Here is a 143,051-nt window from a genome sequence, read left to right on the forward strand (position 1 = left end):
GTGTATGTGTGAGCGTGCGTGTGTGTGTGTGTGTGTGTGTGTGTGTGTGTGTGTGTGTGTGTGTAGGCTTCAGATGGGAGAAAAGGAAGGAGAAAGGGAGGGGACAGCACATGAGAGAGGACACGCAGACAGGCCAGGGTCTAGACTGGTGCCGTGTGATGTCCACGCCACCTTTCCCCTGCCACAGGGGGACCGAAGTTGGCCTAGCCAGTGACTCCAGAAAGCGGTCACCAGTATGAAGTCACAGTGGCAGTCGGTGTCCCTTTCAGAGCCAAGCGCACGCCACGGCTGCTTCTTTGCGAACACGCCACCTGTGAACTTGCTCGTGCAGTGGTGGCGGCCAGTGCCATCGCGGGCCTGGCTTTCCTATAGCTTTTCTGCCCTTGGTGGTGACAAGCTCCGCAGGTAACCCTCCCCCCCCGTAGGGGCCAGTGAAAGAAAACGAGCAGGGACTCTGGTGGCCCCTCCCTCTCCCCCTCCTGTTTGTACCTCCCACAGCAGGGGGCGGGGACCTCTGCTTGGGGGCATCCGGGCTTGCGAGTGTGGCGTGGGACTCCACCCCACACCTCAGTGTCAGGTTGCTGACAGCAGATGTGCCTTCCCCGACAGTGTCCCCAGGGCCATGCCGCTTAGCGGAGGAACGGACTAATGCAGGACACGCTGGTGGTTTTCGCCCTGGCAGAAACCCCACCAAGTGCCACGGGGGTCCCAGGGTCCCTGTTATGGATGCACCCTCTCTGCTTCCTGTTTACCATCATTCTGATTAGCGACGAGGCCAAGCTGATTGGCCTAAATCACAACCAGGCCTCCTGGCCGGCAACTCAGCGGCAGTGTCTGATTGTAATCGCGCCATTAGGGGCAACAGAGTGTGTTGTGACGGGCATGGGGGCGGGGGCACACTCTTGGGAGGTGCCCAGGGCTCTGAAGCAGGGCCAAGGGGAACTCAACTCCAGAATCCTTCCCCAGGGACCTGAGACTAAAGACCTCACTTCTCTGAGCTGCTGTTTCCATCCTTGGAGGGTCGGGACAGTCGGGATATTTGCCAGGGTGCTTGGGAGAAGTGACAGAACATACACACACACACACACACACACACACACACACACATACACACACACACACACGGGGGGGGGAAGGGTAGTTGTAAACACAGAGAATGATGTAGCTCATGTCGGGCTGCTCCAACATCTGACGGCCGGAGAGCCAGCAGGCCAGTGGGGGTAGCACTAGTCAAACCAAAAAGCTAAGGATGTGAACCCCGATCCAGGGCCTGGGTGACGGAAGAGGCCCCAAGCTAAGAGATGACTCCTCTCTGACCGTGTGTTCTCTTCCCTCAAGGGCCTGGGTGGTGCTCTCTTGCACAGGGAGAGCGTCCTACTGCACCAAATGCCTGGATACAAAGGCTGGCCTCACAGACTTGGTGGCCCAGGTCTGAAGTTCCAGTATTTGGGAGGCTGAGGCGGGAGGGTTGCTATGAGTTTAAGGCCAGCTGGGACTAGAGAGTGAGACCCTGTGTCAACAAAGAAGGAAAAAAAGGAGGGAGGGAGGAAAGGGAGGAGATGGGTGGGCAGACAGGCAAGGCAGATCGCCTTTGGAGATGGCTCAGACTCGGCCAGGGCCACTGTTAGCTCAGGCGGCCCATGTTGCAGAGGAGGCTGGAGTCAGTCTGTGGCAAGGGCAGGGCCTTTGGCATTTGGAGCTCCTAGCATCTCTAGAAGCAGTGTCTCACACACACACGCACACACGCACACACACGCACACACACATACACACGCGCACACATACACACACATACACACACACGCGCGTGCACATGCACACCCTGCCCGGTGGGGACCCAACCGGAATGTGGCTGAGTTTCTACACAACCAACCATGCCCCAACTCTGTCATTACAGTAAAAGGGACGTGGCCTCAGCCTCCAAGGTTGGTGTCCTCCCAGGAGTTCAGGTTCTTCACCGTGAAGGACTGTCCTCCTCTGTCCCCAACTGAATGGGAGCCACTGGACTAACCGCAGCTGACCTTGAAATTCAGCCAACACCAGTTTCAGTGTCACATGGGGTCTAGTCCTCCCAGCAAATGCTCCACAGCTGGAGAGAGCACTCAGGACAAGGGGTGGCTTTCATTAAGATGGTCCCCAGAGGCTCAGGGGCCATGGCCCTGTGACTGAGCGTTTCTGTTTGAATGCGGCGTGTTCCCCTCAGCCTTGTGTGTCAGACACTAGGATTCCAGTCAGGAGTGGCTCTGGAAGGTTGTAGACCGTTAAGCCTCACTGGAGGGAGCTGGTAGGCTTTATTAGTGCCAAGGACAAACAACTGCCAAGGGCCCGTGACACAGGGCCCAGGACCCGTGAATCTCCATGCCGCGCATGTCCTGCAGTCCAGACTCCTAGCCCTGAGCCGTGAGCCAGGACAAACCCTTCCCGCTTCTTGTTTCTGCCAGGTGAATTGTCACAACAATAAAAAAAAGTAGCTAACAATGGAGTGACAACCGAAGGAGCCCTGGAGCAGGGGGGGGTAGGGTAGGGGTGGGGTGGGGGGTGGCACCCTGCTGCGCACGCTGCTGGTGGCTGATGCTTCCAAATGAGTGACCAGCACCAGAGGGGACTGAGCACTAGCGACTTAGTATGGCCACCCCTGTCCCTGCAGAAAATGGCTGTCAAGAGTCCCCAGAGCTGGGTGTGGTGGCACATACTTTTATTCCCAGCACTTGGGAGTCAGAGGCTGGCAGATCTCTGTGGGTTCAAGGCCAGCCTGCTCTACATGGTTGAGTCCCAGGACAGGCCCAGCTACACAGTGAGACCCTGTATCAAAAACACAAACGGACCAAAAACTATCTGAGGGAGTAAAGCATGAAGCCCCAGCATGCCTGGGGCAACGTGACCACACCCCCACCTGGCCCCTAGCGTCTAGAGAACCCTGGAAACTCTGCCTTTAGTGATCTAGGAGAGCAAAGCCTATCCCACACTACCTTTCACGCCCAGAGCTGCAGGACAGTCACATCCGTTGTCCCAATAGTATGCGGTCATGAGTCACATGGTCCGGCGAACCCTCCCAGAGAGTTCCTTCCACAGACAATCTCCAGCGTCCCTGAGTCTTCCACAGAGTGGCCACAGAGGCTGCAGCACCTTACAAGTTGGCTGTCAGCCTAGGGCGTTTGCATGATTGGGAAGAGTGACCTGAGCTGGGAGAGCCCTGAGTCAGAGACCCCTGTCCTACCCGAGAGAGTGACAGCTCATGTCAGGGTATTTGGAGGCATCCCAGGATTTCTAGACTCAACTGGAGCCCTAGCGAGAAAGAAGCCACTGGGGTTAGGTGGCCTTGGGTGGGGATGGCTGTCTCTCCGCTGCTGGAAATGTGGACTGGGTGTTAGGCTGGCCCGGTCCTCCCAGAGTCAGGAACTGGGGGAGACCAGCTGCCCACTGTCCCAGGAGGCCTCCATCATCGTGGGGAGTGCAGGACAGACTTCACTGCTGCTCCTCTTTGAGCCCAGAGGAGACAGCTCAGTGAGCTTCTGGGGCTCCTATAGATTCACAGTGGTCAGCAAAGCTCCAAGCTGCCGCAGGCTCAAACGGGGATACCCCGACACCTGTGCCCACACTGCAAGCCCCGGGTTCTCTTTGCACCCAACCATATACACACGAAGTCCAGCCCCAGCTCCTGGTGGCTTCAGTCTATTTTCAGGCCAACCTCAAGTCCGGGGACAATCTTGCGGCTAGCTCTCTGCTCTCGAACTTATTGTGTTTCCTAATTGAGCGACAAAGGAGCATGAATGGTTCCAAGGAACTGAGGGGAAACTCTTCAGAGCCACAGAGAGAAGCAAAAAGCACCAGAGGCTGTGGGAACAGGGCAGGGGCACTCTGTGGAGAAGTCCCGGCTCCCAGGATCCTGGGGACATCACAGCCAGGGTGTGGTCCCCTGCCCTGGCAGCTCCTCTCCAGCCAGATCAATGATGAATGATGGGTCACCACGGGTATCTAAGGCAGTGTGGTGGTTAGTGTGAAATGTCAGCTTCAATCTAGAGTCATCTCGGATGCCTATGGGAGACGCGCCTCTGAGATGGTCCTCTCTCTGTGGGAGCGAGTCCACATCAAGTGGGGTGAACAGCTGAGCACTGCCAGACCTGCATCTCTCTCTGTTCGTGGTTATGGAAGTGACGCAGCCAGACCCCTCAAACTCCCTGCCCACCATGTTGGACTACAACCTGAAACTGCAAGTCAAATAAACCCCCGTCTCCCTTAAGAGCGATGGTCGGGTTATTTATCACAGCAGTCGGTAAGAAATGAAGACCGACATAAGTCACAGACCTCCTGTGGGAAGTGCCCGTCCCCACCCCACCAGCCCCTGGGGTCTCATGCCTCCCCGGCTGACGCCATGTCAGTGGCTGCTGATTTCCCTGTGGAGTCTGTTATGGGGCCCTTGAATGCAAACCTGTTTTCACAGGTCCTGAAGACAGAGGCAGTGGCGATCTGTTCATCAGACACCCGGGATTCTTCTACCCCACAATCTTTTTGGTGGATGTTACCCCAGATCCCTGTCCCCCAACAGCTAAAACCAGAGACTTGTAAACCTCTGCACGAGGTTCGAGTCTTCCCACCACTTGTTTTTGTAAACAGCCTCACTGCTGAATCCTCCTGCACCTGCCAGGGACCTGAGCATCACAGGTCTTTTAAAGAAAATTCAAAGGCTGATGCCCAGGAGGGGAGAGGACTTTGCCTCACCCTAGCTGTGTGACTTTGGGGAACCCCTCATCTCCCGCAGGTTCCCTTCCCTGTAAAATCAAGACCTATGCTCCTAAACCATTCGGCAAGGTAACTCCCTGGTGCTACACACCCCTTCCAGGACCTTGTAGTGGGCATTAGGGTACTCAAGTCACCCGAAAAGAGAGGCTGTCAAAGGGATTTACGGCTTGCTAATGAGAATCAAAACACAGCTTACAAAATCCCAGTTACCCAAGCTGGCCCTGACCTTATGAGCATTTGTAAAATTAGAAAGAGCCGATATTAAACCCACTGATGGTTGTGCAACGGGCCAGGCTTGGGAAGTAAGCCCTACGGTGCCTTTCCTGGGCGCTCGGGGCCGGGGCGTGTCTCAGTCTCTGGGACCCTTGCTGTGAGCTGCAAGGCCAAGCAGGGGGATGGACCCGAGGGGGAAGGCCAAGACACCCACGGCGGCGACACACTGAAGCCTGAGAAAGCTCCCCCAGGCCCCCAAGGACCTCTTGTCCCTGACACAGGGTGGCCACTGAACAAAGAGCTTTCATTATGTCCCTTATTTCAAACACCTCCCCCATTAAAAAAATATCAAGAACATATGTATTGGCCAATCTGGACACAGGCTAGGCCAGAGACCAAGGAACGGAAAGCTATGGGAAGGGCCACAGGTTTGCAGGGCCCAGAGCCTGGCTGCCTGTTTGACCGGTGGCAGGAGGCTTCATGCCTCTGAGACTCAGTTTCCCCACTTGTAAAAAGGAATCAGGTGTGCCTCATGGCCAGGTCTCCCAAAATGCCCCGACAGTGGGCAACTAAAATTTAACAAGAAACACAGGCAAGGGGAGCTGTGACTCCATCACACAGGCCCCGTCCAGCATGGCAGGCTCGGGCTCCATTTTCGAAAGACCGAGACTAGGAAAAGTGAAGCCATTTGTCTGAGGTCACACTTCCAGGCCCCAGCAAAGCCCGGGGTTCAGTCGTTCTTGGGTATCCGTGGATCCCTCCTCCCACAGCCCCAATTCGCCATCCCCCCCAGCCAAGAGAAAGATCTCGGGAATGACAACTGTTTGTGGGTAAAGGGCATGAGGCCACCCCACTGTGGGTAGTGCAATGCCACCCCCCAATGTGGGGAGCACAAGGACCCCCATTCCTAGAAGGAAGACAGCTTGCCCACCAGCCAGAGTGCCGCAGAGCCCACAGAGACAGCAGAGGGCAGCAGAGAGCAACAGCTGCCTTGGGGAGGCGCCTTGGGCTGTTGCTAATGGGGGCTGTTGGACACCGTGCCCTCCTTTGACAGGGATGAGGTTGGTGGAGCCTGGCAGGGCCTCGGGTGTGGCATGCAGTGTTGCTGTGGCCAGGCCTATGGAAGATGGGGAGGGTGGTGGGGAGGAGCCCCTTACTGTGCACAGCCTGCGGCGGGGCCCTGGGGTTTCCAGCGGCGAGCAGAGCTGAGGTTCAGAGCCCAGGGAGTCAGAACAGGCAGTGGCCTCCAGGTGTCGTATCGGCAGAACCTGGACGGTGCTGTTCGTCACCGCCGAAGGGAACTCTCAGATGTGTCTGGAGAAAGGACGCTGCGGTGCGGACCGTCTCTCAACGGCCTGCGTGCACCCTCACAAGGGCGTCAGGCGTGTGTGGGTCGTGGATGCTGGGGCCCAGAAGCCCAGTGTGGGGAAGGCTGTCTTGTGGTGATGGTTACAACCTGACACACGTAAACACTTGCCAGGGCCGGAATGCTTGCCGCGCAAGAGAGCAGCTCAGCCCACAGCAGCTCCCATCCGGGCCCTGTGGGTAACAGAAAAGAAACTTAGCCACCAGCAGGGGGCGCCTTTGACCTCCGACTGCACAGTGTCCTCCTCGGGCCAGACAGGACACACAGGCACACATACTGTCACATACAAAACACACACACACATATGCACACGGGCTCAATCCTTCTCACTGAGCTAGCATGCCCAGGCAGGCCTGTCACCCTGACAGCTGCTGTGCCCACTCAGATTGGTGGTCATCTGGCCCTCAGGAGCTAGACCTGGTCTTGACTGGTGACACTAGGAAGGCCAGAGATCAGGTGGCTGTCACGTCCCCAGAACCTGTGATTCCTGGCCAGGACCGGCCGGGAGGGTCCCGATGTAGTTGGGTGGTGCTGCTGAGCATCCCTTGGGTCCTGCATAGACAAGCCCACACCTGTGGGACTCCCGCCCCCTCCTACCTCTGTGAAGATGGATCCTCGAGGAGGCAAAGTCATCTCATACCCGTGCTTCCGGGACACAGTCACTTCTGAGTCTCTTCTGATATGTTAAAGACAGAGCACTGGGTCCCACGGAAACACGTGTGAAATCAGCACTGGGGTCAGCCATGCCTGTCTGGATGTCCTGAAGCAGGGCTGACGGTCATGCAAAGACAGTGACAGTTGTCCGCCTTGTCCGTGCTTTCTGTCACTCCGTGGAGGGATTAGACACGGGCCACACGCACACATCCCGTATGTGGAGAGAATCTGAAATTCACTGTGGAAGTCATACCCACTGGATCTCCTTGGGATACCCATACACGGACCACATTTGGGTCTTGGTAGAGAACAATGAAGGCTTGGTGTCCCCAAGAGCACTGGCTGGAGCCACCCAAAGGAGGGACCCACTAGAGGTTCCACCCCAGCTGCCTGCCGCTGCCTTGAAGCCATCCCAGCCAGCCCGATGACCCTCTCCAGAAGTCTCCATCCCTCCCTTCAGACTGGGTGGTGAGGATGGGTCAAGACTGTAGATGCATGCCCTGGAATTCTCTGGAAGCAGACCACCCCCACCCACCCCGCAGAAGTCTTCTCGACTCTCACACTCAGCATAGCAGGCCGGTTGCCCAGGTAATCGCTCTGTGTGCTCCAGCTTCAAAGCCAGGACCCAGCAGGGTGTCAGGAGCAGGGCTGCCAGGGTGCTTTCCCTGGCACAAAGAGATAGCATGCTGTCTGTTATCACTGCCTGTGGGAGGGCCCTGTGAGTGGCTTGAAATGTGGAAGGGGAGTAGCAGAGTCTCCGTGTGCCCCGCAATGGCATCAAGCCGTTCTTCTCACCCCAGGGTTCCTCACCAGAATAAAAGTCCCAGCTACTCAGATCACAGGGCAGGTGCCAGGACCTAGCGGAACAAACAGGCTTGAATCTGGGCTCAAAAAAATTCGTTTGTTTGTAGACACATTTGTTTTCTTTATTTTGAGGTACCAGGGATGGAACCCAGGGCCTTGTAAGAACCAAACAAACACTCTGCCCCAAGCCATACCCAAGACCGTCTTCTGGTTTTAATTTGGAAACGGGGTCTCACTATTGTCCAGGCATGCCTCCCTGGACAGTCCTCCCTCTGCAGCATGAGTAGCTGGGATTACGGGTCTGTGTCACCCAGCCCAGATTTTTAAAACTGTCCCCTTCCCAAAGCCCACGGCAGGGCAGGGCCATCGTGCTCGCCAATCCCCTACCTGGGAAGCCTTTCCTATCATTCTCCATAGCCGATGTCCACCCTGACAACCTGCTAAAAGGTACCCTCTTCCAGGGAGCCCTCCCGACTGCTGTGGTCACACACCCACCCTCCCCGGCGGCGTCCCTCCGTTGTCCTGGTGAGTGTGTGCGCTGTCCTGGGCACCGCAGAGTTCACTGGTTAACGGCCTTCTCTCTGCCTCTGCCTGGGCAGATTCATGCACTTGTTTGCGGACATCTTTCCCCCTCAGTGTTCGCCAGTCTGTTTGGTTAGCACCTGAAGAGGCTATGTAGAGAGATTTTTTCCCTCCTCCTCTGCATCAGGCACGGTGCTGCCCACCAGAAACCCCAGCCCCCTGGAGGCTGAGACCAGAGGATCACAAATTTGAAGCCAGCCTGACCTACACAGCAAGGCTCTGTCTCCCAAAAATAAAAACCAATGCAACCACGGAGGAGACACATGGTTTCCGGAGGTACAGACAGGAAGGTCGTGAGTTCAAGGTCATCCTCCAGTATGTATCTGCATACAAGGTCCTAGAAAAAAAAGAGGCAAAGTCACACACTGGATCTGATTGTGTCTTACTGGGGCCGGGAGGGGCCAGCAGGTGGACACCGGCATCCTGACTGGGCTCTTTGTTTTCTCACCGGACATGGAAGATCATCCCAGCACAAGGACTGGGCTTTGGGATTCTCTGGTTGAGTGGGGCTCAGTGTTAATGTTGATGTGCCAACTCACAAGGTTGTGGGGTATCCATAACACATAAAGAACTCTTAGAGGCCAATGACAAAAAGACAAACCATCCATTTAAAAATGGACTTGGACCGACACATGTCCAAAAGTGGTGGCACCTTCAGATTTTAGGGAAGTACAAATTAACACCCCCAAAAGATACACACACACACACACACACACAGAGAGAGAGAGAGAGAGAGGAAGCCATGACAAGATTATAATACAAATGGAGAATACCAGGTGCCAGGGAGAATTTAATGGTAACTTTGTTAAAATTTCTCCTTTCTCCTTGGTTTTGAAAAAAAATCCACTGCTTGGTGAAAATCACGAAAAAAATGTGTGTGTGTGTGTGTGTGTTACTTCTCTGTTACTGTGATAAAGTATCCCAAGAACAGCAACTTAAGGAGGGAAGGGTGTCTTTTTAGGGAAGGGTGTCTTCCGGTTCACGGTTTGAGGTACAGTGAGTCCTGACAGAAAAGGCAGGCGGTAGGAGTCAGGCAGCTGCCACATTGCGGACACCGTCAGGCAGCAGAAAGATGAAGGCTGGCGCTCAGTTCACTCCCTCCCCCATACAGTACAGAACCCCAGCCCATGCCATGGGGCCTCCATGTTGGGGGGGGTCTTCCCACCTCAACGAGCCTAGCTATAAGATACCCTCCCCCAGGCACGCCAGGTTCTTCCTGGGGTTCTGGATCCTGCCAAGCTGACGGACTGCCATGCCGGTTTCTAGTCGTTTGCTGCTTCTGTTCTTTGCGGAGATCGCTGCTCTGCAGCCTGGATGGCCTTGCGTTCGTTTGGGGCTCCCTGCCTCCAGCCTTCCATGTGCTGCTGCGATTACAGCTGTGCATTACCATGCTTGGCTTGGAGATGCAACTTTTAAATCGATTTCTCATGTCTCGTTAGCCCCGAGTTTTAGTAAATTCCACCCCTCTGGCCTTGATGGAGAGGCCTGGCCTATGGGGGGGGGGTTGCCAGGGGTGTGGCAGGCAGGGCTCTGTGGTGACTGGCAGTGGTCCAGCTGCTGTTGTCACTCTGTCCACTTCACTGTGACCCAGACCCTTGGGATGCCAGGGGGCGTGGCTCCTGTGACTGGACACTACTGTACCGCACAGGTAACCCCGATGGCCTGACTTTGACGGGTGTGGCCTAATCAGGGGGGCCCTGCCAAGGGGCCAAGGCCTCCTGGACAAGATTTGGTCAGAGGGCAGAGATGCAGCTCAGTCAGCACAGTGCCTGCCGTGAGTTCCGGCCCCAACATCACGTGACCCGGATCTGGCGATGCGCTCGGGAGACAGGAGAATCAGGACTTCAGGTCGTCCGCAGCTGCATAGTGAGTTTGAGGCCAGCCTGGGCTACGTGAGAGCCTGTCTCAAAAAGATTAAAAAAGAAAGAAAGAAAAAGAAACACACAAAGAAAGATTTGACTGAGGAGAAACATCCTTTTGGGATGGAAGGGGCCATGTGGCACAGAATGGAGCTGGCTGCCGGGGAGACCAGCCTGGGAAGGGACAGGCACTGTGCCCTTTTTTCCCAGGGCAGCTGGGGAGGCCTGACTGTGTGAGCCCAGAGCCCCACTGTGTGTGACGTAACTTCCAGACGGCGAGGAGTGTCGCTTCGGCCTGTCTGTGGGTCACTCGTCTGTAGGTCTTTGAAAGCTGATAGTGTAGGGGGACCCCGCGTGCCTGCTGAGGCTCCTTCAGCACTGCCCCGGGAACCCCACTCCTAACACTGTCCCTCCCACGCCCAGGGCCTCTTGGCTGTCCTGCTCTCCAGCCTGGTCACCACGCTAAAAGGCTGTTACTCCCTTAGGTACAGCAGGCTGTGGGGAGGACACAGGGTCCCCCGTGGAAGCAGCAGACACTGGCCATTAACTCAGGATGGCAACCCTTGCCTGGGGGGGGCGATGAAGGCGTGGTTGGCACATGGGTGTCGGCTCCCTGCCACAGGGGTGGGGGTGGGGGTGGGGGTGGGGGTTTGGGCCTGAACAAAGCTCTCTCTTTGAGGTCTACTGCCAACAGAGAGACCTTTGTTCCGAGGGGGAATTTAAGATTAGTTCTGGAAAGAAAGAGGGCACGGTGACACAGGCCTATGCGAATCTGGGCAGGGAGAATATATTTCTTTAGCTCCTTGGCAAATAAACACATATCACGTTGGCACTTCCCACATCCGTTTGATTTGTCAGCGAGCCCTTGGTGTTACGTTTTGGTGACCCCACACCAACAGCAGAGAAGGGGGGAAGGAAGCCCTTCCAGAACAGGGTGTCATAGAGGGGAAGGGTCAGGTATATGTCAGTTACCCATAGTCGCATAGCGAGCTACCCCAAACTCAACCCCAGCACCGAAACCACTGGTAATTTTGCACAATGTTTATTTTCCTTCCTTCCTCTCTTCCCTCCCTCCATTTGCTTCTCTCTCTCTCTCTCTCTCTCTCTCTCTCTCTCTCTCTCTCTCTCTCTCTCTCTCTCTCTCTCTCTCTCTCTCTGTCTCTCTCTCTCTCTCTCTCTCTCAGTTTTTCCAGTCAGGGTTTCTCTGTGCAACAAGCCCTAGCTGTCCTGTCCTAGAACTTGTTCTGCAGACCAGGCTGACTTCGAACTCACTGAGATCCGCCTACCTCTGCCTCCTCAGTGCTAGGATTAAAGGTGTGTGCGGCCACGCTGGGCTCATTTTGCACAGATGTTCAGGTCCCTGGGAAGTCCACCTGATCCAGGCAGGGCTCTCCTGGTTAATATGAACTTAACACCCGTGGTGGAAAGACTGGGAACCAATCCTGCTAACATGGCCTTGCTTATGCCAATGGTGGTGGCCGCGTGTGGGCTGGGGTGATGGAGTGACCACACCTGGGTCTCCTGTGCCACGGGTCAGCTGGGCTTGGTCACAGTAATGACAGACCTAAGGCTGCCGTCGCCCACAGCCACCAAACTATCCCAATTTTATGGGTGGGGAAACTGAGGCCAAGGAAGTGAGGCAGCACCCTTCCCCCCACTGTCTTTTAGCCCAGGCTGGCTAGAGGCCAGCACAGGATCCAGGAGGAAGAGAAGGAGCACATCTTCCATTCATCACGGACACAGCATTGTCCCACGGCAGAGAATGAGGCCAGAGGGAGTTGGGGGAAACGGGCTGTTTCACAGATCTGCCCTGAGTACCACGAATGTGCCTCTCCAGGGAGGAGACAGGACAGCGGGGATGGAGGGGGCTGCCTCCTGCTGTACCTCTGTACCGTCTGCTTCTTGCTGGCATCCTCCAACCCCAGCCCTGGACACCCCCTGCTTGGCACACTGCCCCCGCAAACCTGAGAAGAGTCCCTTGCTGTCAGCCCAAACTAGGCATGTGAACCCCCAAAACCCACAGCATTCTGACAACCTCAAAGGGACCAGAGGTCCTCTATAGTCATCTAAATCCAGCCACCGAGTTGTAAACACTTCCACACACAGCAGAGCCCGGACAGCCTTTCCGCAGGGCTGGTCTCCGCACTGGACAGAGCAGCCAGGATCCTTCCAGACTGGCAGTAAAAGCTGACCTTTGTTTCAACTCAACTTAATGAGTACGTGAAGGCCGGCGCAGTTCTCCAGGAGGCTTTGGGGTGAGGCCTCCAGCCACGGGCAGCCCTGTGCACAGGTCCTGACAGCCAAGGCCTGCGCTGTGAGGCTGCCTGCAGCTGACAAGACAGCTCCCTGGGTGGTGGCGGATGGGGCCGTTCTCAGAGCACCTGTACTGAAAATCTCAGCTCTGCCCCCACAAGCACAGCACTGGGGCCCCAAGCCCAAGCCCACGTCACTTTGGCCTTCTGTGTGTCCTCTCGGCAGGCACAGAGGTTATCTGCAAGAAGAGGAGCGTGCCACCAACACGGGTTCTACCCGCCACTACAGGCAGGCAGGCGGGTCACACCTCACTAATTTGAAGAGCAGGGTGCAAGAGAACAATGCCCAACCCAGCATGGAGGACACAGACATCCCTGGTTCTGATCCTGGGGACATACCCTGGCAATCAGGACTCACCTCTTCCATGAGAGAGAGCGGAGCCAGCAGGAGAGGGTGTGGATGGTGGCCAGGTCACTCAGCCTGAGGGTGGGACTCACGGTGCAAACTGCACCCATTGCAGAACATGCAGTCACCCACCTCACCTTCCTCCAGGAAGATTAGGAAACAGGCACGGGGAGCCAGCTCCCCAAGGTGAGCTGACCCCCGCCCCCACCCCGAGAGCAGTAATCATGGACCTTGCAGGGAAAGAGCCCTTGATGTCCACCTAGAAAATGGGCTTGGAAACAACAGCCTCAGTGTATGGAGCAAAGCAGCACTCTGGAAGGCCAACCTTTGCCACCCTCATCCCCAAGGCTGCCAGAGCAGGCTGCTTCCATTCCTAGAAAGGATACAGACTGACAGACTGATGGAATACTGGCCTGCCATCCTGCCGATCACAATGGCCCCCTCCTTGGGAATTCCACCCAAGTCCCCCCTGTTATCACCCCCTCAGCTTCAGCAGGGATGGGGCACTCATTTTCAACACACACACACACACACACACACACACATTTGAAATAGGGTCTCACCCCAGCCGCAGCTGGCTGAGTGTGAGAATTACAGGTGTGCGCCACCACATGTGCTAAAAGCTCTTGTTGACTCTCTGACGGTTCTGCAGGCAGGCTGGAGGTGTTTATCTCTCTGGACCTCAATTCGTCTACAAAGGAGGCAACGGCAGTGCTTGTGACAAGACCTGTCTCTTAGCCTGCGTCTCCCTTCTCTGTGGACTCTGAGGCTTTTGGAACATGTGGCCGATTGGAAGAAAAACTGTATTGGTGGCTTTTCTTGTCCAAGGACACAGAGCTGGGAGATAGAAAGTGGGGCATTGGGTTTCAGTGGGGACAGAGCTGAGTTTTGCAGGATGGGGTGCATACACACACACACACACACACACACACACACACATACATATATCTAGAGGAAATAATTGGTTCAGTGGGCCAGAGCTCTTACTGTGCAAGCATGAGGACTGTGCAAATCCCCAGCACACACATTAAAAACAAAGTCAGGTGAGGCCGCTCACTTGTAACCCAGCGCTGTCATAGAAAAGGTAGAGACAGGAGGATCTCTGGGACTCGCTGGCTGCCACCCTAGTTCCAGATTCAATGAATGATGCTGTCTCAGGGTATAGCACCATAGAGAAGGACATCTGACATTATCCTCTGGCCTCCCATAGCATATGGGCACAAATGCCTGTATGCACACACTCACACATGTATGTATGCACACACACACTCACATACCTACACACACTCACACATGCATGCAAACACACACTCACACACATATGCACACACACACTCACAGGTGCATGCACACATACACTCACACATGCATGCTCACGCACATACATACACGCACACACACGTATACACATGGGACACCTATGAATACATACATACATACATACATATGCACACACAGACACACACTCATGCACATACATATACATACACATGTATACACACACATTCAAAGTTTTCTATTTAACCAACTCATAAAGATCAATTACATGAGTGGTGACATGCAAACCCAGTATAAAAAATCATGCTAGCACTCATGCCAGATCCTCTACCAACTGTACTTAGCAAAGCATGCTGGTATTATCTGCAGATGAAGAAAAAAGTCTGCAAAAAAAACCCAGCAACAACCACAACCACCACAACAACAAAAAACCCCAGCTGTTTGAGGTGCACACACAGAAACACAAAACTGGTTCTGCTTGGACCAGCGTTTTGCATTATGGAAGTGTGTTTCAACTATGATGATAATGACAGAGATCGGGAAACAACAGCGGTGGGGGTCATACTTCAGACTGGGCTAATGGAAGTCTAGGCATGAGCCCCTACTCTGTGGGTTCAAGAGCTAAGACTGGGCCCCCCCTCTGCAAAACCACTCTGCAAACTCTTGGAGGTGGGGGCAACAGCCTTGGGAATGAGAGCATTCTCTGGGAGAGGTACTGTTTGTCTTCTGTGCTTGTAAAAGCTAACACTCCAACTACCCCTATTCCAGGCCTTGGCATCCCCCACCCAGCAGAGCGGAAACCGGAAGCATGTAATTTAGGAGTGCGCCTGCGGCCGTCTCCAGGCTGGTCCTGGAGTTGAGTGACTCTAGCTGTCTGCAGATTTAGCTTCTGAAATTCCACAACCTCGTGCTGTGGGGAAGAGTTTCACTGGATTCGGAAGAGTGGAGGAGGGTTTAGAGTTAGAGTCTAGAGATCCCCTAGGGAGTCAGGTGACAATCATACCCGATCCCGCAAATGGGGACAGTCGCCTGGGCTGTGTGCTGTGCAAAGGAGCAAGGCTGAAACTTGCCTGAGCGGATGTCTCTGTGATTAGTCATGCCTGCTGTGGGCACAGCCAGGTACAAGGGCAGTCTGTGTGTCGTGTGTTCGGGTGTGAACTTGGCTAAGTCCTTCCTTGTGAGGAGGGGAGCTGGTGGCTGGGAGGGTGGGAATCAGGCTTGGTACTCAGTAAGTCTCTGGGTCTCAGTGTTCATCAGTGTTCAGTTGGATGGTGACTGTCTTAATTTTGTTTCTGTTGCTCTGATAAAGCACTCTGAAAGAAAACATAATGAAGGGAGGTTGTTTTGTTTTTGTTGTTTGTTTTTTGTTCACACTTCAAGGCGCAGACCATCATGGCAGAGACATCAAGGTGACAGGAACTTGAACCTCAGATCACATCTACCCACAGTCAGGAAGCAGACAGTGACGTGTGAAGCTGCTCAGCCTATGACCCCAGCTAGGGAATGAGCTGCCCAAGTCAAACCCGCCTCAGCTAAAGTAACCAAGAGGATCTCATCCCCCAGAGAGAATCCCAGAGGCTCATCTCCCAGGAGGACTCTAGATTCTGTCAAGTGGGCAGAAACACTGACCATGACAAACTCCCAGATCCAAGCATCCCTGAGTTCCTGAAGGGAAGGCCCCTTCCTCAACATCTGGCTAAGACAAAAGCAGCCCTGGCCCTACTGGTGGTCACACTCGCCTGGTAGCCCTGACTTCTGGGTGCAGCACCTTCGGCCTGTGTGACTGGTGTTATGGAATATTTGTTTAACTATGTAAGGACATGCTGTATTTATTTAATTATGCAAAGATTGTTGCTGTTTTACCTTGCCTGCCTAAGATACCTGACTGGTCTGATAAAAAGCTGAATGGCCAATAGCAAGGGAGGAGGTATAGGCAGGACTTCTGAGCAGAGAGAGAAAGGAGGAGGAAGAATTTATGCTCGTAGGGAAGAAAGAAAAAGAGACACCAGGGATATGAAGGAGTGTGGGTGGGGCAGACATAGAGGAAGCAGAGAAGTAGGGCATAAAGAATGAAGGAAAGGTACAATGTCATAAGGGAAAACATGGGTGATGGAGAGAGGTTAGATTTCGTTTAAAGAGCTAGGGGACAAGCCTGAGCTAAGGCTGAGCGTGCATCTTTAATAATAATAAAGTATCCTCTGTGCCCCTGTTTGGGAGCAGCTTGGCGGCCCAAAGAAAATGTGAACCGCAGACTGGCCTGATCTCAGGAAGTCCTCACCACCATCAGGGCTCTCTGCTCAGTCTACAGGAAGGAGCTTGCCAGAGGTCAGCACATCCAAACCACCCAGTGTGACTATTGTTTGTTGAATGAGCACGTAACCAGGTAGGACACCTACCTGGACTTGGGATACAGTGCCCAGGGACCAAGAAATGAAGACCGCCTTGCCTGGGAGGGGTGGACCCCAAACGGATGGCCTAGGAGCATCTGCAAACAAGGACACACAGCACACACACACTCACACTCTGTCACACACACACACACTCTGTCACACACTCACACACACTCTCTGTCACACACACTCTCACACTCTCTCACACACTCACACACACTCTCTGTCACACACTCTCACACTCACACACACTCTCTGTCACACACTCTCTCACACTCACACACACTCTGTCACACACACTCTCACACTCTCTCACACACTCACACACACTCTCTGTCACACACTCTCACACTCACACACACTCTCTGTCACACACACTCTCACACACACTCACACACTCTCACACGCACACGCACTCCACTACTAGAGGTGGACACGATGGACTTTTTGTGAGGAGTAGGTCTGGCGGAGAGGACAGGAGAGTGGAAACTGGGCCCCTGAGGGCAGGAAGAGCCGGACAGCTGTGGTGTTGTGGGAGCTCTTCCCCCACCCCGCTTCACAGGGCTCTTCCTGGAAGCTCCTCACTGTGGGAGTCAGGCTCCCTCACCTGTGACCCTAACTGTGTTTACATTGCTTGCGGCCTCCCTCGATTCCCTCGCCTCATTTTCCCTAGGCAGAGTTTCCCCCGTCCTGAAGACAAGCTGATGGCTTTACAGGGTCACTGTGACCCCAGCCAGGAACTAAAACCCGCACAAGGTATCATCTTTAAGGGGGTTGTGTTCACAGGCCTCCCTCTTGCTCTGGCCCAACCTTTGACCCCGGCGCAGGCTGACACTTGCTGCCTGCCCCTTTCTGAGCCTCACAGCTGGGCCCTGGCCCTCACCCACCCCCCTGGAGAGAACTGACTTGGGCTTTTGAGACCGGCAGAGCTGCTGGTGATACCCCAGTCGGCACTGAAAGGAGGAGGACGCCGCCTCAGAGAAACCCACTCCACATGCCTCGTGGCCCGCTTGACAGTGGGCGTCAGCCCAGGGCGTTAGCTGACGGGCGAAGATCCACCCAGTAGCCAAGGGGGAGTGTCGAGGCTTTGACACCTACAGCAGGGACCCCACCCGCACGCCTCAGACTTGCCCAGCCTGGGTGCACATGTGCAGCTCAGTGTAGGGACCTGTCCCTGTTCCCCGAGGGGAGGGACGACACCTTGTGTGTGGGGGGATTGTCCTAACAAGGTCTGAAGGGATCAAAGTCCCCTCCCCTTCGCCCTTCCCACTCTGCCTCCAAGAAAACTGACCCCACCCCCTCCCCGGCACCCCGTGGGGACCCTGCCTAGGTGACAGCACGAGTGTACCCACCTGGACTGCTGTCATGGATGTTCTGTTGATTTGGGGCGGGGGCTTCCGTGTTGTCCCCATGAGGCAGCACCAAGTGTGAAGATGGCAGGCCAGACGGTGCCTTGAGGGGGAATCTGTGTGGGACGTCAGAGCAGCCTTGGCCCATTAGTTCGGGCTTCTTGGCTGTGAGGCCGTACAGTTCACATCAGGCTACATGTAGGTGACGACTCTGTCCCTGGCCGATAGAAATACTCCCAGCTGATACACTCGGTGGCTGCGTGAGTCGAACGTGCGCCCCACGGCTCACGTGCTTGAGCACCTGGTCCTGTTGGTGGCGTTGTTTTGGAGGCTCGTGGAGTCTTTGGATTGTGAGGCGTATATAGAGACAAGGTCTCGAGGGACAGGCTTGGAGGTTGTTGCCTCTTCTGGCTCCAGCCTGTGCTCTGCTTGCTGGCCCAGAAGCCATGGGCAGCTCTGTGCCAGCCTGAGCTGCCTTAACTGGGCCTTCTGCACTGAGTCAGACGGAGTTAACTCTGCCAAGACTGAGTTAGAAGTAACCCTTCTTCCTTCAGCTACTTCGGGGGGCGTTTGGTCAGAATAAGAAAAATAGCAAGGAACGTGCATGCATGCAGTGTGTGTGTGTGTGCGCGCGCACGCGCGCGTGTGAAGGAGTATGTGTGACTGAGTGTGTGCATGTGTGTGCACGAGTGTGAGGAGTGTGTGCATGAGTGTGCATGAGTGTGTGCGCGTGTGTGTGAGGGAGTATGTGCGTGCATGTGTGTGAATGAGTGAGTGTGTGTGGCGTGTGTGCATGAGTGTGTGTGTGTCAGGGTGTTGGCTGTGTCACTTCCATCTTTGTCCCCCTATGGCAGGACCCCTCCTGCCCTGCTGCTGGGAGACCTGGAAGCCTGACTCTCTGGCAGACGCAGTGTAAGCAGGGCTTCCGAGTCTTCGCTCCCCTCGTTTGGCTTGTGCCTTGGTGTCTCCTGCCTACCACTAGGAGACGGTGCCCAGGGTAAGTCATCGCCCCTCCCCCTGGGCCCCAGAGCCAACATACTCCAACTGAGTAAGCCTCCATATCCTTTTAGCCAAGTCTAGAGGGTCTAAGCCTGGAGTAGAAACTTCTCCCAGGCGGGCCGCCGCTGGCCTCTGCTGTGCTCTGACCCCAAGCTTCCCATCTTGGGATGACAGACACAGAATCACAGTACCCATGCTTGACTGATACGTGATGGTCACACAAGCGGTCTGCACCTTCCCCTGTCCCCAGGACACAAAGTTCCAGAAAGGACGGAGACCGACCTTGTGATGCCTGCAGAACGTCTGTGGCATCTGAGGTGGGCTAGGCAGACATGGAGGACAAAGGGACAAATCGTGTGGTAGCCAGAGGTCCATGTGGCCGCTGACTGAGCCAGCGTTACATGACAGCTCAAACAGAAACAAGAGCAACCCAACATCGCCTAAAACCAGCTGGAACCAACACGGTGGGCAGAGGACGCTCGCTCACTCTGTGCATTACAACTGCATCCGCACGTCAGTAGTCTCGGAAATTGAGTGCTCCCAGCAAGCGTCACGTACCACGGCACATTCGAAAGCCTGCACACAGACAGAAAGAGGTTGTAGGGGTGGAGTAAGCCCAAGCCATTCCCGGAATCACACACACACACACACACACACACACACACACACACACACACACACACACACACACACCTGTCCTCCCCTCCCTTAGTCTCCACCACACATCAACCCAAGGCCCTGGGCAGTGTGACTGACTTTCTGAGAAGCCCTTGTGTGCTTTTGCTCGGTCATGCCACTTCCTGTCAGCCCCTTACTCTGACTGACTCCGTCTGGGACACGATCCCGGAAACACAGGGTCGAGGTCTCCGTCCTCCCGCTCTGAGGCCTCCCCAGTCTTCACCGCCAGCAACACACCCAGCGTAGCAGAGACTCCTGGGGAATTCTCAGCGTCCCCCTTGGTGCAGAAAGGAACAGGTGCAGAAGGGACTTCCGTCTGGGGTGTCACACACACACACACACACACACACACACACACACACGAGGAGGAACACCCAGAGGAAAGGACAGCCCTGTTCCTCGCCATAGGGGCTTTGAACAGACATTCTCTTCTGTGAGTTACACTCCTTGCACGGAAGATCAACGCCCTGCCCACCGCAGAGGCAGATCATTCCACCCCACTTCCCCCGCCCACCCCGAAGCTTCAGCTTGCTTCTGCTTTGCCTGTCTGTCCTCAGGGCCTTAAACCGGGGCTGCAATCGAAGGCGCAAGGGTGTGAGCTGGCCGCTGACTACTCTTGTGAACGAAGTTTTACTGGTATAACCACTCCCCTCACGTGTGCCTGGTCCGCAGTTACCGTGACAGCGAGCAGACAGGTTAGCCCCCGTCATCCCCCCCCCCATCCCACTCCCTCTACTTCTTCCCAGAACCTCTCACTCCAGCCCTGGCCTGACTTTGTGTCTTCTGTGTAAGTTCTGCCCCTGCCTGGGAAGGAGCCACCCGGGCCAGCACGGCTGCAGGTCATCCCTCAGGCTGCCCACGGCCCTCAATTAGCCACTGCTGCGTGAGGTCACGTGGTACTTGTACCCCGGCCTTTCTGTGGACCATCAGTGGCTTTTCCGGCCGCTGCTCCCTCCCCACTCTGCCTCACCCTGTATTCCTCCTCCAGAGAGGCCCCTGGAGAACCGAGGAACCTCCGGATTCCAGCTCTGGCCCGACTCCACCCTGTGCGGATGCCAACAGAAAGCCGGTGTTTGCTTCGATTAATCACGGGCCCAATCTGCAACTCGAGCCCCGTGCACCAGAAATAAATGGAAAAGTGCAACCTGACCACAGAAGTATTATTTTATAAATAAGGCCCTTCAGTAGTGGCTAATTGGATACACATTTTTGCAAGATTCGGGAAACATTAAAAACTATCTACTCAAATTGGCTGGGTGGGTTCCGGTTACAGCCGGGGTGGTTTGCTGTCCCACGCCAGGCCCCAGCTTGCACACCCTCCCCAAGCCTTTCTCTCTCCTTCTACCCAGCCTGAGACCGATATCGGCTCCATAAACCACAGGGCACGCCCCAGTCACCAGCCCTGCCAGCCAGGGTTCTACTGAGGCAGCCGCCTGAGGGGCACAGCAATTCCCACGCCTACACCCCACCAAACTCCCACACGCTCCTGCTGGGTGTCAGCACCTGTCTAGCCTCAGATAGGGTTGAGGGGAGTGTGTCTGCTCCCAGAAGAAACTGCAGGGTGACAGGGAGCCCTCGCTGCGGAGGGGGAACAGGGCCGGCGGGGGGGGGCGGACAGTAAAAGCCGTGCTCAGTGACGCAATAAATGATGGCTCCTACATCCCGTTACTCAGGGAGCTGGGGCTGGAGGATCCCAAGTTCAAGGCCTTCCTGGCAGCTTCGTGAGGCCCGGTCTCCAAGAGTGGGGAGAGGCCCAGGGGCGTGGCTCCATGGAGCGTGGCTTGCCTGGTGTGGAGAAGCAGGACAGGAGCCGCTCTGTCAGGGCCTGCAGTAGAAGCGGCTTCCCTCAAACTCAACTTGTCCCTCGGGTGGGACTGAAGTGCTGTCTGGCCGTTCTCTCGACGCTCACAGGCCAGGGCTCCAGCCGCCACGGCGGGGAAGCAGTTGGTCAAGGAGTCCTCAATCAGGAACTAGAGAGCAATGAACACCTGCTTCTATGGAACAGGCTTTCTCTCTCTCTCTCTCTCTCTCTCTCTCTCTCTCTCTCTCTCTCTCTCTCTCTCTCTCTCTCTCTCTCTCTCTCTTCGAATCTCTTAAAAAAAAGTCCCAAGGTGGCCACAATTTGAACAGTGGCTCCCCCTGCTGGCTGCATAGGGTTCTGCAGTTCCCAGTCCCAGCACTCCCTGGATTCTGGCACCTTGCTAACTGTTGTTGGCCTTTCTGTGTTCATCTGGACCTGGAGCATCCGAAGATACGGTGCCGTCTTGGAAATCCTGGCATTTGGGGTGCAGAGTGTGAAAAGTCACAGGACCTGAAGAGAAGAAAAGCCCATTCACAAAACAGCCACGCAGCATGGCATCTGCACGGAGCGGTGGCCGAGCCCGCTCAATGGGGCCTTTTCATTTCCCAGCCTTCCTCTGGTGCCGCCCAAGAAGATGAATTGGAGATGCTTGCTTCCTCTGGCTGAAAGTGGGGAAAGGCAGAAAGCAAAAGCAAAAAAAAAAAAAAAGAAAAGAAAAAGAAAAGAAAAAAAAGGCAGAGTTCGAGAAGTGTAGGAATAAGGCGCCCGCCACCCGAGGCTTCCCCTCAGGGTCCCCCCAGGGCCTGCTTGGGACACGCTGCGTCTGGCAGAGGGTCTCCCTAACTCCGGAATGGTGGTCTGATATATGGAAGTAAGTGGGGATCAACACGTTGTTGACTGTTTGATCTCCAAGCCAGAATTAATGAGGGACATTTTACACAAAGCGAAAGCCCCAACCTCTCAGAGACGATTTATGCTAACTGAAGACATCCTGCGCCATCGTGTTGAGGTGCGGCCGGCTTCCTGCAGCACAGCTGGTCCAAGTTTTCTGTCTGCGGGTGGCTGGCAGTAATCCGAGCCAGACAGTGTGGGGAGCTGAAAATATGGAGGGGGAGGGAGCCCAGAGACTGGCTTCAAAGGGGGTCCAGGGAGGAGGCGGGATGTGACAGTGTCAGAGCTTTGGGGAGATACCGGAGTTTCTCTGCCTAAAGATGGAACTTCGTTTGTTCATTCAGTAGTTCCAAAAACGCTCGCACAGCCTGGGAGAGGGGGCAGTAAAGGATCAATGTCTTTATATTTGGAGATCTTACATTCTGGATAAAATCCTCCAGTTGGCTGGGCGGCGCGCACGCCTTTAATCCCAGCACTCAGGAGACAGAGGCAGGTGGATCTCTGTGAGTTAGAGGCCAGCCTGGTCTACAGAGTGAGTTCCAGAGCAACCTCCAAAGCTACAGAGAAACCCTGTCTCGAAAAAACAAACAAAAACAAAAACAATCCTTCGGCTGGTAGGAACACAGATTAACAAGTAAGCAGACTCCAGGTTGTGACCTGAGCTGTCCTGTGCCCCAGGCTCCCAGGCACCAGACGACTCCATCTTTCTCCGTGTTTTTGATATGCTCTTGTAGAATTTTTTTGTACTAACGTTTAATGTTTTAAAGAAGCGCTACACTAGGAGGGCTGAAGAGATGACTCAGCGGGTAAAGGTGCTCACTGCTGAATGGAATGACCTGGGCTTGATCCCTGGGACACACATGGCAGAAAGAGAGAACCAAGTCCTGCAAGTTGGTCTCTGACCACACACACACACACACACACACACACACACACACACACACACACACACACAGCATGTGTGTGTGTGTGTGTCCTCAACAACACACCAAGTAAATCAATAAAAATAAAAAGTATAATTTAAAAAACAAAATATTACATTTGACTGGGTGCAACCCCAGGAGTCTGGTGGCAGAGGCTGGTCTCCAGGCGACAGGAGGCAAAACGTGACTTTATCACACGTGTGCCGAGGAGGGGCAGAGTTGCTGTGTCTAGGGGGCATGTGTGCGCCATGGCCTGTGTGTGGGGGTCAGAGGGCAGCTTTGGAGAGAGGCGCCATCTCCCTCCACCACGTGGGTCTCAGGTTCCCTGGCAGTCTGCCTTTACCTGCTGAGCAGTCTCGCCAGCCACGGACTGTAAATTCTTGGTTCAGAAGTCTCCTCAGCTGCCACCAAGCCGAAAGTCCGTCTGCCACTCTGCTGAGATGTTTTCTCAGGCTCAGCCCAGTTCTGGTTTTCTCAAGATTTTTTTTGACAGAAGTCTGATCTACAGCAATGCCTTCCTGTCCTCAGTTTCCCTCCCCAGCAGTGACTCTCAGCCTGGAACTGGTGGGAGAAGGCCTGTGGTGGGTGGCGGCCAGGAGCCTCGCTGAGTTCCCAGCAAGCAGTGTGGCCCCCAGCAAAGAACTTTCTCCCTGGTTTCAGAAACACCCCAATTTAGCAAGCCCAGGCTTTGACCACCATCTTGTATACCACCTGCCCTGAAATAACCCTAGGACAGAGGGCCAGGGAGGTGGCTCAGTGGTGAAATACTCACCTCACAGGCATGAGGACCCGAGTTCGATTCCCCGGGCTCGATGGCTGGCACTTGGTGGCGGCAGAGGGACCCTCAGCTGGCTCCAGACCAATAACAAATCATCTCAAAGGAAAGATGAAAGGTAACTGAGAGCCCAGAGCAGACGCTGCCTTGTGATCTTTACATACAAATTACACACCTGCAATCACACAGGAGTGAATACACACACACACACACCATGCATGCAAAAAAAATCATTTCTTGGTCATATATCTGAAGTTATGTGGGCATTTTAGTGCTAAAACTGTGATGTGTTTGCTGTCACACAGCAATATCTTTAGTAAGGCCTGAGTGTATAGAGCCCACGTTTACCAGGGACTCAGCACTGCCCAGCCAGCTCCATGCAGAAGAGAAAACCGAGGCCGAGCTAGGTCATTCCTCCTGCCCAAGGCCGCCCAGCCTCCACTCTGGAGACAAGGTCTGACCCCAGTCCTCTGGCTCACGAGCCTGGCTGCCGTTCAGAGCAGTGCGTGGTCCGTGAAGGTTATATACTCTCCTTGGGACTCACTCAAAGGACTTCTGTTATTAAAAGGGGGAAGCAAGCCCATGTTACATTTTTATATGTCCTGAGTCGCTGCTCATAGAGGAAGAGCTTGCCTGCTCCCACCCCGTCCCCACCCCATCCCCACCCCCTTGCTTGGGACTCCCTGACTGTGCTCCCCACCCTCCCCACCTCTGCCTCTCATTTCCTTCCAGTCCCCGAGTGTCACATAAGCCATGGGCGGGAGGAGTTCACACAGCGAGGGCCCTGCTGGGCTTCCCCAGGGGCTGCGACACTGATGTCACTGCTGCCCGTGCCGGAGGCTAAGCCGAGCTCTTGTACCCAGTGTGCAGGTGACCGGCACATGGCTGGCTCCACACTGTTCGGCCTACCTTGCTTTCTATACTGGACTCTGCAAACCGATCCTGGTGTGACAGCAACTCCAAAGGCGGGGCCGAGCCAGCCGCTCAGCCACCCCGGAGAACCTCGCTTTCCTCCACAGCTTGCAGCTCGAGGCCTGGAGGCCTGAGCCGACATTGTCAGCTCCTGGCTGGAGACGGCTGGTCAGTATTTGGATCTTAGAGGCTGGATTTGTAGGGTATGCACTTGATCTTTGAGAAATCCTGTAGGTCATGCAATCCCGGGGACATTCCGACACACAGCGGGAGTCTCAGAGGGTCTCTGGCACTAGATGGCACCCACACAGCCCCCAGATGGGGAGCCAAGATTCAAACTCAGACCCTCAACCTTCAGAAGGCAGCCCCCCCCATGGCTACCTTCACCATGGGCTCTGTGAAACACAGGGAGGGGCTGTGGGCCAGAGACAGTGGCCTTAGCACGGCTGGTGTGGCACACGTCCAGGCTTATGACTCCCCTCCCTGGCTGCTGGCCTTGGCCAGGGTGTTTCTTAGGATGTTTAGAGCTGTCCTGTTGGAGCAGATGCCTACCACCCCCAAAGTGGGTAGTATTTCTCCCTGTGCCTTACAGAGGGGGGTCCAGGGCAGTGGGGGGTCCAAGGGCTCAGAGCCAACTCAACCAACTGGCAGCCTTTCCCCGCAGCTGTGATGGGATCCAGCCCTGCCTTGCTGCCTAAGCAGAGCTTTGAGGCTAGTGTCCTTTGTCCCCAAGAACTGTGCGCCCCACCTGCCTCCCTGAGTCCTGGCAGAGCTTGCACAGGAGGACAGATCTGGAAGGTGTCGGGATCATGAGCATCTGTGGAAGAGCATTGAAGGGACATCGGAGGACAGTCCTGGAGGCATGCCCCTTCATGTGCAGGCCAGATGCAAGCCCGGAGCTCCAACCACATCAAAGTGTGGAGCGGGCAGGCTGAGGAGTCCCCCTGCACAAGGACAGAGCCCCAGAGACAGTGGTCCAGCCTGAGTCTGGGAATGTGGGGGCTCAGGCTGCCTGCTGGGTCTCCAAGTCTAGAGGCTGGGTCAGGCTCTGCCCTGCAAGCCAGGCAGTGTGAGCACCATCCTGCACATTCCAGCTCCCTGGACCTGAGCCTGGGATGATGCTTTAGGCCCATTAGTCACTAAGCAATTGAGCCCCTGGGCCTCAGTTTGACCATCTATAAAATGGGGTTGTCAGGGGACCTGGGCAGATGGCTCAGCCACCTAACTGCCCGCCACACAAGCATGAAGATCTCAGTTCTGATTCCCAGAGGCCACATACAAAGCCTAGTGCCTCGGCGCTGCAGAGGCAGACATGGGTGGATTCGCGGAAGATTTGTGGAACTCAGTGGCGGCCGGTCCACCTCAGCACGCGGCGAGCTCCAGGTTTAGTGAGGGCGCTTGTCTCACTGGGTGCAGTTCTAGAGTTGTCGGGTTCAGTCCCCAGCACCCACGTGGGGGTCACAACCATTTTAACCCCAGAAGACGGAATGCCTCTTCCAAATTCCTAAGCACTGCATGCATGCGGCACATGTATGCACACACATGTGTATGCACACACGTGTGCACACACATGCACACTCATGCATGCACACACACGGACACACACATGCGCGCAAACACATGCACACATGTGCGCAAACACATGCACACATGTGCGCATATGCACACATACACGTGCGCACACACATGCACAAACACACATGCACACTCACGCATGTGCGCACACACATGCACACACATGAACACGCGCGCGCACATGCACATGCGCCACATGCATGAACACTCGCACACATGGGTGTTCACACACACACACACACACACACACACGCACACACGAGGTTGTTGGCAAGATGAAACAGGACAGCGGGTGGTATGTGGCGATGGCCCAGGCAGGCTACCTGAGTGCTGGCTGCAGACCTGGGCTGGGACGACAACCTCTGCTGTCTTGAAGTCCTGCACTGTCCTCAGACTCCCCGCAGCCACGTCCTGCCCCTGCATGTGCCTGTGGTGGCTCTCCCCCTCCCTGACTCACTCATTCCCTTATTCCCCTGCCTCCCAAACACATGCATGCTGCAGCCCCGATGCCACCTCCTGCAGCCAGCTGAGTCCCAGAGATGACTTGGCCCTACCACAGACAGCACAGTCCTGCTGCTGGGGCTCACGCCAGCCCACACCCACACCCTGACCAGCCCTGGTTCTCCAGGAACGCCACACCTCTGCTGGTCTCTCACCTGCAATAGGCAGGCGAGAGACAGACATCCTATGGGGTAAGCACCAGAATGGGTGTCTCGAGTCTGGCATGCCCTGTGCGTCATCACCACACGGCGGATGTCAACTATTTGGGGCACAGCTGGTTGGCTCTGGGGGCAGCCTTTGGGTACAGTCTTCACCCTTGTGGAACTCCAGCTCTGCATGAAACCCCTCTGTTTAGGATCTCATGTAGCCCTGGATGGCTTGGACACACGCTACAGCTAAGGACGTGTTGAGCTTCGGGTCTTCCTGCCTCTATCTCCCAATTGCTGGGGTCGGGTGTGTAGCCCAGCACTTGGCTTTACTTAACACTCCTGGTAAGGTCTTGAAAGTCTCAATGGCTTCTAAACAGGAGGCCCCAAGCTCCCACTTTGCACCGGGCTCTGCCTTCATCTGTGCTCTTTGGTTAGCCCAGCTGGTTTGTGGGTTTTCGAGAGATGAAAATGGGAAAGTTAATGGAGAGCACTGAAGGGCCGGAGCAGCTGGATGCATGGAGCTTAGCTAACTGAGCACACTGGTCCTCTACGCCACTGAGCGTTTGTTCTGGTTGTTCGTGTGTGACATGGCCTCCCGTAGCCCAGGCTGGACGTGGCCTCACTATGTAGCTGAGGATGAATCTGAACTCCCGATCCTCCTGCCTCCTCCCCCAGATTCTGAGATAACAGTCTGTGTGCCACCGCGCTTGGTTTATTTGCCTAAAAAAATGTAAACCAGCTCATCCATCCACCCGCATGGGGCCTTGTTAATTCTCCGTGACAACTACTGAGAACCAGGGCTCTGTCAGTTTTCTTCAGATTCTGTGTGGCCGTCCCTACCTGTCCATAAGATGACAGTGGAGGGGACACAGGGGCACGGAGACTAATCTACAATGCCTCCCTCATCAGCGAGAAACCCAGCTCTTCAGAGCTCTCCTAGTTAGAGAAAATGGGGAGGGGTCAAAGCAGGCTCCTGGCCACCACTCCCTGTGACAGTTGTTTCTGTCCTGCCAGGTCCTGCCGCCCCTCCGCCCCAAAGAAACTCAGAGACTTATATTAATTATTAAGCTGTTAGCTGACACCTAGGGCTTCTTATTGGCTGGCTCTGTCTTAATTATAACCCATTTCTGTTAATCTATGCATCGCCACATGGTCTTGGCTTACTGTTTCTCCTTTTCCGGCTACCTGGCGACTCTTCTGGCAGGCTCCCTCTGCCTACCTTTCCCAGAATCCTCCTCACCTCCTAGTCCCGCCTATCTTCCTGCCTCATTGGCCAAACTGTTTTATTCATCAGCCAATGAGAGAAACATGTATACAGAAGGACGTCCCCTATCAACTGCCCACAACCTCGGTGTGAGCCAGCTTGCTCTGTCCTGGCCAAGGCCATAAATTTGGCTGGACTGGCACCCCCAGTCCTCACCCAGTGGGGCAGTACCATCGAGTGTGAGCCAGAGGCAGGCGCGGTGGGGACAGATCTCAGACTCCACTGGTCATGGGGTTCATGGAATGGGGATAGGCTGGGGCGGGAGAAAGGCTCCGGATTGATAAAGCAGGCTGGAGAGCTGAGCCCTCATTGCCGCGGTCTCATTCAGTCAAGCTTCCCTGAAGCTCAGCCAATTACCTCACTCCCATGTCTGGTGGCCCCGGCTGACAGATGGTGAGGAGGTGATTCCCACCAGGGAACAGCAAAATAAGCGGGCCAGTAATGTCACCGTCACCGATGCCATTACCGCCACGTGCACACCAGTGGCCACACCATGCATGAAGCCTCTATCTTCCTTCTCCATCTTCCCCAAAGCCCCGTGAAGCAAGTACGATAATTATACCCATTTTCTAGATGAGGACGCCAAGGCTCCGAGAGGCAAAATAACACATCATCAGGTGGGTGAGTGAGTGAGTGAGGCTGGGATTCAACCACCTCAGCATCTTGGAAAGTGGGCCTCCCTCCTCACCAGCTGCTCCTCCGCCAACCCTGGGCCCCCTTCAGGCTAGGTGCCCCCCTCCAGCGAAGGACCTAGCCGCTAGGTCCACCTCCACAGTAGAGAATGTCTGTCTCCCCTAGGCAGGCCCATTCAAGGAAGGCAGACTCCCATCATGACCATCAGCGTGATGAAGGACATATCCTTACAAATGGGGACTTGGGTACCAAGGAAGGCCTGCTAGTGACACTCCCATCCACAAACCCCACTATGCACTACAGTGGTGGTTGGGCCAGCCCCGTGCCCTGCCATTGCCCGAGCCCCCGGCCTCCTCCACGCCGCCCCTTTCTAGCCCCGGCACCCATCTTGATCTCGACAGGAGGCTCTTGTTTGGACTGGAAGCTTTTAACATACTGTCTTATAATTACAGCGAGTGCGTGGGCAGAGTGCACCAGGCCTGCCCACTCCGCTTGCCCCCAGCAATTTGGGTAATGACAGTCATGTGTGCCGTTTATCGTTGGGGTTTCCAGAAATACAGGGACTTTTCCAGACACTTGTGAATGCCTGCAGGGAGTGACCCAGTCGCCTTTGTCCCGGGGGGCTGTGGAGACAGATAGGCTGCAGAGTGAGCATGCTCTTCTCGGGGTGGCTCTGCAACGGGGGTCCCAGCAAAGGCAGGTTCCGTCAGTCTGTCACGGGGCGGCCTCGGTGGTTCGCCTGGAGGGTGGCTTTGTGCATAGGGGTTTCCTGGGACGCCAGACTCCGGTCTGAAAACCCACAGATGCTAGGCGAGGAAGGACACGGTGTCCCCACACGCATGCGTTTTCTTCGCCTTCCTTCAAAGGGAACGATGTGAATTGTTAAGGAGAGATGAAAACACAAAGAATGACAGGAAGAGGGGACCATGGCAGGTGGAATGTGGGCTGCTGAGGCCCAGGGGACAGGGACGCCCAACTCCCACTCCTGTGGAAATGCAGTAGTGAGTATCAACCTGCAGGGATGAGACCCAGTGTCTCTAGAGCCAGGGTGACAGCAGAGTGACAGGCTGGCCTCCTGTGAGCGCAGGCCACTGAGGTCAGGTTACTGGGGACAAAGACAAAGCCAATACCGGGGAAGGAAGCAGGCTCTCAGGACCATGTCCTGTGTCCTCAACTCCCCGAGGACCCTGAAGCTCTTCCTAGAGGAACACCTCGGGTCATCTATTAGCAGTTTCTTTGGATTTTAGTTCCTAAATCCTTCCTCAACCTAGTTTCTGCCCGATAGCTTCCAGGTCAGCTGTGGTGAGTGACTCTCTCACAGTGGACCTTGCTAGCACTTCCTTCTCACAGAAGACAGCTTGGGCTCACCTGAGGAGTGAGTCTCCGCAGGGGTGGGGGGGTGGAGGGATGTTCCCCGGATCAGACTGGCCTGTGGTCATGTCTGTGGGGGGTTGTCTGGGTTGCTAGTTGTTGGTTCAGGAGGGACCAAGTCTGCATCAAAGCTATTTGAGGCCTTTGATAAGAGGCGGTGTTCTATGCTCTTCTGGAATTCCTTTAAGTTTCAGCTTTGCAACCATACACCCCCTGGAACCCAAAGACTTTGGTTTCCTGGAAGCTGCCTGGTGGGTCATGGGAATAATGCCGCTGCCGCATCGCCAGCTGGCATCGTTTATGGTTGGAACCACAACGGTATCTGATCGTCTTCAAGCCTCCGACTTTTGCTCTTGATAAATGAAAACATTCTTGGCAAATGGTTTTGCTCTGGTCCATCTTGCGCCGGTTCAAAAGGCAGAGAGGAGCCATGAGAGAGATGCCATGTAGCTACCGGGAAGATAGGATGCTGGGCATTCTCCAGTAAGATAAGACCATGTAGGAATACATAGATTAATAGGTATGGGTTAATAATTAAGAGAGAGCTAGTCAATAAGAAGCCTAAGCCATTGGCTAAACAGTTTGTAATTAATGTAAGTCTCTGTGTGTTTATTAACGGGTATAGAACCAAGTGGGACCAGGTGGGACCAGGTGGGACCAGGTGGGACAGAACCTCCGGCTACACAAGTCCATAGATGGAGAATTTGTAAGGTTTCCATCATTGCTTTTCGGCTGTGAGCTCAATGGATGTGTGGTTGTAGTCAGGCAGCAGGGCAAAACTTCATCACTGGTATCATTACCAACAACCGAAAGATGCCACTGTTCACTGTTCGGGGGACTGTGGGTTCAAGGCCAAGAGGTGGCAGATTCAGGGTCTAGTGGAAGCTGTTTCCTGGTTTAGAGACAGAGCTTTGCTATGTCCTCAGTGACTTATGTTACCCATGGCCAGGACCTGAGCCAGGAGTTTCCAAGATTTGTTTTATTTAGTTAGATTTGTTTATTTTACTTCTATGTATGAGTATTTCTGCCTGTATGTACGCACGGGCACCATATACTTGCTTGGTGTTGGATACCCTAGAACTGGAACTCAGCATGGTTGTGAACACCTGTGTGGGTGCTAGGACCAGAACCCAGGTCCTTTCCTGGAGCAATAAGCATTCTTAATTTCTGAAACAACTCTCCAGCCTTGCTTCCAGGTTCTTGGCCTCTTATTCAAAGAACTGGAAATGAGCGCTCACACAGATTTTCAAAATAAGCAAGACTCAGTTTATCCAGAGCAAAGCCGTAGTCCAGATGATACAGGGACACCCTGTTGAGATTGACGGCAGCCACAAGAGTGAGCGTAGCCAAGCACAGCATTATCACTGAGGTCATCCTGGCACAGGGCGCAAGAGAAGGAATCTATTAGTCATTTTCTATTGCTGTTGTAAAATGCCACAACCAAGGCAACTCATAGAAAAGGAGTTTATTTGGGCTATGGTTCCAGAGGAACAAGAGTCTTGATGATGGGGTGAAGGTGAGAACTCATAACTTAAACTACATGCGGGAAGCAAGAGAGCAAACTGGGAATGATGCATTGTATAGAGAAGCTTTTTCCTTGCGAGAAGCCTTCCCGCCAGCCTGGTTCTAGAGCCGCATCAGTCCCAAATAAACACATAGGAGGCTATATTAATTATGAAGCTGTTGGCCTTGCTTGTTTCTTACTGGCTAGCTCTGACTTAAGTAATTACCCCATAATTGTTAATCTATGTATTTCTCTTACCGGAGAATAGTTCCGGGCTTCCTACCCCATGGCGGTTACACCTCGACTCGCCTTGTGTTTCTCCTTCCCAGAGTCCTCCTGGACTCCTAGTCCCTCCTATCTTGGTTCCCTATTGGCTCAACAGTGATTTATTGACATAAGACTTCCCCAACAATGCATTGCATGGCTTTCACAACCTCACAGCCCACCCCAGTGCCTTATTTCCTCCAGCAAGGCCACGCCTCCCAAATTTACCCAAAAGGCACCACAAATTGGAGATCAAATATTAAGTACCTGAGCCCATGGGAGTCCTTCTCATTCAAATCACCACAGAGGGTTGGTTTCTTTTCTTTCTTTCTTTTTTTTTTTGTTTTTTGTTTGTTTGTTTGTTTTTCGAGACAGGATTTCTCTGTATTGTTTTGGAGGCTGTCCTGGAACTTGCTCGGTAGACCAGCCTGGCCTCGAACTCACAGAGATCCGCCTGCCTCTGCCTCCAGAGTGCTAGGATTAAAGGCGTGTGCCACCAACGCCTGGCTGAGGGTTAGTTTCTAAGGGACACCATTTGTGTAGTTCTCTCCTTGGACTGATGTGTTAGGTCATATACCCCTTATCCCTGTTGTAACGCTCTTTCCCACAATGCATCTGATTCCAACCACATGCACACCTAGTTATGTAGGAGCATAGATGGCAAATAGGAAATTCCCCCCTAAACAGTTACCAGAGGACACAGATTTCTGCCTCACTGAGCACGCGCTCAAAACCAGTTCTGACTAGATCAGCCATTCTAGACTTCGTATCCTGAGGCATCTCAAGTACACTTGCACAGAATCTGTCTAAACGTGACTGTTGCTAGGGGTGGAGAAACCCATGCCATTGTTCAGAGATAGGATTGCATGTAGCCTGGTGCAGGTAAGGCGTTTATAGGTTTGGAGATTGCCAGGTGTGCTGTTTAGAGGGGGGGGTATGCGCACACAGTACCTGCAGGAGGAAAAGCCAAGCTGTCGAGTGGACTGTCCCAAGAGGTATGTGTCTGAATAACCCAAACTTCGTGGGGGGTGGGGTCCCAGGGCTCCAAACTGTCCTCTGTGCTTGCTTGCTTAAGGGCACTAGATCCAAAGGCCATCTCTTATACTACGACCTCACAGTCAACGTCAGCTGTCTTGACACTGAGGAAGGGGGGCCCTCAACTGAAGAACTCTCTCTGTCACATTGGCCTGTGGACATGTCTTTGGGGGGCGTTTCTCCATTACTGATGGATGTAGGAGGACTCATCCCACTCTGAGCAGTTCCAGGGCTAGGCATGCGGGCCTGCGCTGTAAAAGGGAAGGTACTGCGCATGCCAGGGGGAGCAACTCGGCAGACACCACTCCTCCAAGGCTTCCACTGAAGATTCTGCCTCCAGGTTCCTGCCCTGAGCTTTGCTCTTGTTCCTTAGTTACTTTTTCTGTTGCTGTGAAGAGACGACAACTTACAAAAGGAAACATTTAATTGGGGTCTTGCAAACGGTCTCAGAATGTGGGTCTATAACTATCATGGTGATGAGCACAGCATCAGGCAGGCAGGCAGGCAGGCAGTCAGGGTGCTGGAGAAGTAGCTGAGACCTTACATCTGACCCACCAGCAGGAGATGTGGAGGGGTGTATTAACTAGGAATGGCATGGGCTATTGGAACCTCCAAGCCTACCCTCAGTGGTACACCTCTTCCAACAAGGCCACGCCTCCTAATCCTTCCCAAACAGTTCCACCCACTTACAATAAAACATTTGGATATATGGGCCCGTGAAAGCCATTCTCATCCAAACCACCCCATCCTGCTTCCTTTGATAACGAGGCACGTTTTTGGTCAGTGCTTTACCAGCAACAGCAACAGAAACCAAACCAATACACGCCACCTTAGGGAACAGGCTTAGCCCTAGAGTTTGGAAGAGCATGGACACTCAGACCAGAGCAGTGGGGTCATATCTAAAGTAGGGAATGAAGAAAAAAGCACCACACGTGTGGTGGGTGTCACCTAAACAGAGACAGATATCAGGAGAGGCGAGGAGAGAAAAAAAATCGTGGCTCCTTGGAGAGCCCAGGGCCCAGACTTCATGGCCTGGCAACTTCCTGGTGTCACCTTGTCAAGACAGAACGACAATCTGTGTCTGCCTGAGAGCAGGGGCCAGTGGTGGGAAATATCACAGCTACCTTTTTATTGTGAATCTCACAATGGGCCTGACATCTTTAATTTAGCGTTGAGATAGAAGTCAAACCATCCGAGGGCCGTTTTCTGTGGTGAGGGAGCAGCAGGTGGTCCCGCTTGGCGCCCAAGCCCAGCAGCCCGGGCTTACTTTCAGGTTGGGGAGGATTCGGATGCCCAAGGAATGCCACTGTATTAACTGAGTTTAGGTAGCTGTGACAAAAACCGCCACGCCCAAAACGGCTTACGGAAGGAAGAGTTTCGATGATCCCAGAGGGTCTCTCTCGGGTGAGGACGGCAAGGCAGCAAGCAGCGGGAACTGCGTGATCGAGGCCCGTACGTCCGACAGTGAGCACAGAGCAGAAGGTGCCGGCTGAAAGTAGGCACAGCCTTTTTGTTCCCACAGCCCACCCCCAGTGACACACTCCCTCCAGCAAGGCCACGCCATCTGAAGCTCCCCAAGCAGGGGACCAAGCGTGCAGATGCCAGAGACTGTGGGGACATTTCTCCCCCGAACCATTACAGACACCCAGAGGGTGGCGATGCTCATAAGAAGGTCAGGTTTAGAGGCAGGCAAGCAGGGCCTTCAGAGGCCTGGGGGCTGGACCCAGGGTATGTGGACGGTGGCTGAGGCTAGACCAGGGAGGAGGACTCACAGGACCCGAGGAGCACTGGGACTTAACGTGGAGGCTGCAAGAAGCTGCTGGTGTCTTCTTGCTTAAGGCACAGACATCTATACTATTTGATAGCATGTTTTTATTTCGTGCTGTATATTTAACGTATTTTCTCACTGTACAGATAGGGACTCCCTGGAAATGGCCTTATTGTTACAGGCAATAAGGATGCCCAATATCCCACCTGCCCAAGATAATTGATATTGGTAGATTGTCTTTCAGTATCTTTCCCATTTGTTTTGGGTTACTGTTAACTTGTTTTGCTTTGTTTGGGGAATGGGGTTTGAGACAGGATCTCATGTGGCCCGGACTGCCCTAGAACTCACTGTATATGGCTGAGAATGACTTTGAGCCCCTGGCCCTCTTAGTTTTAATTCCTGGGGACGGGGATTAGAGCCACACATCCAATCTTGGCATCTTTTTCTGTACAGAGTCCTGATGTGGGCCACAGGTGTCTAAGCAGGAAGCTTGTTGAGCCCAGTTGGCTTCAGGGTAACGGCAGGGCCAGGGCTGCCCAGGAAGAGGTTGGGTGGGAGGCCATGTAGAGGACACTGGGCAGTGAAGCTGAGGAGGTCCATCGGGACATCCCAAGATGGGGCTCCTAGGACAGGTTTGGAGTTGAGGGTAAGAGTGCTTGAGGCCAATCGTAAGAGGTTAAAGATGGGGGTGCCTCAGAAGGGGGGCAGCTTCGTCTTACAGACTTCAGTGTGCAAGCGGGACCTTAAAGAAGATACCTATGTGAGCAGAGAGCCCTTGAAGGGCATCCTGAGCCACACACAGGCTTCTGAGCACACCTGTGACATGCCCCTGCCAGGTGCTACAGGTGAGCCCTGTGTAGGCCAAGGCCAGAAAACTGGCCCAGAGCTCCTGGAGTCTGGGCCAGGGGAGCTTCTGCAGGGTCCAGCGCTGCTGGAGTCTGGGCCAGGGGGGCTTCTGCAGGGTCCAGAGCTCCTTGAGTCTGGGCCAGGGGAGCTTCTGCAGGGCCCAGGGAAGTTGGAGGGACCCAGATCCCGATCTCTGGAGGAACTGGAAGCAGTTCAGAGAGGCTAAAATCGCAATTGCCTCAGACTCTCCGTGGACATACGCAGTGTGCCCAGAAAAGGGGATTCTGTAACCACAGGGCATGAGGGCCTGTCACAGAGACTCAAAGAGAACCAGGAAGGGTCATCTTCATGGGTATGAGCACTGGAGAGAAGAAACATATGGCCAGTGTCTGTGTAGGCAGGAAATACGAAACACAAACTTCCACAGCACCACCGCCCCAGCGCCAGAGCGGCAGGTTCCTGCTTGTTCAGATCGGCCAAGAGCGCTCACGAGTGAAAAACACAGAGGCAAGCTCATGACATCAGCCCCACCTGCCCGTCTTACAGGCGTGAACACGGGCTCAGAGAGCGCCTTGTCAGCCCAGCATCGTCCGCGAACAAGGGCACCCACCCAACCCTCACCCACCCAACCCTCACCCAGCTGCCTCTTGCTTGCTGCTTGACCGACGGCACTTCCTGTCCCCGTTCAACCCGTCCTCCACCTACGGTGGAGGCTATTGTGAGAAGTCCACGGATGCTTGGGAAGAAGACTTATTTATTAAGGGACGAAACAGGGAACACGCTCACACACACTCACGGACACAGTGGGAAGCAATGCTGCCACCGCCTCTTCATCCACCAGGGAGGGTTGGAGGAAGCTCCTGACCAGGTCACTGAGTGGTGCTTGACCCACAGACAGCACTTCCTGTCCCCCGCTCAACCCCGTCCTCCACGAGGAACAAATGTGCTCAGGAGAGAGAGGCGGTGCCACCTGTGTGTTCCTCCAGGACTCTGAGAAGTTTGGCGGGATTGCCTGGGCTCCCGGCCTCTCCCTAGTCACTGTATTCAGTGTGGCCAGGCCACCTACAGCTGAAGTCTGGCCATAGTGTGTCTACCCATAGTGTACTCGTTTCCCTGCTCCGAGACCACTGAATCGGGATGCGTGCGTGGAGAGCAAAGGGCGAAAGGAAGGTGACGGAGGTGCAGGGTGTGGTGACGGAGATGCAGGGTGTGGTGACGGAGATGCAGAGTGTAGTGACGGTGGTCGGCGGTGACGGTGATGCTGCTGGTGGTGACGACAGCGGTGGGATTGACGGTGACGGCGGTTGCGACATCAACGCTGCCAGTGATGGGCATATCGATGCCGGCGACAAATGTGATGTCGATAAGCACGACATGATGGTGCTGCCAGCTCCAGACTTGTCCAGTGCTCACTTTGAACAGTCGCCTCTCTGAGCACTGCACATGTTAACTTACTTAGTCTTTCCATCCTTTCTGTGAGGTCCAAGTTTCCACACGTGAGTGAGGACCGAAACAGACTAAGGAGCTTGCTCAAGGTCCTGTCGACGGCAAGTGTGGTAGGGATGGAAACCTGTGTGACCTGAGTGTTCTCAGTCAGATGGCCACCAAGTATGACGCCGGTTACGGTAGCAGGGAGGCTGAGGCAGGAGGTTGGTGAGTTTGAAGCTAGCCTGGGCTACATCGTGGGACTCTGTGGTACAGCTAAGTCAAATGAGGTGGGAGATAAAACTCATTGCGTTATAAAAACAGCACGGAAAGGGGTCGGGAGAGATACCCATAGGCGAGTCTAGCAAATGTCCGCAATGTCCAGGAAGAGGAGCAGCTTTCTGGGCACTCTCCCTCCTCTCCCTGTGTGCCCGCTTTTATCTCCAAATCATAGCTGGGGAAAACCGAAAGAGGGCAAGACGAAATGCTGCAGGTGATTCAGCTACCCCGTGGGTGTGGTACTGAGGGTGAGCATCCCTGACCAACACAGCTGGACAAAGGCTGCACTGTGAGTCAATCCCCGGATGTCCATTGACCTCACAACCTCAGCCGTGTGGGCAGGACGGCCAAGTGGCTCAAGGTGTCTGTCGCATACCAGGTGTGCCCCCTCTAATCTGCCAGCAACACACTGCACAAAGCAGATGCCAAACCTGATGGACTGTTTATACACCCTTGGAATGTCACCAAGACAGCGGGTGTTACGATCTGCCCATTCATCAGGGGCTCACAGCCACTTCTCCATCTGGGCCCCAGGATTCCGCGAGGACCTGCTCGGCATTATCAGCAGGCCACTCCAGAGATAAGCAGCCTTGACTGGGCCCCACTAATGGTATTATTTTAGGGACCACTCAAAGGGCAGGCTGGAGTGGAGGCCCGGGTCACCTGCCATTCTTTCCATTATCAACACTCTGAATAGATCAAACAAAGACCAGCACTTGTGCGAGCCAGAGGGGTGGGGGTGAAGGGGTGGGGGCGGCGCCCGGGGAGAATTCCCAAGCTGAAAACAGCTCCTCCCAAAAGGCAGCTGGGAAAAGAATGTGTCCAGGATGCCTCCCTGCCTCTCACAACACTCCTCGGTGAACAACTCCCAAGCCACAGCCAGGGTAACCTTACGGGGTGGAAGCACAAAGCCCCTACCACGCATCTCTGGGTTGAGGGACACGCTAAAGCCTGCTCAGACAGACCTCTGGTCGTCCGTGGGTTCTGTTAGGAAGGGTCAGAGCTCACATGCGTAATTCTGTCCTTCCTTCGGTGATGCAAGCCCTTCTTACGCAGCAACAACTGTTAGCTAAACATGTAGCATCCACCAGCAAAGGTCAGGTAGGAAGGTGCAGGCCTCTGAGCTCATGGTGGCCAGGCTCCTTGCCCACAGCCTCCTCCATCAGCCCACAGCCTCCTCCACACTTGCCCTTGGGATTTATTTAGTCTATTATCCGTGGCTTGCTGACGGCATTAAACAATGACGTGAGTTTGGGCAAACAGGCGGCTAAGGTCAGACACGTCATTCTTATTTGTCCCCGGTCACTTCCTTTCCTCCAAGAAGCAGAGGCAACAGCTACAGCGTGGGATGAAGGTCATGGGCCCTCAGAGCTCGTACAGTGCACACCTTCAGGAAACACAGCTCAGGACCACCAGAGTTGCGGGACAAAATCCCACCGAGTTGTCTGGCCTTGACACGGGAGGGTGAAGGCCCAGAGACCAGAGCTAAGGCTCCCTCCAAGGTCACGTGACTAGCAGGGTCAGCGCCCACATCTCCTAACTCCCAGCCTGTTATTAATGGCATCTAATTATCCAAACACATCTAGTCAGCTATGCTATGTGCTGAGAGCTTTCAGGTGTGACAAAATGAATAACATCACGGGCCATCAGTGACCTTCTGGGCCAGCAGTCCTGCTCCTTTGGTCCATGGATTTCGAAAGTTCCAAGATTGGTTCACTCACCATGAAGAATCACCATGAACTCGGGTACGGTGGACAGGGCTTGCCATGAATGACAGAGTCATTCTCGTCATTCCTAACAAGAAATTCCAAGGGTATCAGAAATTGTACTGGGACATGCACATAAATCCTTCTTCTTCTTCTTCTTCTTCTTCTTCTTCTTCTTCTTCTTCTTCTTCTTCTTCTTCTTCTTCTTCTTCTTCCTCCTCCTCCTCCTCCTCTTCCCCTTCCTCTTCCTCTTATCCATAGGTTACTAATTATTATTTTACGTGTTGGGTGTTTTGCATGTATGTCTGTGTACCACATGTATGCAGTGGCCAACAGGGCCAGAAGAGGGTGTCAGATGCCATGGAACTTGAGTAACAAACAGTTGTGAGTGGCCACGTATGTGCTGGGACTTAGACTCTGCAAGAGAACCCAGTACCCTTAACCGCAGCCCTCTGCACACCTTCTTTAGGACACTACGGCAGCAGAGGGTGGGCGTGTTAAACAGTTGAGCCAGCCTCATCAAAATCCACCCTCACCCTCTGCCCTCACTCTGTTGTTCACATTGACCCCCGCCCACTTCCTCCCACCCACCTCCAAAGACCCTAGCTTGAGTAGATCTTTCATCCTTCTAGGACCCCTGGGTACACTCCCATGCGGCTCTGCTGGTGTCTGGTCTTTTTCTTGATGGCATATTGCTCTCTGTCCTGTCACCTGCAAATAGGGCCTCATTCCCTGCTAGTCACCGCTTGCCATGCCCAGGACACCACCTAAGGCTCACAGACTCTAAGAGTGTCCTTGGTGAATGACATGTGATGGATGTCCCATTCTATCCCTTGGGCGCAGGATCTGTGGGCACCGCAGTCAAAATAAAAATGTGGGGCACTCGTCCACAAACATTAACCAATCCACGCCAGCCACAGCAACATGCATAATTATACCCAGGGCCCTTTGGAGGGTGGAGCCTGTGCCCGAGCCGGATGGCAGGTGGAGTCAGACTTGAGCTGGGCCAGTAGAGCTGGGTGGCTGATTTTGGGTGTGAGTCAGCCCCCATGGTCATCTCAGCTGATCAGAGTCAGGGCCTTATCCTGGTAACGCAGAGGACTGTGGGAATCAGGGAGCACCAGAGTTGATGCAGTGGGGGGACAGCATGGCCCTCCTGGCCAGGTGCACCCTGCCTCCGCCTAAGCAGCTGTCGAAACAGCCTTGGAGAGCTGAGTGTTTTCCCCTTCTAGTTTTATTTCCTCAAATCCGGGACCAAGAGAGGCCAGTGCCAGAGTGCTGAAGGGTCTGAGCCAGGAGAATGGGACTCCCGGGCCAATCGGAAATGTCTGAGGAGGTCATCACGCATGTCTCTGGCAGGGGCAGACACTCAACACCCCAAGTGTGGGTTGGGACCAACTGACCTGACAATGCTGAGTCCTAGAAGAGACAAAGGCTGGCCAAGGCTGTCAGCACATGCTCCCTGGAGGTGTTTTCCATCGACATTGTGAGCAGTACCCCACAGGGGCATCATCTTGTTGATTCTGTGTGTGAATGGTTGTGGAGGGCCCCATCCAGGGAAGACCACCAGCCACGTGACAGCTAGGACCTGTGCGTTTCCACTGCTGACGCCTGGATGCAATGCAGCTCTCAGGCTTGTCCTGAGCTTGTTCAAGGCCAAGTGCTCTATGTGTGCTGAGCAGGCCTCTGCCAAACACAGCAGTCGGGAGCAGGCCACCCCGTGCTCTCCCCAGACACATCGAGGAGCTGGGCCCTGATGACCTTCTGAAGACTTTGGGGCGACAAATAACTACTCTGGACAGCTAACTGGGGTCTCGGTGGGAGCCCTGGATTCAGCATAGCCCTGTAATTGTGCATTGTGCTTGTCGCTGACACTTTAATGTCTGCGCAGCCTCTGTGTTGGCTCCAGATGCAGCTTCCCTAGAAGCTTTGCAAGGGCTCTGCCTGACAGGTCCCTCCTTGAATATGGTGGGCACTGTTCCTAAAGAGAGGGCCTCCTGAAGGTAGTGGGGCCCAGGCTGTTAAGTAGTGTGTAGGGAAGTGAGCTGCGTGGGCCCCAGGAGACTCTGACACTCACCTTCCACAAAAAACCACAGAAGGAAGGACAACGTGCCCGTGAGAGACCCCTCCAGAAGGTACCCAAAGTTCCTGTGAGAGGCTCCTACAGAGGGGTTGCCATGGCACCCACACCCTTCCTGGCTTCCACAGTGGCCGCCAGGCCCAGGGAGGAGAAGGGAGGGGCTGCAGTGGGTGAGCTGCTGGCTGAGGACAGCAAGCCACGGGGAATCAAGGACAAGGTCATGTCCAGAGGCACAGACCCTCAAGCAGTCTGGAAGTGGGAGGGAGCCTCCAGGCTGGGCGTGAAGTTCAGAGACTCAGCATGGATTCAAAAGGGGGCCCAGGGCTAAAAGCCGGAGTCCATACTCCCTGTTTCCTAAAGAGCCCTAGGAAGTCCCAACTCTGGGGAACCTGGGTTTCAGAAAAGGTTAGCTGGAGGGCTTTAAGCAAGGTCTGTCACCTGTTGGTCCCGATATTAAAGAGCACTTGGTAAAGGTGGAAGCCAAGAGAGGGGGGAGGGGGTAGGAGATAGGTACATCTGGTCTACCACACATGGCCACAGGGCCTGCCAAGGGCCGTGGGAACAGGCTAGCTTAAGGCAAACATAAAAGCCACTTGCTGTCCTGAAGCTCACGCATCTCCTAGTGTTGCTTTATTTTCCTAGGCCTTCTGGGACTTGGGCACAAATACATGTTCATCTGCCATTTTTGAAATGTCAACTGACCTCGCCCTTTGTGGGAGAGGCAAGGGAGTGTGGGGGTGACTGGGTCACTGGCATCTCTGCTCAGCTAGGGACAGCACTGCCGAGGAGCCAGGTGGCCCGTTCCACTGGCTGCTCGAGAGAAACCCAAACTTCTGATTTGCAAAAACATATCTGGCAATGAATTTGTGTTTTTAAAAATATGTAAACACCCCCGAGGGTGGGGCAGAGAGGACGAGGCACATCTGGAAGGCCACATCTGGACCTCCGGTTTGTGGCTCTGGTCTTCAGCCTGGAAAACAGAACAAAAGCTAAATTGTCAGGACAGTGACAGCAGGGGTTTAGAAATTGCAAGGGCTGGAATGTGTTAGGAGCGGTTGCTGGGTCTGAGTCAACAGGGGAAGACAGAGCAGCCTGTCCAAGTATCAGCTGGGATTCTAGAAACATCCATCAGGTGACCTTAGTGCACACTTCAAAGGCAGATGGAGCCAGATGAGCGCTGCTCCAAGCTTGGCGGGGCCCACACCCTTATCCAGGCCTGTGGTGGGCCCGCCTACCTCCACAGCTGGCCTACAAGGGCAGCCCCCAACCGTCCGGGTGACGGGCACTGAATGGCGCCAGCTGTGAGACCAGGGCTGCTTTCAAGTTTGGGGCATGCACCCCCCTCTTTTCTCTCTTGTACCTCCGTTTTATTGGGATGACTAAATCCTTGACTATGTTAGCAGTAAACAGAGCTAATTTACCCCCTACCTCTTTGAAGCAGCTGCTGACGGCTGGGTTGTAATTCAGTCAAGGATCTTTGCCATCCAGCCTACCAAACTCACATTTGTTGTTTGGTTCTGTCCCTCCTTGCCTGCAGCCCCACACAGCTGCACCAAATATTGATGCGCGCCCCCATCCCCCGGGCCTGGATGATAAACATCCCGTTAATGGTAGAGATCAAGGTCGAGAGTTCTCAGCATACGAGGCTCCAGTGTCCAGGAGTACAGGGGCGAGGGGAAAGACACACATACACACATGGATCTGACAACCAGAACCAAATGTCTCCTTTTATTGCAAAGTCAAACCCCTCTTTACTCTATTTATACAGACTTTTCACTAAGGACCACTTTGTGAGACAGCTATGGGTACATCGGTCCGACTGTTAATAAATAGTCTTAAATAAGAAAACAAACAGACGAAAGGAAAGCAACCCCATTGTTCTCCACACAGAGCCTTTGAAAAGAACTTCAGATGGAAATAAATAATTTCTTTGTCTTGTCACAATTATTTACACATTTAAATGTACAAAAGACACTGACTGCGGGCGGACTAGGGCCATGACCAGTAAAATGTGTACCAAGAGGGAGTCACACAAAAAGCCCCAGATCTGCCAACACACAAAACAAATTACAAGGCGAACCGCTCTCCCTCCACTGGTGGAGGCTGCAGCCCAAGGTACCGAGGAAGAAAAAAGTAAAAATAATAACAGAATCAGAGCCCAGTGTTTCCAGGATCACAGACATGGAGAACTGGTTCCCGCGTGACCAGGTCCTACAGGGTCATGGGTCCCACCTGGCTAACTCCATTCTTCGTGTAGATGCAGGAGACATCAGCAGACAGTCAGCTTTGCAGTGGAAGCTAGGAGCCGGAGATGATAGCACGGACACCACAGAGCCGGGCGTGGCGGGCTTGCTTGAGGCAGGAAGTGTGGTTAGGAAATTACTCTCAAGTCCATCTAAGTCTAGTTCATCCCTGTACCCAGGCTCCCTCAAGTCCAGGAACCCACTTGGTTCAGGGCCTTCTGCTAGGGGCTGAGAGTGAGGCGAGGCCGTCGAATAGGGCAGGACCTGGCTCTGGAGTTGGGCCAGAGAGGCCTCGCTTAGAGGACAGTGCCCTGAAGCCCCTGCACCCTGGGCCTTGGGCATCCCCTGTGCTGCTTCGCCTAGGCCCGGAGTACCAGTTCGGTCCTGCCTCTGGGCTTGGTCACTTAGAGTCTCCTCATTATTTCCTAGCGTGGGGCAGGAATTGGGACCCAGGGGCTGGCAGAGCCATTCCAAAGTCTGTGTGTTTCACATGTGCGTGCATGTGTGCGTGCGTGTTTCACATGTGCGTGGGTGTGTGCGCCTCCCTGATTTCCCATCCCAACATACTTCCTTTGAGGCCAGTACTCCCTGGCCTCTTCCAAGCAGACTTCCCTCCTTCCCCTCCCTGCATAGTGGATTCGGGCAGGTCTGGGTAAACACTTGGCCCTGCAGCCTCAGAAGGAAACCAAGTGGAAAGGAGGCAGGGGATTCCCCAGCCTCCATGGGCCCCAGCTTCTGTTTATGAAGTCAGAATAAACCGAGGAACGGGGATAAATTGTTTAGGAAAATATATCTGTAACATCCTAACCATTTTCATTCATGGGTTTTATTGTGACATTTTATTACAGGGACTTCTGCTTGGTTTTCCTTTAGCACAGACGTAAGCGCCCACCCTGGCTATGGGCTATGCCCTTCCTCCTGCTGCAGGACGGCCTGGCTGAAGGACAGTTGTGATTACCTCTCAAGGACTCAGAGCAACACAGAGACCACGTGGCCAATGGACTCTTTCTTGGAAGATATTTTCCCTGCTAGATGTCGCCTGCGGCAGCTTGTAAGATCTTGTCCATAATGTGCCAGAGTTACAGCCCGCTTGCCAGCCACTGGGCGCTCGGGTTTCTAATGCCTTACGTATTTCCGGTTGGGGAGGTGAGGGGAAGGCTCAGGAAAGGTGACTGGTCTGTTGGCTCCTCGCCAAGGTGGGCAGCTGAGAGACTAGATGGTGAGACACCACAGATCTGGAACAATGTGGCCCGGAGAAGAGGCTAGTGGCAGCCACAGGCCCGGACCACCATGTTCCTGTACTTCTTCAGGATGACATTGGAGCTGTCGTCGAAGTAGAGGACGGATATGGCGTTGAGCTGGGTGGGCGCGCAGCAAGGCTTAGGCACCGTGTCGGGGTTGATGAAGTGAACCTGCAAGCCACCAACACAAACCACGGTGAGAGGCGGTGAGGCCCTCTGTGGGTTTCTAGAGTTCTCTAGAAACCATCTACTGTCTGGCTAAGACGACCATAAGGCACAGGTGAGCATGTCTCGTGACCCAGCTCGGCTCACGACTCACCTCCACCATGCCGACGAGGAACCCAGCGGGCACAGTCTCCCGCACACATCTGAGGCGGGAGAGACAGCTGGGGCTCCAAACTGAGCCTCCTCCCTGACTGCTGCCCATTCAAAAAGCATCTGTCTTAAGGGATGGGTTTTAGCTCAGTGGTAGGGTGCTTGCCTAGCACGCACAAGGTCCTGGGTTCGAGTCCCCAGCGTGACAGTGATTATAAAGACGGGGCTGTTTTGCTCACAGGTTCCTGGGCACCCCACAGAGCATGGGGTTCAGACAAGGGAAAACTCAAATGCCGTGCAGATACCATGTGAGTACCTTTGACAAGCAAAGTGAACCTGGAGGGGAGGCAGCAGGGAGTAGTGGGGGAGTAGAGCAAACTGAACGGAGAGGCCACTGCTCATCCAAGCTGACCCCAGCACAGCTGGCCAGTCCGTGCCGTTAGGTGGACCCAGTGCTTAAGGCCGGCCAGGGGTTCAGTTCTTCTCATGTGTTATCGGTTTGAGATAGGGGCTCGTCTATCCCAGGACTGACCTTGAACTTGCCAAAGACGATCCTCTGGCTCCCACCTCCCGAGGGCTGGGTTGAAATGACAGACCTGAACCACCGCACCCAGCTTATTCAGCGCTAGGGACTGAACCCCAGGGCTTTGTGCACTCCAGGTAAGCAGTCCACTACCTGAGCCACAACCCCAGCTCCTGGTTTGTTATTAATGGGCAACTTCTGGGTACTGAGCCAACCAGGGATGGCAAACAAATATATCTCAGCAGCTGGCTCGGTTCTCGGCTCACGGCCTCCAGGCTTGTGACCTCCGAGGTGGCTCCTTCCATCTCCTCTGATGGACAGTACCAAATCCTTACGCACCTCTACCCTTCCCAACTTGCTCCTCTTTGGATAAGTTTAACAAAGTCCTGGGTGTGTTGGCTCATTTCCACTGTGGAGTGCCTCACTAGGATTCCCCGAGAAGGTTTTATCCCCTAGTCCATGTGACCACAGAAGCCGCCTCCCTCCAGCACTGGACACTTACATGGACCCTGAGGTAAAATGTTAACAGAAGCAGCTGTGTCCCTGGGCCTCCAAGGCCGTGGTGAAGGGTGCCTGGAAGAGCCCTGAAGGCAACAGGACACAGCACCGTCCGGGTGCTCGGAGCAGGTCAGGTAAGCCACACCGGCAGAGCACCAGGTCCAGACGGCTCGTTCCATCCCTGGCTGCAGACTCCATCCCAAATGCAGTCTTGGATTTTACAGTCCAGGGGAAGGGGAAGTTTTGGAAACCAGTGCTTAAAGATAGCCCTTGCTAGCCGGGTGATAGTGGCGCATGCCTTTAATTCTGCACTTGAGAGGCAGAGGCAGGTGGGTCTCTGAGTTCGAGTCCAGAGTGAGTTCCAGGACAGCAAGGGCTACACAAAGAAACTTTGTCTCAAGGACGTGGGTAGGGGGAGAATAAAGATATCCCTTGCTGCCCAGTTTGGGGTGCAGGCCTAAAATTGCAGCTACTCGGAGTCTGAGGCAGGAAGATCACAAATCATCACACAGTATGCCATGCTGACACCCAATTTGTATACATAAATTCATCTTTATACCACTATACGCCTAAAACATTCTTTCCTTTTATACAGCAGGGACCCATAAGAGTCATGACACCCCTAGACAGACAACCGCTCAGGTTCTGGGTAAAGGCAGTAGAAACCACTCACACTCCCAATAGGCCACCCCCCCACCCTGGGAGGCACCTACCAGTGTCTGGACGATGGCGTGGTTGGTGGCGTTCATGTAGGAGTTCAGAGGGAAGGCACACTCCCCTTCACAGTAATAGGCAGCATAGCCTTCAGGTGCAATGATCCAGTCCTGCAAAGGGAGGAAGAGTCAGGCCAGCTCCTAACCAGACCCTGCAGAGAGCCCAGGGTAGTGCCCCGCCCCTGTGTGTCCCACCCTGTGTGTCCTACCCTGTGTGGGGTCCTTCCTCACGTCTAGGGGACACAGGCTCAGGCTATGCTTTTCTGAGTTATGGGGGTCCCTTCAGGGGCAGGAAAATGAGCATGGTATTTTGTGAGCCCAGCCGAAGGAAAAGAGAAACGACTTGAGGCTTGGAGAGGACGCCCTTGTGTTACGTCTCCTGGACCAGAGGCGCAACCACAGCAGGGAGTGAGTAAAGGTCAGAGACCACAGCTAGAACCACTGCTTGGGGTGGTGTTGCCTTAGCTCGTTCCCAGGTGTGTCCATCCCACAGGCTAGACCTTGTACCCACTGGGTAATAACAGCTACAAATGAAACCCAACAAAATACCGTAAAGAGTTAAAACATTTTGATTCCCCCCCCCCCCCGCACCTTCTTTATATGTATGGTTTCAGAGTGAACTTTGTAAATGACAACATTTTGTCCCATTGTCAAGACAGGACATGTCTGTGAGTCTAAACCAGACCTCCCTGCTGGCGCGCCTTCTTGAGCAAGAGACTAGTGACCCTCTGTGGCTCGGGTCATCCAGGCAGAGTATTCTCTGAGCTCTGGAAGTGTGCTGTCATGCTGCAGGAGTGTCCGGCATGGTGGTGCAGTCTAGGGACTGGAAGCGGAGAGCTCCTGTTACAGCAGTGTCCGGCACAGCACGCCGGAGAAACAGTATGTGCAGAACCTCACTTCCGCCACAGCAGCCTGCTTGCTTGGCTCAGAAACAAACACCCGATCTGAGTCACAGAACAGCGTGGAGGGAAGGGAGGAGGAAGCTGGCCCTCCAGGGCTGGGTTTGAACCCACGATCATATGTGGGAGAAGCAGCCAGCTAAGGGGTGGGTGGGACTAGGCTGTGCATGAAGAATGAAGTTCACACCTCAGAAAGCGCGGTGTTTCAAGCTCTGACCCCAGAGTCAATCACACCGTTGGTGTCATGGGCTGTCACGGATGTCCTCATATGTTCAGGTCAGGGCTCGTGGCATCGGACATCTCACCAGCAGACAAGAACTGTAGACTGGCCTGGGACTGAGCTGGTAGAGTGCTTGCCTAGCATACAGGGCACTCTGGGTTCCCTGTCCCAGCACAGCAAAAACTAGGCATGGTGACACACTCCTGCAATCCCAGCACTTGGGAGGTGGATACAGGAGGAGGCTGAGTACAGGGTCATCTAGGCTACACAGTGAGTTTGATGGTCGTCTGGGACATAGGGGGGACCCTGTCCCTGAGAGGAAAAAGACATGAACTGTGACACTCTGTACCCATGGAAACAGCCCTGTGGCTGGCAGGGACAGAGAAAGCCCAGTGTGTGGCAGCCCAACCATCCTTACCTGCCAGCCGAGGTCTCGGAAGCTGACGTACAGCTCGTGTTTCTTGCAGGCTTGCCTCTGGTCACTGCTGCTGTTTTCTGCATGGACAGGGAGGAAAGCCCAGCGAGGAGAGAGAAACACACACATGTTCAAATCCCTGTGGTTCCGCAGGGGAAGTCGGCCACTGGACTCAGGGGCTGAAGGACAGCAACGGCTCAGATGCCAGTCTAAGGATCTGCCGCCTTCATGGTCATCTCTGGTCATCTCTGTCCCCCCCCCCATCCTGCTCTCACTATCCTGCTTCCAGATCACTCTGAGGAGGCCCACCAAGCCAGTCCCAAGATGCCCATACACCTTCAGATACAAGGAACACAGAATCAATGCTGGGGACACCACCAGGAAGAGACCAAAGCTCATGGCCCCCAGCATCAACTGAGTTTCTTTACGGAACAAGAACAGTGTGCTTGGGTTTTCTAGAAGGATGGTGGTTTGTAGCATTTGGGCTGGAGAATGCACTTTGTAAACACTGGGGATCTTCTGTCTGTCTGTCCCTCACACACACGTTATGGAATCTTCCTCTACTCTGCAGCTGCACAAATAGTTGGCACTTAATTAATGCCTTGCCCAACCTGACTCATCCCAGGGTTTTCCATCACCTTGTCTGTCACCCGTCCTTGCCCATAAAGCCTGGGACCCTGGTCTACACTATAGAGCCCTGCAGGCCGGGTGCCTGAGCGCTCAGGGGACTTCTCATCCTCACACACCCTACAACCACCCAAAGGTGATGATTGCTCCCTCTGAGCCCACTGACAGGCCACAGGGTGTCTGGTGACAAGTGACACATCCCTTAGAGTCTGGTTCTCAGAATGCATAAGAATTCAACCTGCACAGCTCTGAGGTCAAGAAGAAATAACAGGCCAGGCTATCTCAACACAGAGGTCAAGGGCCAGGGCATTATCAGAGCACAGGTCACAGAGCTGGACAACTGGTCTACCCTCTGGAACAGCTATGGAGTAGATATTTAAGGTGCCGTTGGCCACTGTGGCAAAGCCGGGGGGGGGGGGGCTGCGGCTAGCATTATCCACCTGACAAGCCCCATTCCCCTCTTCCCCGTGGAAGGAAAGAGGGAGTGGACCATCTCTTCAGCCCAGGGTGAAGCAGTCTGAGCAAGGTACAGTTCTGAGTAGAATCGCTGGGGCCAGATCGCCCACATCTCCCAGTCAGGGCGGATGCTGACCTGAGATAGGAGAAACGGTGCCGTGATAATGAGCCGTGTCTGTCACTCTGTCATGTGCAGCGAAGGGGCAGATCCCAGCGTAGATCTTTGGTTTACCATTGGAAGCTAGCTGTGGGCGTACTATGGGGGATGGGCCCTTGCTTGTCCTATCTGGGGTTGTAGCCACCCCCAGAAGAAGGGGCTTGGAATCCCCTAACATTCTCAGGTCCTTCTTAGCAGAAAAGCAAGGGAAAGGAATAAAGGAGACACCTAGCTCCCCGGGCCCCAATCTTGTCCCACGCACCCAACCCAGTACAGCAGAGAGCCAGTGAACAGCACACAATGTCAGCCACCAGTGGCTGCGCAGCCACCTCTGAAAGGCCCTGCCCAGGTAGCAGGAAGTGAGGACAAGGTGCTCAGACTTGCTTCTACACCCTAGGGGCAGCTGGAGGAGATGGCCAGTTCCCAGGGTGCCGGATTGAAGGGGACAAGGGCTGCAAGTTCTCCACCTGCATCTCAGTGGCAGGGGTGGCCCACAGGAAGGAGACTTTCAAGCAGAGGCATGCTGGGACATGTGTCTCCAGCCGGACACTTAAAAGATGATGTGCGTGCTAGAGAGGATTCAACTTGTGTGGCCCATCATGTGAGGTGTGAGCACTTCAAAGGCACTGGGCACACGCCTACGCACATGCACAGGCTGCCTCACTAAACCAGGGTGGGGCCCCAGTCCTGGTATGTTTTTTTTAATGTTAAACTTCCAGGCAGGGTTTGGAAGAACTTAAAACAAGAGTAGGGAGTTGAAATCTACAGGAGTAGGCAGAATCTGGGCCAGACTGACTAGCTGTCACTCAAGGGAGTGAGGACCCTGTCCTGGAGCTACGGAAGTAGGCATTCTGTGGGACACCGTAGGGCGGAACCCTCAGCATTCCTCTTACTCCAGATGCAAACTTTGTAGATCTTCAAGGCAAGGTCGCCTTCGCTGGCATGGGACGGGCAGGAGCTTCTTGCTGGCTGAGTTTGCAAAGGCTTCTGGGAAGTTTCAGATTCTGAAGGGAACTCTCCTTCACCCACCCTCCCTAGAGCACCCAGCATGACCTCACACCTACACTGCACACAGCCTGAAACCATAAAACTCCCACTCCTGTTTGGGATGGATTTCAACTCGAAGATGAGACTCCCAAGAGAATTCCACCCACCCGTGGCTCCGGCTGCCTCCTCCGTCCCAGCCACCAGTCTCAAAGGTGTCAGAAAAGCTAAACCATGAGACTTAGCACCCCAGGGTGCACAGGCCTCCCCAGTGGGACCAGCCTGGCCTTGCTCACAGGCTTCAGCTCAGTTCCCATAGGGACTCTTTCTGCACCCCGGAATGAGCGAGTTACCCAGTCACCATCCCCAATCCTGGGCCTGACACTGCATACGAATGAGGGTGACAATCACTTCTACCTGTCCCAAATAGTTTCTATATCTAGGCTTCCACCACAGAACCCCAATCCCAGCAAAAACAAGGCCCCCAAAAAGGAAGGAACTCACTCTTTTTTAAATCAGGGGCCCACAGACCCCTTTGAGATGCCTATAACAGCCCTACCCGACAGGAGAGCATGCTCACGAAGTCCCTGTTCACGCTCAGGATGCTGGCAGAGCAGGTAGGTGACTCTGGGTGACTGCTCAGAACGGCAGTTTGCAGGCTATGCCTCGCCCCCAGTTGACCTGTTTTACAAATCAACTGCGCTGCCCTGAATGATGAGGCAGACAGACTCTGCATCTTATTTATACAAGTAAAACAGCACCATCGGCTGCAACAACAGAGTGTGACTTCCGGGTCATTTATTTGTGTCTATAAACAATGCCATCTAGGAATATAGCTGATGTCCGAAACATCAGACTAATGAGCCACCCATCATACCAGACAGAACTCTCTTATCTGGGCTAGAATTGAAGGAACAGCCTACACAGATATGCGGGCACAGCGATCCAGGTACTGGTCACTGGTCATGAACCTTGGCCAGGAAAATTGCCACAGGGAAGGACTCCAGCCCCAAGGCCTGGCTGTCACCCTCAGCCCTCTGCAAATCAACACCAAAGCTCACCTAGGCCTGCATTCGACAACTCTGCTCTGGATAGACCTGAGCTCAGCCCGAGACTCTGTTATCTCGTCCCCGTAGAGACCTTCCCTGCAGGCGAGTCGGCTGTGCTCTCCAGCTTTTAGGGCAGTCTTGCTGGGTAGCATTGCCTCTTCCTGAACAGCTTCTTATCCACTCTGTAGTGTGTGTGCTAACGTGTCATGCTACACATGTGTAATGCGTGCTGAGTCATTAATTGCTGAGTAGTTAAGACCGACTTACTGCTAAACATTGGAATAAAAACCTATGACTGGAAGTGCCCGTGTCTACCAAGGGAAAGCGGTAGTTGGTGCATCAGAGCCAACGAAACTGGCACAGCCTCTGAATTAATAATAAATTCTGATGCCACGGAAAGAGGACTGTGTCTCTACCCACCAAAGTCTCCCCAGGGTACTGGGGGGGAAACAGGAAGTCCAACCACTACAGCAGGCTACCTCCTCCCTTCAGAAATTCAATGACTATGGATCTCAAGACAAGAGGGAGAAGCCATGTGCAGTGCATGGTGCCCTGAAATGGAGGGGTGGGGGCTGGGGGGGGGGCGAGGCAATGGCCTAGTGGCCTCACTTTTTGGTTCTAAACAGCCCAAACTCCCCTGGGTGTTTCCTTAGAATCGCAAGGCCAGGAGCTGGAAGACTGAGCCAGCTTGGAGCCCTCACAAGCAGGCTTTGCTTGACTTGTGTCTAGCCTTGCCCTGCTTCAAGGTCACCAGAGTCCCGGAGAAGCTGCGTGCTGGACAGGCATGTCCCAGCTTACAGACTGACCTGTTCTGGAACCACCCACGACACATTTGCACATATGGTCCCCTGTGTCTGCTCGGACCTGCGTCGGCCTACCTGCCACACTGGCCATCCTCAGTGCCTCTTGGTTCTTGGGCGTCTTGGAGCGGTTCTGGCTGCGCTGCTTGCCCCCAGTGGACCGGATGCTACGCAGATGGACCTCTGTGGCCTTGAAGAAGGCCACCATGAAGGGCTGCTTGTTCTGGGGCCCGTGCCGCCCAATCAGGCCAGCCAACTTGGGGTTGATGCTCTGCCCTGCAGAGGGACGTTCATTACAGAGGTGCGGGGACAGGGAAGGGGTGGGGGAGGGCACCACCCCATCTTCACCTCCCCCCTCCCCCATCCGCTGCTATCCATTTATCCAGGACTATCTGGGCAACTCCAGGAGCTGTTTTAAGGGTGCCGGGGGTCTCAGTGCAGCTCCCACTGCGTTGGCCAGAGTGGGTCACTTGTCTGGCCAGGCTTCAAGGAGTAGGGAATATAACTGACGTGTGCCAAGGAGGCGGGCATGGGGGCCGAAGCCTGAGGACAATGGAGAGGCCGCCAGAGGAGAAACCAGACGGCAGTGAGGAGTGAGCCCCAAGAATGTGGGAAAGGGCACTGTGAGTGGAGGGCCCTGCAGAAATAAAGGACCTGGAGGGGAAGCTGTAACCAGGAGACTGAGAGCCTGGGGGGGGGGGCAGAAGCTGTAACCAGGAGACTGAGAGCCTGGGGCGGGGGGGGCAGAAGCTGTAACCAGGAGACTGAGAGCCTGGGGCGGGGGGGGGTGTAGAGCAGGCTCACAAGGTGACAACTGACAGCAGGCTAGAAGCACAGATCGATCACCTCCAGGCTGTGGCAAGCATTTTGCCTGAACAAGGTCTTGGCAGGTGTAAGCCCTTGAGAAACAGCTAGGCCATGCAGGACAGGGTTTCAAGCCAGGGGCCAGGGGCTTCGTGAAAATGAGAGGCTACACATCACCGCAGATGCCAGGAGCTGTCTGCAATGGAGGGGCCAGACAGGACCTTCCTGGACCCAGGGAAGGCACACAGACTGTGAGAGCTGGGTATAGGACTTCTGCCCTTACCTGGGGACAGTTAAGCTGTGACACTTGTGGAACTCGGTCACAGATACCCAGAGTGGGACAGGGCGGGACTATAGAAAGCAGAGCTACTGAGCTGGGGACTTCTAAGATGACCTTGGGCTGGCCCTGAAACTGGACAAGCTGAGGGACAGAAGCCAGGGCTCAGGCTGATACAGCTGGATGGCCTAGGAGGGTTCCACGGGACCAGCCTGAGGCAGCGGAAGTGAGCCTGGTCAGAAATGGTCAGATTCCTGTGTGGCCCGCCTCAGACACCCTCCCACTGTGGCCTCTGCTGCCTGCTTCGCGTTCCAGAAGATGCTGATTTCAACTTTCTGTTTGCAAAGAGTCACATGAAATGGGGGGGGGCTTGGTGGTGCATGCCTGCCGTCTCAGCTACCCTGGAGGTTGAGGCAGGAGGATCAAAAGTTCAGTTCTGTGGGAGGCGGAGAGACTTGCCTCAGAATAACAGAATGAAGAGGACTTGGAATGGGATTTAAATCAACGTAGAGTGTAATGTGTACAAGGCTGTGAGCTCCACCCCAGCATCACACACACACACACACACCATATATACACACACCACACATACACTCACACCATACACACACACACACTCATACACATACCATATACACACACACTCCATACACACATTCACACACACACCACACACACTCATACACATACCATATATACACACACCACACATACACTCACACCATACACACACACACACTCATACACATACCATACACACATACACACACACACACACACACACAGGGAGGGAGGGGGAGAGAGAGAGAGAGAGAGAGAGAGAGAGAGAGAGAGAGAGAGAGAGAGAGAGAGAGAGAGAGAGAGAGAGAGAGAGAGCATTTACCCACCAGCCAGCTTTCTGCAGTGGGAATGTACAGAGGCAGTAATGAGTTTCAGACCTGGAAAATGGCAGGTTCTGGTGTGTTCTGAAGGAAACTCAAGGAATTTACTGAGAAACCGTTAAAAAGGGCCAAGGAAAAGACAGTTCCGCGAGACTGGCACATCCTTGGCTAAAGCCATGAAGACTTTTTACAAAGATGGAAAACTGAGGCAGGGGGCTGGGAAGTGGATTATGGGAGACAAAGTATAGTTTAACGTAACAGATGCTTCGTGAAATCCCTTCTTGGAACCAAGGGGCGGGGTTAGGATGGGGGCAGGGTTAGGTTAGGGTTAGGGTTAGGGTTAGAGCTAGGGTTTACAGTTAGGGTTATGGTTGGTTAGGGTTAGAGTTGAGTTAGAGCTAGGGTTGGGTTAGGGTTGAGTTAGAGTCTGGGTTAGGGTTAGGGTTGAGCAAGGGTTAGGGCTAGGGCCATGTTGGAAGTCTGAGGTCCTCAGCTGATCTGAGAAGGACCTAGGTGAATGACCGGACAAGCTTTCGCCTGGGGTGTGAGGACATGCAGACAGGCCCAAGCTCTCTGATTCAAAGTTCTCACTTTAACGCCCCTCCTCCCACGGTGATATACAGCTGAGCTCAGTTCTGTGTCTTAGGGGTCTGAACCCAGGAGGCTAGACAAACATGATGGTTAACCCCAAGTTCCCTCTGTCTTCCACAGAATTGAGGACGTGCAGCAGAGTGTGCAGGCTCTCCTAATTAGGAAGGATCTTGAAAAGTGGGAGCAGGAGGTAGGCACCCCCAAGAGAGCCTGGAAATGCAGAACCCAGAGTTAGAAGTATGGACACGAACATCCAGGCTGTAACTGCCGATTTTGATTGTCAATGGAAACAAACCTCCGGTTATGTGTACGGGGCAGTTTCTAGACTGGCTTAATTGACCTGGGAGGACCTACCCTCAGGGTAGGCAGTATTGCCCCTATCTCCAGGGTGGGCCAGGTCCTGGAATGAGTATGAAAAGGAAAGGGGGCTGAGTGTCCATTTCTGTCTGCTTCTTGGTTGTGGGTACAATGTCGCCAGTAGCCTCACACCCCCAATGTTGCGATGGATAGTACCATCAAGTCTTGCTCCAAAACAAAGCTTTCCTAAGTTGCTCTTGTCACAACACTGAGAAAAAGTGACTCACATGCAGGTCCTGGGCTGTCTGCCCCAAGGCCCTGACGGTATGATGACTCCGTCCACCTTCCCATGGGCCCACAGTGATGAGCTCGTTGGAAACAGCATTTAATGTGACACCTGGTGATGGATCCCTCAGAGCTGGGAGACATCGATGAAGGCAGTGCCTACCACACACGGCAGAACAACATCAGAACGCCCTGCCTAAAAAACGTGTAACTCAGAGAGCCACGACACCAAGTCCGACCCCAGATGAGGCTGAGCGGTGGGGAGGACATTTCACCCCAGCTGCTACATCCAAGTCCACTGACAGAAGCAAGGCCAGCAAAAGCGATGGTTCTGGAGGGCCTCGGCCCCTCCCCATCAGGAAGTCCCATCAGCTAGTGTCCTCAGGCAGGTCAGACCCAGGGAAGCCCAGCCTCCAGGCCTGGCTCAGTCCTGGGAGCTAGTGTGGTTTTTAAGAGTTCATGTTTAAGAAAACACACTTCCCCAGCCCCCATAATTTACCTCCCCCCCGCTTTCATCATCCAGCTCTCCTGCATTCTTGAGCAGGGTCCCCCCCAGTTCACCCATCTATAACGTGAGTGAGTCTATAAAAGGAACCATTAAAGCCGGGCCCCAAGGAATTGCGCTTCCCCCCTGGAAGGCTTTTAGGGCAGAATAAAAATGCCTGGCCTAAAACCCTGATGCCTCTCTGGACCCCTTAAATCCAGGTGCCAAGAGTCCCCAGTCCCCACAGCCCTTTCCATCTGCTGGCCAGTGCTGGGAGCTGTCGGCAAGGCCCCCTCCATTGGTCATACCCTCTGCTAGGAAGGAGCCAAACCCCGCACCCGCCACCAGCTGCCGGCACAGCCTTGATTTCCCCCCCGTGTAAAATGGGATGAGGCCATTGGTCTCACGTCCCTGCTTCCCTGGCAAGTGGCACACTTTTCACCCAGTCAGCTTCGCTCGAGCTGATGCGGCCCTGGCCTTAGGGCTGGGAGGGATGCGGTTTGACAAGAGGGGCTAATCCTCCTGGCGCACAGTCACTGTCACTGCTCAGGGGTGAGACGTGACCCAGTTGAGCCAGAACACAGAAGAGAGGTGTTCCGGACATTTCTAGAAAACACACTTGCTGCTCTCATGCTCGGAAGAAACGTATTGTCTCAGCAGTGTTGAGGGAGACAGGTGGCATTCCTGAAACTACCCTCCTGTCCTGAGCCCAGGGAAGCCATACTTCCAAACAAGGGCTACCCATGGAAGGAGCAACACAGAAGGGGTGCCTTGTGACACAGCTGTCACTGGGCCAAGCCAGCACGCAGCCTTCATTCTCACCCCAACCACCACCAAGAATGCCCCGCCTCAGTGACTAAGTCTAGACCCTGGGATCATCCTCACCCCCTCCTCAGAGGCTGGTGACAGGGAACACGGGCACAAGTCATCTCTGGGCTGGCATGGAGCTGGCCCCCAGGAGCAAGCTCTGACTCTGTCTTCATTGCCCAATCTGGTGAAAGACCCCACTTCCTGTGTAAAGACTGCAAGACGGCCCAACTGCAACTGTTTGCCTTCAGCAGGAAGCAGGGCTTTAGAGGAATTTAAACACACACCTTCGTTGCCACCATGGCTAAAGTTAGAATCAGAGACACACTCAGGGTGTGTATAAAGAACTGTCCCGAGGGGTTCAGCTGAGGAGGGAAGACCACCATGAATGTGGGGGGCTGGGGTCCCACTGAGTCAGAGAAAGAGAGCTAAGCCCCAGCATTCATCTCTCTCTCCTCCCTGACTGCTGGCACCCCATGACCAGTTGCCAGAACTTCTCTGCAGCGACAGAATGTCCCCCCAAACTACGAGCCAACGTCAACCTCCCGCCACGCCCCCTCACCCGCACCTTAAACCACCCCTGTTGGGTCACAGCGGGGCAGCTGACACAGCCACACCACACTCCACACGGTGTCCACAGCGGCATTATTCCCAGAGGCAGAAACCACAGCCACGGCATGAGGGAGACAGGAGGAGGGCAGGAAGGTGGAGGGACCACCACAGGTGTGGGCCCTTGGAGGGTGATCTATGCGCTGGACGGTACTCAAGCAGCCTCCCGCAGGACCCCAATGTCACATGGCCCCTCAGAAGCAAAGGGTCCTGGATGGAAAGCCCTGGCTGGCTGTCACTCTGTCTGCCTTGTCCCAGGTGTTCATATACAAAGTAATAACCATAAATTATTGAGATGTGGCTCCGAGCCAGAGCACTTACCAACATGCAGGAGGACCTGAGCTCATTCTCTACTGGTAGATGTCACATCATAATACCACGACTTGTTATATACAGTGGCGTGCCTATATACATTCATATACATATCCACACAGGCATACATATATACACATACAAGTACATAGTTGATACGGGGTCTCACTATATGATCCAGGCTGGCCTTGAACCCACAATCATCCTCCTGCTTCCCCTCCTGAGTACTGAGATTACAGGCATGGCCACCACACTATGCTCTTCATTTTGATATCGAACAAGGGGGGAGTCAAGAAAGGGTGATTGTAGTTGGGCGGTGGTGGCGCACACCTTTAATACCAGCACTCGGGAGGCAGAGGCAGGAGGATCTCTGTGAATTTGAGGCCAGCCTGGTTTACAGAGTGAGTTTCAGGACAGGTACGGCTGTTACAGGGAGAAACCCTGTCTTGAAAAAACAAAAAACCAAAAACAAACAAACAAACAAAAAACCCAACCAAACAAAAAAGGGTGATCTTAAGAATCCATAAAATCTGTCTTTGGAAAAATTAGAAAACATGCCTATTTTAGCTGAGGGTTAGCCAACTGGTGTTCTTCCCCATCCAAAAGCCCACAGATCTGCCAGCAACAGGGCAGGTTTGGGAAGTAAGGAAGCAGGCTGCCCCACCTGAACTTGGGACTTCAGGAGAGCAAATCCCGTTCGCTACACGCAGGGCTGTGCTGCAGGCCTGGCAAGCAGTCCTGGTCACGCAGATTCAGCTGGCATCTTGCGTCTCCCTAAGGCTGAGCCAGGACGTCCTTCTCACTGGGAACCGAGAACCTCCTTGGGGCCACAGCAGGCAGGAGTGTGGGAGGCAGCCGGGCAGGTAGTGGATGAGACCAGAGTGGGCTGCTCCTTCCTGGGGCCCACGCTGGCCCTCACTGTCGTGGCCTCCTCGTCCTGTGTCTTGAGACAAGGTCTCCTGTAGCCCAAGCTAGTGTTAAGTTCATTACATAGCTGGGGCTGGCCTTGAACTTCCGGTCCTGCCTCCTCTACCTCTAGAGTGCTGGAATTCCAGGCGTGCACCACGCAACCCCTTTATGAGGTGCTAGAGATCAAACCCAGAACTTCAAACGCTCCAGACCCAGCCCTGTTTATTTTATTCCCTTTAAAAGTTAGAAATAGTAAAAAAAAAAAAAAAGACTTTTTAGGGGGTGGGCTATGTGTGTTTAGCAGTTTTGTTTGCAAATCTGCAGGTTGACATGTATGTCGATGTCAACGGCAACAGCAGGTTGGTTGAGTCAATGCCAACACACACACACACACACACACACACACACACACACACACACACTCTGACTCTTCCAGTTCTCAGCAGGACACTGCTCTCAGAGGCCACAAACCACGTCTGGGGACACGTATGTCAGGGGGGAGCCTGACGCACAGAAACCAGCCATTGCCTCGGTTCACCACCCTGAGGCACTGAGTGTGACTTGGAGTCTCCCTGAGGCTCTGCATCTCCTTGAACCATCACTCACTCCTCCAGTCTCCTGCACCGACTTACTTATCAACGCGCTTCCCAGATTCTTCCATGAAGCTCCAGGTTTCCACTGTTAACCCTTTTCATTGCCCGGTAGGAAGTATTTCACAACACACGCCTCATAGTCCATTTATCCAATCACCTGGTGAGGTCTTGGGTAGTGTCCGGGGTTGGTTATTACAGACATAATGAGAAGCAACCACACACGGGTTGTCACGGGAACCCGCCTTCTCATTTCCTGTGCTCTCCAGCTCCTCCCTCCCAACTCAACATACTCTCCAGTGGAAGGGCCAGGGGACCCGCCAGCGAGGCCTGCCCAGAGGGTCCAGGCAGAGTAACAAAGTGTGATCAGAGGAGAGCTACCGGGCAGCCAGCGGGAGATGCAGACCTCACTGCCCACACGGGGTCTCCGGCCTCCCTCCTCCGTGGAGGCTGCAGACCGTTTCTCCCGCCTCACTTGTTCCGGGGCTGTGTGATGTGGGCTTCTCAGAAGCACCTCCCTCCCCGACAAGGCTGGCATGAGGAGAAGTGTGAATCACTTATCCTACCCATTGAGTCCCTTCTCCCTCTACTCCTGGGGATCTGAACTGGAGGCAGCCATCTTGCCAAGGGTACTGGGATGGGGCCCAGGACGAAAGGCCAGTGTGCTCAGGTGATGGGCTAAAAGGTGAAAGTCTTGACACCACAGATACTCTGACCCAGGGATCAGCAAACTGCATCCTGCAACTGGCCAACTGCCTGCTTTAGCAAATAAAGTTTTATTAGAACACCTCTAGTGCACAGTTGCAAAATGCAGCCATTGGCTACCCTCATGCTGACTAGCACTGGTGAAAGCAAACAACTCCCCCTTCAGACCCGAAGCATCCAGTCTCTGGAACATTCTAGAAGGCATGCGCTGACATCTGCTCCCATCCGCACTGACACTGGGCCTACTCATTTCCAGATCATAAGGAAAACTCCGGTGGGATCTGGGGAGCGCTCGGCTGGTAGAGCACTTGCCTAGTACTCACAGGGCCCTAGGTTTGATCCCTGCTACTGCATAAAACCAGGCCTGCTGGTGCATGCCTGTAATCCCAGCACTGGGAGACGGAGGAGGAAGGATCAGAAGTTCAAGGTCACCCTTGACTACGTAACAAGTTTGAAACCAGTCTGAGTTAATACAAGATCCTAACTTTAAAATATATATAACTTTAAAAAAATATATGAAAAGAAAACCATTGGCCCTTCCCAAAGATACGACACCATTGTGTTTCTGCTGAGTGACAGTGCGAGAACCTTCTTCTTACAGATGTGGGTCCCTGTAGCAGAGGGCCGAGGAGGAATGCGTACCTGGCTAGCTGACTCGGGATGGCACGTTTCGCTTTGCACCATTCACTAAAGGGTAGGCAGATGTCAGGAGGAAAAGGACCAGGCTTGGATGCAGGCCAAGGCTTGCGGGGGGCCTTCAGGAGGGCATGGGGGTGTGGGGAATGAGCTGAGGGCAGGGACCAGCAGGTGCTTTGGGGCACCTAGGGGCATGAGCAGAGTGGGGGGGCGGCAGCTGACGGCTCTTAGAAATATCCTGGAGCAGGCCGAGAGCACAAGTGGGCTCTGGAAAAGGGGGTGCCCCCCATGTGGAGGGTAGGGGCCTGCTTCCCCAAGGCTTGTTTGCTCTCGAGGCCCCAGCCACACCTCTGGAAGCCTAAGAACATTTTTCATACAGTAGAAAAATAGATTCCAGCCACTGCATCAGAAGGACCCAGACCCAACGGTCTGCTGGGCCCCGAGAAGGCAGTCTCAGCTGCTAGGCCGTTCTCTGTCTCTTGGGATTCTGGGTAAAAAGGCCGATGGGCCTCTTCCGTTCTCTGTCTCTTGGGATTCTGGGTAAAAAGGCCGATGGGCCTCTTCCGTTCTCTGTCTCTTGGGATTCTGGGTAAAAAGGCCGATGGGCCTCTTCCGTTCTCTGTCTCTTGGGATTCTGGGTAAAAAGGAAGTGAAGCAGTCCTGGGTGTAGAGGTGCCTCTAACCAGCTATGCTGTGGACTGTGGGAGGTTACCCACCGGACTGGCTGTACGCCATGGAGTCCCCCATCTCAGGCCTGAGGCTCAGTTCCCGCTTTCTTCCCAGCTGCCCCAGAATCACATTTGGTTCTTAAAATGTCCTGTGGTGTATCTGATCCACCTGGATGGTTAAGAAGAGGGACAAATGTTCCTATGTGTCAGAGCAGAGAACCCTGGGACAGTGCAGCACGCGAGCGCGCGCGCACACACACACACACACACACACACACACACACACACACACACACGGGGTGGGGGTAGAACGAGAGGTAGACATGGAGTGAAAAGAAGGCGCCATGCGGCCTCCTTGCAGCTCAGGAGACAGGGCCTAAGTCCTGGAAGGCACCGAGAGACGGCTGTGAGGACAGGGAGGGGCTGATGACATCACCGGGCCGTCTTCTGGGACTGATGGCTCTATAGATGTCGCCTTCTGAAGCAGGCAAGTGAGCAGAGGATGCGGGCGGGGTGGAGGGGACCCCAGAGACTAAGTCAGGATGTTCGGGATCCTCCTGCAGGAGACAGGGTCTCTGTGTGGGCAGGAGCCCGTGTCTGTCTAGCCTGAGCTGCTCCTCTCCCAGACTTTGGAGTTGAAGGGCAACTTGGGAAAGCAGGCATGTCCGTCTGTGGAGCACAGGAAGCCCTTGTAAGCACTCCTCCCCCAACACGAGGACTTGTCCACTCGGTCTCTGGCTCTCTCCTTCAGTGAGGCAAGCCCGTCACTGTCCACCTCCTTGGGAGAGGCTGTGGGTTACGTGACAGAAAAAAAATCTACTCTATTGGCTGTCCATTGAGTGACTACAAAAGCTTCTCGCCAATGCGGATCAAAAGTCTGTTGGCGCTTCCAGCGCGTGGGCACGGAACTGGCGGAGGGCCAGCGTGGCTCCACTGTGCCGTGGACCACTGAGGGGGTCTGTGCGCGGTTCTGCTGTCTCTTCAAACAGAAGCCCATACGTGAGGTAAAGAAAGGAAGCGTTTTTATCTGGTTTTCTATTTGAGTCAGAGACTCCATCTAAAGCTCAGGGTGGCCTGGAACTATGCAACTCAGTCTGACTTCAAACTTGTGGCCATCCACCTGCCTCCGTCTCCCATTTGCTGCCACCACTACAGGTGTAAATCACCAGCCCTGCTGAGAAAACACCTCATTTTCACTCCAGCCATTATTTATGCCGACAGAGACATAAAGAGCGGAATGCAGGCTGAGCATGCCATGTGGAGACACGCTCTTCCCACAGGCCCCACGGAGAACCCCCTCTCTCTTTCTAAAGCATCCTTACCCCGGGGAGAGGGGTGAGGGGGTGGCTGGGTGTGCAGAGATCCAGGCTTTGGTCTGATTGGCCCGGCTGGACCCCAGCAAGCACCTTCCACACCCACTGCCCCTCCCCAAGCAGGTCACTGGTACCCACATCCCTACAAGACATTCCCAACGAGTAATTGGAGGACACAAGTCTGAGTCCCAAGGTTAGCACCGAGAGCCGTGTGACGTAACCCTTCAGCTTTCTCTGCCTCAGTTTCCTCATTCCTAAAAGGCTGTGGTGACAACTGTGCTCTCCGGACACGGTGGCTGCAAGCATTAAGCAAGCCGACAATTGCAGAGCACAGAGGCAGGGCTGCCCGCCCCAGTGCTCAGCATTTTCCGTGAGCTCACCCTCCTCTTCCTCCCAGCCACCTACAGGGAGGGAAGGTCGCAGTGCCATGCCCGTGGGCAACACGAAGGCATGCTGAGTCTAAGAGGTGGGATGGGCTGTGGAAACCACACAGTGGTGACCTGAGGACCACTGGACCGTCCTTCCAGCAGCTGCAGGAGAACCAGAGCCTGGAATGCACCAGCTCAGAGTCACAGGAGTCTGCTTGGGCAGCCCTCCTGTCCTTCCTTCCTAGACCACCCCACCTCCCACCACCACGCCCAGCACCAGTCCAGTGTGCAGGACGCGGCTGGCCCAGGGATGGGAAAAGTAGCCACGGGGTTTGGGCAGAGGGGACTCAATACCTCTCCCGTGGTCTTTAATGTATGAAGAGCAGACTCACACCCATCCATCCATCCATCCATCCATCCATCCATCCATCCATCCATCCATGCATCCTCCCTCTCTCTCCCTCCCTCCCACCCAGTGCTGCCTGCTGGGAGCCAAGGTATCCAGAAGGTTTTGACTCACACCACACACTCGCCCCCGGAACCCAGCTGTGCTGCTTCGGTGACTAGTCAGTCGGGAGGCCTGCAGCTGGAAGGACTAGGAACAGAGTCAGGCTTTGCACGCTGCCTGGGTGGTCTGGGAAGGGCATCTCTGACCCGGGACCTCCCTCGGGGCCGGATGGAGGAAGTGAACAGTGAGCATGCCTGGGACCCTGCAATTTGCCGTCCCATAGGATCTGACGTCAGGCCAGACAACGTCAGGCTCCTAGAAAAAGCACCGCACTTGGATGGAAGAGGATGCCCCTGAGCAGGGAAACTGAGGCCTGACGGGCAATGAGCTCCAGACTCTGGCTGCCACCAGGCAGGTCTTTCCCAGCCAGGCGGGGTAGCCTCAGGGTTGGTGGTCTTGAAGAGTCAGGGTGAGGACCGCTTGTCCACTTCCTTCCACCCTGGTGCCGCCCTGAGCCTGGCCTCAGCAGGCGCTGTTCAAACCATGGTGGCAACCTGTTCAGGTCCCCAGGGTGGGCATAGGGGACTCTCCTGCCAGCTCGAGGCCCAGCACACAGCATCTGCTGGTGGCACTGAAGCCCTGGTGGGCCCCATCAGCCTTTCACCCACGTGGTCCCAGGAGTGGAGTCTGTCAGTCGTCCAGCTCTCTAAATAAACAGCGTTTCCCCAACATGGGGTGTGAGAGGGTCCCAGTGCTGCTGTTACCTAGCCAGGCCCCAAGGTGCCCAAGAACACAGTTATGAGACACCCTCAGGGACTTGCCATTGGTGAGTGAGGATGGGACCTGTGTGCTCTGGTGACTCCAATGGACCTCTCAGTGGGAAAGACCCCGAGTCTTAGGCTAGGAAGTGCGGGTCACCCTGCCCTGTAGCACGTCCTCAGAGGCCCTCACCCACACAGCCAATGGCCTCTGCATATGGGTGGTCTGAGGGCAGTCCTTCCCTGCCCAGGGGCCAATGGAAGCCCTTCCGGGGAGAACTGGACACCGGGCAGGCACACTTTCCCTTCTGCGCCTTACCCAGGGGTCAGGCCCGGCCCGAGCCAGAGGACTCTCACACCTAGATGCTGCTGTTCACCGCACACGCATACTGAGAGGCTGCTACAGGTGACCCGGGAGCAGGAACCGCTACTGGGCCATCTTCCAGAAGAGGGTTGTTCTTTGATAATTTCCCCTGGCCACCAAATGGGAACAGCAGGGCTGGAATTCAAGCCTGGGCCACCTGGCTCTAGAGGCGGGGCTCTTTAGTACCAGGCTGCCCCACCTCAAAGCCTGCTGAGCCCTGCCAGTTCAGGGAAAGGAGAGAAGAGGCCCGGCCGCTGAGTCATATGAACCAGCAAGACTGGCAGAACACAGACATCCAGGACCCACTGAGCCAAGCTGGAAGTCCCAAAAGGTGTCCCCAGATCCAAAGAAACAGCCATTCTGAGGAGGGAAGGCAAGCTCGTCCTCACCTCCACACTCCATTTTCCTCTCCTCTCCCGTATGCCGCACGGGGACTCTCAAGAGCTGAATTATTGTGTCGCAAGAAACCCTCTGACTTTGTGCAAAGCCCTCACCCTGAGATTTAACCGGGGACACTTGGATAAGCCCTCAAGAGAAGCCCCGTTTAGCGTATTCAGCTGACATTCCTCATACTTAACAGCCCGTGGCCCGTTCCCTTTGAGGGGCACCTGTGGCTCTTCAGGGACCATGGGCTGAGAAAAGCTGGTGTGGGAGCAGCGCCATAAACTTCCCCAGAGGTTATCGCTCTCAAAGGAACCAGTGCGCCCAGCTTGGCGGCTTGGTGGGCATCTGTCAACTCTTCAACTCTGTGACTGGAGCTCAAAGGCTGCTGTGGACCAGAGGGACAGACGGGCATGGCCAGTGCCACCAGACACATGTGTGGACGATGAAATGAGTGTCATAGCATTTCTTGCGCCAACCAGAGCTTTCTTCTGGTTTGTTGGGAATTATTTAAATTATGAGCATTCAGGTTGGGCAGACGGCCCCATGGGTAAAGCGCTGATCACCAGGCAGGCACAAGGATTTGGCTGGACATCCAGCATCCAGGATCTCCTGAGCAGACTGGGAACATCGGGGGAGGGGAGAGGGAGCCAGGAAAAGGAGAGGGGGAGAAGAAGGCATGGGGGAGCAGGAAGGTTGAGTCGGGGTAAGAATAGAGGAGAGCAGGATGAGAGATACCACAATAGATGGAGTCCTTATAGGCTTGAGGAGAGAGCTGACACTAGTGAGATCTCCAGAGATCTACAAGGATAACACTGACTGGCAAACTAAGCAATAGTATAGAGACTACATTAATAGCCCCCTCCTTGATGATAAGGTTGATGACTTCCTTATATGCCATTCTAGAACCTTCATCCAGGGACTGATGGAAGCACAGGCAGATAACAACAGCTCAACACTGAACTCAACTCCTGGAACCCAGTGACAGAGATGGAGGAGTGATGAGCAAAGGGGTCAAGACCATGATGATGAAACCCACAATGACAGCTGACCGGACAAGGGGGAGCTCTTGAATCCCAGACTGATGCCTGAGAGGCCAATGTAGTGCCAGGGAGGAGGCCACAGAAATCACTGGGGCCTTGGGTAGTAGATCAGTGTTTATCATGGTTTATGAATGACCTTTAGGAGCCCATTCCAAATAGAGAGATGCTCTCCCAGCCTGGACACATAGGGAAGGGCCTAGGTCCTGTCCTGGATGAAATGATAGACTTTAGAGATCCCCCCCCAAGGAGGGCCTCACCCTCCCTGGGGAATGATGTGGGGATTGGGTGGGGGGTTGGGGGGCTGGTGGAGGACCAAGGGAGGAGGGGTGGGAGAGGGAGCTGGGATTGACATGTGAAGCATTCATGCTTCTAATTTAAAAACATTACAGAAAAAAAAAAGAAGAAGCCGAGCATGGCTTCATACATTGGTAATCCCAGCACTGGGGCTCAGGGGAGACAGGTGGATCCCTAGAGTTCACTGGGCAGCCTGTCTGTCTAATCCGTGAGCTCCAGATTGAGTGAGAGACCCCGTCTTTAAAAAATGAAGTGGGTGGACAGTGATAGAGGGAGACAGCTGATCTTGACCTCTGACCTCTGCGTTCACATGCGCATATGTATCCATGCACACTCACCCACACATATCACACCTACATACACACGTTTACACATTCACATACGCAGAAGAAAACAAACAAACAGCCTTTAAGCTGAGAATGATCATCATGGTGTCATTTACCAACCCCTGACATAGAAGGTGGGACTCCAGAATTTTCTAGAGACCCCTGTAAGCCTCGGGGCAGGGAAGGCTGATAAAGAATGGGAGAGAAGGGATCAGGGAACAGTCCAGAAAGCAGAGAGTGATCCCAAACACTGTTGTCTCCACACAGCCTTGAGCTTAGGTGAGCTTTCTGAAGCTGGGACAAAAGAATGTTCTAGAAGATGTGGAAAGATCAGGACTGTCACAGTTCTCTGCATCTGGACTGCAGAAAATGAAAAATAGGGCTGCCTAAGCCAGACACACCTCAGTCACCCTCAAGATTCTAGCTAGGGCCTCCAACTCCAGCCGAAAGCCATGGCCTCTGACAAGAGAGGAAAGAAGCAGAGCAGGGAAACCACAGGGGACAAAGTGATCACGTCCGCCCCAGGCTGGGGCCACAAGGGCAAAGAAAACCAAACTAAACTGCACAGAGCAGAATACAATCGCCGGAGCCACGGGCGTCAGGTGAGAGGAAGACACACCACACACACACACACACACACACACACACACACACGCACACACGCACACACGCACACACACACTCATTCAACACACATTTTCTTTCTTTCTTTTGGTTTTTTGAGACAGGGTTTCTCTGAATTGTTTTGGAGGCTGTCCTGGAACACGCTCTGTAGACCAGGCTGGCCTCGAACTCACAGAGATCTGCCTGCCTCTGCCTCCCGAGTGCTGGGATTAAAGGCGTGCGCCACCACCGCCCGGCTCACGTTTTTCTTTTAAGAGCTGTGCAACTCCAGCGCTGCAGAGGTGGAAACATAGGTCCCTGTGCTTCACTGGCCAGGTGCTCACTTGGTGAATTCAGCCCAGTAAGGGATCTTGTCTCAAAAAACCAAGATGGAAGACAGCTGAGGCTGTCCTCTGGCCTCCACGCACACACACACACACACACACACAGCGCAAAGAAGAAAGCAAAGACTCCAAACTGCACCTGTGGGAAAGCCACGCCTCTCTTGGGAGGAGAGAAGTGCCACTAGACACAAGGTGCCACTGTCCTGTAGGCCATGGCAAGGGAGGGGGCATGAGAACTCGGACTCTTGAGGGAGGGGCAGCAGGCACCCACCACACTGCTGGGGGCATCTGGGAGGTCTCTAAACCGGGCAGTCTGAAGACGTGGACTACAAGCACCACAGGCAGGGTCAGGTTCTGACATGAGCTCAACCCACTCAGTGGGAAAGGACGGCAGCCAGGTTCCTCACCGCAGTCCTATTTGCAAGAGCCACAGAGGGGAAAACGTCAGCCCACACAGTGGTAGTGACGGTCACTGTTTGTTCAGGGTCTCATCTAAGTCCCGACCATTCACAGTGTGGTCCAGGGACCGGCAGCCAGCATCCTGGGCGGCAGGACGGGCTGTCTGGAAAGACAGGCTTCCTGCACCCACCCCTATTCATGTTGAACCTGCATTTGGAAAAGTGTCCTGGGAAACCCTCTGGGAGGCACCCACGTGCCACCATGCATGTGTGGAGGTCAGAGGCCTCCTCCTACCGTGTGGGCTCAAGGGTTAAACTCAATTTCAGAGGTGAGTGTCCTTACCCCTCCATGTTCCCACTGAGACACAACTTTAAATCTCTCCCCACACCAACTCATGGGATCTTCTGACAACCCCATGGCCAGCACCCCCTCACCACCTGCATGTTGGAGGCGGGACTGCAAAATCATGGGAGAGCATGGCTGTAGACACGAATGATGTGTGGCCATAAAACACACCTTCACGTGAATCAGAAAGCTCTTTAATAGGGGATGTGGCCAATCTCCAAGACAAACTGTCACCTGAACACTGTGATGGCTTGAATGAGAAGTGTCCCCGTTAGTCTTTGGCATTTAAACACTTGGGGCTCCCGGTTGCTGGCACTTTTGGGGGGGAGGTCTAGCTGCTGCAGCCTTGCTGGGGGAAGTAAGTACCTGGGGGCGGGCTCTGAGAGTAAAACGCCCCTCCTACTTCTGGCTTGCGTTTCACGTGTTCTGTTTGGAGATGCGAGCTCTGCGCTTCTGCTCCTGCTGCTGCCATGACGTCCTCACTAAATACACCCTCTGTCTGTAAGTCACCTTGGCCACAGGAACGGGAAAGTGACTAAGACACACACCATCGTGTTGTGGGATAATCTTTCTCTTTGCTGTGAGGGTGTGTCTTAGCCAAGGTGCATTCTGATTGGTTTACTAGAGAGACGAATGGCCAATAGCCAGGCAGAAAGAGGTGAGATGGGACTTCAGGGAGAAAGAGTAACTCGGGGGAATAAATCTAGGGGGGGTTGGGCTTACAGAATGGAAGAGAGGTAAAAAGCCACCTGGAAGGACACAGATTAGTAGAAAGAGGTTAATTTGTTATAAGACTACTTGGGAACAAGCCTAAGCTAAAGGCCAAGCTTTCATAATTAATAATAAGTCTCCAAGTCATTATTGGGGAGCTGGTTGCTCCCAAAGAATGTCCAACCAGAAAGTCTGGCTACACCGTCATTTGTATGAGAAGCAAAACAGAGATCAGAATGTTTGCCTAAACTCTTCAGCACCCAGACATCTTGCCTGCAAAGGTATCCACGAGTGCTAAGCAGGAGTTACCTCTGGAAAGTGGAACTCAGAACCTGGGGGAAGGAAATTGGGGGGGAAACTGTTTACTGTGACACATTTCCATCATGTTGACTATGGAGGAATGGGTATTTCCTATTCCAAAATGAATGAAAAACAATGTGTTTTCCTTTCCCCCTTAAAACTAGTGGGAAGGTGCTAGGACTGTGGAGGAGCATGCCGTTAATCAGGACAGCCAAGGCTACACAAAGAAGCCCTGTTTCAAAAAGCAAAACAAACAACAACAATGATTAATAATAATAACTGGTGGAAAGGGAGCTGGGAAGATGGCGCAAGGCTGAGAGCACTTCTTGTTCTTGCAGAAGACCCAAGTTCAGTTCTCAGTACCCAGTCCATTCACCCCAAAATTACCCGTAATCAATTCCAGGGGACCTGACGCCCTCTTCTGGCCTGTGAGGTCACCTTCACCCATGTGCTCATGCACACACACACACACACACACACACACACACACACACACACATTAGGGAGTGAGACATGCCGGGAAGGGCCAGCTAACAATGGCTTCTCCAGCAGCGTGACTCCAGTCCTTCAATATCATCCCCACAGAGAACGTTTAGCAACGGCTAAAGACACTTTGGGGTGGCAGCAATGCCCAATGCTTAGAAGGTCAGGATGCCAGCAACCATGCTCCACTGCCCAGGACGTCAGGAGTGCCAAGAATAACAAGCTGGGAAACCTGTCCAGTAGACCCTGCTGTGCTCCGAGAGAGAGAGAGAGAGAGAGAGAGAGAGAGAGAGAGAGAGAGAGAGAGAGAGAGAGAGAGAGAGAGAGAGAGAGAGAGAGAGAGAGAGAGAGAGAGAGGCCACCTCAGGGCTCTAACCTTGTGCAGTTCTCATGTAGCAGGTCTGGGTTGACCCAAGATTCTACACGTGTAAATGACTGCAAACACTGCAGTGAGGCCATCTCCACCCCGCTCGCCCAGCTCCCAGTACTCTTGTATAACGCAAGAGGATACATTGGGTTCAGAAAAGGAGCTGGAGTCTTGAGGCCTGGTTAGATGGGAGGTATCAGAGGACATTGGCTCTAGTAAGAGCAAGCTTGAGGGCTGCTGTTGAGCCCCTTTGGGGGTTACAAGCCTGAGGTTCCTCTGAGACTAGAGGTGCCGGTGTCTGGAACTCACCATCCAGGGTCTCCACGGAGAGCTGCAGGCCCAGATTGTGCCGAGGGTTGACCACCCAGTGGTTGCTGGTGGCTGTGATGTCAAACACCAGCCATCCCTCCTCAGAAGCCCAGAGGGTACGACTGTCCAGCAAGAAGAGGTCCGACTCCCTGGAAAGAAGAAAGAGACACACAGCACGAGGTTAGGCAGGTCCCAGCTCAGCTACCCTGACAGCCAGCAACTTACCAGACAGGGAAAGCCCTGTGTAACCCAGCAAGTAGGGGCATGACACCAGTCCCCTGCACACATGCTTGTCAGAAAAGGACCTGGGCACAAGGACCGTTTATCAAATGTGACAGAAAGAAAGTATAGGAGAAACCTAAGTACACACGGGAATAGGAAGTGGGCACAAGGCCATCTCATGCTACCAGATGTCAAGGGACCTTAGCAAGACACAGGAGAGGCAGGAACTAAGCAGCCTGCGAGTTGCTGGGGCAGAAGGTGAGGCCAAGGAGGCCATTCACCATGTGCCTGGTGCCACACCAACAGCTCTGCGCAGGGGGAAGCCATGACTCACCCTATGAGAGGTGGAGGATGGATGGCTTGCTGGCTGAGAGTTGGAGCAATGGACGGATTTATGGATAGACGATGGATGGGTGGATGGATGGATGGGTGGATGGATGGGTGGGTGGATGGGTGGATGGATGGATGGGTGGGTGGGTGGGTGGATGGGTGGATGGATGGATGGGTGGGTGGGTGGATGGGTGGATGGATGGATGGATGGATGGATGGGTGGGTGGGTGGATGGATGGATGGGTGGGTGGGTGGATGGATGGATAGATGGATGGATAGACGATGGATGGGTGGATGGATGGATAGATGGATGGGTGGGTGGATGGATGGATGGGTGGATGGGTGGGTGGATGGATGGATGGGTGGATGGGTGGATGGATGGATGGATGGATGGGTGGGTGGGTGGATGGATGGATGGATGGGTAGATGGATGGATGGATGGATGGGTGGGTGGGTAGGTGGATGGGTGGGTGGGTGGGTGGATGGATGGGTGGGTGGATGGGTGGATGGATGGATGGATGGATGGATGGATGGATGGATGGATGGATGGATGGGTGGGTGGGTGGATGGGTGGATGGATGGATGGATAGATGGATGGGTGGATGGATGGATAGATGGATGGGTGGGTGGATGGATGGATGGATGGATGGATGGATGGATGGATGGATGGATAGGGGTGATAGATGTGTAGATGTGTGGAGGATGGATGGTTAGGTAGATGAATACCATCCTGCCCTTGTGGATTTTTAGTTATCAAGACTCAGTTTCAACATTCCGAGGCCTTCAGTGGTCGACTAAAGTACCTGAGCTCCTGTGCTGTGCTAGGCACTGGGGTGGTGCTCCTCTCCAACCCAGACCCTTCCCCGGGCCTGAAAGCTGCCATCAGCCCTGGAGTTTCCATCTTTCCTGGGAACAGGGTACGCTTTTGTGGCTCACACACAGACTTCAGTATGGCAATTGCTGGTTGAGCACAGATCACTTGCAGGCTCTGGGATAGGAAGCTCAACCAGCATCCTGTCACCAGGTCCTCGCAACAACACCATGTGTTGGAGAATCCTGCCCACACCGCTGGGCAGACAGGTCTGGATGTGTTTCATTAAACTCTCAGAGTTGTTGACAAATCAGACCTATTGCTGTCTGTTCCCCTAAGCCAGCAGCCAGAGCCAACACCAAATGCCACTCTAGAAAGAGTCTCCAGTTGGTCCCAGTCCCCTCCTCCTACTAAACTATTGCTGGCACCCCCAGTCATCATGCCGTATATCTCAGAGGTCTGCAAGTTCACTCTTCCTGATAGGAGCCATACTGCATTATAAGGCCACCAAAGGCCATTAATACACGCAAGCCAGGGGGCTAAGCTATAAGCAGACCTTAGCACCTCGATACATAGCTAGTGCCAAGGCAGACATGACGGGACCAGTGGTCTCATGGATCAAAGTCACCAAAGGAATGCTCTGAGCTGGTTCTCCCTCTTCTCATCCCCCCAGGCAAAAGTCTAGGCATAGAGAACCTAGGGGCCTTAAGCAAGTCACATGTCCAGGTTTGGGAATGGTGGACGCTTCAGACATAGGCAACATCACGGGGACCCTTAGACGGAGGGTGTGGGTGGCTTCCATGCCCACCCCCCTCCACCGTGTTTAGAAAAAGTTGGATTACATCACTGCTTCTGCCAGAACACCATGTGTTTTCCCAAACTCACGCTGACAGCTAATCCACAATGTGATGGCATTAAGAGGTGGGCGATTTCAGAGGTGCTGAGGCAATGGAGAGGTGCAGTCCTTGCGAATGAACGGACCAGCCCTTGCGAGAGACGCAGAGGGACAGCATCTGAGCCCTTGGACTTCCTGCCTTTCACTGTGTGAGGACAGCGCAACAGGGTGCCATCTTGAAACAGCAACATCTGAGGGGCCCAGATCCCACCACGTCTTGACTACCAGCCTCCAGAACTATGACGTGCATTTCTGTTCCTGTAAGTTTCCCAGTCTTGGGCACTTCGTTACAGTAGCAGAAACAGACTAAGGTGCTACAAGGTCTGATCTTAAGCCAGTCAATAAGCCACTGGGCAAGAGACTGTGTGGTCCCTTGGGAGTCAGCCCAAAGTCCTCCAGACCTTCAGACGTCCGTACTCTTGGTTTCTTATGACAGAGGCAAAGAAGCCTTGTTAGGGTCACGTGGGGTTAGAAAGACCCTATGTTTGACTTGAATGTCCAAGCTGAACGATAATAATGACCTAATCCTCAGGACCCACTTACTTCTGCCCTGATGTTCCTTTGTCTAGAATACCTTACATGGCATTCAAAGCCACACATAGGGAAATCTGCCAGGCTTCGTTTCTGATTTGCCTGACGGCTTCCCTGACTCTAGAGAACTCTGGGACCATCCGAAGCGGTTGGCTACCCTGATAGTCAGTGGACAGAAGCAGAGATGTCACTCCAAGCCAACTCCGGCCATCTGCTCCAAGCACGGGATGAGAAACTTGGGTGGTGACACTGCTAGGAAATCAGATAGACACGCAAGAAGATGGGAGCAGATGCTGGCACCGGAAACAACTCCTGTGACAGAGCGGGGGCGGGGGGGCAGAGCAAGCCTTCACACAGGCTGCCCTGCCCACGGATGCTAACACTTCTTTCATTAAAGACCAGGACACTGGGGACAGATGTGTCAGGCCAGAAGTGACTCATCGCTGGATCACCATGAAGGCGGCCACTCCCCACACCCATCAGAGTCTGCAGTGTATCTCAGGCATGCACGGAGAAGCCGCACCTTATGTGAGGGGACAGGGGCGGGATGAAGATGTCCAGACGCCTCACCAGAACAGAAGCGGGACCACGGGCAAGGGACATCGGGGACAGCCTCAACGGAAGGGGGGGGGGGAGCTGAGCGGGAAACGGGATTCCTGATGTCGTGGCACTGCAAACGACACTGGTCATAGGACTGAGAAAGCGGTGGCTGGGCCTCTGGGATATTCTTATTTACCTAGAGCACAGCGGTGCGGCCCAGCCCAGGCGAGAACAGAGGTGGGGAAGGGCGCAGGAGCTGGGGCCCCAAGGAACCTTTGCCACTCCTGGAGTCTGGGTGCTTTCCAAGCCGGCACTCTGAGTGTCCCCCAGCCCTCAGTCACGTTAAGGTGTCACTCCCACGTTGGGCATGGTGGCTCACACACGTAATCCTAACACTGGGGAGGCTGACGCGGGACTGTCTTTGTAATGAGTTCCAGGCGGCAGACATGGTTCCCGTCTCACATACGTGGGCATGGGGACACGTGGTCATTGCCCTCCCAGGGGCAAGCCTCATACATGGTGGAGCTAGGCTGTGGCACAGGAAATCTAAATCGAGAACCTCTGTCCCTACGCCTCGTCCCCCTCTCCCGGCCCCGACCCCCAGGTCACATGTTAGCAGGGAGTGTGTGAGGTACAGGGTGTTTAGGTCCTATGTGGTGCCTGCTATCCTCTCTGCCCTGTGTGGGACAGGGACAGAAGGAGGAGGGTGGGATACAGGGTGAACAGAGACCTGAAGGCAGCTCATCCCAGGCCGCGGTGTCCTCCTGGGTAAAATGGGGACAGAGTCATCCTGGATGGCAACTGGGAAGGGTCAAGTGAAGACAGGGCACACACCTTCAGTGTTCCTGAGCTACACACTGTACCGGTTATGGCAGCAACGGTAAGTTCTCCCCGCTCTGCTCTGGGAAATTCTAGGGCGGGGCCACTCTGAGGCCCCAAAATCATCTCCAACGGGAGGGCCTCCATCCACACGAGGACTTTCAGCGGTGGGCCTCGCGCATGTGCAAAGCAGCTGTGCAAGACCCTCTCTGTGTGACCACTGCCAGCTCCTCCTGTCTGCATCCAGGACCCATTCCCTCAAAAGCAAAGGGGGCTGCTCTCTGTCTTTAAAGTCTAGGCCGATTGTGCGGCCTGCTGGGAGCAAGGTCTAGCCTGGGCCGGGTAGGGAAAAGGGGCCAGTCAAAGAAACACACCCTGAGCAGAGCCAAAGAAACACACTTTGGCCCTGCAACCAGAACCAAAGAAATGTACCCTGACCCTGAAACCAGTGCCAAAAGAACACACTTTGTCCCTGGAATCAGAGTCAGTGAAAGAAATGTACCCTGGCCCTAAAATTGGAGCCAAAAGGCTAAAAAGGAGCAGAGAAAGAAACATATTTTGTCCCTGAAACCAGAGCCAAATCTGACCCTAATCCTGTGTAAAAAAGTAACCAATCCCGGAGCAGAGCTCTAGCCAATCTGAGCTCAGCACTGAAATCTGACCAATCCCCACCCTGGAAGCCCTATATAAACCCTGTGTCTGTTCAGCTTCTGTCTGTTTGCGCTACCTGGCTGTCCTCTACCACTCTGGCAGAGGGCAGCCACTCTCCTGGATCCTTCCCTCCCAATAAACCCCTTCAATGAGCTTTGGGTGAAGATCTTTTGTGGTGGCGACTGAGCAGAGGCAACCCTGGGCAGAGCAGAGTGAGCAGGGCTGTAACACTTGCCCGGGAAACCTTCCCTTGGCAGAGGGGAGTTGCCTGCTCTCTGCTCTCCAGAAGCAGAGCTGAACTGTAGCAACTTCGCCCAAGAAACCTCCTGCCCAGCAAAACTGCTACACTGGGCTAACATCCCCAGCTGGAAGACCCTGTCCTGCCAGAGCAGAGCCGATACACTGGGGAAGCCTTTCCCTGTGGCAAGGCTGTATGCTGCTAAGCTTACTGCAACCTGTGGTGGTCCTTGGCTCCCGAGCTCCAGGATACCTTTCTACCTGAGCTGTGTAACACTCAGTATTCTGTGACTCCCGAGTGCCAGGATACCTGACCCACTCCTGTTCCATCCGGATCCGACCCGAAATGCCTACATTAGGTGCCGAAACCTAGGATGCCAACACCGGGCCTTGAGAATCCTGGTAGCTTCTGGATCTGCTAAGTCAGGCCTGAGTGTGTATGGGGAGGAGCATGTCTCCTGTGCTGGATAGTTTTATGTCACCTAGACACAAGCTAAAGTCATCAGGGGAGAGAACTTCAACTGAGAAAATGCCACTGTAAGATCAAGCTGTAGGCCGGCCTGTGGGGCTGGTGGTCCTGAGTTCTGTAAGAAAGCAGGCTGAGCAAACCATGAGGAGCAAGCCATTAAGCAGCTCCCTCCATGGCCTCTGCATGAGCTCCTGCCTCCAGGTTCCTGCCCTGTTTGGGTTCCTGTCCTGACTTCTTTCAGCGATGAACAGTTGTGGCAGGCCCCCAAATCATGACACAGAGACTTACTATTAATTATGAATGTTAGGAGGCCTTAACTTAGGCTTGTTTCTAGCTAGCTCTTTTAAACCTCAACCAACCCGTTTCTCTCCATCTATGTGCTGCCCTGAGGCTCCTTGACCTCATCCTGCTTCCTCGAGTCTGGCTGGCTGTCCCACCTTTTCTCTCTGCCCTCCATCCCCGCTTACCCTCCTCTCCCAGCTATTGGCCATTCGGCTTAGATTAGACCAGTGAGGAGCCTTAGGCAGGCAAGGTGAAACGGCGACACATCTTTATATAGTTAAACAAATGCAGCATAGACAAACGCAACACACCCTTACACGGTTAAACAATTATTCTTCAACACAAACAAATGTAACACCATCTTTACGTGGTTAGACAAATAATTCTATTCCAGAGCAAACAGTGATACGCAAGTGTAAGCCAAAAACAAACAAAAAAAAACCTTTCCTCTTCATCTTGCTTTTGGTCAAGGTGTTTCATCGCAATCACAGCAACAGCAACCCTGACTAAGATTACACCTCCTAAGGAGGCGGAAAGAGATTGCTCAGCTAGAGGGTCTGCAAGGAGAGTGGGTTAACTACTTTTCTTTTCTATTTTAAAGATTTATTTATTATGTATACAGTGTCTGTCTGCATGTATCCCTGCAGGTCAGAAGAGGGCACCAGATCTCATCACAGATAGTTGTGAGCCACTGCGTGGTTGCTGGGAATTCAACTCAGGACCTCTGAAAGAGCAACAAGTGCTCTTAACCTCTGAGCCATCTCTTCAGTCCTGGTTAACTACTTTTCTATTGCAATGATAAACACCATGACCAAAAGCAACTTAAGCAACAACAACAAAAAAAGGATGCATTTTAGCTATGGCTCCAGAGGGGCAGAGTCGATCCATCACGTTAGGGAAGACAGGTGTCAATCAAAGCAAAGCATAGCAGCAACAGCAAGACACTGGCAGACCGCACGCAGGAAGCAGAGCAAGAGAACAGGAAGTGATGTGCGCCCTCCAGCATGGCTGCACCTCCTGAAAGTTCCATACCCTCCCCAAACAGCACCACCACTGGGAACCAAGTCTCCAAATCTGAGGGCCTATGGGAACCACCGTACGGAGGGAGGAAGAGGTCAAGCCATCTCTAGGTTGAGCATACCCCAGGTTCTAAGCAGTAGAGTGGCTGTCATTTCAAGCCATTTGCTGAGGATGGTCAGTTCCAGAGAAAGATAACCCAGACAACACTCATGATTCCCATTACCAAGAAACCGAAAGCTGCCTCCCGAGGGGACCAAACGAAACACCACAGGATGTCCAAGGCAAGAGAGTGCTCCGTGGCGGCTCAGTGAACCACATGAAACCTGCTCGGCCGCAGGGAAACACTGGCCGAAAGGTGTGCACCACAGACTGTGTGACATGTGAACATCTGGGGGTACAACCTGGTTTGAAAAAAAAAGAGCAGGACTAGACCTCGAGTATGCTCCGGAGCAATGAAAGACTGGAGTGTCTCCACTCGGAGTTAGTGGTTTGTACAGGGTCAGCAGCAGGGCTGGGAGATGGTTCAGCCCTTCGAGGCTCGGCTCACAACCAAAACCAAAAGCAATTCCTTCTTACTCAAGCTGGTCAAGAAGGTGGAAGGCAAGTTCCGCGCTCACACAGCAAAGCTAGCATGCCTCGATGTAACCAATTTTGATAGATAGACTGGTTTCCAAAGATGACCAAGCAGTCAGTGGACACAAAACAGAAGTCCAGTCCCGTTAGCCGTCAGGGAAAGGCAAACAAACACCAGAATGGACAAGGCAGTGGGTAAAGATGCTTGCTGCCAAGCCTGGTGACTCGAGTTCAAATCCCAGAAACCACAGCAGGGAGGAGAGCCAGGCTGTCCTCTGCAAACCAGGGAACAGGAGTGGAAGATATAAAGAACAGGGAGATAGTTCAGTCATCGAGGTGTTTGCAGTGCAAGCACAAGGACCCAAGTTCAAATCCCCAGCACCCACATGAAAAACCAGGTGTGGCAATGCTTGGAGGATCCTGGGTTTTGGTCAGTTGTCAACCTAGATGAATAAGCAAGAAATGCTGCCTCAAGGGCAGGGCAGTGGTGGCGCATGCCTTTAATCCCAGCACTCGGGAGGCAGAGGCAGACGGATCTCTGTGAGTTCCAGCCCAGCCTGGTCTACAAGAACTACACAGAAGAACCCAGTCTCAATTAAAAAAAAACAAAAACAAAAAAACCGCTGTCTCAAATAGTAAGGTGGACTGCCTTCCTGAGGATGACATGTGATTTCAAACTCTGGCCTCCAAACACATGTACACGCACACCCGCCAAATACACTCCTCAGTACACGGACGAATGGGAAGATGTGAGCACACCTCTCTGTCACTCTCATGCAGAAACCCAGCGGGGCGGGACTTTGTGCCCTCCCTCCCCTCTCCATGCTGTATTGTATGGCTTGTGCTTGGACAGATCTAGTGCATCACATGTGAGGCTGCCCTGCTGTGTCCAGGGAACAATGTTTCTTTGCAGTTATCTACCACCTCTGACTCTTAACACTCTGCAACAAACGATCCCCGGGCCGCGCGTGTGTGTGACACATGTGTGTAAGTGCATGTTCATGTGTGTGTGCACGTGCATGCGGGAGGGCATGCATGCATGTGTGTGACACGTGTGTGCTCGTGCAAATGTGCGTGCATGCGTTGTGTTTGTGTGCGTGCGTGTGGCACATGTGTGCGTGAGGGCATGCGTGCGTGCATGTGTGTGTGTGTGTGTGTGTGTGTGTGCATGATAGAGATGTCCCATTCAAGGCTGAGCATCCCATTGTCTCTTATTCCCTGAACCATGGTCAGTTGTGTGTTAATCGCCGTTGACCGCAGATGCTTCTCTCTTCAGAGTTCAGAGACGCATTGGCTACTCCCCGCCTTTTTACATGAAGAGAGCTCAAGGATGAGAGTGTACAATACACAGGACAGCACCCCCTTACTTGAGGGATAACTTCCTGAAGTCTGTAGCCCTCACACAGGAAGCCTGTTTGTAGATACTTTCATCTAGAGGGTGGAAGGTGAACATTCCAAATCTCGATTCTGAAAACATGCATGGGTCTCAGAACCCTAACCTGTCAGGGCTGGAGAGACGGCTCAGTGTCTAAGAGCACTGGGTGCTCTTCCAGAGGACCCGGGTTCGATTCCCAGCACTCACATGGGCAGCTCACAGCTGTCTGGAACTCCACTTCCAGGGGATCTGGCACCCTCACACAGACATACATGCAGGCAAAACACCAGTGCACATTAAGGAAATAAATCACAAACAAACAAACCACCCGGGGCAACACATTCCTACATTCTCATGGTCTTTTCAGAAAACCCAGGACGTGACTAGACTCACTTCCCACTACATGGTCATGCATAGTGTGGCCCTGACCCTGACTGCTGTCCCTGACTGCTGCCACCACCAGTAGTTGCTCTGAAAGGAACAGCGAGGGCTGGGGAGAGGGCGTGGTTGGTAAAGTGTTTAGTACAAGCTCGAGGACCTGAATTCCAGTCCCAGATCCCACGTGAAAGAGCCGAGGTGGCGCGTGCTGCGATCCACGCACTAGGAGGGAAAGGACAGGCCATCCTTGGGCTCAGCCACCCTAGCCTACCTATCAGTGACGGGGCTGAGCGATGGCTCGGTGTTTAAGGACACTCGGTGCTCTTGTAGAGGACCAGGGCTCAATTCCCAGCACCCACATTGTGGCTCACAACCATCTGTCACTCCAGTTCCAGGGGATCCAATGCCCTCTTCTTGCCTCTGTGGGCACCTGCATGCACATAGTGCAAACAAAAACAATACATGCTGTGTGCACACAAACACGCAGGCATAAACAACACACACACGATAAATATTAAAGTGTTTCCATACAAAACCAAAACACTCTTCAGGACATAGACACACACTTTCACACACACAGACACACCACACTCACACCCTCTCTCACACGCACACACAGGAACAGCCTCAAGAAACAGGTCACCTTCTCCCCTCCAGAAACCCAGGTTTCCCCAGAGCCCTGCTCGTAAGGCGTGACCCTGGGCTGACCCTAATGCTGGCACTGTGATGTTAATAATTAACCACCTGACTGAACTGCAAGCTGCCTGGTCCAGGGCAGCTCCTCCCAAGGAAGCCTGGGAACAGCAGACACCTAACCCGGAGTGGAAGGGGGAGGAGTCACACACACACACACACACACACACACACACACACACACACACACACACACACACACACACCCTTTCTCTCTCTCACACACACACACACACACTCTCTCTCTCACACACACTCTCTCTCTCTCACACACACACACACTCTCTCTCTCTCTCACACACACACACACTCTCTCTCTCTCTCTCACACACACACACACTCACACACACACACCAGGCCTCTCCAAACACCCTCCTTTGGAAAGTTCTAAGGCCATGGAAAGTGGGTATTTTAAATCTCCAATGTGGGAGGGTGGAGAGCTCTGTCTGGGACTTCTGACTACTCTGAGGCTATTTCTAGTCTGCAGTCCCCAGGGGCCTTCAACCACTCCCCTGGGGATGGCCACATTTCCTCACATCAAGATAACCAAAGCTCCCAACACCAAAAACAAAAACCCCAAACACCCCAGGGGGCTCTGGAAAATCTGAGGACACTCAATTGCAAGTGAAGACCTATTTCAGAACCCAGGACGCAGCCTTGGGGAACATGTCTCATCTGACCCCCTCTGAAGGTCCAGCGCCCAGTGTCTTGAGGACCCAGGAGGTCCTCGGAATCCCTGCCAGACATCTTAGTTGTAGCTGGAGATGAGGAGTGTCTTGTCGCCATGCTGTTGCTGGCGGCTGGATGGCAGGGAGGATCTGGGTGACAGCCTTAAAACCTTACGGGGTGAGATCAAGCATTCTCATAGTGAGGCACGGTGGTATAGCCCTACAATTCCAACTACTAGGACAATTACAGGTTCAAGGCCAGTCTGGGCAATTTGGCTAGACTCTGCCTCAAAATAAAAATTTGAGTCAGAGACAAACAGAAACAGATGGGAGGGGATGCAGAAAGATGGGGTGCAGGCCCTGGATTCAAGCTTCAGAATTGAGGGAGTCCCCAGTATCACAGCCCCGAGGCCCTGTTGGCACCCCCCCCCCAGGAGCCCTCAGGCCCAGCCCACTATCTGCAGAGACCCTCAGACTCAGTCCACCATGACAGGGACCCTCAGGTACAACCCACCACCTGCAGAGACCCTCAGGCATAGCCCACCACCTTCAGGGAACCTCAGATACAGCCCACTACCTGCAGGGAGCCGACACATTCTTTGGATTGGAGAGAATGGCCTTTGGAACTCCCCAGGGTCTCTGCAGGAGGCCTGGTTCAGGACTGAGGCCAGGCAGCTGTCAAACTCACCCAACCTCTCTGCCTCCTGCAAGGCAGGTACTGGATTCACTACCACTTATCGGTGGAGGGAGGCCTACTGGGCAAGTGCCCCAAGCTGTTACAGAGAAACACTTTGGGTAATCTTCACTGGGACAATGCCAGCCAGGAATCACACCACAAGTCACAGGAGGGTGTTTGGGGCCCTGGACTGAATGGCTCCACCACCAGACAAAAGAAAATGGGCTTGAGCTGAGAGGCCAACAAGACAATGTGTCCTCAGAAGTCCTGAGTGGAGGGCAGGGCCTGAGTATGCTACCTTAGATTGCAGAAGGAGTCCAGAGAGAAGATATGAGGGACACCTGAACTAAGGCAGCTCTCCAGGACGGCCCTTATGGTCCCAAGTCACCACAGAGACATCAAAGGAGAAAGCAGAGAGTCAGACGGCAGCATGATGTGACTGTTGGCAGGGCACCCGCAACCAAGAAAGGACACTTCTTCTAGAAGCCAGGAAAGGTCGCTCCAGGAGTCCAGTGTGGACATCTGGTGTCTTCCTCTCTAATTCACTATCTTAGTTTCAGAAATAAGGTCTGGCTGTGAACCCAGAGCCGTCATGCTCAGGGTTGACCAGGCCGGCTAGCCAGCCAGAGTCCCCGGATTCACCAGTCTCTACCCTCCAACGCTGGGGTTATAGATTGACATCACCATGCCCGGCCTTACAAAAACAAACCAGTCAGGGTTTCCCTGTGTAGACAGGCCAGCCTGAAATTCACAGAGCTCCACCTGCCTCTACCCCACCCCAAATGCTGGGATAAAGATGTGGCTGCTGTGCCCAGAAGTTCCCCGCTTTCACGTGTGTGATGAGCATCCAGACTCTGGCCCTTGCACTTAGGCAGCAAGGACTCTAACCACTGGGCCATCCCCCCTGCCCCGACCCTAGTATTTGTATTTTAAGCCACTAAATGCACGGTCCCTTGTGACAGCAACCCAGTCAACATCAGAGGCCGCCTCTCCTCTCATGCTTATGCCAGAGCTAGGAGCTGGAGGGACAGCGGCAGCCAGAACGGGGGTAGGGGTGGGGGTGGGGGTGAGGATTCCAGGGAGGGGGTCTGAAGACCATGAGGCAAGGACAGCAACCCGCAAGCTGGGTGACCACGACGCTGACAAAGCGTCCAGAAGGAACGATCTGTGAGAGAGCTAAGGAGAAGCGTAGGACTCCTGCAGGAAGGAGGTTCCTGGGGGCTCCCCAGCAGGGCAAGCGAGAAATGAACAGAGCCAGCACAGCCAAGATGGCCGGGACAAGTGTTTCTGACAGAGGAAACAGCGTGTGGAAGGGTACGATAAGGTACCAGTGAGGGGAGTGGGAAGACGGGAGGAAGAGGGAACTGGGATTAGCATGTAAAATAAGATTATTTTTAAAAAATTGTTTTAAATAAAATAAAATGAAATGAGAGAGAGAGAGACCATTGAACAGAGGGTACAGGTGACTGTGGGGACAGAGGTGGGCGGGGCCACAGCTTGCAGGCTTCTGGTCACTCTAAGGCAGACGCTAAGGCCTCCCCCTCCCGGCTGCCCTCCACACCTCACTCTGCTGGACACGATGAGGGGCAGGGAGGGGGAAGAGAGAAGAGAGGAACCCAGAGAGCAAACGGAGCATTCGCAGGCGAGCATGATGTCATGTGGGTAGAGCCCCATGAGTCAGGAGAGAAGGCCCTTGGCTCAAGTACTTGGAGCCAGCCCAGCATGCTCGCTCCAGGCCGCAGAGAGGCCCAGGAGGAAGATCAAAGTCCTGAGACCAAGTTGGCCCTGCAGGGTTGGTCACCAGGCGCCTGGAGCTGCCCACCTCAGGGTTAGGAAATGAGATGCACTTCCAACAAGGACCCAAACGGTCCTGGCGTCCCTGAGACGGGCCGATGAAGTCAGAGGCCCGGTGCTTTTTATAAACCCTTCCTTGAGGCCCTACACATCCAGGAAGACCAAAATTAAGTTGGGGAGAAAGGTGGAAAAACAGATTAAAAGCCACAACACCTCCTCGCCACAGAATGAGCTGGGGCCACCCACAGCCGCCAGTCCTGCCCAGGACTGGCAGGCTGCCCGCCGAGGAAGCCCACCAGGCATCATGGAGGGCCTGGGATCTCCTGCACAGCAGTCAAAGGCAGTGCCGTTACAGGCAGGGAACAAGTAGCAGCCAATCGAGATCTGGGCTTTGAGAGCCTGTCTGGAAGAAGATGGGTTTGACATTTATCAGGGTCTCCGAAGCATACCTCATCAGTAGAGGGCCAACAGCCAGAAGGGCTCTGCAGTGAAATAAGCAACATGTGTGACACTGACCCTCAGAGATGTCACACTGTTCATATGTAAGCACATTAAAGGCTCTGAAGGGGCCTCAAGATGACTTAGTGGCTCAAGGTGCTTGCCACCAAAGTGATGACCTGAGTTCAACCCCCAGGACCCACACAGTAGGAGCTAACTGACTTCTACAAATTGTCCTCTGACACACACACACACACACACACATAACTAATATGTATGTGTGTGTATGTAAAAGAATTACAGAATAAAGGGTGAGCGTTTTTTCAAATTCACAGGTGTCACCAGAAATGCACAGGACTCCCAACTCCCTGGGGCCTCTGCCCCCCTGGTCCTACTCTGAGCCTGTTGGAAGCTCACTCTCAGATCCCAGGATGGTCACCTCCCCCCACCTCACACAGGGACCCTAGACTTGGAGACGGGGGACTATGCACTCGTGTCCTCCGTGGTGAGACCCACTTAGACACAGTGCAAGGACTGGACCACACTGCTCATCCAGTGACACATGGAACGTCATCACGGTGAGACAGCGAGACCTTAGGAGGCCCCAAGAAACTGCGGAGAGCCCCACGGGGACTCTGAGTCAGCTCGGTGTCCTCCTGATGGACCCCGACTGAGGCTGGTGGTGCAAAGGCGGACAGGCCTTTCCAGACTTCCCCTGGTTGCCGCATTTCCTCCGGCCTCCAGCTCGAGACTGAAATAGGGCAAGGTAACCTCAGAGTCCTCAGGAACACTCAAGGCATGGACTAGCCAACACCGACAGCCTCCCCACCGCATCAACTTTCCAACCTTAAGAAAAAAGGAACCGCAGACCAACTGTTCTAAAATTCCAAAACCCAGAGACCGAAAGGGGAGGGGAGGGGAGCAGGCAGCAGCAAGAGCATGAACTTGGAAGAGGGTTAGCGTGGAGCTGCGGACAGAAGCAGGCAACACCACGCCGGTGGACGGCAGGCTGCTGCTCTCTGCCCCAGGCCCTCCATAGGGCACGGTCACCTTTAGGCTGCATCTTACCCTCGAAGGCAGAAGAAGTTCGCACCGTTGGCTGTTGTTGAGAGCCTCGCTTTTCTGCAAGTCAACACTCTTGGTCTGCCCAACCCCCAGTCATGTGAGGCATAGACAGACAAGTGATTTATGCAAATGAAACATTGCCACCTATCAAGTAATCAGGAATGCATGGCATGTGGGTGTATAGAAGCCACCTCGGAGAGCTAAAGAGAGGACGCACCAGTTGGCAAGGCACTTGTCTTACAAGCACCAGGACGTGAGCTCGACTCCCCAGCACCCCCGTAAAAGCTGAGGTGTGTGCTTGTAATCTCAGCACCAAGGGGGCAAGGATAGGCAGGCTTCTGGGGTTTGCTGATGGCCCAGGCCAGCCTACTATACTAGCCTAGTATGCCCCGGGCCAATGGAACACTTGGTGTAAAAAAGAAAAAGAAAACCTGGTGGGTGGTACCTGTGGTGGTCCTGGCTTCAACACACAAGCGCACGCGTGTACACCTACACACAAACATGCTTGCACATGGGCATACACAAAATCATAGCAGAGTTAGCAGGCCCATGAGCTTATAGACATGTAAGGCCAATGAATGATGTACCTGTCTCACCTGGAACATGCTAAATGGGGCGGGGGGGGGGGGGGGAAGGGGGCTCGGGCCAGCGAGATGGCTCAGCCAGTAAAGGCATTTGCCCCCGCCCACAAGCCTGATGACCAAGTATGAAGACCACAGAGTCCTCAGTGGTTTAAGCGGCTTGCCACCAAGCATGGTGACCTGAGCTTGACCCCCAGGACCCACACAGTAGGAGACAACTACTCCCAGAGGCCACGAGGAATGCAGTTCACTAGCTTACAGCATTTCAGAAATGCAGCAACCAGGGGAAGTCTGGAAAGGTCCGTCCGCCTTTGCGCCACCAGCCTCAGTCGGGGTCCATCAGGAGGACACCGAGCTGACTCAGAGTCCCCGTGGGGCTCCCCCGCAGTTTCTTGGGGGGCCTCCTAAGGTCTCACTGTCTCACCGTGATGACGTTCCATGTGTCACTGGATAAACAGTGTGGTCCAGTCCTTGCATGTGTCTAAGTGGGTCTCGACAGTGAGCAAACAACCACCCTCACCCCTCCCACCCTCACCCCTCCCACCCTCACCCCTCCCACCGCACCCCCGTCTCCAAGTCAACAGGATCAGTCAGTGGCATTAAGTATCCTCACACCAAGGAAACACACAGCTTGCAAATGTTTCACCAAACTCTTACGCTGGACAAACGCAAACCTGTACTTGGCGTTACTGACAGTGTGCTTGTGACCATTCCCAAGCCTAAGATTCTCCCCAGCCAAGGCTAAAATGGAAGCTTCAGGAAGCAGGGCAGAGGGCCAGAGGGACAAAGGAAAAGGGACCGCTGAGAAAAATGGTTCATACCTAGGTACTTGTGGAGAGCCAGGCCGGACACTGACTATGCCTGCGACGCATGCCCTGCATGGGACACACTCTCCCCTTCTATCACGTGTGAGAAAACGCAGAGGCTGACCTTCAGCCGGTCAAGGGCCGGAATGCAAATGGTTCCTCAGAGACGCAGTGCCAGGGCCCACGGAAGGACAAGGAAGGTGGCAGGGAAGGAAACCGCACCTGGGCCCAAGTCTACGGAGGCCTCAGTGACAGGCCCTGTCCATCGTCCACTGAATACAAATACCGACGGCTTCCAGATCCAAGAGCCGGGAGGACTGGCCTGACGGGTGGCCTCCTGCTCAGGAGGGGAGGGCCCCAAGCATCATATAACATACAAGGCCATGTTCAGCGCCCCCACTGTCACCACACTGAAATCCTCAGCACATTTAGCTAGGTTTGTGAGCTAGAGATAAAGCCGGGTGGCCCGTGGGAGGCAGCCAAGCACTATCCCCGGGTACACTTTGATCCTTGTTTGTTTAAAGACAGGATCTCACTGTGCTATCCTGGCTGGCTTAGAAGTCTCTATGTAGAGCAGGGCATTGGTGACACATGCCTTTAATCCCAGCACTTGGGAGGCAGAGGCAGAGGGATCTCTGTGAGTTCGAGGCCAGCCTGGTCTACAGAGCAAGTTCCAGGACAGGCTCCTAAACAGTACAGAGAAACCCTGTCTCGGAAAAAAAAAAGAAGAAGTCTCTATGTAGAGAAGGCTGGACACGAACTTGTGGTCGTCCTCCTGCCTCTGCCTCTTGGGGACTGGGATTACGGATGGCGTCTTGACACATTTGCTTGGTCACTTCTCTCTGGTCTACGGCTAGACTTGGAAGCACGTGTTAACAAGAATGGGTGCCCCTCGAGCCGTCTAAACAGCTGGGGTTGGAATCGAGGGTCTGGACTCTTCTCTCCGATCTGGGTGGATTCAGGCACTGTAGACAGAGGGAGCCGGAAGGCCGGGCACGCGTAGGGAGGAGGCACGGACAAGCTGAAGAGGAAGCAGGATGAAGTGAGGGAACGGAGGTACTTTCCGCTCGCTGGCTCCAAGTGTGGCCAGCTCTGGGGGCCTCCCGGGGTGCCCTGGCTCTGCAGCTGGGTGCCGGAAGGTGTGGCAGCACCTCGTGTATCGAGGCTGGAGAGGACCCTGAACACCTAACCCACCCCAGACAAAGGTCAAAAGCCCACGGCACCAAAGCTCGGAGCTCCGCCAGCAACCATGCCCTACGGAGGTGTAAGTACTACAAGAAGAAGAAGCCGTATGTCTCTGAACCCTCTGCAGGGGAGCCACAGCTGGCCCCTGGGGACCCTGCACTGCACTATCCTCCCCTGCCTCCCCCCACCCCTGCCATACTCTCCTCCTAGACACAACCTTGCACAATCCCTCATTTCAGGGTCCGGGAAGATGGATTTTAGGAGGCTGCTTGGAGCCAAACTCAGGTCCTCACAGCAAGCCAGGCAAAGGAGAGCACCTACAATCACACCCTGAGGAGGCAGAAACAAGACACCCTGGCTTACGGCCAGCAGGTCTGGCCAAACAGCAGAGTCAGTGAGAGACCCTATCTCAAAAATGAAAGTGGAGGCTGGGCTGGTGGTGGCGGCACACACCTTTAATTCCATCACTGGGGGGGGGCAGAGGCAGGCGGATCTCTGTGAGTTCGAGGCCGGCCTGATCTACAGAGCGAGTTCCAGGACAGCCAGGACTGTTACACAGAGAAACCCTGTCTCGAAAAACCAACAAGAACAAAAGTTATGAAAGTGAAGAACAATTGAGGAAGATACCTGATGTTGATCTCTGGTTGACACTTACACACACGCGCACACACACACACACACACACACATGCCGACTCATTTCACAGTTGGCCCTGGAGAAACCTTGACCTGAGACCAGGGGCCAAGCAGGCTTCCCTAGCTGGCAGCTTCACTGAGGATTTGTGGGAAGGAGTGCTGTGATCCATTAGTCATGCCTGCCTGGGTTCTGGAGCAGAGAGAGGGCCGGACCAGAGGCCAAACGTCAGCTTTTCTTCTTCCATTCCTGAAGCGGCAAAAGCAGAGCCAAGGACAAAGAAGATGGCAATAACGCAGGTGACGGCAGGAAGACCAAGGACGACACCAGAGTTTGGCGAAGCCTTGAACATCCACTGCTCTGACGAACGTGAGCTAGCAGACGCCTTCGTGGGAAATAAGAGCGCTCTCCTGGGGCACCTGTTTCCCCCACCCTCACTGAATTAGCATCTGAGAAGGCGTTTGTCATCCCAGCAACAGATGACTGCTTACAACCAAATTGAAAAAAAAATTAATTCCCTTTGTTTCCTGCCAAGAAGGCTAAAGCAATTACAGGCCCTGATATGAAACACATATGTTAATACATTTGGAAAAATAGGTTCCTATAGGCAAGCAGAGGTCCCAGTCCAAGAATGGAGTGCTTTGGGAATTAAAGTGTCTGGTCAAGTTATCCAGACAGACCGGATCTTAAAGCTCACTGTCCCCAGACACATTCCAGCATCAAGAACACAGGGCCCCCGGCTGGCACACGCTGCCATTCCCCCCTCACCGCCAATGAGAGTCCCCCCGACCCTTGAACACCCGGGCAGGGCCCCCAGCTCTGCATAATATAATTACAATCATCACAGCAAACCTCGCGGAGTATCGAAAGCAGTATAATTACAGGCAATTTTCACTTTTTGGAAATTGAGCTCAGATGCCGAGGTAAGACTGAAAACGAGGCGGTGAGGGGACCACGACAGGAGGTGCGGGGTGGACCAGTAGCCCGCGAGCAAAGGCACCCTTGGCACTCCCACGCGTAGCAGGCACTGTGGCCTCGTCCTCCTGGTGGCAGCGCGGCACCTCCGTACAAGAAGCCTTTGCCCTACAGAAGGCCGGACCTTCCCTGCGACAGGCAGTCTCTGCGTGCCTACTGTGTGCCTCAGACTCCACTCCTGCCGACAGCGTCTGTCACAACCTCTGTGGCTGCCGCCGGGAATTCACTCAGTGAGGCTCTCTGCCAGGCCAGCAGGCTGCCAAGTCCACACAGTCATGGAACTGGAGGTGGCTACGGGTGGCAGCCTGGATGTCTTCACAGCATTGCTAGGGCAAGCTAGACAGGTGGCTTGCCCTCTCTGCCTCGGTTCCCCCGGTTGACCTATCTCCCGGTTCACAGAACCGGGGGTAAAGAGAACAAATTGCAGTCATCAGCTTCCTCTCATCTTGGGCCACACGCGCCTCGGTTGCCTGTAAAGTGGGTGGAGAGGAGGCCTCTAGCTGGGGGCCACTGCTGTAGCCACCCAGGCAGAACTGTCATGGCTGCTAGAAGGCCAGTTGCCTCTCCCCAGAGACATCACCGAGAGAGGAGGTTGAGGACTGCATCTCAAACTCCTCCAGATCTACCCAGGAGCAGGAAACAGCAGTCCCCGTACAACGGGTCTGCACCGATGCTGGGCCTGACTCCATGTGATCCAATGTAGGAGGAGTCCAGGAAACCAAGAGCCCCCCCCCGCAAACACCCTGCCAAGCCCCCACGGGACCCCACCACGAGGGCCCCACAGACACACCCTGCTACCACCGACACCCGACCGGTACCCACCCAGCCTCCAAGAAGCCAGGCTGCGGATGAATGATGGAAGGAAGGAAAAGACACACAGATCAAAACAGCCCCCGAAGCCCACCAGCTGGCCTCGACCACAGCACAGGAAGCCAGTGGGCATTTGGCTCCAGGACACGGGACAGGACCGGTTTTCCAGAACTAACTAGATTGGACACAGTGGCTTGCTGTCCTGCCCGGCTGGGGTGGCACTGAATGCAAGCTTTTTCCAGAATGATCCTTGCAAATTACTGAGGGGGCCCTGGGGGGAACCAAGCAGCACCAAGGGCTGACTGTACCTTGTCCAAGGCTGGGGGCCAGGGTCTGGAGAGGCACACTGAGAAAGAACTCCAGGAGAGGCACCCAGGTGGTCCTTACCAGGCTCTCCATGGCCCCCTCCTGTGATCTTCCAGGACAGCACTGGCACCACAGAGAGCAACTGCCAGCTACTAAGGCAGCTCAAATCCTGAGCTCATGCCCTGGAGCTGAGGTATAGTGGCAGGAGGCAGAAGTCAGGAGACACAAACGCCTGTGCAGAGGCCTACGGTGGCAGGGAGAAGCCGGAGGGTTCCGGAAGGACGGACACACACACACACACACACATACACACACACACACACACACACACACACACACACACACTCAGCTAATCCCTTCCCCCATGCCAGTACAACGGACAGTCAGAGTCTGAGACACGGATGGGGCTCTGTCCTGTGAGAAGACAGGCAGTCTGCCAGGGAACAAGTCAGGGCTGAAGCAAGGGTGGCCCCCATGCCACTTACCTGACAGTGAGTCAGTCAGTCAGGACAGGACATAAAGGAAAGGATGGCAGCCGGCTGCTCAGAGCCTGGCACCGGGGACACACGGACTACCTCAAAATGTCAACACCCAGCTCAACCCACCCACACTGGCAGCCTTAACGGACCCTGACCAACCTAACCAACAGTAATGCGTAGCCATGGTTGAGAAGCTCACTGCAGCTCGGAGTGCAGGAGGAGACCTGGGTTCGAGTCATGCTCCCCCCCCCCCCCGCCACTTCCTGACTCTGTGACCTCGGCTGAGTCACCCCAGCCTCTGAGCCAGTCTGTGGAAGGGGGGCGGTTACTGAAAAGGCCCATTCACCGCATCACTGCAAATAGAAAATACCAAAATGCGATAAACCCCAACCCTCTGCCGGCGCTGCCTGTGTGCTGTGCCCGTGACCTCTGCCTAAAAACCTGGATACAGGAAAACCTTCCCAGAGTCTTCTCACCGAGTCCTGAGCCTACAACCAAAGTGATAGCTACCTGAAAGTCCCCACAGAGGACAGGATGAGGCCAGGCGCCACCCCAGGGGCCACCTGGAGGTGTAGCGACCAGACGTGGTGGCCACTGTGGGGGTGTAGCGGCCAGACGCCCTTTCTTTTGCCCTCAGCTCCAGCGAGTCTTTCCAGCAAACCCCTGTGGCCCTCCTCCCTGTACATCCTGAGGTACAGCAGTGCGGCCTGCCCTGGGGTGGGTAAGCAGCTGGGCTCCACCTGCTCACACTGGTCTTGAGGGGGGAAAAGCAGCTGGGATGCCGTGGAGGTTGGCTGCAGCGGACTGCAGGGAAGAGCTGTGGGCACTGTTCGTACAACAGGGGCACTCTGGACAGGACACCTCTTCTCAGTGGAGAACAAGACCCAGATGTCCTGCGGAGGCTGCTGTCCCCACCCAGGGACACCCAGGCACAATCAGGGCTGGACTAGGTTGAGGAGGGAGCTGGTGAGCAGCCCCCTTGGCCTCCTCTGCCCCGAATCTCTCTGGAAGGACAGGCAGAAACAGCCCCTTCTCCCTCACAGTGACTCAGGCCGCGGTTGATCCAAGTCCTGGCATGGGAGACACTGAGGTCACCATCCTGGCAGCCGAGGACCCTGTGATGGAGCAGGGGACATTTTTCATCCAGCTGCAGACGGCATCTCAACCTTGGTGGCGACAGGGCCTGGCCTCCCGGGGCTCCTGGTGCAAGCACAGCCCTCCAGCGCAGGAGGGGATGGCCTGAAAGCTCCCAGCAAGCGCACAGGTTGGGATAGAGTGCCTAGTGTGGCCCCTGACCTGCGGATGGAACCCAGAGGATGGAAGCAAGCTCGGGTCCTGGAGGCTAGCTGGTCCAGCCTCAGGCCCTGGGTCCAGGAAATAAGGCTAAGCTGTTGATCTCCCTCATCAATCCAGCAAAGCCTCCAGAACCAAGCCATCCCCTCGGGGCCCGCCTCTGAGCCCTGACTCTCCCACAGCTGGCCAAGGGTGGCACATGTCTCCTGCCTTTCCAGATGTCTGGGGCTTGAGGCAGGGACAGGCCATGGAAGGCCTCCAACTCCAAGAGATCAAGAGGACTTGATGGAAAGTGACTCCCACCAGGGAGAGATGCTGAGGCCAGCCCACAGCTGGCTAATCCCAGCACTCCCGGAGTGTCCCTGGAGCTTAGCTGAGCCTGCCAGAGAGCCAGATGTCCCAGGTCCTGAACAGCTGGGTGGCTGGTGGCAGCAGAGTTACCACAGAGCCCAGCGTGGCGGCGGGGCTTGCGGGACGCACGGGCACCGGGCTCCTTAGCGGCCTGGGCAAGTAGGAGGTGTGTAAGGGAAGATGCAAGGCTGGAGGCATGCCAAGCAGCCATACTTCTCTACCCAGCTCAGGCCTGTGTCCCCAGGCTCGCTCTGAGGTTTAAAGTATTCAAGTATTCAGAAGCTGAAGGCCAGAGAGGGCGTTGCTGCCAAAGCCTGAAACTCTTCCTCTCTGCCGTGGACTCTCCCCGCTACAACGGGCAGGAAAACAGACCATTACTAAGCATTTAGTGAGCTCTTACTGCGTGGAAGACAGTCTCCGAAAACCTTCCCCACGCCCATTCCTTGTCAGAGGAGGAAACTGAGGCTCCAAGGTCATGACCACTCAAGATCTGTGTTCTCAAAACTAGATTAGCCCACCCCTGTGCCTCTGGAGAAGCACCTAGATTCAAGAGCGAGCGACCCAGAAAACAAAAACTTAAAGCTACAGCTTTTGAACTCCCGGAGAAGGGCCGCAACGCTTCTGTCTGTGGAGCTCAGGAAGAATGTTTAGTAGCTCACTGTTCCGGCCTTCCTGCTGCCGATGAAGTCAGCTCCCTCCCCGGCCACACACTTTCACCTGATCAAAGTCAGCTCCTCACGCTTTCTCGGCAAGCCCCTCCCTGGTGAGCCACCTCCCCAGCCCTGCTGTGGCCCTCTCACTCAGATCATGTCTGCCTGAAGTTCTAGAACCGTGGCTGGGTTACACACACGTGTGCACACGCGCACCCCACACATGGCCTTCGCAAACGTCACTGGGCTTCCTTCACCAGCCAGGGAGGAGAGAAGAGGGCTGGTCCCATACACTCAGGAAGGCCTCTTACCAAACCGTTTTGATCTCTGTCACTCTGGTGCGTGACAGACGGCATCCTGGCATGGCTCTAGTTTATGCTTACAGCCCCCACTGCCCTGCACCAAGCTCTCTTCCCTGCTTGGCTTTCTTGCTAGAGAGGTATGAGCGAATGAGCGGGCAGGAACAGGAAGGAGCAGAGGTGGCTGGGGGCAGGAAGGCGGCCGTGCAGACCGACTTTGACTCTCCCCAGACACCCAGGCGTCCTGTGGATCTTACCTCGGTCCCCAGGCCCAGCCTCATGAAGAGGACATGGCCCCATCTTCTGGAGTTCCAAGCACCTTGTTTGCAAGCAATGCTTGAAATCGAATCTGGGTTTTCATGTGAGCTGGGCAAGTGCTCTACCACTGAACCGCCCACCCCAGGCCATCGAGACTCTTAGCCGGGCCATGTGTTTGATCTTTCTTGAAGGCTTATACCCAGAGGTTATCTGCCAACAAGTGGAGCATCCATCCCCTGTGTCCAGGGCTCTTGCTGGCTTCCAAACGCGCCTCTCAGAACGCCTCATTGAGAGGTCCGACTTTCGGAATGTAGTGGTATCTAGTGAGTCCTGCCTGACCCACCTCGGATGGCTGACTGGCCATACACACACTCTTCTCCCTGCGGGAACGTGTGCTCTCCTGGTGGCTGAGGGCCATTTGGTCTGCAGGTCACCTCTGACCCCGAGCCCCTCTTACCTGTGCAGAACTTGCTTCCTGATACCACAGCTTTGCATGGTGTTTTTCCAGGGAAGGGGGAGTCTCTGCGCCATGCCTGTGCACACCCGCCAAACCCCATGTTGGAAGGTGCTGGAGGCCCAGAGGCCCACAAGCCCAGTCGGGCGGCTTCACGGAAGTCAGGGCCACACCACTGATGAAATAATGGGCTTCACGGTTTATTTGTCAGCTGCTTCTGTGTGCACATATGCCAAATGCCATCTCAGAGGTCAGATAGTGGGAATAAATGGCGGGGTGTGTTGTGTGTGTGTGTGTGTGTGTGTGTGTGTGTGTGTGTGTGTGTATGTGAGAGTGAGAGAGAGAGAGAGAGAGAGAGAGAGAGAGAGAGAGAGAGAGAGAGAGAGAGAGCATGAAAGTCACAGAAAGTTCTGGTTGAGGTTCATCCGAGTTTCCCAGGGTGCTACAGTAATGAAGTCCCACAAACAGGGTGGCCCGGAACATTAGGCCTGGACTCCCTGGAGGCTGTGACTTCAGAAATAGAGTCAGTAGGGCTTGTTCCCTCTGAAAACTCTGTGTGTGTGGGGGTACCTGAGTGTGAGTGTGCGTACGCACATGCGTGTGTGCACCTGTGTGTGGATGTGCTCTTCTCGAAGCCTGCTGAGGTGGCTGTCAGCCTCCCCTCAGCATGACCCCAACTGTTTTCACCCGGGTTCCCCCCGTGTCTCCTATGGCAGAGAGGGTCCACTCCACGCGACTGTGAGGATGTCGCCTGCGTATGTCTACAGAAACACTAGTTCTGAGTGAGGATGTTTCCACTGACAGATCTGGAAGGAGAAACGGGGCTGAAGAGGTTGCCTGGGAACTCAGTGGTGAGAGGAGGCCTGAGCTCCTCAGCTGCCTCTGCTTCTCCTCAGCTGCCTCTGCTTCTCCTCAGCTGCCTCTGCTTCTCCACAGCTGCCTCTGCTTCTCCTCAGCTGCCTCTGCTTCTCCTCAGCTGCGGTCCATCGACAACTTTTGTTTCCTTCCTCCTGGCTGCACTGAGGACTGAACCCAGGGCCTTGTGCATTCTAGGCGAGCACTCCGCCACTGAGCTACGTCCCCAGACCTCTCTTTTGCCTTTCAGTTTGAGACACGGTGTCACTAAGGGATCCTAGCCCTCCTGGGCAGCGGAGTACCACCGGACTCAGTTTCAACTGATCTACTACCAGGAAAGCTCCTGAGGGGCCTGGTCTCCAGTTACCAAGCCCGGGCCGAGTCTCCGTGTGGCCACTCTCTCTGGCTGGCCTCCTGCGGTGGTTTTGGCACACCTCGGTTTTGCACGTTTCACAGACTGCTTACTTCAGAGGGCTAGTGTGTGTCTGAAGTGACACGTGGGTACAAGACACTGGGAACACGCACACACAGACGTTCTGTTTCCTTAGCCACCAGGATGAGCTGCCCGACACAGTGCCTGGGCCAGGCTTCCCTTGTCTCTGTTCCCATCCCAGATGAAGAGTCTCCCACTAACTTCTGTGCCACGGTGTCTGTGGGGACAATAAAAGTCCCACAGCCTCAGAATAGGAAAGCCCAGCAGGAAAGAAAGGCAGCCTTGGCTGTTAGGGAACTTTGGAATGTATCTGAGGGGCAGCCCCCTCAACCCATCATCTCTGAGCGCTACCTTTCTCCAGGCTGGAGAAATAAGTCCTTCAAAACAAACTTCTGGTTCTTGACCTAGCAATTCTTGGACAGCCAAGAATTCTCTGGCTGTTTGCTTTGGGTTCATTGTTTCTTTTTTCTTTTTCTTTTTTCTTTTCCTCCCCTTAGCATTTGGTTACAAATGGCCATTTCCATTTGGTGATCTGACATCACCCAGGGCTCAGAGCAGTGAATAGAAAGACCATCAACACCAGCCCTCCCTCCCCTTCCCCCTGCTCCCTGCACACCACCATACCTAGACTGATTCACGTAGTCTTGTGCAGGGAGGCCCAGGCCCAGGCTCCCAGGCTTCCTGGCCCTGCCAGTATCCCTGACCAAGTTCACACAGGGTCATAGTTTGACGGAGCACGCGCACATCACACACCTTAAGGCGGCCATCTGGCCTAAGGCCCAATAGTGGAAGCCACCAGGACCGTTGCTGGCCCCACGCTCAGCCCCCGCTCCTTCCTCTGAAGCTGGGGTAAGCTCAGCCCCCGCTCCCGCACAAGGCAGAACCTACCTGCCGGAGTGCTCCTGGAGCACCTGGTAGACCCTGATCTGGAAGGTCTCGTTGTCAAACCGCTCCCGGATGTAGTCCTTATAGATGCGGAACTCAGCTGCAGTCACCGCTTCCCCCTCGGGGATCTTGGAGAGGTCAAACCGGAACTCCCGATGGTGGTAGCGGGGATGGAAGAGTTCCTTGTCATGTTCCACTGCAGGGGAAGAGAACACACCAGCACCGGAAACATTTAGTGTCTGGCTCGTCTCCATCCGTCTGTGCATTTGACCTGAGCAGGGCGGACACCGCCTTTGGCAAACCTTTGTGAAAAACCTTCCATCCCATAAAGACACACTGGGGACCCGACGGTCAGGGGCGCAGACCCTAGGGCCATCGTGAACAACAAGAGCATGTCTCTGCACCCAACTTGCTGGGGGAGAGTAGAGCACTGAGCACAACCAGACAGGAGTCTCAGAAGCTCGGGACGGGGTTCGAAGCCAGCCTTGGCCACTAAGCACTGTGGCAGCCAAAGACTCCCGATGCCCCATCATCTGACACCCGGTTTCACCATGTGGAAAACGGGGCTGCCCTGTATGAGGGACCTGATTCACATAAGTGACTGGCAATGTTATGGTAGAGAACTCTCAGTGGTGAACGTGAACCTTGTCCAACGAAGGTGCCATGGTGTTTCATGACAGCAATAGTAACCCTAACTAAGACAATATTCTTTTCCCAAGTTGATTTGTGACGGTGCATACGGGACATGGGCTACAGGGGGGTAGTCCTATGAATGGGGACAGGGAAGGGTGAAGCCACATGAAAGCCTGAGGCTCAGGAGGCAGCCACAAGTCCCAGAGCATCCTGTCCCGCAGTGAACAGCCAGGACCAATGCCCACACCACCCCATCTGCTCGCGCAAGGAAGGAGCTTCCAGGGTACACCCCAACAGCATCCCCACCCGAGCAAAGTCACTAAGGACCACCCTGTAGCCAGCTAGGACACAAATGGCCATCCACAGTCATGCCGGCCTCCAGGAGGAAGAATTCAGCAGTGACCCCAGCCTTTGGACGCCACCCTTTAGTTTCTCCGTCAGTGGGAACTGTTAGGGGCCTCCTGACTCCCACCACTCTTCTTGGCCCTAACTTCTGCCCACCCTGCAAGTATTCCCTAGGCTCAGGCTTGGCCTCCTCGCACTCTGACGCCTCCCGGGGAGAGCTCATCTACCCAGGACATGGGTACAGCCCTCAGGCAGATGGCTCCCTGCATGCAAATGACCCCACCTACAGATGACCGCCCATGTGCTAATGGCTCCAACACTCTGCATATAAACAACCCTGGCACACATGTGGCCTGCTCTCATACCTGGATGTCTCCCGGAGCCAACTGCTCATGTGTGTCCAGTCCTCTCTTGAGCTCCAGCTTTGGGCCTCACAGACCAATGACAAGCAGCCCCCAAGTCACTCATAAACCACCCCAGTCATGACATTTTCTCACCCTGGCCAAACAGCCCCGTCCCTGTCTGCTCTAGCACAATCACACCAGATGCACCTCTTCCTCCTCATCCAAAGGCTCATAGGCAGTTCTAAGTCCTCCCTCCATCCCGCCCCCTCTCTCATAGTTGAGTTTGGGCGACTTCACCTATAGGGACCAGGCTACCATGGGAACTTCTGCTCAGGTTCCAGTGGTCCCCTGGAGGTGTCAGGAGAGTGCTCTTGACCCCCTACACACACACACACACACACACACACACACACACACACACACACACATACACACACACTGCTGAGAGATGTCCTCACCATGTCTTCCAACCCTCTTTCCTGCTCTTCCCACAGAAGAGCCCTTCCTTCCCTCCCCTTCCCTTCTCTCCCCTCCCCTTCTGCTGGAGTGGCCCATGCTTCTCTGGGTGGATGAGGGTGATGCCCGAGCTACCCTGCGTCTGCCCAGGAGCACCATGGGCCCCCAGCTGGAGTGCAGTCAGAACCCACAAGCTTTAGTCCTGGGCTCCCAGGCTTCAGAGCAGCTCCACTGACGAACAAAAGGGTCATACAGAACAGAAGACAGCAGACTGGGACATCTCTCATAGCAAGGATGGCTGAGGAGCCCAAAGGCACAGAGGGCACAGGTCTCGCTAGCACTAGGAGATGCCCATGATGCATAGCTTTGGCCACCGTGAGGTTGGAGGAGTGCCTGCTTTGCAGGTGAGGAAACTGGGGAGGCCAGTTAGCTTACCCACAGTGCAAAGTGGGTAACTGTGGAACTCAGAGTCCTACACTTTCAACCTCTGTTCTCTGAGATCCGGGGTCCAAGTCTGGTCTCCACTGTGCCGCTCAGCTGTGTGGCCTGGGTCATGTGACTGTGCTCTTATGTCTCTGTGTCCTCAGAGGATAACAGTAATGGCCCTGGCCGTCATGGAGGGTGACCCTTGAGCAGTAATGGCAAAGAGTGTCTGCCACTCTCAATGATGAGGCAGGAGAATACCCAGGAGTGCAGACAATGGGATATACCTGTGGGTGTTCACATCACAACACCAGGACAGGGTCACTTGCCAAAGAAAACCAAGGACTGGCGAGGCAAAAATAAATAAACAAACAAATAAATAAGGGACACTGTATTAGTTACTTCTCTGCTGCTATGATGAAGATCTCAGAAGAAAAGCAATACTAGGAGGAAGGGTCTATTTGAGCTTATGAGCAGACATCAGAGTTCATCACCACGACGGTGAGGAAGAATGGTTCTAGGCAGGCATGGTGGCTGAAGAATTCACTTCTTAAACTGCGAGCAGAGGAGAGAGAGAGAACGGTAAACTAAGTGACCCTGAAGCCCTGGGACTCTAAAGCAAAGTGTGTACCCCCACTAACAGGACAGTGCCACACCAGAGAGGCCAGGACGTCCGCATTGCTCCTGGAGGAGGGAAGAGACGGTTTTCATGGCAACAGTTTCCATACGCATCACATCAGTCAACACAGTGCTTATGAAGGCCCAGGTTTGGGTTGGAGCCCGGGCTGGACAGTACCAGAGAAGTGGGCGGAGCTCATCGGGCCTGCGCGCGCCTGTGGAGGCAAGACCACGGTATTTGGATCCCCTGGAACTGGAGTTATGGGTGGTTTGCGGGCCACCACGCGGGTGCTCCGAAAGAGCAGCCAGTGCTCTCAACTGCTGAGCCATCTCTCCGGCCCCCAACAGCCGCTAGACTTGAATGTTCACCTGGGAAAATGTGGGCAGCAAAACCCGGTCTTGCCCCCTGTACACACGTCACTCGGTTGTGAGCCGGCTCACACTCGGCTGTCTCTAGAATGTTCCTCTGGAAGAAGTGGAACTCTGTTCTCATTAACCACTTACTCTGGTCGCCACTCCCCGGCACTAGAGACGGCTGTGTGACCTCAGTCACTGTGAGCTGCATTCCTCAGTAGACCTCCCATCAGTCTACCCTGTGACTGGGTCATTTTACTCAGCCATGTCCGCACGATTCGCCAGGTTATGACAGGCAGGCATCAGACTGTTCCTTTTCAAGGCTGAGTACTATTCCACCCTACGGACAGACCGCACCCTGCTATCTATCCATCCTCCTGCGGGATTTGGATTGAGTACTATTCCATCCTACGGACAGACACACCCTGCTATCTATCCATCCTCCGGCGGGATTTGGATTGCTTCTGTTCAGCTGTTATGCCGCTGCTGGCACGGATGTTCAGGCTGTCCCTAGAGACTTTGCTTTGGGTTCTTTTGGACAGAGACTAAAAAAACAGGGACGGCTGGCTCACATGCTAACTCTGTTTGTTACCAAGAGGAACTCTGGGGGCTGGAGGGGTGGCTCAGAGGCTAAGAGCACGGGCTGCCACTCTTCCACAGGTCCCGAGTTCAACTCTCAGCACCCACGTGGTGGCTGGCACCTAAAAGCACATTAAAGAGGAACTCCACCCGCACCACGGTCAGCCACAGCCGCCGCCCACTTTACCAAGAGGTCACTGTGACCCAACTTCTCCATCAGAGACGGTTATGACACGGATGGGAAAGAAGGTGATGACCCCAGGACCCGTGTGGAAAAGCCAGATATGGTGGCATGCACCCGTGACCCCAGCACTGGAGAGCTGGACACGCTCACAGTGAGCTGTGGGCTCACTGGTCTGCCAGCTTTGATCATTACTGAGCTTCAGGTCAGACAGACTTTGCCTTAAAAAATAAGATGGGTAGCTTCTGAGAGATGACACCTCCGGCTGACCTCCAGCCATCTCACACACACACACATACACACACACACACACACACCCTCTCACTGACCTAGATACCCACCCATCCTTATCCCACACGTTACATCCTTGATCCTTACAAGGCCCCTGCTGCAAGGCGGGTTTATCTCATGACTGACCAGACTGAGGCTCAGTATAAAGTCCCTGGCTACAGCCACAGAGACCTGGAGGCCCACAGACCAGGGCCTCGCCACTCTGAGCCAGTGCTGGCCTTGTCCTGAGCGGCACCTGAGCTACAGCCCGTGGCCTCCCCCGCAGGCTCACACTCATCTGGCTGCCACGTAGCTCTGTGACTACATCAAGTATTTGCAGTGCTGGTCAGGCCTCCAGAGTCCCCACACCAGCTCTCCTGAACACGGGGCTGCTTTGGCATCGGCGGGGGGCGGGGCATCTTTCTGTCCTAGTCTGCAGCCTACAGGGATGCTGGAACGGAGGCGGAGCCGAGGAATGAGGTCTCTGCTGCGAGATTAAACACTTTATAGTGTCCACATATGTGCAGCACAGCTCGAACAATGTCATCATTGTAAACTGGGTGAAGCTGAGGGTTTGAGCTGGGGTGGGGAGGGGAAAAGATGGGTCTAATTATCGCTCCAGGGTTGGGCCAGTTGTTTGCCTAAGAAGACCCAGAATGAAAAGAGCAAAGATGGTCCGTGAGTCTAGGGCCTTCCTCTCTCCACAAGTCAGTAGTCAGCCTTGACTTGTCACTCAGTCCCCAGGGTGAGGATTCGGATACCCAGGGCTCTCTGGCTCCAGCTGCATCCTCCAGTAACGGGAAAACAACACAAGTCATGACAATGTTCCACTAAACCAGTCGTAGGCAGGGCAGCTTTGTCCCAGACCCCTTCTGCACCTCTCCACTCTGAGCAGCACCCGATGTGTCTGTGGGTGTCATACAGATGGACACCATTACCAGAATCTGGTAGGCTGAAGTCATAATGTCGCCACACCCCACAATGCACTGCAGGGCCTCGAAATGCAGAACGGCACGAGGGGATTAACGGTAGCTCATGGCCCAGGGTCCTGATTACGGGGAAAGCTCTGGTGACAGGGTCACTTGCGCCTACAGGTGCAAGGACTGTCCAGCAAAATGATAAGGCCCACTCTCGATTTCTTCTTTTCTTTCTTCTTTACTTATTAATCTGTTGCGATGACGGGGACTAAACCCAGGGCCTTCGACATCCTAGACAAGCCCTCAACCGCCGAGCTACACCTCCGAGCCCATTTCTGACTTTTTTGAGATGCAGTTTCTTGTTAACTTTGAACTTGCTGTGTAGCTGAGGATAACCTTGAACTCCCGATCCTCCTGTCTCCATCCGTCAAGTGCTAGGACTGCAGGCTTATCCCACAATGCCTCCCAGATGTTATCGTGCAATGTTGAGAGGCTCTGAGCTAACCAGAGGTCAAGGGTGCTGGACTTGGTCCCTATCTGGGCTGTCAGCCAGCTGGGTGGACCCCAAAGCTTTTCATCACTCTGAAGTCCTCTTTCTCTTCCAGCAGGTCGTGTCACACAGACTTGCCAGCATCCCCCCAGCTTTGACCTACATGTGGCTCAGGACAGGCCTCTCTCCATGGGCACTGCCCAGGGCAGTAGCCACGGACCCCGAGATGTGGCCACTGTGGCTGGGTTCTTTGCTTTTGTTGTTGTGGTTAATTTAAACTTAAACAGCCACTTTGTGGCCTGTGGACTCCCTGCCCAGCAAACGTGCGCAGCAGGGTGGAAAGCCCTGGGGATGGCGCTACTCGGCTGCCCCAGGTACCGCCACCTGCCCCAAATTACCCCACTTGATTCGAAGTGGGGAGGAGGGCGTGTGTGTGTGCGCGCATGTGTGTGTGTGCGTGCGTGAGTGTGTGTGTGTGTGTGTGTGTGTGTGTGTGATACACTGGACGGCTGTCTTCAAAGGGAGGGGATTTAAGGTCAGGTCTGCGAGCAGCAGAATTCCACGGAAGGGGCTGTGAGACAGCTTCGTAGGTAAAGTGCCTATGAGGGAAGCATGGGTGGGGATGGGTTTGGATCCCCAGCACCTACATCAGAGCTGGGCATGGCAGCACACGTCTGTAGCCCAGTGCTGGGAAGACAGAGACGGGAGGGTCCCTGACACTCATCGGCCAACCAACCAGTCTAGCTGAATTGATGAGCTCTGGGTTCAGTGAAAGACCCCGCCTGAAAACGTAAGAGGGAAGAGATCCACATTCGACATTAACTGCCGATCTCCACAAGCACCTGTACATTAATGTGCTCGAGCATGCACATGCAAGCGAGCGCGCGCGCGTACACACACACACACACACACACACACACACACACTCCAGAGCTTGGGGTCTGAGGCTCATGTGTGGGTTTCAGGGACCCTGGAGACTGATGTTCCCGGTTCTGCCTGCTCAGGTCACAGGGTCCCTTGAAACAGATGTTCACAGTACACACATGGCTAATGTCACTGTGGCGACAGTGGTCAGATGTGTCCTGGTGACACATGCCGGGCTCTGCTCCTGGCCCTTGGCCCCTGGCTCCTTCGCAGCTGACAGGAATCAGCTGGGCAGGCACAGCTCATCCCTACCTTCTCATGGGCTCTATCCCTTCCCGTCTGGAGTACAGCTGCCCATTCGCTGCCTGCTGCAGAAACAGAACACCCGTCTCCACTGTGGCCAGAGCTAGGGTGAGTCCTGGCTCCACATTCCCGGCTCACTGCTCTTACTGCGGATCTGAGGATCCCCGCGGGCTATGGGAGGGTCGAGAAGGCTCCCCCTAGATACAGTTGGGATGCTGATGGCGGTTGGGCCTAGTCTATTCCCGAGAGTTACTATGTTGCCAGGGGACCCCACTCTGACAACCTCTGGAATGCATGACACCCGTGGAGCCTGAAGGTCTTCAAAGACAGCTGCCGTGGCTCCTCGGTTCATCTCTGCTCTGCCTACCCGCTCCTCCCCAGGCGCTCAGCAGCTTCTCTGGGGCGGTGGGGTGGCGGAGGGCTCGGTTACCATCCCTCGGTGCCCAGGACTGAGTGTGGATCCCAACAGCGTGAATGTCCGACGGAACACAGCCCCCGCCAACCACGGACAGGGACTCGGGACACGTTAGCCCAGTCTCTAGGGCTCGGCTTCCCCCTGAGACACAAAGCCCCACACACAGAGCCCCGTAGTTCTGGGACTGTGGGAAAAGCGCAGACAACAGAGGCCAGCATGCAATGTGGCAGAAACAGGTCCCTGCTGCACAGCTAGCCCGGCAGGGGCCCAGGCCTAGCTGCCAGGTGGGAGTGGACCTGTTTCCTCCTCCTTCCCCACCGGGCCGGGGGAGACACAGACCGCCCCCCCCCAGGCAGCTGGGGCTGCAGGGTCAGCTGGGCAGGCACAGCTGCTTTCAGGTATCCAGCAGCAAATCAAATCACATGAGGATTTATAATCCTTCCTGGGGTCTGGGTTCTATCAGCCTAAACTCATTAGCCCCAGAGATGCAGGTGTCTCTGAGAGGAACAGGCTCCATCTCCCCTTCAAAATAAGAGTCTTCTGCAGGGGGGGGGCTGACCTCAGGCTCCCGACCAGTCGCGGTCAACTGAGTGCTGGACTTTACTCCTGGTGCGGAGACGCTGGAGATGGTTTGGCGGGAGCTGGACGTCTTCAAGGCCCTCCCTTTGACTCAAGCTCACAGTGCTACAAATGGCGCTCAAACTCCTAGTCAGAACGACCAGAGCACTTTTAAAACTGCCTGTGGAGTCTTGCCTGGTGGAGCTCACGCACCTTTAAAGTCCCAGCACTGAAAGCAGTGGCAGGGCAGTCCCTGTGTTTGTGATGAAACCCTGGGAACCCGCCCTGGAGCTGAGGAAGAGTCTCCCACGGCAGACACACCAAACCAGGGACCTCCCCATGCAGGGCTCCTGCAACCTGCGATTTAAGAACGGATAGGCTAACGAATACACATGTTTACAAGCAGACAGTGATGGCCCCTCGGTGTGAGAACCTGGGGGCCCCAGAGAACGAAGGGAACCCTAGATCTCATCCACTGCTCCAAGTGTTCGAGGGCAAATGTTACAAAAACAGGATTCTGTGAACCAAGACGCTCATCAAGAGACTATCGGGCACGAGTAAACTTGATCGTTACTATTGTGAGTAACCCGGCTGCAGTCCAAGAGCAGGCACAACACCCCTGCGTCCCCAGCACAGCCACAGGGGACCAGAGGCAGGCTTCCTGCCACCCATACACGTGGTGAGATCTACCTTCTAAACCAACTGAGTCATGGGAGGGCATGCTGTCAAGCTTCAAGTCTCTCTCCAAAACTTTCAGTTAAATCCGGAAGTTCAGCCACATCATCAATAACTCCAGCTACTTTTGCCTACACAATGCCTTTCAGTCCTCGGGCCTCGCTCGTTTGGTCACAAAAGAGCTGCCACCACGCCAGCCATCACGTCGCCTTCATAGAATCGCACTCAAGCAAGACAAAGTTTTGTTTGCTGGGCAGTCACTGACTCCGTGGGGAAGCAAAATATTTTTCCTGAACCACCTCCTAGCCCGTTGTGCAGGTTTCCTGTTGCTAATTAGAATAACAGCCCAGGGCATCCTCAAGCTGCAAGGGAAGCAGCAAACAGGACGAGGTGGGGTGGGGCGGGGCTTACCCTGCAATTGCAGTTGCTGTGAGCAGGCCATGTTTGCTCCAACAGGCCAGGTAGCAGAGGAGGCGGGGCAGCCTTATGGTCTGTCTACTGACAGCGCTGGGAGCCTTTTCTGACCAGCACCTGCATCCTCTCCAGGACACAGGCGGTGCTTGCTGGCCTGGAGTGTCCTTTCTGAACGCTTGATGGGGGGACACTGATTCCCCCCAACACATGTAAGCTGCGCATTACTGAGCTGTGGCGCCCAGGAGGATCAGAGAACACTGGCAAACAAGCGGGCACACGATGGCCAGAAGGCATTCTGTGACTATCCCCTAGTCCCCCAGCCATCAGAAGAAACACCCAGGCCCTGAACAGGCTAGACCCCACCCACTGATGAAGGGCCTGCCAGGGTTCAGGTCCACATGGCCTGAGTCACCTCCAAGGATCAAACGTAGACCAGACTCCAATGACACTCTAGACATCTTGTGTCTACTTTGACCGGGGAGACAGCCGTCACCCGTCTCTGTGCAGGACTCAGACGGAATGCCATCCGTTTCTACTTCCACCTGGAGGATGGGACCTCTGACCTTCCTGACCTCTGACCTTCCTAGGTTACTGTCGTGTCAGCAGCAGAAGGTTATGCCGAACTTGAGCTGGGTCTTCAAGGCCAGACCTTCGGGACGGGGGTTAAGGAGAAACCTCGGGCAGCCCGTGGGCTGCTGAGAGTCTGGTTTGGTTAGTAGAAACCTCGGGCAGCCCGTGGGCTGCTGAGAGTCTGGTTTGGTTAGTAGAAACCTCGGGCAGCCCGTGGACTGCTGAGAGTCTGGTTTGGTTAGTAGCAACGGCTAGGAGATGGAGCACTGGCCCGCGGGTTCAGGGCCCTGGGTTCTGTTCCCAGCGCCAATAAACGCAGAACAACCAGCGAACTCGGCCAGCCTTCTGCGTGCATCCATGGTGGCACTGCTGTGTTTGCAGACTCTGGAAGGTAGCTCAGGCTCCACCTCCCCACGCATGGGATGGAGTCAAACCACACATGCGTACCTTCCCAACTACAAGTATGCAATGCAGGAAACCAGGAAGAGGGAGAGAAGGTCCCAATCCATTCAACACGGCTCCCGACAGAGCGCTCACCTCCCCTCTTGTCTTCCGCGAGCGCATCTGGCCACAGACCAGAGCACACCTTTCTTCCCTCACTTGCAGCGAGCTGTGTCCTTATGACCCAGTGTGACTGGAGAATCCAGGAAGGCGACATCTTCCAGGGAACTTCAGGGGAGGTTACCAGTACTCTATGCGGGGAGCTCTTCCTGCTGGTCCCCAGTCCTGTTCCTTTAAAAGCCCTGACCAATGGCAGATCTTAATCAGCCAAGATATAACTTTCTGGTGTAACAGGATCAGCCCAGTGTGATAACACCAACTTCCTGTTTTGTCTTGTGCCCCGTAGCACTGGCAAGCTTCTGTCTGGGCCAGTGTCTCCCTGCTCAGGAATGCCGCCTGCATCCAGTGTCCTGGATGGAGGGCTGAGACACCATGCTCGGGACCCTGGCTGCATGCATGCCTGTAAGTCAGTCACACGGAGGACAGCAGCCCTGGCCTCAGCAAGCCTGCACCAATCTCCTCTCCCCTCCTATTAACCTGGCCCCCAGGGTACAGGCAGCAGAGTCAACTCCAGAGTCCATGAGCTCAAAAGAAGGTCTTGGATCTACCAAGGGGTAGGAGTGGTCCTCAGAGCTGGGCTGCTTATGAAAAATTCTTCACAAGGATGGGGAACAGAGACCTGACCCCCTGGTGGAGAGGATACTGCCCTGGGATCGGGTGGGAGACTCACATCAGAGGAGACAAAGGTCCCAGCAAACCGGGAAGGAGGTTCCTGAAGAAGGACGATTCGCCCAGATGATGTCTGTTCACGGGGGTCAGCAACAGAATGCAGGCATCCACAAAGGCTCGTGGCGCGCCAGGCAGGAGACACTCAGGCTTTGACTTCCACAGTATCTGAGGAAGCCACACTGGCAGGCCATAAGGGACTGACAACGGCCACAGAGAACACACCCAGCCTGAGCGCCAGGAAAACATCTATCCAGCATCCCTGACCCTTGGACCGTAGGTAACTGTCACTTCTGGTAATTTCACTCGTGTTTTAGGCCAACAAACCGTTCTGAGATCGTGGGTTGTAGACAAACAGGTGAGTAGCTAGGCTGAGCTTCGGACTGTGGTTCAACTCCAGCTGAGGCCTAAGGTAGCCTCTCTGCTGTGAGGGGTTTTGAAGCCCGTGGGAAGCTGCTTGCCCTTGTCCATCTGAAAAGGTCAGCAGGCTGGGACACCCAGTCTTGTCCTGGGGGAGCTGGAAGAGATCATGTGAATGGAGCTAGAAGTCCTGGTACACATTTCAGCATCTTTACCCTGTAGGGAGTGGGAACAGGGCCATCCATTTGGGCTCCAGGTGGAAAATAGCTGGTCAGCGGTTCTCAAGGTATCTCCTCTCCACCTTCGTCTCTGGGGACATCTCTCGGGAAGCTAGCAGGGCCCAGCAGTGGCCCCACTATGATGGCAACACTCCTTCCTTATAGCCAGAAAGTGGCCCACCCCCAAGAATGTGGTATCCCCGCTCAGCCTGGCTGCTGCAGGCTCACAGCTTCTGAAAAGTCACCCTGAGACAGTGGCTTCCAACTGGGGGGGGCTTCCCCTCACCCAGAAGATGGGGGGGACACATTAGGGTGGTAGGACTCTCAGGATCTAGTGTGTGGATGCATAAGAGATGGCTGGAAATTCCACAGTACACAGAGCAGGGTGACCCCACAGACCACATCCACAGCACCCCTTGATGGGGAAGTCTTGTGTGTATGTCAATAAAGCACCGTTGGCCAATAGGGAAGCAAGATAGGTGGGACTAGGAGTCCAGGAGGACTCTGGGTAGGAGAAACACAGAGAGTCAAGATGTAACTGCCATAGGGGTAAGAAGCCTGGAAACTTTTCTCCGGTAAGAGAAATATTTAGATTAACAATTATGGGGTAAATACTTAAGTCAGAGCTAGCCAGTAAGAAACAGAGCAAAAGGCCAACAGCTTCATAATTAATACAGCGTCTTGTGTGTTATTTGGGGACTACAACACGGCAGAGCCCAGGCGACTGGTGGGGAAAAACCAAGCAGCAGACAAGATAAAGGCTTCTCTTCACAACCCCTAGACTCCCTACAAAGGGAACATCCACATTCCCAGGGTGTTCAAGCCACACTGGCCCCAATACTCCTGGGTCCCCTTCCCCACCCTCCTCTCCACCTACCCAACCCCCACGAACACAACCGAGAGCCAGCGAGCGGGTGAGAGGCCAGGCATTTCATTTATTGTTTCCTCCTGTGGTGAAGGACCAACCAATGCCTCCATCCCATAAACATTTACTGGCCCTGGAAGATTCCAGGCCCCACTGCCATTTTTAAGGGCTTGTCTCTCAACAAATGTTAAGGTCAAGTCAGTCAGAAAACGGAACTTGAGAAGGGAAAGGGGTGGGGGTGTGTTTTACAAAGTTCAAGACCGAGAAGTAAATGGAGAGACCCTAGACAGCCCCTGCCCGCGAACAAATGTCTGCTTTAACAAATGCCTGCTTTATTCCAGCGCTTTCCCAACAGGCCAGGGAGCTTTGAAAGGCTCTGGGCACTGCCCTTCTGAGTCTCCAGTTGCTGTCCGCCAGTCCCCTTTGTGCTAACGGACCTGAGGATTGATGGATTATTGACCCATGAGGTATGAATCCACAGCACTGCTCCGGACAGCAGGGAGTGGCCGCCTTGCCACAGAGAGCCCGGAGACCCCACGCAGACTGTGCCCAGCGGGCATCTCCAGTAGGAGTCGGTCCCGTGGGCCCGGGCTTGGGAAAAACCTAATCACATAGCAAACCTTAGAGACAAGCATGCCAGGCATCCATGTACCCACGAGAGGTGACACTCTGGTTGCTTCCTTTAAGACACAAAATAAGGATAAATTATGTTGGAATAAAGAGATTTTCAAGGGAATCTCGAAGCTGGTGTGTAGAGGCCCTACCCACGCGATTTACCCAGGTCCTCCCTGACGTGAGCCTCGACCAGAACTGAGAGTTACACTGGGGGAGCTGCAGGACCTGAGCCTTGGGAGCTTTGGGAGCGACCGCTCGCTGCTGTCCTGCCCCAGACCCGACCCCAGACCTCACTCTGTGCTTCCCTTTGGCCTTTCGTTCTTACAAGAGTGAAAAACTTGGGGGCTGAGGCGATGGCTCAGCCAGTAGAGAAGGCTGCCACACAAGCTTGAGAATGACTTCGGGGCCTCCACAGCCACATGTGAGGCTCACATACATCTGTTACCGCAGCAACAGGAAGGGGGGGCATGTGGATCCCTGGAGCTCGCTGGCCCGGCAGCCTTCCAATGCTGAGGTCTGGGTTCAGTGAGAGACCTTGTCCCAACAAATGATTGATGAATGAATGAATGAATGAATGAATGAATGAATGAATGAATAAGGCAGAGGGTAGTTGAGCGACAAAGACTGGCAGGGCACCTCATGTTGGCCTCCACACGCAAACGCAGACACGGGCACAGGCACACACTTAACCATGTAAAAACCAGCAGTTCTCAACCTGTGGGTCAAGACCCCTTTGGGGGTTGGGAAGACCCTTTCACAGGGGTCACCTAAGACCATCAGAAAGCACAGATGTTTACATCGCAATTTGTAACAGTAGCAAAATTACAGTTAGGAAGTGGCACCAAAATACTTTTATGGTTTGGGGGTCACCACAACGGGAGGAACTGTGTTGAAGGGTCACGGCATTAGGGAGGCTGGGAACCACTGGTGTAAATGCACGCACGCGCACACACACACACACATGCACACACACACATGCACACACATGCATGTGCACACACACGCACGCACACGTGCGCGCGCACACAAAAAGAAAGGAACTCAGCTGAGGCATGTGCTCCGGGTCCTTACCCCTTGCCTTGACCTCCGCCAGCAGCTGTCACCTGAAGGTCATGAGTCTTTCCCCATGCTCATGGCCCTACTACAGAACATGAAAGCCCACAGTCTGCAGTCACCCCCAGTGCCCAATGTACACTAAGCCCATAAATGGTCCACACTCTAAACACCCTCTGCCCCTCACTTCCTCTCTTGGTGTGTTCTAATTCACCCTGGATACAGACAGAGGTCTGTGCATTTGAATTGCACAGCCGCTTTTGTTCCCAGAGCCATCCCGGAGTGGTCCCCAAAATGCACACACAGACAAAGAAAGGAACTCAACTCCCCGTTGGAGGACACCCAGAGAAGGGTGACTCCCCCACATTACAGCACAACTGCAAGTGGAAGCCCTGGGCACGCGGCGAGGCTACTTCCACAGACTTCTCCACCCAGCATGGCCAGGTCGGCCTGTGAAAGACACATGGAGCTGCCCTGGGGCTTGGGGGTGGGGGAGGCATGTAGGGCCCACATGTGGGTACACAGGCCCTTTGCTCCGACAGTTCTTTTCTAGCCAACAGAGCAAGGTGCTACCATCATCAGGATGGAGAGCTAGATGGAGAGGGGCGTGCCTGCTTCTGGCTATCTTGCGCATCGAAAGGAACCACAAAGTCAAGGTCAAGGCCCAGCATCTGTTCCCAGGCGGTCTGCTGTCTTCCTCCAGGCCCCTCCCGGGCCAGAGAGGGCTTGTGTTGAGTCACATGTGGGCCCACACTCATCAGGTAAGGTAGGGGTCACCCCATGCACTTAGCTTGCAGAAAACTGAGAGAAAGCTAGACGGGGCGGGGCTGCCACAGGAGGAAGCCTCACTGAACGTCTACCTAGGGGGCTAGCTCTGACCCTGCGGGGTCACTTTGACCCATTTCAGAGCGGGTTAGATAAGACCCTGACTATAGTGTCTGGGTTCAGCCACACGGGTCCTGTGGGGACTGAGAAGCTGCCTCCAAGGCTTGGGGACAAGGGACAGCCGATACCTTCTGGGAGATCGTCGGCAGTGTCCTCATCACCATAAGCCCTAAGTCCATCACCAAACAGTTCCGCAAACTCCCGAAACGGTACCAGCAGCAGCTGGGGACCAGGTGTTCAAACACGTGAGCTGGTAGGGGACAGTTTGCACTCAAGTCCTGATGCTCAACAAACACGGGGACTTCGTGTTGCTTTCCCCTCTCCAGGGCCCTGCTTACCCTGCTATTTTCATCTTTGCCTCCCCAACGCGCGACTCGGTATGCGGTCTGTGCTTTCAAAACGCACTGGGGAGGGGCCGCGAGATCAGACACGTTTACAAGACTCTGCCTGGAATGTCATCACCCCCGCCATGCACACAGCCAACACGCGAACACCTGGTGAGCCCTGGGAGTTGTGCTAGGCAGAGGCTGAGCGAGCTGCAAGGAGGGCTGAGAAAATAATCAGGGAGGAGTCTCCCCACACAAACGGACTCTGGGAGCCCACTCCACATGGAGGGAGGCTCTCTCAGCCTGGACACACGGGGGAGGGCCTGGGCCCTGCCCCGGGGGTCATACAACAGACTTTGAAAATCCCCCATGGAAGGCCTTACCCTCCCTGGGGAGCGGAGGGGGGAATGGAGTGGGGTGTTGGGGGGGCTGGGGGGGAGAAGGGGAGAAGGGAGAGGGAGCTGGGAGTAACATGTGTAAAACGTTAAATAAAAAAAATTATAAAAAAAAAGGAGTCGCCTCATCAAAAGCCAAAGCAACCAGATACCCTAGGTTGTGAGTGTGCGCACGTGTGGACATGTGTGGATACGCATATGCATGTGATCACGCATGTGCATGCATGTTTATGCCTGTATCTACGTGTGCATGCATCCATGCATGTTTGCAGGTGCATGACTGTGTGACGTCACCTGGCGGGTGAGTACCCTGTCCGTTAACAGAGAGTGTAATGTCCACTGCCACATAAAAGCAACGTCGAGGCTGAGACGGTAAGAAGGCACACAACTCGGATCGGGGCCGAGCACGTGAAGCCCTTGGTTCTAAAAACAGCACAAGTCCGCACTCACAGGCAGACTTAATTAAGCATGACAGCAGAGATGGAAGCCTAAAGGCTTTGGGGAGATAAAGATGGGACAAAGCATGTGGTCTGGGAGATGCTGAGAAATTTGTGTACTGTGCTGGACTTTCCAAAAAGGCATGGAGAGCTGAAGGAAGTTTGTGGGGCTTGGGAGGAGGGCACCCACATCTGCCTCAGGCCTTGGACGTGATCTCTCTCCTTCTCTGGCCTCTATGGAATCCACCCTCGGCTTTGGCGAGGTGGTCTGCTCAATCGCAGCTGCAGCAGTCAGGGGGGCACCTTGCACCTGCTCCAATCACAGCGGAAGCCCCGGGCTCGGTTAATGAATGATCTGGGCTCGTCCAATCACAGCGGAAGCCTCAGGCTCAGTTAATGAATGCTCTGGGCTCGTCCAATCACAGTAGGAGCCACAGGCTCAGTTAATGAATGTTCTGGGCTCGTCCAATCACAGTAGGAGCCACAGGCTCAGTTAATGAATGCTCTGGGCTCGTCCAATCACAGTAGGAGCCAAAGGCTCAGTTAATGAATGTTCTGGGCTCGTCCAATCACAGTAGGAGCCACAGGCTCAGTTAATGAATGTTCTGGGCTCGTCCAATCACAGCGGAAGCCTCAGGCTCAGTTAATGAATGTTCTGGGCTCGTCCAATCACAGCGGAAGCCTCAGGCTCAGTTAATGAATGCTCTGGGCTCGTCCAATCACAGTAGGAGCCACAGGCTCAGTTAATGAATGTTCTGGGCTCGTCCAATCACAGTAGGAGCCACAGGCTCAGTTAATGAATGTTCTGGGCTCGTCCAATCACAGCGGAAGCCTCAGGCTCAGTTAATGAATGTTCTGGGCTCGTCCAATCACAGCGGAAGCCTCAGGCTCAGTTAATGAATGTTCTGGGCTCGTCCAATCACAGTAGGAGCCACAGGCTCAGTAAATGAATGAATGCCCTGGGCTCATCCAATCACAGCGGAAGCCATAGGCTCAGTTAATGAATGTTCTGGGCTCGTCCAATCACAGCGGAAGCCATAGGCTCAGTTAATGAATGTTCTGGGCTCGTCCAATCACAGCGGAAGCCTCAGGCTCAGTTAATGAATGCTCTGGGCTCGTCCAATCACAGCGGAAGCCTCAGGCTCAGTAAATGAATGAATGCTCTGGGCTCGTCCAATCACAGCGGAAGCCTCAGGCTCAGTTAATGAATGCTCTGGGCTTGTCACTCCCCAAAGGGAAAGCATCCAGAAAAGGGGTGGGAAGAAATATTTCAGTAATGAGATTTATTTTTTAATTAAGCTTTCTCATGCTGGAATACATTTTTATTTGAAGCTTCTATACAGAACCCTCACTCCATTTTGGTTTCCCTGGTTGTGATGTTTTTAAATAGCCACAGATGCTAAAATCCAGAGAAAGTGCCAGCATTTTCTCTGTTCACCTTTGGTCAGTGGGTGTCAAGTTCCCATTTATGTCAGATGGCATCATGTGGTGTGGTACAGAGGCCTGGCACATCTGACTGGGGTGGATGGAATTAATGACAATTTGGAGAGTTTCTAAATCTCAGAAAAAAGGGGGGAACTCAACTTGGGACATTTTCTTACATTTCAAATACTTGATCTCAGTATATACCTGCTTTTTATTTTTAAGACATATTCTCGTGTAGCCCATGCTGGCCTCAAATGTGCTCCATAGCCAAGGCTAGCCTTGCATGTCCATCTTCCTCCCTCTACCTTCCAAGTGTTGGCATTACAGCGCTGATTTGACATGGTGCTGGGAATCATATTCAGGGCCTCCTACATGCTAGACAAGAGTCTGATCAATCAGCTGCATTCCCAGCACTCAGTTTCGATAGGAGAGATGACTCGGTGGTGAAGGGTGCTTGGTGCTCAACCATGAAGCTCAGAGCTGTGACCCCATCGCGCACATACAGAGGCTCACAAATGCCACTAACTCCAACCCCAAGGAATCAGACATCCTCTTCTGGCCTCAGTGGGCAATTGTGAGTACATGTGCATACATTCTCTCTCTCTCCCTCCCTCCCTTCCCCCCCAACTCTCTCTCTCTCTCTCTCATACACACACACATACACACACAAGAGCTAGAGAGAGATGAGAGAGAGAGAGAGAGAGAGAGAGAGAGAGAGAGAGAGAGAGAGAGAGAGAGAGAGAATAATCTTTTTTAAAAACCTGAAATGTAGAGGTAGGAGAGAGAGACAGCTCAGGTAAAGGTACTTGCTGCCGAGTGTGACCACCTGGGTTTGGATCTCTAACGCCATCATCATGGAAGGGGAGAAGTAGCCTCCACAGGTTGCCTTCTAACCTCCATGGGCCACACATGTTCCTCCTGCCCAATAAGAAATCTTAACTGAAGTTTAGACTAACAGACCAAAATGAATGCAGCTCTACCCACCCCAATAACAAGAGGTCCAGTGGTTACACACCTACTGTTTGTTTCTGGGATGGTGGGACTGGTGTTTTCTTGAGAATCTGTGAAGGAAGAGGGCTGCTACCCAGCCTTTCCAACATGAGGGGACAGACTCAGAGGCCGTTAAAGTAGCTCGCCCAAGGTCACACGGCTACTTATTCTACCAGGGTGGAAACAGACGCACGGGTTTAAGCCGTGTCTAAAGAGAATTACTGTGGATGTTCTTCAGGGCTCCCTTGCCAAGCCACACCCACCGCTGTCACCAAGAACTTCCGTTCCTCGGCAGGGAAGCCCCCAACCCCCCACCCCATAGATCACCCAGAATTAACTGCCAAGTGTCAGGAAACTTGGCCAGGCAGCCCTGAGCATGAGCGAGGGCTGGAAGCCTTCACTCTGAAGCCCTTTATAGAAGGCCGGTTGGCAGCCCCGGCTCCTGCATGGGAACAAATTAACAATGGCATCCCAAACACAGGAAAGGAAGGAAATTGGAAACACAGTTTATGCTTGGCCGGCCCTTTGAAATACTGTACCATGCTACTGACATCAATTAATGAAAAGCAGGGCTGTGCTGAGAGGCTCCGGTTTGGAAATGCATTAACGCACGTTAAACATGTTGGTACAGGAACCAGATTATAAGCACTCTGGTTCCCAAACAATAAAGCAGTTACCCAAACCCTGGTGCTCGCTGAGGCCTCATTAATTCGATCCACTCCTCCAGGATCAGTGGAGGCTTTGCGCCGCTCCCCGCGATGCCTTCCGACACAAATGCGGAAAGGACAGCCTGGCACATGCTACTCTGAGGGAGCTTCACAACGGGGCGTGTCGGGCTCCACCGTGCACTCCTGACATCCCCCAAATCATAAACAGCCCATCCTGGAGGGGAGAAGTGCCCGGCCCGTCCTGGCGTTCATCTGCACTGCCATTACACTTGGGGGTCGAGAGATTTTTTTTTTTTGCCTGGGGGAGGTTAACCGTGAAATATCTGTTCCACATTAAGAAATACCAAGTCACATTTTTTGTCAAATAGTATTTGTCAAATGCCATTTGCTGCAAAACCTGGGGAATTCAATCCCAGCTGAGCACACGGCTAATATGGAATGGCTCACATAATAGCCATGGTGGTGCATGTGATCATTTGCAATGCAAGCCCTCCTGCCTCCATAAACAGTTGCAGGGGCTAGGAAGGCGAGCTCTGGAATAAATAAAGCCTGTGCTCAGAGCTGCCCCAGCACAAAGAACCCCACACGCTGGTGGAGCCCCCAGAATGGTTTTGCAAGGCTGTTCTAGAGGGTGAACTGGTGAATCTCAGCTTTCTGAGTACAAAAAGTGAGCTACTTTCTTGAAAGGCTCACCAACACTGCCTCTGAGCACACACCTACCGTGTCCCAATACCAGGATCCAAGCCTTGGGCGTCAGTGATGTCCCTCAGCCCACTGACATCATCCCTCTCAACCCCACGTCGATCTGGGATCCGTCAGGCTGAGGCCATCGGAGTGCGTGAAGCTGAACATGTTATCAGTTTCTGTGTAAATATTGGTGTTTCCTCACCCCACGGAGGCAAGGGAAGGCAAAACAGCCCGGGCGCGTTTGATTTAAACTAATTAAAAGCAGAGGGCTGTGCAATTCAATATATTGATTTTACCAGTGGGACTTAAATCTTTTATAATAAGTGTACACAGCTGTGGCTCCCTCCCACCGCCGTGCTCTCCGGCTAATCCCTGAGTGCATTCCTTCTGACAATAGCAAGACAGATCCTATACATCCCTGCCTGTGCCCTGACCCCAGAGACACAGCAGAGCCCCAGAAGGCAAGCTGTGCAGCGGCCAGCCACATCCCCTGAGCGTCGACGGGCCCCGGCCACGGCTGCTGGGTGGGAAGAGCTCTCCATTCCACAGTTACGCGAAGGGGCAGGGCGGGAAGGGTGGAGGAGGCAGCCGGAGGACACTGTGAGGCTCGACGAGGGCCAAATATGACCTTAGCAAGCGGGGTGGGCGAGATATGAAAGCGATCGGGGCGATCAATCAATGTCCACGGGACTCTGCCCGGGGATGAAATCATCCCTTGTCTCCCGGTTCGGCAGGCATGTGACATGCGCTCACATCACAGGCATGCCAGCGGTCAGAGGATCTCCCACGATCTGTGTTTATCTGGGCAAAGGCTTGGTGACTGTCACCATCATTGCTGAGGCTGAGGCCCCCAGCCCAGTTCCCTGGAGCTGGGTCTCAGGGCTGCTTCCTTTTCTCCATAGGGGTAAGCAATCACCGGCTCTTCTAGGCCCCACCTCCCACCTTCCAGGGGAACCTCAGACCCAAATGACAGGCCTGGGATAAACACCCAAGCCAGCTATCTGAGCTGCCATCCAGGGCCCAGCCTTTGCCTTGATTGCAGAAGGGAAATACATAAAAGATCCAAAACAGTTCAAATCTGGGTCACATAATATCCTTGGGAAAAGGGGGTGGGAATCTTTGATTTATAGGCCCAGGAAAATGAGGTTTAAAAGTGACTTTGAAAGGGTTACTGAAAACACAGCTGTTGGTGCACCCCTATGGTGAAGTTGATCTGCAGAGAGAGAGAGAGAGAGAGAGAGAGAGAGAGAGAGAGAGAGAGACCATGTGACATCTCTATTAACCTTCCTCTGCTAACCAGAAAGGGCTGGAATGTGAAGGAGCCCCTTCCAAATTCTAAGACGGGCCAGCTTACAGCTGCAGGCGCCTGCAGCCATGCTCCGCAGAGCACTCCCCGAAGGACGTGTTTAAATTGTAACAGAACCTTTCCCTACTACTCCCCAGTGGTAGGGCCTGTTCCGAGGGGTAAAGGGGGAGATCTTAACGCCAAACACTTGTCTACGGAAAGGACAGCCAGATGGGGTAAAGGGAAAACCGAGCTGCTGGGTCCCCCTTCTGCTTCCCAGCCCCTCTTATGTGCTTGCTGGCTGTGGTAATGACAAGGTTCTAACCTTCTCCTCTTTCTAACTTAGCTTCGCAGATTAAACAAATTTCATTCCTCCCTAACCTGGCCCGGAGATAAACAGGAGCCACATACACCCTCTCCAAACCAGTTGGCTGTCTAGTAGATTATGGAGAGAGCCGCCAGGGTTTCCAAAGGAAGGATGGTGGGGGTTAATGGCTGGACGAGGTCTCCGCAGGATCAACTTTGCCTGGGGACTGTTTAGGAGAGTGTGGCCTGTTTCGAATTCCAAAATGAAGTCTATCCACAGGAGTCAGGGGCTTGTTAATCCAAACCAGTTTACAGATCTTGCCATTGAACTTGGGGGCCAGAGCTGGGAAGATGGGTGTCCCACGCAAGCAGCTGACTGGCTTTTCCAGGGGCTTTATGGGAGGGTCAAGTCCTCCCATGCAGCAGCGCCTGGTTTTGTGGTAATCTCCCTTAGTGTAGATTCCGCTCAGCCTGGCAGACTGCTCAGAGTCCAGGGAGAACAACGTACAAGAATAAAATCCAGTTTGGCTGCAGACAGAAGGGTAAAAGATCTATCTGCAAAAGCCTTCAGGATTGAGGCGGGGGTCCCCAAGCAGACAGCCCTGGGGGGCAGCGGAGGTGTCTGTGGGCAGCCAGGGAAGCCAGCCTGCACCAACACCAAGAGCTGCAACAGTGATGGGAACCAGTGACATTTTCTCCCTCAGGGGGAGAGGGTAAGAGTCAACTTGGCTCTCGAAGGCTTTGTCTATTTCTGATCCACATGACTGGCAGTCCAACCAAGCTTTCTCAGCAAACTCAGAGTGGGGACAAGCTCCCAGTCACACCACCCCTCCCCAACCCGACTGCCACCCCCAAGCCGCTCCCAGGGAGAAATCACACCAGCAGAGGCAGGAGGTTCGTTACCTGTCCTGTGGCCCAAAAGAGGTTAAAGACACACCTACAGGAAGCTCTTAGCAGCTGCAGTCTGGGGCCTCCCCTAATTACCTGTAGTTTAGGGACAGAAAGACAAAGAAAAAGGAGACCCAGGTCCGTGCGTTCTGTTAAAAGCCACTCTGCTATCTAATTGGAAGTGATGGTCCAGAAAGCCAGGCCTCAGAAAGTCAGGATGGTCCCACAAAAGCCCAAAGCCAGCCCCACTGACTAAGAGGCTCAGACAAGTCAGTCTTTGTCCTTTCAACATGAAAGAATGGACTGGAAGGTGTGTGTGCACACAGAGGAAGCCACCCAGCTGTGGCCTCCCCAGCATGCCTCAGCTTGTATCCAAGGCCAGGGGGAGCCCCCGCCCCCGCCAAGTTCCCAGCGGGGCCCTGGGAGCCGCCCTGGGAGCCACCTGGCCTTCTGGGATGCAGGAGGCCAGCTGGGACCTGAAGCAGCCAGCCACTGCCACCAGACTCAGGGATTATATGTCGCTGCTTGATGAGCCCAGCAAGGCTCCGAACCATCAGTGAGGGACCTTTCTGGGCATCACAGGAGGAGAGAACACGGAATGCCATAAGCCCCTACCCTCGTGCCGGGGAAAGGGCCCTATTAACCCTGGCTTTGGGCTCGCTTCACACATCTGAGCTTACCACATAGTGCTAAGCATGTTGCTAGGAGTCTTTAGTTTTTGGTAATAAATCTACATATTTTAAAAAACGGACGCAGTGAAACACAGTCTCCATTTCCTAGCACCCTAAGCCCTGCCTCCAGGAAAATCCCTGCGGTCCTCCGGTCACCACCGGCTTTTTCCTATCTTCGCGACTTGGAGACAGTTCCAAAGCAAGTCCTCTTCTTAACAAGTGTCTAAGGGGAATTTAAACTTGTTTTATATTGTTTTGGCATCTCTATCACCCACCATGACCCCTGTTTAATTATTTGATTTTTTTTTCTTTGACCAATAATGGAGGCAGTCAATGGCCTCCCGGGGATTCCAGGGCCTTTATCTGGAGCTGGAAGGATTATCGTGAGACCCCTTCCGCGCCCCAGGTGCCCAGCGGGGGAGGGGTAGCCTTCAAGCTTCATTATTTCCAAGTTGACACAGCGGCCGAGGTGTTTGGTGTCTTCGGGTTTTCTCAGCAACTTCCACAAGCAGAATGAAAGCGGTTCAGGAAGCAGCACTATCAGAGTGTGTTATCACCAAAACCAAATATTTGATGATAAACCCCACAGCGCACCGCCGGGGGTTAGTTTGAGCAAGTTAGACCCATGTGAGCGCACAGATGCAGGGGGAGATGTCCCGGACCAGTCGCAACCCAGCCTCGCAGCACTTGGTTGGCTGGAACTCCAGTAGGGAAATGGGTTCCCTAGCCACTCGGTGGCGGCCTCAGCTCCGAGGTCCCCAGCTACCCAATCGCCAAACCCCGTGGTTTGCGCGCCACACGTGATAAACGCTGAAAATGGATTCTGCCCGCCCGGGACCTATCATTAAATATTTAAAATAGAAAGCTTGCAATGGCAACGTTCTTTCCCCGGCTCCAGACAAGAGCCTAAAGGTAGGGGCCCGGCGACTGAGAGAGGAGCCCCCAAGGCGCTCCGGGCGCGCGCCGAGACAGGCGCACCGCAAGGGGACAGACAGGTAGGGCTGGCTAAGGCGGGGAAGGGAAAGGGATGCTCGCGATGCCAGAGCCAGGCTGGGCTCAGAGGAGCGAAGGAAGGGCGGGAAGGCAGCTTGACCCACAAGGGCCCTTTAAATCCAGGTAGCGCGGGCCGCTGTGGCCGGTTCAGCTCACATGACCCAGCCGGGCGCTTTGAACTCAGCCGCGGCCCGACCCGCACCGCCCTCCCCAACCAGCGGCGGAGCCGGCAAAGAGACTCAGAACCGATCCTTCCCTCCCGGTAGCTCCCACGAACCTGCTGAGCCGGCAAGCCCCACCAGGGACGCACAGAGCTTAGGGTCCACTAAGACCCCGGTGCGGGAGTCTCTGGCTGGCACGGATGCTTTGCAAATGGGAAGGTGGACCCGCTGGCTGAAAGCAGCGACCCTCTCCCTGTCCCAAAGTGGTCCCCGTCTGAGACACAACCCTCCCACCGCCACTCACCGAGGTTGACGAAGCTCATGACCATGTCGGCGTCGGTGAGGAAGTGGCTGTCCTGCAGGCTGGCTAAAGGGGGACCCTGGGTACTGAAGACGGCCTTGTAGGGGTAGGAGAAGCCCTGGCCGTCGGGCCCACTCTCCTCCACCGCCATGGCGTTGTACAGGTCCAACATGAACATGGGCGCCGAGTTATGCTTTCCCTGGAGGTGCGGGCGCGGGCGATGGGGCAAGCCCAAGATGGACAGGATCTCCCGCTGCATTTCCCGCCGCTCCTGGCTGCGGAGGCGCCGGTGGATGAAGCTCGAGTGCACCTCGTTGTCCAGGCTGAAGTCGGCTAGGGCGGAGCGCAGTAAGAACAGAGGCGCCCAGAGAGCCACGAAGCTGTGTGGCGCCGCGGCGCGCAGCGAGCGCACGTGCATCGCGCCGGCTCTACGCGCGATCCGGGGCACCGGGGCCCGCGCTGCCCCAGGTGGCAGCAGAGGGGGCAGGGCAGCGGTCCACGACGCTAGGTCACTTGGTGCAGACGAACTTCGCCGCGGCCTTGCCACACATGGCCACTCCCCGGCCGGCTGCGCTCTGCCCGGGACGCCCCTGTCCTCTGCTCAGCCCTGGCGCAGGGCCCCTCGGCCCGCACTCGCCGGGACGCACCGCGGTGTTAGCACAGCAGCTCCGGAGAGCTAGCGAAAGAGCGAGGAGGCGGGCCGGGGTGGGAGGAGCAGCAGCCTGCAGACCTTCGAGTCCGGAGAGCTTGTGCCGGGGAGGCGGCTGGGCGCCTGGCGAGCCCTCGCTCCCTCCTCTCGCTCGGGTAGCGCCCAAGCCTGCGGGCACCGGCGACAAACCCTCTTCCGACTTCCCGCTCCCAGAACAGGGGCCCCGGGTCGCTGCTCCAGTCCGGCGCGCCTCGGATCGCCCTTCAGCCTCCTCGGGAGCCCCGGAGTGGTGCGCGTTGGGGCCCGGGAGGAGGGGGAGGAGGAGCGGGAGGACCGACCTCCCCGCCCCTCCCGCTCCCGCGGCCTCCCACCTGCGCCCGGCCCCGCCCTCCCCAAGCCTGGCCCAATGGCTTCATTCATTCCTCCCTGGGCACTCTACAAATATTTACCGAGTGCCCACCATGTGTCCTGTACCTGGACGGATGCCGCAGGGGTGCGGAGAAGAGGAATCCGAGGCGGCCCTGCCCTCTCGGGGCTCGCACTTGGAAGTGGCCAAAGTGAGACCTGTGAACCTTCGGGCTGTGGTGGAAAGTACCGGGGAGGGAGCGCGGGAATCCGAGAAGGCTCCTCGGAGGTGGCCACCCTCGGACCTGGATCTTCTCTCGTCCCTCCAGCAGACTCCATTTGCTCTAGTAACGCAGAGCCCCCCCCTCACACCCACTCGGCTGCCAGCTCTGCTGCCCTGGCCATTCCTTCCTCTGGGGACGTTCTTTCCCTGCCCCTCCCCCCTCAGGTGCCACTTCCTCTGGGAACCTTCCAGGACGGGCAGAGATAATGTGGAGATAAAGTTATTTCCTCCTAACGACATTACTTTTATTTTCTGCACTTCACTCCCCGAAATACACACACACACACACGAGTCTTGATTTACACAGTCTATGGCCTTGCACACCCTCACCTCCATCACTCCCCGCCCTCCAAGTCCAGCACCCTGAGCGTTCAGATTTGGTGTCTAGGCTTTTTACCCTGGTATTTTGAACCCAGAGCCGTGGGAACCCCTGATGTTGTAACCCTGTTGAGTGCATCAGTGAAATTTGGGACTAAAGGGACCAGAGAGTGCCCCCACCCTCTTGTCTTGTGAGGGGATGTTTCCAAGGGCACCTTATCCTGACCCAAGTCCCTTAGCCGCTCACCATTGGACATCACCCCCAGCCCCAGGCAGGGCTGAGGAGCAGGTGACTGGCCATTGTACCCAAGTGCATGGCCCAGGGAAGGAAGACCCCAGACACTGCTTCTGAGCCTTCAGAGGCATGCTGTTCCTTGCGGCCTCCGTTTCTTCAGCCGCTTTCGCCCAGAGCGACAGTGGGTCTGTGGGACGGCGGCCAGGCTGCCCTGTTCTCCCAAAGGTGAGCTTCGAGAGAACCAGGGGAGTCTGAGGTGAAGGGTGGGGGGCAGAGTGTAGGGAAGGCATTGGGTAGGGGCCCCTCTTAGAGTTCTAGGGTGAGAAGGGACAGTCTGGTGAGAGAGCCTTCTAGAACTGAGGAACCTCCCCGTGGGGATTCCAGACAACAAGAGAGGCCTGCAGGTCTCAGCCCAGGCTGTGGGTGCCACCAGACGGAAGTCCCTGTGGGTGCAGACCCCTGAGAGGCCCGTCGCTGGACCTGCTTCTCCTTGTGGACTGAGACCTGCATGCCGGTTGTGAGCTGGTGTCCGACCTCTACTTGTCATGTCATAGTTCTTGGTAACCAACAAACAAAAACGCGGCCTACTTGCACTTCAGATGCCCGTAGACGGAAGAACATAACAAACAGAGAGGGAGTCGGCATGGCAACCTCTACGGCAAGCTGGTTCTTAGGCCCCTGCAAACAACAGGGACCCTCAGTAAGGTCTAGGAACGGGAGGTGGGGGGAGCGGTTGTCTCTGTCTCCCTTGGGCCCTGGCACAGAAGCCAGGCACGGGAGGCTCTCAAGAGAGCAGAGACAGGACGCCTGGCTGGCCTTTGGGTAGAGGAGGACACCTGGCCCATGAGCTTCAGGGGAGGTGACAGGAAGGCCGCTTCACCCACTATCCACAGAGCAAGACCCCAGCTTACTCCGGTCCCCACAAAAAGAGTGGGCCGCCCAAGTGACAGGCGGGACAGAGGGCTTCCGAAGGAGAGGCTTTCCCAGAAAGGCATCAAGAGGAGGGACCCAGCCCGCAAGTGCCCACAGAGCCATAGCGAGAGCTAGGCTAGCCCCAGCCCCTCCCGAGGCCTTGGCCAAAGCCCCATTGCCAGCTTCCATGCAGGGAGTAGCCCCCTTCCAAAGTCTGGAATGACACCAAGTTAGAGTGTATTGCCCAAGGGAGCCCCTTGTTCAAATCCTTGCCTCCATCTTTGGGAGCCTCTCCCTAGCAAGCAGGTGAGGTCATCGTGAGGGAGGAGCAGGTCTGGGTGCCGCCGCCGATTTGCATATGGAAAACACTCTTGCTAGGGATTCCTCTTGGCTCCTCTACCAGAAAAGGACCAAAGGAAGGATCCCAGTGTGTCTCTCCTTGGGCTCTCCCTGAGGGCCTCCTCCCCCACACACAAAGCGGATGGAGTCTGCTCACCAAGGACCCGTTGGTGGATGGTAGTCGACTCAACGTGGCCCAGAAGGCCAATGTCTCAGAGGTGGACCCTGAAAGGCTGACCCTTTCCCAGGTCCCCGCCTCCCAGAGGCCATGTCTTCTCCTTCCTCAGCTCTGGAGATGAGGTTCCCTCTGATCTCTCATCACCCCCTAGTCTGCTTTATCTGTCGGTCAAGCTCTGCAGGGCGGGGGCGCTCTCTTCTATGCTTCCTCATCCTCCCAGAGGAGTCCCCAAGACCTCAGCAGACCCCAGCTAGCTTCCTGAATGATGGCACAAACAAGCAGGATAAAAATGTTCCTGGAGCACTCAGACCATCTCAGGCAAGGCTTTGGGGATGCTTGGGGTCAGCCTCGTGGGGAGGAAGTGACAGTCTGGGCTCAGTGACAGTGAAACTGGCCAACTCCTGACTCAGTTTCCCAGTCCATAAAATGGGGGACTAGGAGCTTGTGGTTCCCAAGGGTGCTTGAGGACTCACGATGCCCTCACGTGCAAAGGGATCTGCCTGGTACCTGAGGTACAAGGGGACATCCCTGGTAAATGTTTGTTCCCGTCTGCTAGAGGAAGCTTCTGGCACTTTGAAATAACCAGAACTTTCCGTGGTGGTCTGCACGGAGAGGATGAAAACGACAGCCTCAGCAGTGGTGTGAGAGGAAAGGAGGCCCAGCCAGCGCAAAGGCTCCAGAATCCGGGTCCCCCGCCAGCTTCTCATTGTCTCCCAGCCCCCATCCCAGGCCAGCCTGGGCCCAGGGACTTCCTGAGCAGCCAGGCCCTGACCCACACCAGCCCCGCCCCCACCCCGCCAGGGCACCCAGCCCAGGCTCCAGAGTGTAATGTGATCCCCCCAGGCCGCCCCACACCTGGGCCACCTGGGCCCGGAATGGAGGGGTGTCATTGTGTCTGGAGGCTGCTCTCTTCGGCCGGCCGGCCTCCCAGGGCTGGGCATGGAGTTTTCCTCAGGTCACACCCTGCAGGGGTGATTTTGATCCCAACAGCGTAAGTCTCCAAGGCAATAAAAGAGAAAGGAATCCCCGAGGCATGGGACAAAGGTGGGGCCTCATCTTCAACTGCAGAGTCTCCTTCCATCTGTCTGGGGAGCCGGAGCTGAGCCAGCCTAGGGGGGCCCTGCACAGCTAGGGGGGACAGGCGGTTCCCTCTGCCCCACCCAACCTGGTCAAGGCCAGGTGACCTAGCCTAGATGTCAGACCCAAGGTCTCCTCACCCTTCCACCTGCATGGAACCCTCCCCTTCTCTCTCATGTACACATACACACAGACACAGACACACACACACACACACACACACACACACACACACACACACACGGGAACTTACTTGTGCACACCTGCCATGCCTTTCTTCCTGGCAAATTTGCAGGGGCAGCAACGGCAGTAGCTCCTGTGTCCCTGCCTCTTGCAAGCTCTTGGCAGACTAAACAGGAAAAAGACTCCATAGCCATCACCCATCGGCCCAGTAACCAAGACACCCCAGTTCTGGGGACGAAGAGGCAGGAGGATTGCAAGATGGAGGCCAGGCTGGCCTATGCAGAGCCTATTTGTTGACAGACAGAGGGGAAGTAGACCTGGAAGACGACTCGTCAGAGAAGTGCTGCCCTGGCAAGCATAAGGACCAGAGTACAGCCCAGCATCCACAGGCGGGATCTCACCACACAACCGCTGGGCCTGACAACCCAGCGGCCTGGCTCAGAAACAAAAGTGGAGAGCTCCTGAGGGACATGCCTGAGGGTGACCTTCGGCCTTTACACCCAACCGCCATCTCACACACACAGAGAGAGAGAGAGAGAGAGAGAGAGAGAGAGAGAGAGAGAGAGAGAGAGAGAGAGAGGTGGGGGAAGAATTTAAAAAAGAAACAAAGAAGAAAGAAAAAAGTTTGGAAGAGAGTGGAAAACCTCCCACGGATCCGCACGTGGTGGGGCCACAGTTCCAAATCAAACAGGCCGAGTCGGTGGCGGCACGGCCATACACACAGGAGCAGGGATGGTTTCTAGGGTTTGGCAAGCGGTGATGCATGTGTCGTCAGAACGTGGGGAGTGGGTGGGTGGGTGCTTTGCTCTGGCCATCATGGCTGTCCTTCCTCCTTCTGGAGAAAGACCAATGTGGCGATGGGCGTTAGCTGCTCTTGGTTCCACTTTAGAGGGAGCCCTCTCCTCTGCTTCCAGAAGGTGACAGGGAACCTCTGACCCCCAGGACACTCCAGGGGTGGCACCTGCTAAGACATCATTGCTCACACTTCTACCCCCACATAACACAACGAGAAGATGGAGAGGCTGGGAAAGGCCGGCCCAAGGTCCAGCCAACCAGTGGCAGAAGGGGAGCTGGAGTTTCATTGTGGGCCAGCCTAGGCATGGTGTCGCAGTTTTAGAGACACCTACCAGCTGCTCCTCATCCTAGCTCCAGCCCCCCATCAGCAAGCACCATTTCAGGCGGTAGGGGTGGGATGGGTGCTGGGATCTGCTGTTGTGTGGGTTGGGTAGAATGCAGATCTCATGCGCCATCCAGAAAGCAGCTGGACTCTGCCCCATGCCATTCCCAGGCTTGGCACTGCTACTGCTGTCTGAACTCTCCACAAAGGACAAACACTCTCCTAAGTGACAACTAAGCGGTAAGGCTGCAGACTGAAAATCGCATGCCTGCCGGTTAGGCCTGGAGTGCTTTCTAAATAAAATAATGGTCCGCCTCTCCCAACCTCCTGTACCAAGCTCACTGTTGCTGTCCTCAGTCTACACGCCAGAGGAGCCCAGCTGCTGAGAACCTACCTAGGCTGCCAAGCAGAGCTCTCTAGTGGAGGCTGTCTAGTCCTTAAACGCTGGGGCACGCCTGAACAGGGACTTGCCCCACAAATCTCCCATACTGGCCCATAGGAGTGCCCATCGCTGCGGCTTGATGCCCACAGCATCTTGGGTCCTGCCTTCCCTGCCTCCGTCAAAGCGGAAGCAACATATCCAGGTGCCGCAGCGAGCGCCAAGGGACCAGCAGAGACCCCACTTGGGTCAAGGAATGCTTGCGCCTTTACTGGCCTCCGTGACCTCAGTGCTGCCCAAGAATGTGACTGCCAAGTCACCAACAGCTCTACTGTCTGAAGGAAACTGGTACCAAGTTCACAACATGACAACCCTTTCGTGCTTATTTGCTGACAAGCACATTGTTTTTAAATGGTTTTGTTGGGTTTATTTATTTGCTCTCTGTGTGCCGTGGTCAAGCTGGGGTTAGAACCTGCACTCAGGTGTGCGGTCACCGCCCCACACAGGACTCTCTCGGGGAGATGCGTCAGCGGGTTAAAACCGCCTGCTGCACAAGCGGAGAGGCATAGCTAGAATCCCAGCACCCACACAGAAAGCCAGCGCTGTGGAGGAGTGGACACCAGAGGATTGCTGGGGTGGCTGGCTGCCGGCCTTGCTCCAGGTTCGGTGGGAGACCCTCTCTCTCTCACACACACACACACACACACACACACAAACGGTGTGATCTCTTCTCTCTCTGTGGTTTCGTTATCCTCCCTAAAACCCCTTTCAACTACCCCAGTCCTGGCTCATGGGAGAAAGCCAATATGGGGAGATTAGCAGTTCCGGGAGGGTCTTAAACCGGATGTGAAGCCTCCTAAGAACTAGATTAAGGGCACAGCTCCCCGTGTCAAAGCCTGGACTCCAGCTCTTACCTTGCGTGGGGTTGTTGGCTTTCCCGTCCCCCAGATGAGGCAGAAAGGCACGCATGTGGTCGTGGGGGGTGAGGCCAGCTGTCAATCCAGGAGTACCTGCGGTTGACAGCCCTGCTTCAGCTGCGCAGCCCCTACCGTGGGGCCAGCACAAGGTGTAGATCCCACCACGTCCACGACGCCAACTGTTGCTTAGATTGGGCAAATTAAAATCAAGACATGCTTGGGGAGGTGGGGGTTTTCCTCATTCACTCTTTCCAGCACCCAAAATATGTAGTTTCTTGTCTGTTGCCTCCTTCCCCCATTAAGACACGGGCATGTAGAGTGGGGCTGAAGAGGTGGGGAAGTGGTTATAGCAAGTTTGGTTCCCAGCGCCTGTGAAGTGGATCATAATAGCCATCAAGTCCAGCTCCAGGAGCTCCGACTCCCTCTCCTGGCCTCCAAGGGAACTGCACCCAAGTACACATACCCACAGAGACTACACACACACACACACACACACACACACATGCACGCACACGCACGCATGCACACGCGTGCACACACGCAAGAGCGCCAGAACAGTGTCTAGAATACACATGGTGCTCATTGATGGATGCATGGATGGGTGGATGGATGGATGGATGGATGGGTGGGTGGATGAATGAATGAGCAAGCTTTCAAGAAAACTATGGAATGACTGGAATGGCACCTGACTCGGAATCTGGAGCCAAGGCTCAGTCACCTGCCCAGTGATGACACATGTGCCTCTGGTCCCCCTCCTTCAGCTGACAAGTCCTTATCACAGGACTACCTGGTGGCAGGGGATTCTAGATGAGCCCTCATGAAGCTCATGTCTCACAGCTGTGCCCAGGAACACAGCCCTGGGCTGTCCCAACTGTGAGTGTGAGGCTGCTCACCCCAGCAGTTCTGCAGACAGACTTCGCTGCCCACCGTGAAAATGGAACCAGGGAACACAGCCTGGGTTGCCCTCGTCACCTCTGAACTCCTCTTCGCTTTTCCAGACAGACGCCGTTTGCATACCCTACCCACGAGGAAACTGAGGATCAAAGAAACTAAGCCGACTCCTCGGGGCTACACTCAGAGAAAGCAGAGAGCTGCTGTGAACCCAGCCAGCCCCAGGAGTTTCATAGTGTCGGTTTTTGTGATAGCGCCACCTACTGGGGATGGGTGAAATGACTGCGTGTGAAATGCTGTTGGGGGCTGGGTGGGCCATAAATGAACCCCACCAACACTTTATTCCTCTCCAGCCAGAGACCACAAGGCCAGAGCATGTCACATGCAAGTCACCATCCAAGCTGGCCAGAGTGGCAAATGACTCAGCTCTGAGTATGACAATTATGTGTATTTCTCAGATTGACTCCTTTTGTGAGAAACTATGGGAATCTGGTCAGCCATGATCAGTGAGGAGGCAGCTGAAGTCATAGAGGGGCCCAGGGCTGCGTGTGAGGTGATAAACACCCTACACTGCACACTCTAGTGTCACCAGAGTCATCTTTGAGAATGATGACCTCCAGACTTGATACAGCGCACACTCGGAGCAAAGGGACGCTCCGAGTCTCTGCATTGTTCATTCACTGACTCACTGAGGCATATTTATTAATTTCCTGCAGCAGCAGCAACGGCAGACAGACATCCAATGGCCTTTACGTTTTAGCTGGGGGAGAGAAAGGAGGAACGGAAGTGAGTGACAAGCCCCAACGTTGGCGGCACACGCCTCCAACCCCAGCCCTCGAGAGGCAGGGGCAGGTGAATCTCTGTGAGTTCAAGGCCAGCCTGGTCTAGAGAGTGAGTTCCAGGACAGCCAGGGCGACACAGAGGGACTCAGTGTCAATTGCCATTCCCTGTAAAGAACAGTGACAGGTGAGAGCCAAGCAAGGAATTAATTAAGAACGAAGCAGAGGGGAGGCAGAGGCAGGCGGATCTCTGTGAGTTCGAGGCCAGCCTGGACTACCAAGTGAGTTCCAGGACAGCCTCCAAAGCCACAGAGAAACCCTGTCTCGAAAAACCAAAAAAAAAAAAAAAAAAAAAAAAAAGAACGAAGCAGAGGCGTGTGTTGGTGGGGGCGGGGGGGAGACTCTTGAAGGAAGGACTTCTGAGAAGCCAGGCATCAGATGAACAGGGAAAGGTATTGTTGGTACAGAGAACAGCAGGTACAAAGTGAGCATCGAGAGCTAGCGGACAAGCCGGGCGTTGGTGGCGCATGCCTTTAATCCCAGCACTCGGGAGGCAGAGGCAGGCGGATCTCTGTGAGATTGAGGCCAGCCTGGTCTACAGAGTAAGTTCCAGGACAGCCTTCAAAACAATACAGAGAAACCCTGTCTCGAAAAACAAAACAAAAAAGGAGCTAATAATGGACTGACTTCTCCTCTTCTCGTCTTCGCACCCAGTAGAGCCCCTTCCATCATCTGTCCACACTCTCCCACCTCCATCACCAGGGTGGCTGCAGACGGTTGGTCAGGAGTGACCTCCTGCTGCCAAAAGAACTCGGCACAGACCCCTGCCAACTCCCTCCCCAGGAACAGGGTCCACATATACCCTACTGGGTCCTCACCCGCTACTCCTGACCGAAGCACCCAGACCGCTCCCGGGCCTACTCTGCCCCAGCATGCTCCCAGGGGACCTTCGTCTGTCTGTCCATCCACAAGTACCCAGAAGCTGGCGTGGTCCTAGACACCAAAGATTTGTCACACCAGACCCTCTCCTGCTGTGGCTGCTGAGCTGTCACAGGGGAAGGGCAGGGGTTAGCAGCGCCTCAGGCTTGAGCCCTATTATTCGACCCGGTGGAAGTGGTGGTGGGAGTCGGTGGCTCCCTGTGGCCCTCAGTGTCTCTGGCACTGTGGCCTTGATTTTGTTTTGATGGGGTAAAATCCTTTGATTCCGAAATGCCATGTGGGAACTTTCTGGAGAGAGCGGGGAGGGAGTGGGGTGGGGTGGGGGGAGGCAGAGAAACAAAAGCCTGATTTTCGGGGCTTCAAAAGCCTTGTTATAAGCAGAAAATTTAATTTCCAGACATTTGGTTCTCTTATTCTCATCTTTGAAGAAGGCAGGAGATCAACAGAGGGCGGCCGTCCTGCGCCCCAGGCTGGGTGCACGTTGGAGGCATCTGGGCCTCAGACAGCCTCGTCCCGGAATGGAGCAGTAAACAAGCAGTAAACTGGCCTGTGGTGGAGGAGCGAGCCTGACTCCCAGGCAGGGTTTGTGTAGACGAAACAACGGGACAAGACTCAGGAGACACGTCATGAACGGGGCAACATGTGGGCAAGCCTGTAGAGAGAAGCCTTCCCGCCAGCCTGGTTCCAGAGCCGCATCGGTCCCAAATGAACACACGGGAGGCTATATTAATTATGCAGCTGTTGGCCGTTTGCTTGGTTTCTTACTGGCTATGTCTGACTTAAGTAATTACCCCATAATTGTTAATCTAAGTATTTCTCTTACTGGAGAAAGGGTCCAGACTTCTTACCCCTATGGCGGCTACATCGTGGCTCCCTGTATTTCTACTTCCCAGAGTCCTCCTCGACTCCTAGTCCCACCTATCTTGCTTCCCTATTGGCCAACAGTGTTTTATTCAACAACCAATAAGAGACAGATTTACAGAATGGCATCTCCCATCACAAGCTGCATACGGGAACTCAGACGTGTCTTCGCATTTGCCTTCGGCTGCCACCGGAAGCCTCTGAGGTTCCTGGGTTTGGGTTCTTTGTTTGAGCAGGGTCTCACTGTGGAGCATAACCAGCCATCGACTCATGACATTCCTCCTGTCTCGATGAGTTTCATGTCACATATTTCACCTTCAGGGAAGCGACGGTGTCCAGGAAGGTCAGCAGGCTTGCAGAGTATCTTCAATCGTGGGAGAAGGGGTATCGTGCTTCTAAAATGACTTGGGGTGTTCTGAGGTGCAGGAACAGATCCCAGGGATTCAAATATGCTGGACAAGTGTAACTCCACAAAGCCCTGCCCCTCAATGGGGGGTCCTGTGACAAAGCCCAGGCTAGGGCGATGTCCATAACGGGGAGGCCTTCATGGCAGCTCTGGTGACCTGATCCAGACCCTTTTCTATCCCTGAGGGGCCACGGCCTTCAGTAAGTTGGCAACTCTGGATACAGGGTTATTCGTGGTCTTCAGGCCCCCAGGCCACACTGCACTTAACCTTCTGTGCCGGGCACTGATTCTGTATACAGTCGGTGATCAATAAATACTTGAACGCCAACGCTCCTGTGTCTTCCCACAGCAGACACTCCCTGATGAGGGCACATGCTTGCTTCTCACTTCCCTCAGAACTCCCGGATCACACCTGTGGCAGGTCCGACTGCCTCATGTCATACAGCAGGTCATACAGCAGGGCACTCACTGCAACACTGAGGGGGACGGTGACATTCTCCAAAAGTCCAGCCGTGTGAGCGCACTTGCCTGTGTCTTTGTACCTCTCCTGGGTCTTGAACTGGTTTCTCCCTCTGCTCCCCCAAGCTCCCTAGACTTAGTTTCATTTCTAATTGTCTCCGTGTCTATGTGTGGATAAGAGCACATGAATGCAGGAGCCCAGGCAGGCCAGAAGAGGGCAGCAGATTCCCTGGAGCTGGAGTTGGCAGGCGGTTGTTTGCTGCCTGATGTGGGTGCTGGGAACCGAACTCTGGTCCTCCAAAAGACGAGTGTGTGCTCCTAACCACTGAGACATCTCTCCAGCTTTCCATGTTCTTGAATTTCTTTTCCTAGAGTCCTCATAGGACAAGCATTTACTGAGTACCACTGTGTGACAGGTCCGTTCCAAGAGTCTGGGAGGGTGTGACAGGAAACAAATTTCCTGACACGGAGAACTCTTACCCAGTGACACAGAGCAGAGGTCCAAGAGGGACAAGGCCACTTCAGCAGCAACCATCAGGAAAAGCTGATGGAGGAGAGAAATCTCAACAGAGACCCTGAAAGCAGTGGGGATAATCACACCATTGGGAAATGACATGTTCAAAGGTCCTGGGGCAGAACAGATGTGTGTTTTACATACCAGCCATAGGGTGACAGTGACTGGAACACCAAGATGGGGAATTAAGAGCCCGACTCCAAAGATACACCGTGGTGGGGTTGCGAGCCATGGAGCCTCAGATTCTAAGGCAGGCTCTGACCACCTCCTGGCATTCCTCTGACTTCCCTTACATCCAGCTATGGGTGGGGCCTGTGACACGCTCCCTCCTAGTCAGTGGCCGGGTGACATCTCTGTGACTACGCCATGCTGTGACTTTCCTCTGCTCTGATGCAGTCGGCCACTTTTTGTGGCTGTGCTTGGTGACCCAAGACCGGGAGCTCAGAGGGGTGGCCTCTCACCCACAGCCAGCAAGGGACATTGAATCTGAAGCCCCAGTGAGGCTCTAGACCTGGCTATGCCCTAAGAACCCCGCAGAAGGGCCACGGAGCCATACCAGAGCCCACCCCAGACCCATGGCTGTAGATATGAGAGAGGACTCTAGAAGCATGTGGAAGGCTCAGGGTTGACCCAAGAACCACAAGGGACTGTGGAAATTGGACTGAAGAAAGCCTGGAGCAGAGGAAGCCTATGGAGCTTCAGGGCGGGATGGTATTACCATAAACCAGGTGTCAGAGGCAGCCGTGACTGGGGCTGGGATCTGTATTCCTGAGGGGTGGGCCGCTGTGGAAAATCCCTTTGTACACTCTGAAGATTTGCCACTGTGATTCGTTTAATGAGCAAGCTGACTGGCCAGTAGCTGGACAGGTTACAGTTGGGGGGAGGGTCAAACAGCATGATGGGATGAGGAAGGGCGGAGTGGGAGGAGTCAACAGTGAGATGGAGAACATGTTGGACATGCAAAACGGGGTAGAGGTAAAAGCCCTGAGCCTTGGGGCGGCACATAGATGAATAGAAATGGGTTGAGTTGTAAGAGCTAGTTACTAACAAGCCTGAGCTACTGGCTGATCATTTACAATTAATGCAAGCCTCTGTGTGGTAAAGTGGAAGCAGCTCCCAGGATGGGAAAACGCCTCCTACAAGAGAGCTCAGTGGTTCACTGATGGACCACGTGTGTAGGGAGGAAGACAGGGGAGTGTTGTGGTTTGCAGCTTGAGCAGTGGGGTGGGTGGAGGGTGGCACCATTTTACTGAAGTAGGGGACAAGGAGAGAGAAGGCCTAGGATCGGCAGGGGACATCATTGGGAGCCACACGTTCGGGTATGGTGACTCAAGTCTGTAATCCCAGCACTTTTGGGGAGCCTGAGGCAAGAGGATGGCCCACAAGTTTGCTGCACAGCAAGTCCCAAGGTAGCCTAGCATGTCGAATGAGAGCCGGTCTCAAAATCACAGAGTGTCACATTCACCATGTCTAGGGCTTCCAGCCTGAAAGGTTGAGGTCTGTGGCTGTGAAGACCCCAGGCAGCAATGTCGTCACCATCAGACCCACGTGCCCTCAGAGAGCCATGGGGAGGGAGGCTGAGGCACCAGCATGGTCTCAGGAGATCCTTGGAAGCCACCTCCCCAGTGCGCCCTCCTCAGAGCTTCCCTGGTCATATTCTAACTCGTCACCCTAAGGTCACAAGAGCTCTAGGCATTGAAGGGAAGGAAGGGGACTGGACTGCCTCCTCTCTCTCTCTCTCTCTCTCTCTCTCTCTCTCTCTCTCTCTCCTCTCTCTTGGAATGAGTTCTCTCTCAGATGTGCTAGGGATCTCCCTTTGTCTTCCATTGGTCACATGGCCATCGCCAGCTGCAAGGGTTCAGGAAAGGGAAACTTCATGCTGTCTTGAGAAGTCCACTCTACTAGAACAGAAAGTTCTGTCCTAAAGCCCCACAAACCTGTAACAGAGATATGCACAGAGGGAGAGAAAAAGCCACAATCCTAGCACACAGAAAAAAAGGAAAAACAACACATAAACAAAAAACCCAACAACAACAAAACAAACAAACAAAAAAGCATGGCATTTTAGTTAGGGCTTCTATTGCTTTGATAAAACACCACGACCAAAAGCAGGGGTTTATTTTCCTCACCCTTACACATCACTGTTCACCACTGAAACAAGTCCTGGCAGGAACTCAGACAGGGAGGAACCTGGGGGCGGCAGCTGATGCAGAGGTCGCAGAGGGGTGCTGCTTACTGGCTTGCTCCTCATGGCTTGCTCAACCTGCTTTCTTCTAGAACCCAGGACCACCTACCTAGGGGGGTGGCACCACCCACATTGAACTGGGTCCTCCCACATCAATCACTAACCAAATTGATACTACGCAGGTTTGCCTATAGGCTGCTCCTACAAAGGCATTTTCTCAATCGAGCGACCCTCTTCCCAAATGACTCTAGCTTGTGTCAAGTTGACAAAAGTAAAAAAAAAAAAAAAGGGAGGGGGGGCAGTACACACGGAGGCCTAGATGGCCTTTTCCAGCTCCTTGTCTGGTTTCCCAAACGCTTACTAAGTCAAAGGGAGAAAATCGGGTGACAAAATCTATCTCAGGGCCCAAGAGATAGCTCAGTGGGTAGAGTGCAAGCCATGCAAGCGTGAAATCCCGAGTTTGAATCCCCAGAGCCCACATGAAAGCATGTGCAGTAGTGCGTGTAGCAGCGTAGGGTCTACACCTCAGCGCTCCTGCGGTGCTAAGAGTGTTCTAGCAATGTCCTGCAGACGGGATAGTCCCCAGAGCTCTCCAGCCAGCTGCCCTGCCACACAGAGTGCATCAGCGTGTGAAATCCTGAGGTGGAAGGCAACAGCTGACGTCTAAGGTTTCCTCCTGACCTGCACATGCGTGTGACCACACACTCTTACGCATGAGCACACACACATGATCAGTAATGAAATAAATGCCACGCCACAACACAGCACCTTCCATCCCACCCATCACCCATGGTGCCTGGATGAGTAAAAGATCTCTCTTCTGGGATCCACAGTCTTGAGTGTGGTGATATTTTGTTCATGATCTAATGAAGCTTGCCTGAGGATCGGAATGCAAAGCTAGCCGCCGTCACGGAGGCCGGGCAGTGGTGGTACACACCTTTAATCCCAGCACTAGGGAGGAACATAAGGCAGGAGCTCAGTCTCAGTGAGCCTGAGGAGCAGTGCAGTTGGGAGATACAATCTGAAAACGCGATTGCTCCTTTGGTCTGAGCATTGGTAGAAAAGAGAACTCTCTAGTGGCAGGCCGCTTTGCTTCCCTGGTCTAAAGCCTTAACTTATCTGTCTCTGGGCTTTCATTATTCATGCTAACCTGAGTGATGATCTCTGGTTGACTGTTACTCCATTACTGTATTTGTGCTAACTTGAGTGATGGTCTCTGGTTGACTGTTACTCCATCACTGTATTTGTGCTAACTTGAGTGATGGTCTCTGGTTGACTGTTACTCCATCACTGTATTTGTGCTAACTTGAGTGATGGTCTCTGGTTGACTGTTACTCCATCACTGTATTTGTGCTAACTTGAGTGATGGTCTCTGGTTGACTGTTACTCCATCACCGTATTCTGCTAACTTGAGTGATGGTCTCTGGTTGACTGTTACTCCATCACCGTATTCTGCTAACTTGAGTGATGGTCTCTGGTTGACTGTTACTCCATCACTGTATTCTGCTAACTTGAGTGATGGTCTCTGGTTGACTGTTACTCCATCACTGTATTCTGCTAACTTGAGTGATGGTCTCTGGTTGACTGTTACTCCATCACTGTATTCTGCTAACTTGAGTGATGGTCTCTGGTTGACTGTTACTCCATCACTGTATTCTGCTAACTTGAGTGATGGTCTCTGGTTGACTGTTACTCCATCACTGTATTCTGCTAACTTGAGTGATGGTCTCTGGTTGACTGTTACTCCATCACTGTATTCTGCTAACCTGAGTGATGGTCTCTGGTTGACTATTACTCCATCACTGGGCTCAGCATTTGAGTCAAGGTTGCACTTAGCTGCAGAAGAGACCTCCCCATGGTGACTGATCAAACAAGAACATGATAGGTTTGAGTTGGGGTTTGTGGTTTTTTTTTTTTTTTTGTCATGATACAGGAATTCTACAAGAAGGAAGTCCAACATAATTAATTCAGGTTCAAAGACAATATTGCTCATGCCCCCTCTTCACAAGTTGCCTGCTCTGCTGTTCCTGGCCTGCGGTTTTGCGGTACAGCTGCTTCAGTTCCAGGCCCTGCATCGACCCTTCCAGGAAGAACGACTAGAATGAGGAAAGGCAAGGAGCACCTGCCGGCTGAGTCTGTCCTCGGTTTCTAGGAAAGCAATAGCTTGATGTCATCATATCTCGCCCTCACATTTCCCCCAGGCAGCCCAGGATCCGCATAGCTGCAAGAGAGTCTAGTGAGAAGGAAAGAGAGGCGAATGAGAAGCCAGTGGCTGCATCCACACATCCCAGACTTAGCCACGCACATCTTCCAATACCCTCAGGGGATAGAGTGAGCGCATGTCGCTAGATCTGGACCCTACAAGCTGTGCTCTGAGAGCCAGATAAAGGTGTCCATTTTAATTTAGGTAAGATGTGTTACTGAAATACAGTGAGGCTTACATACTATCTATGGTGACCCGGTTTGCTATGGCAGCAAGTGATGTGACCGAGACACACACACACACACCCGTCCCAATGGTCCACAGAATCTAAACATATGCACAGCCTGACCCTCTAGAGAAAGTGCTCACCCTTGCCGAGTCCCTGCTCCTTGGAATGTGTTGGTGGACCAGCAGCAGAGAGGGACGCACCATGCTACCTGAGTGGCTGTGTCAGGCCATCCCACTTTGCAGGCTCACCTTAAGGTCATGCGTGGCCACTGAAGATGACGACACGGGAATGCTGTATCATAGCTAGGATGGGGCTCTGTTATAGCCTCACAGGCAGTGTGCCCTAAGGATGGAACTCCTGAATCCTCCCCAGGAGAGAAGCCAGGCTTATTAGTGTAGCGCATGCTACACAAGAGGCTGAGGCAGGACAATCACAGGACTACCAAGGATAGTCTGGGCAACCTAATAAGACTATCTCAAAATACAAACTATGGGCTGGAGAGGTGGCTCAGAGGTTAAGAGCACTGACTGCTCTTCCAGAGGTCCTGAGTTCAATTCCCAGCACCCACATGGTGGCTCACAGCCATCTACAATTCAGTCTGGTGCCCTCTTCTGGTATGTATTCAGAACACTGTATATGCAATAAATCAATAAATCTTAAAAAAAATACAAACCAGAAAGAGGGCAGGGGCATGCTGGGAGTCACATTGACCCTCCTTCAGGTGTCACATTCTGTGGGGTCTAACTCTACCCTACGCTTAAGCCTAACCCTTGCCCTCTGGGGTCTTGCTGCTGGGAGTCACACTGACCCTCCTTCAGGTGACACATTCTCTCTGTAACTCCAGTTCCAGGGGATCCAACACCTTCTTCTGGTCTCTTGGAGGCACTGCACACAAGTGGTACATACACATGCATGTAGGCAAACCACTCACACATATAAAAACAAGACAAAATGCATTTCAGTCATAAAATAGAGGCATCCATCCTCCACAGCGCAGGGCAGCACAGCCCCATGTTGGGGTTCTGAAATGCCTGCTTGTTGGGCACTTTTAGCGTAGGGATTGGGGAGACAGCCAGAGTAGAGTTATCAGGCCATGCGCTCTGCCTGGCTCCTGAACAGCCAGCCTAGAGTCACAGGACTGCATACACACCAGGCCTGTTTGCCCCAAATGACACTAAACAGTCAGCATGAGGACAATCAGCACCCAGTTTCCAGGGAGCTCGAGGAGATTCTGAGGCCAATAGCATCCTACCCAGGTCTCCCTGGGTTTGGTTCAGGCTATACATTTTCTACCAAGGATCAGACACTGAAGCCAGAGATGGGGAACCCACAGCTGACTGCTTCCAAATCTGGGGCCCATCGGATCCACTTTCAGCTACAGAGACCAGACTGCAGCCAGGGAGACAATAAGAACAGACAAGCTTTTGTTCTGACTAAACTGTTTTTTAATGGTTCCTTCCAGGCCAACCCTGTGGAAGTCTCAACAAGGCAGCCATTGAACCTCCCTGCTAGTGCCCAGTCGGACAGAGCCAAGGCGCTGGGGAGGGCTGGGCCTTTGCTCTGCCGTGGTGGTCTGACCACAAGGGAGGCTGGCTCTTTTATTCCTTGTCTGAGATGAAAACAGGGGAAGGAGGGTGTCAGGCAGGCAGGACTGACCCACAGTTCCCGTAATTAGTGCCTTCAAAGTGTCAGGCGATCTCTCACAGGCACACGGCACGAGCATCTGTGTGTGTGCCGCTCCATGACATGGGGCGTCTTCCTGGGGGGATGTGGGTTTCCAGGGACTCAGTAGTGACTCTGCTGATGGCGCAGGGTCATCACCTGCCCAGCGTTCCGAAGACGCTCAGGGAGTCACAGTTCAGAACCTCTGCTTTTCATCCGTGGGTTCAAGCAGAGAAGAGGAAGCAGATAGACAAATGCAAATACCGGTTTAACGACAGGATCCATTTCTTCACTACCAAAGGCCCAGGCCGCCAAGCACTCCCGCAATGCAACCCTGGGTGCTCCTAGTCAAACACCCTGAGATGAAAGCTTGGGCCACCCGGTCCCTGTTTCCCAGTCCGGGAACTGGCCCTTTATGTCGCAAGCGTCTCCAGGATTGGGTGGTGTCCCCAGTGTGGGTCAGCTCAGCTGGACCCTGCATCTCAGTGGCCCTGTGAGGCATGTGCTCACCTCCACGGCCAGTCGGGGGAGGGGGGGAACCTACAGCATTGCTGTGTAGGGCTCCGTCTACACTGGTGTTGGGGACAAGTATGACTCACTTTGTCTTGCAGATGAATAAGCTCCTAGTCAAGTGCCCAAGATGAGCCCCAAGGTCATGTGAGTTTTGAAGTTTGTGCATGGACTCATTTTCCTATTTGTTTGCCCCCTTCTTTACTTTAAAAAATATATAATTATTTACTTTAGTTTTATGGGTAGGAGTGTTTGCCTGCATGTATACGCACCACATGCATGCGGTGCCCACCGGGGCCAGAAGAGGGCGTCGGGTCCCCTGGAACTGGAGTTACAGACAGTTCTGAGCTGCCATGTGGGTGCTGGGAATTTAACTGGAGTCCTCTGCAAGAACAAGTGCTCAGACCCCCTTTTTTCCTTCATTTCTTCTTTCCTTTCTCTTATCTCCACTTTCAACCCCCCTCCTCCTTTTTCTTTCAGCCATACATACCATAGACAAGATAAATGTTAATTTCTTTTCTTCACATCAAAGAAGCAGGGCTGTTCTGGGATGGCGTACACCTTTAATCCCAGCACTTGGGAAGGCCACCTTCATCTACAGAGTGAGTTCCAGGACAGCCAGAGCTACACAGAGAAACCCTGCCTCAAACAAAACATAGACAATGAAATGGAGGGTGTGGGCCTGGGAGTTGCTCGGTTTCCAGTACTGGGGACTCTCTAGATCCCTGTGCCCGCTGGGTGACGGCAGAGAGTCCAGCCTACAGCCGGAAGCCCTCGAGCAAGACCCAGCCTTGACCAGGGGAAGGCCCTGGACAGAGTCCACAGAAACAGAATTCAGACCCCCTGAAAGGAGGTGACACAGAAACCGCAGCACAGGCGGGTCAAGGTAGCTCACCCGGGCGCGCATGTCACGGCAATGCAGAGCTCAGAGAGGGGCCTGCCTCCAAAGCCCACCGCCACGTCCACTGCATGCACCGCAGGGCTCGCCTGCTGGGAGCGAGCTGTTAAGAAGTCAGACAAAATCTCTGCTCTGAGTTGCTGCTGGGGTGACCGGTGAAAGGGCGGGGAAATTTTGGTTGTGATTCCCTGAGAACTTTCTGGGGGCTTCCTGCCTCTCCCAGCTGGCAAGACACATTTGTAAACACTGAAGGCCAAGATTCAGACAGATTAGGGTTCGCGTTGGACACGCATCACTGGCTGGCCATGTGACTTTGCCTGAGGCCTTTTAACTCTTTCTGTAACTCTGTCCTCCTGGCTGGGACATCCCAGCTGATGTCGGTGCAAACCTGGGGGGGGTTGGCATGGGAGGCTGCCATGGGTGTTCAAATGTCATCTATGTTTTAAAACGGGGAAAAATGAAGGGTGTTAGGAAGGAAAGCTCAGTCAGCGAAGTGCTTGCAGACAAGTGTGAGGCCTGAGTGTGAGCCTCAGCACCTATGAAGAAAAGGAAAAAGAAAAGCATAGGGCAGTGGCTCACACCTGTGAGCTCAGAGCTGGGGGGCAGGATGCAAGAGGACCCCGGAGGCTGGCTGGACAGAAACTGGTGACGCCAGCTGAGTTATCCTACCCCAGGGTCAGTGAGAGAACCGTCTCAAAAAATAAGATGGAGGCTGGGTGTGCTGGCCCCAGCCTTAATCCCAGCACTCTGGAAGACAGAGACAGGCGGATCTCTGTGAGTTCAAGGCCAGCCTGGTCTACACAGTAAGCTCCAGGGCAGCCAGGTTTACATAATGGAGAGAACCTGTATCCGAACAGCAAAGAAAAGAAATAAGTCAGGTGGTGGTGGTGCATGTCTTTAATGCCAGCACTTCGGAAGTTCCAGGACAGCCAAGGGCCACACAGAGAAATCCTGTCTTGGAAAAGAAAGAAAGGAAGAAAGGAAAGGAAGGAGGGAGGAGGGAGGAAATAAGATGGAGAAGATTGAAGAAGACATCTAATGTCAATCTCTAGTGCACTTTACCCCACATGAACATATGAACATGTATGCACACATACCCAGGGGTAGAGCCAGGCCTGTTGGTATGTGCCTGCTAAGGGGTCAGAGGCAAGATCACAAGATACGTATTTTATTTCCCAAGGGCTGCAAAGTTTAAGGGGGTTGCACCTGCCACCCCAGCCGTGCTGGGAGCAGCCAGCTGTGCGGTTTCCTTTAAGATGGCTGTGGTGGCACATGCTTGCAGTCCCAGTGCTTGGGAGGTGGAGACAGAGGGCACTCCTGGAGATTAAGGCTAGCGTGGACTGTACAGTGAGACCTTGTCTCAAAAATCAAAACAAAGCACTTTCTTACATTAAAAAGGTGAGGGTTAGTTGTAGATACGGACACATGGGAAAGACACGGCATGGAAATGCTCTGGCGGCATCCGTGGCTTCAGACATCCAGGTGGGCCTCTGCATAGCCCCATATGGGGTCCCCATACATAGGACGTGGGAGGGACAACTGTCTCTGCAGACTCAGTTCCTTGGCACCACACAGCAGTGGCAGCTTCTTTAACCCCCGTGCAGGCCAGCTCACCCTCCATCCTGTGGTCAGAGGGAGCAGAAACCCACGTGACCTTCCTTCCGTTTGCATGGGATCCCACACTCAGCCAGGCTTGCTCTCAGAACAGAAGGGCCAGGCTTGCTCTCAGAACAGAAGGGCCAGGCTTGCTCTCAGAACAGAAGGGCCAGGCTTGCTCTCAGAACAGAAGGGCCAGGCTTTCTGACACAAAGAAAGTAGTTCTGGTCCGTCTTTGGAGTTCTCCACCTCCCCTCTGAGCCGTGCCCGCCACACCGTTCCCCTGCCTCCTGTGTTGGGCTGGCTCCGTTGGGCCTCTTTCTCCTCGGCGTGGGGTCTTACCGTCCCAAGCAGCTTTCCCAGGGGAAGCCCCTGGCTGGCCGGGGACTTCTTAAAATTGCTTGCCCACAAATGACATTCCGTTAGGAAAAGAAGCGGGAGCCACATTCCCCAAGCTGTTCGTTCATACCACCCCCATAATCTTAAGTAGGGTGATGATGCCCCACCCCACCATGGCTGGCTGCTACAGCGTAGAGCATCTAGGAAGCTCCAGGTAACCCAGCTTCCTCCTGCCTGTCACTGGAGCCAGGAAACAGGCTCTGCTGGTGGGAACACATTTGGAGGCTGAACTGGGGTGTTGCTCACAGAACTTGCCTGGCACGGGTGAGGCTGCGAGTTCAATGTCCAGCACCACACGCAAGACACGAAACAGATAAATAAATAAATAATATTCCCGAAAGTACATTATTGGCATATGAGCCTCTAACAAGTGATCTCAATGCACCTCAGGTTCCTCTCTGTGCCTCAGGTTCCCCACCTGTAAAATGGGTTGTAGACAGATACAGGTTCATGCGTAGCTGGGGAAGCACTTTAGGCATGCCTAGGGCCTTGGTTCCTAGTGTGCCATTTGGCCAGTGAGCCTGCCTCTCCAAACGGAATTAATGCGACAGTCCAGTGTGTCCTCGCTGCAAGCATTCGTGACTGTGAAAGCCCCCTGGCCTCCTACGCACTGAGAGGGGCCTCACCGAGGGAGTCTCCACAGCTAGGACACAAGAGCTCAGTTAGTGATGTCCCATGGTTGCCACGACGTCCGGGAAGTTGGGAGTTTCCCACAGGAGGGAGGTGACTGAACAGTGTGTGTGTTCTGTTCAGTTCTTTAAAAAGCCGTCCTCGGGGGCCTGGGGAGATGGGCTCAGCTGGTAAAATGCTTGTTATGCGGGTATTATGACGTGAGTTCAAATACCACACTTAAGAAACAAAGCAAACAAACAAAAAAAGCTGGGCATGGAGGTGTGCACCTGCGGGGCCAGCACTGAGGAGTGAGAGACACGAGATCCTTGGGGTTCAGGGCCAGCCAGTCCAGCCTCACTGGTGAGCCTCAGGCCCCAGAGGTAGCTTTCGTGTTTGTCATCTGAGGAGCGAACAGTGCCTGAGAATGACTCTGACCTCCACAGGAACCACACACACACACACACACCGCATGCACGCACGCTAGCACGCACATACACAAAGGCATACGCGCATGCACACACTCACACGTCATCATCATCAGGGAAGACAAGGGAAGGCAAACAAAGTATTCCCAAAGTGCTCATGCTTTTGCGAAAGGAGTTTGCTCCTTCCATTCATGTTTCAGCATTTTTTATTTATATTCATGTATTTATGTTTCAGTATTCATA

General features: G+C 54.3%; 1 protein-coding gene and 1 long non-coding RNA gene across 2 annotated transcripts; both read right to left on the reverse strand.

The window, feature by feature from the left end:
* Positions 1 to 42,974: 42,974 nt before the first annotated feature.
* Positions 42,975 to 121,220, reverse strand: Bmp7 (bone morphogenetic protein 7). The gene is made up of 7 exons (XM_005074466.4): positions 120,312 to 121,220; positions 96,147 to 96,339; positions 70,424 to 70,572; positions 52,491 to 52,688; positions 48,343 to 48,419; positions 46,806 to 46,916; positions 42,975 to 44,927 (listed from the first exon to the last, which is right to left on the reverse strand). Exons 1-7 carry the CDS (start codon positions 120,724 to 120,726, stop codon positions 44,778 to 44,780), a joined length of 1,293 nt encoding a protein of 430 aa, XP_005074523.1. The 5' UTR covers positions 120,727 to 121,220; the 3' UTR covers positions 42,975 to 44,777.
* A 16,908-nt stretch (positions 121,221 to 138,128) lies between these two features.
* On the reverse strand, positions 138,129 to 139,912 carry LOC121134509. Its single transcript, XR_005871596.1, has 2 exons — positions 139,774 to 139,912; positions 138,129 to 139,517 (listed from the first exon to the last, which is right to left on the reverse strand). It is a non-coding gene; the product is annotated as an uncharacterized LOC121134509 (long non-coding RNA).
* Positions 139,913 to 143,051: the final 3,139 nt, after the last annotated feature.

This window comes from Mesocricetus auratus, unplaced genomic scaffold, assembly GCF_017639785.1.
Source record: "Mesocricetus auratus isolate SY011 unplaced genomic scaffold, BCM_Maur_2.0 Super-Scaffold_100028, whole genome shotgun sequence".
Taxonomy (NCBI): Eukaryota; Metazoa; Chordata; class Mammalia; order Rodentia; family Cricetidae; genus Mesocricetus; species Mesocricetus auratus.

Bases quoted from the DNA above. Each gene is read 5' to 3' on its own strand.
- Bmp7 (XM_005074466.4), bottom strand. From the start codon at position 120,726: ATGCACGTGCGCTCGCTGCGCGCCGCGGCGCCACACAGCTTCGTGGCT. The intron at 70,573-96,146 runs GTAGGTTCTGCC...TCTTCTTTCCAG, and splicing joins CTCCAGGAGCACTCCGGCAG to GGAGTCGGACCTCTTCTTGC. The intron at 48,420-52,490 runs GTAGGCCGACGC...CTGTCCATGCAG, and splicing joins GAGGATGGCCAGTGTGGCAG to AAAACAGCAGCAGTGACCAG.